This window comes from Marmota monax, unplaced genomic scaffold (genome assembly GCF_021218885.2).
Source record: "Marmota monax isolate L192 unplaced genomic scaffold, Marmota_monax_Labrador192_F-V1.1 WCK01_AAM20220418_F8-fsc00004, whole genome shotgun sequence".
NCBI lineage: Eukaryota > Metazoa > Chordata > Mammalia > Rodentia > Sciuridae > Marmota > Marmota monax.
The window spans coordinates 33,748,786-33,892,964 of NW_026692881.1; the positions used below are offsets into that span (position 1 = coordinate 33,748,786).

Here is a 144,179-nt window from a genome sequence, read left to right on the forward strand (position 1 = left end):
TTTTCAAATGGTTTCCTTTGTCTGAACATGCCACTCTTCATTCTCCTGCTAATGAGCATAGGAGTTATTTCCAGTGTTCAGTTATCATGAATAAAGAAGCTAGGAACACTTGATACAAGTCCCTTGGTGTTGGCTCCCCTGGAGCAGGACCTAAAAGAGAAGAGTGGGAAAGTTAACAAGAATCACATGGACTCATACAAATTGTCAGTTTTCACCAAGGTGCCAAGGTAGTTCATGTGAAGAGATGGTCTTTTCAACCGATGGTACTGGAATAATTGTATATCTTTATGAAAAATAGAAGTTCAATCACTATTTCATGCCATATGCAAAATTCAATTGAGATATATCATAGACCCAAGTTTAAAAGCTAATATTATAAACTTCTAGAAGAACCTGTAGGAGACAATCTTTAGAAATATGGGAAAGGCAAGGATTTCTTAGGACATGAAAAGAACCCTCATAAAAGAGGAAACTGATAAAATCATCAAAATTAAAAATGTGCTCTTTGAAAGCACTGTTAAGAAAATGAAAAGTTAGGGCAGATAGAGAAAAGATAAATGTAATTTGCATAACTAACAAAGGATTACTATTTAGAATTTATTATAAGTACCTTCAAATTGATAATTAAAAACAACACCCAATTTTAAAAACAGGTGAAGGACGTAAATATGTCCTTCACAAAAGAAAAAACAGTGAAAATGTATGTGAAAAGGTTCTCAGCATCATTAGCCATTAGGGACGTGCAAATCAAAACCACAGGGAGGTATCAGCCACAACGCAGCTGGTGCCCTAAAAGAGCACAGGCTTGGGATTGAGGGAACCCAGGTGCTGAGACCCCTGGGAACAGAACTGTGTACAGAGCACAAAGTCTCCCTTATTATTGTTATTTTTTCTTGAACTAATATATTAGGATTCTAATTATGCCACAGCATCTCAGGCAATGAGAATCGTGTTGGTGGCCCCCACACAAAGATTTCTCTGTGGATGAAATAAGGAAAGTGATATGACTTCACACGAGGCATCTGAAAATCACAGACAAGATCCTGCTAGAAAAGAAAGTTCCTAATTTAAACTTTTTTAGGAAATGAGGTTTCCCCTGAAGATGTCATTATTTATTACATTTTCCTTTTGAGGGCATGACATCTACTTGAAGGATATGAAAGGGTTAGTTCACTTTCCGTGTGCCCTAGCTCTTTCCTCAGAAAATGACCTTGAATTGCCTGGAATCTGGCCTTACAAGATTCACTGTCAAGACTAGTGCCATGTTCTCAGAGGTCTTCTAGGTATCACTGCTGGAAAGTAGGCAAAGAATGGAGCCTTTAGCTTGGAAAAGAAAACTTGTCTCTGTCTCTTTGTAGAGTAATTAAAGGGCTACAGGGTAGAAGAGGAGACACTACATTATTCCCTGTGGTCCCCAAAGCACAATTCAGGTCCACTGAGGAAGGCTGTGGGCAAGTCTTTTTCTATTCAGACAGTAGATCTCTCTAGAAATGGGATGAACAGCAAATGAGTTCTGTCTCCCTGGGGGTGTTGGGTGGACATTTATTGAGGCCATTGTGGGAGATATTCAGGACCAGGCAGAATTTAATGATCTTTCTGAAATTCCTCTTGGACCCCTGGTGTTTTAGGCAAACCAGGCAACCATGATAGAGAGGCAGGATGTGTGGGTCCCCAGAGGTCAGGAGCCTGTGCTGGCTGCTTGTTGCCAGGCCACCCTCCTAGAGCAGCTGGGTAGGTGCCACTCAGGCACAAAGCGTGACTTTTGGAAATGAGACTCTAAGAAGTTTTCGTAAATTCCTGTTCTTTGAACAGGACTTTGTTTTTTGGGAAATAGACCAGAGTGGTCCATCTGGGGTCATCATTCTGGACAACCCTGCTTGGGGGTTTAAAAAACAAACACCACATGGGCATGACTATGAGGGATGAAGGTGGTTCTCTTGGCATGCCCATGCACTCAATATCAAATAGGAGACAGCTCTTCAAAGTGCCACTTTCAAAATGTGTGCAGGTATGAAAACATCGGGGGAGGTTGCACTCAGGGATTTTTCAAAGATTAGTCTCACACTTTACAGCTATGGTGCTAATTTCTAGGCGAGGGATTGTTTATTTCTTAGGATAAAGCATTTCTGAGGCTTCTGAAGCCTCCATCCAGCTTCCTTCACTGGAGAACTCATCACATGCCGTGGGAACCTTAGAGACCAGCAGGGCTGCCTGGCCTGGCTCTGGGGACCAGCTGGATCCTTTCATCTACCCTGACCCTGCCTCTCCACGCCCTGAGAAGCCATTTATCTGCTGGTTCAGTGACACAGCCCTTCTGGAGGTCTCTACCTGCTTGGCATGTGTTCACAGTTGGACAGCTGCTGAGCCGGCCACATCCAAACACCTGGGAGAGGCTGCCTATTTGGTGGCATCTGGGGGCACTGAAGACACCATCCGCAGTCCTTTGTAGGAGGGACAGACCCTGTCTGCCCTCTAAGAGGGACATGGCTTAAATGACAAACTCTTCTGGAGAGAGAGTGCACTGAGAAGTGAGACTAGAGAAGACTTTGGTAAGTGGAAAGAGATCATTAGGGCAGATGACAGGGGTGTCAAAGGGGCAGGGAAAGAGACCAGGCAGCTGCAGACAAGTGTTGGAGATGACATCACAGCTTTGTTTTGAGTCAGTCCTGCCAAGTCCCTTTAGACAAAAGCAGCCATCAGGCAGCCTTATTATAAAGCACCCAGAATAACTCTTTACTAGTCAAAAATCTCTAGAATGCAGGTAAGCAGCAGGTGTCTTTGACCTGCACGGCTGTGGCATGGAAGAGTGGCTACCTCCCTTCTAACATTTTCCCTTCTTCCTGGTATCAGCCTTCTGCTTGTTCTCAGTTGGGGACTTGGTTGGGATGAAGTGTGTGTTCCAGGCCTGGGATAATCAATCTCTCATGATTTTCTGGCCCTAGCAATTGGTTCAGGTTGGCAGCAACAATAACATTCAATGATACTTTTGCTGGAAGAGCCAGACTTGAACCTGAAATGATGTGAAGCTCAAATTCTTACAGCCAAGCCAGTGCAGGACAGAGAGAGCAGAGGGCTGGAAAGAACCAAGTCCTGATGGCATTGCTTGCACTCTGAATCCAGCAGAGCCCGAAGGCTGATCTTCCACTGGACATTTCAGTTATTTTTTTTAATAAGTTTTGTTGAAAGCATCTGTTGTTTGCCACCCCAAAGCAGCTGGAAAACAGGGGCAGGAGTTAAGTGGGGCAGTCGAACGTACTGATAGAAATTGCAGGATGCTGAGTTGCTTTCAACAGAGTTGTCTGAAGAAGATACAAGCTTCCTCAAGAGTGAGTGCTTTTTTAGTGGTAGGATTTGCAACCTGTACAAGATGATCTCTTTGAAGGGACACTATAGAACATATGCAAGCTGCAAGTGGAAGATTGAATGGCACAGCTCTTTATATCTAGTGTTTTAAAGTCACTTAATTACTATAGCTATTAAATCAAATGTCCTTTCAAAATTTCTCTCCAGATATTGCCAATACAAACAAGACATAATAAACATAAAATGGCACAACGATTCTGATTTTGTGATCCCCATAACAGACCCTGGTGGGCACTGCCACACCTAGTTCCCCACAACCAACCTAACCTTGGCTGACCATCTGCAGGACTTGTGGGCTCCCATCTTCTCTGGGGCAGAGATGGATTATGAGTCCCAGCATCCAGCACACAGCTTTGCTCTGTTAGGACTCGGCAGGTTCTTATAGGTAAGTGATGTCTCAACATCAGGGGTTCTTGTTGGCATCCCTTCCTGGAATATGGAAGTCTGGAAGTCTCAGATGTAGGTCATCAGAGTTCACTGGGTTGACATAAGCTCTCCTAAACCACTTTGCCAACCCAAGGGAATCCAGTTGTGCTCAGAGTAGCTGCTGGGTTTAAGGTACAGAGCAGTCAGAACTATATGTTTCCCCTTCAAGTCTGCCCTCTTCTGCCTGCACTTGACAGTCTGTGTGCCTGAGAGATCCAAAGTCACTCACTCAATTTTCTGTTCATCGGATATTCATCAGGCACCTACACTGTGCTGGTCATGGGGTGTACAGTGATGAGCAAAGCCGACACAGCTCCTGCCTGTGGGGTTTACAGTATGGTGTCCCTTCCAGGCATAGCCTGTTAGAATTGGGATCTGGAATGTCCCTGACAAGCTCATTTGTTGAAGCCATGGTCCCCAATGCAACAATATTCAGAGGCAGGACTTTAGGAAGTCTTTGGATCATGAGAATTCTGACCTCCTCAGTGGAGTAATCCACTGAAGGATTAATCATAATTGAATGGGCTATTGAGAGGTGCTGGAAATAGTAAGGGGTGGGACCTGGGTTGAAGGGAGTGGGTAGTTGGGAGCATGCTCTCTGGGACTATATCTTATCCCCACCATTTCCTTTCTCTTTCTCAGCTGTCAGGTCACCATGAGGTGAGCAGCTTGCTCTGCCACACCCTCACCATGATGTTCTGCCTCATCACACGCCCAGGAACAGTGGAACCAACTGACAATGGACTGAAACCTCTGTAACTGTAAGTCAAAATAAATATTTCCTCTCTTAAGGCTATTTTTTTCAGGTATTTTGTCACAGTTAAGGAAGGTTGACTAACAGCCTGGAATTCTCCCCTGTCCATCCCTCTCCTGCCATATCTTAACTCAGGTAACTTAACTCAAGTACAAGGGATCTGCCATGTCTTTCTTTTGGAGGCAGGGTCTGTTTGCCTTTTACTGATGCCAAAGCCCATCGATGGCCTAAGGTCTTCTTCCCACCTGCTCCTTCTTTTGTCCAAGACCAAGAGACAATTCTTCAATCTCAGGAACCAGTTTCTAACCTGATCCCTGCTCAGAAAAAACCCAGCTGGATCTCTCCTAAAATTTGGGAAGGCCTGGACTCTTCAGGAACCATTTAATGGTTATGATTGTTGTGAGTTTTGCATTTTAACTGTTTATTTGGCTTTTATTTAGTGAAGCCCAGTTCAAATTTTAAGATACATAACCCTGACAGATGATGGTAAAGCCAAGCCAAGACCTAGTTGGGCTCTAGCTTGAGGCCACCACCCCAGGTCACCGGTGAAGGGTGAATTTTGGCACTGACCCTTGAGGTCAAGGACCCTGATTTTACCTGCTGCCCAGCTGCTTAAATACTGCATCAGCAACTGACCTGGACCAACTGCACCTGCTGGGCACAGGCAGGAAGGTGCCAAGCACTCTCCCCGCTGCACTGCCTCCATTTCTTAGCACAGCCACAGCTCAAAGTTGCTGAGGACAGGGGAGAGTGATTGTGGGAAAAGGGGATCCCCTCCCCAGGGACCACTTGGCGCTGGTGCATGGCGGGAAGCCAGGTTCCTCCTTGCCCTCAGTCTGTGCCAGGGCTTTGGCACCTAGCCTGAGAGCAAAGCGACACCCGTGAGTGATCTCAGGGGGCTTCTGGAAAAAAAAAAGTAGAAAGAAAGGAAAAAATTCACATTGGACAGAGGGCGCCAAGGCTGCCCTGAGCCGGAGAGAATCCCCAAGCTTTCTCGTATACTACATGCCCACGTGCGTGCGTGCAGGGGGCCAAAGACCGAGAGCCAGAGTCGGTGGTAGAACCAGGAGACGCAGAGGGGCCGCAGGCAAAGCCCCCGCTACGCGCTGCCCGGGCGGGGAGCCCAGTGGCCGCCCAGTGGCGGGGGAGTGTCGGAGCGCAGAGCGCGCAGGGGCGGCGGCGGGGCTTCCCCGGGCTTCTCCCCTGGCCGCCAGTGCACAGCGTTGGCCCAGGACGCGGAGGGGGCTCCTGGCGCGAGGGAGCCGGGAGTCCCCGAGGCGCCCCTACTGAGCGCGCGGACGCGGGGCCCTAGGCAGCAGTGCAGCGTCCCGGAGCCCTCGGCCCGAGCGGGTTTGCCTGAGCCCTCCCAGCCGCCGGTCCGCCCGCCCCCGCCCGGCGCCCGCCTCCCGCCCCCGCCCGCGGCCTGGAGCGCGCCTCCCTCGCCGCCCAGGGTTGGCGAGCCGGCGCCGGCTGAGCTGCGGGAGCCGCGGAGAGCACCAGCCGCCGCTGCGGGAGCTGCTCTGGCCACACCATGAGGGAGCTGGCCATCGAGATCGGGGTGCGAGCCCTGCTCTTCGGGGTTTTCGTGTAAGTAGTGGAGCGCCGCTGGCGGGGCGCACCGACGCGGGGGCCCACCGACCGAGCCTCTCTGTGCCCCAACTTTCTTTGCTCTACCGCGTCCCCCGCGGCCTGGGTTCGAGGTCCCCTGCACTCCTGGTGTCCGAGATCTGTGATGTCGGACCAAGAGAAACCCTTTCCTCTCCTTCCCGGGACCCTCGACGCAGAGAGACCCTCACGCGCCAGGACTGGGACCTGTTTCCTCTGTCCCCACCACCGGCCAGGGAGCTAGTCCGGCCGCGGGTCCAGCCCCCTAGCTGGCGCCTTTTCCTGGCCCAACACCACCTGTCCCTGGTATTTAGGCTGCTGTCCTGGACTAGAACGCGCATCGTAGCCCGCGCCCTCGGGAAGTTTCCTCCCTCTCTGTGATCTTTCGAGGCCGACGTTGACGGTCTTTGCTCTTGGCCCCATCTCCCATTGCCCCAGGGCCAAGCTTGGTCTCTTTCTGTGTCCCTGGCTCCACCGCCTCTGGTCCTCCTGAGCGTCTTCCCTGGAGGCGCTTGCGGTACTTCTCCCGCTGGAAAACTGTTGCCGCCCAGGCTAGGGGAGGCAGGGGCTGCAGCCAGCATGTGGGCTAGAAACACCCCGGAGCTAGATTGCAGTGGATGTCTCCTCCGGGTGCCAGGCAGAGGCCCTTCAGGGGCGGCAGCGAAATGCCGGGAAGGCTCTGAGCGCGTGGCACCTGGGAACGGTGAATTTTAAAAAGAGGAGGGGGCGCTGGCGCAGCTTCCTTCAGAGATGACTGAGCTTCCTCCAGGCACCCAGGTACCCACCTCTTACCTCTTACCCACCTCCAGGGCCCAAGCAGCAGGGAGCTGTCGCATCTCTCCCTTTCAGATGGGAGCCTTGACTCCAGCTCAGACTCACCCGGCATCACCCCTTCATCTCCTGTCACCTAGGCACCCACATCTGTATCTGAGGCTGCATTAGTGGATCAGGGTCTATATTTCCGTATGCCCAAGGATGTTTTCTGACACATTTTAAACATTAAAATTACATGAACTTTCTGGATTTGCGGGGTTTTTTTTTTTGAGGGGGAGGCACCAAAACAAACAGGAGCCCTCTCTTTGGTTTTCTGCCCCAATCGGGATTCATTCTTGGCAGATGTGCAGCCCAGGGTATACACCTGGGAAAGAAACGCCTTTTCTTGTATGTGTTTCTTTACTGAGGATTAAATTCATCCAGAGTGTTTATTCACACCATCAGAAAAGGCCATGAGCGCCCCCAGATGCAGGCAAGCCCCCCTCTCCTGCCTTCTAACTGAACACTAGTGTTATTCACTGGGAGGAAGGAACAAGAACTTCAGTTGGGTCTTGATGCATTTGGAAAAACAAAGCACTTTCCTCTCTTCTTACTCTATTTCTCTACCTTTGGAATAAACATTAAAACTAGTGATTGCTCTGTGATCAGATGGGGACAGTTTCCAGTTGGCAGATAGACTAAAATCCCATTATGTGATAGAAATGATAAAATAGTGTTCAGTGCACGGTAAAATGTAACATTTGTTGGGTGAATATATGAAAAATGCTTGAAATAAAGCAAAATAGGTACTTAGGCTACTTGCTTTGATTGCTGCTAGGAATTTGCCACTAAAAAAGCATCCAATAATATATAAAATATAATGTTTTCATGTTTCCCTTTAAATATTCCCCCAAATATTTATGAAATGTTTGCTGGTGTACAGTGGCCTGTGCCATTGAAACTTGGTAATGTCTGTGTGCTCCGGCTTCCTCCAAGGGTGTTATGTAAAAACCAGACAGGCAGTTTACAGTCTTTTCTCCAAAGTTCTGTTATGCTTCTTCATGTATCCCTTCCCCAGCAGGATACACATGATGGCATTTTTGGATGATTCATTGCGTTTCATATCAAATCAGAAATGTTAAACAGTGTCCAACTGGTGGCTTTGACCTGTAAAGATCAGCTCTGGCACTGATGTGAGCTCCCCACAGGGAGATGTTCTTGTCATCGGGCAGATAATGACTTCCGGAAGGACACTAGGAGCACAGACACAGATGACCCCTTGTTTTCTCAGATAAGTTTCTGGCGCCTTGACAAAACCCGCTTTGGGGGAAGTTGTGCTCTTCCTTTTGCCAGCCCTGGAATGATGGCATGATTCAGTGGGGTCTCCCCACCTCTCTTCAGGAAGGTGGTAGTGTCTGCAGTCTGGAGAGGTTTGGGAAGTCCCTCTGGGCAAGTTGAATCTGACTTCCCTGCTATAGTGTTCATATTAGCCCATATAATTTATCACCTATTTTGTTTCTGTGCTGTCTACCCTATTTCCCAGAATGAGAGACTAGTTGTTTTTTGGGGAAAGTGTAGCCCACCTCTTTATAAGCTCATGTTCTGCAAAAACCTAACCTGTATGTGGGGGCCTGCTCTCTCAGCACATCTGCCCTGCCTGGGAGCAGGGATCCCACATCCTCCCTAGAAATCCCAGTTTAGAGCTAATGAAATGTATTTCGGACTCACCAGTAGCAGGAGTGGAAACTCTCTCTTGCTGAGGAGTTTTTTGGTAGCAGATCAGGTGTGGCACTGAGATTTTGTGCATTCACAATTCTCAGAGGAAGCTCTCCCAACAATGCTCAGAGATGCTCAGTGCCTTTCGGGCAACCCTGTCTAAGGACCTCAAATACCTGGGAAGAAAATTAGTAAATAGCAATGCAGATCATGGCTGGCACACAAACTTTACCCTACCTGGATATGCATTGATTATAGGAACCCAGTATTTAGGAAACATTAACGTACAATGTGTAGCTTTGAGGCTGCGTTTAGTACGTTGAAGCTTGTGGGCCTTGGGGTCCCATAGATCTTATTCAGTAATTGGGGCAGAGCAGGGCAGGGAGGAAGGGCAGCCCCCAGGGGTCCCTCTATCCTGCTGTCATCTAAGACCATAGGAGAGATTCAGGATGCAATTCCTTAAATCCCAAAGACCTTGCTCTGCAGCTCTGAGGTGCTGGTTCAACAGCCCTGAGGCCAGGGGTACACTATTGCTAGTGTACTGTTCACCTGTATTACTGACACCAGTGCAGTAGCTCCTGGTCATTGAGGGCTTGCTACCTGTCAGGCAGTAATGATGGCTATTGAATGGCATTTAACCCAATGAAGGCAGTATATTGATGTCATCATGGATTGAAGAAACCAAAGCTCAGTCAGATAAAGGCAGTGTCTGGGTTACAGAGCTTATAAGGGTCTCTCTGAGATCTAAATTCAGATGCTGCAACTTTCTCCTATAGCGAGAAAAGTTGGATGCTTAGCCACCTTGCTATAGGAGAAACAGCAGCAGCCTTGGTCAGTGGAGGGTTTGCTGTACACACTGAGCATCCCAGGTAGCTTCTCTTTGAAGCTTCACCTCATTTGAGGTGAATACTGCTCAATACCCCCACCTCACAGGTAAAGAAGCCAAGGTTCAAAAAGGGTGTGTACTGTGCCTGATGGTGCTTGCTCAGCTAGCAGGAGATTGAACTTGGATGCAGAACAGGCAGTTTACTGTGTCCCAAAGTCATCAGCCACTGAGGAAGGGTCCAGCACCAGGCTTCCAAATGGGGAGGAAAGTGGCCACATCCTGAAAGTGATCCCCTTCTGTGAACTGTTCCCTCCAGAGAAGCAAGTGCACATGACTCAAAGTAATGCATTGGCACAGATGTTACTATGGCTCTTAAATCAAATCTTAGGATGGTACTTCAGAGGTAGAAGGATGGCAGTGGTGGTTCAACTCCTGAGCTTTGGGTACATCCCAGAGTTGGAAGGGAAGACATGCATATGTTGCTGATAAGAGCTTAGATGATCATAGCAAAGAGCTAGGGGCACATGCTCACTCCCTCTGCTCTTGGCCATTGCACCCAGGATATCAATTAGTTCAGACAGCCTTACCTTCACAGCACTGTAGACCTTGGAAGGATGATAACATCTGAAAAGCTGGACCGGGTGGAGGTGTCTGCCTGTTTCACCTGCCAACTGGGGTTCCCTGGGCTCCTCTGTCTGTAGGCTCCTTCTTCCCGACAGCCCCTGGTTGCTCTCTGCAGCATCCTGCCTGGAGTGAGTCTGCTCAGGATGCCTGATGCTCAGGTAGAGGTGTTTGCCTCCCATCAAATTTGTCTTGCATCTTTCTTTGATTATGCAGGAGGTATGTGCCAAGTGCTGGGGGCAAGAAGAGAGGAAGCAGGTGCCTCCAGTGAGCTCACACTCCAGCAGAGGGCTGCGCGATGGCCCCCTATGTGTTATTTGCCCCTTATGCAATCACTGGTTTTGAAACTTTTACTTTCTCTTTTATCATCCATCCAGTGGACAGAGCTTTATTTGGGTCCTTCTAGGCGCTTGCTCATGTAGTATTTTCTTTCTCCTCCATGAGCACACATTGGTTGGTGGAATTCCAACAAGACACAGGGAAACTTGGTACTTGAACTGGTCCAGATGACCTGCTTCAAGTCCAGATGACTTGAAGGCACTGCTTGTTGGGTGTTTGAAATATTGACAACAATTAACAGACCTGTTAACTGCCCCCGGGGAGTTCAGTCTGGACTCCAGGTGGTAGCTGGAGCAGAATGCTCAGTTTTACTGGGAAGGAAGGCTGACTAACCCTGGGAAGAGGAAGAAGGGGACAGGTGCCAGGGACAGCTGCCTGGAAATGGCTTACCTGAGTCTTGAGTCCTGAGTGTCAGGGCCTGGGCTCAAGGACATTCCTGCAGAACAAAGGTCTGAGGACAAGGAGCCATATTTTGGATGGGGATCCATCTGCTCCCCAGGTGTGGCCTGGGACTGTGGATTTCAGTGTTGGGGTGGCAGGAAAAGGGGGTCTGGGAGGAGAATGTGGCTGCCAGGATGTGAGGTGCTCCCCTGCAGGCGGTAACCAGGAGGTCTGGAGATTTGAACCAGAGCAATTGCTCAGGTATTTGCCCACTGGTAGAAAGGACCATTCTTTGGGGGCACTCAGGCCTTTTGACTTTTGTGAGTGACAGTACACAGCTCTGCCCTCTCCTCACTTCCCCACTCACTAGGGATGTTTTTTATTATTCCATCTTGCATTGTGGCCTGTGGTCTATGTGTCTGGCTCTGACCTGTCCACTGCTACACTCTGGGGACAAGGTTGCATCTTTATCTTCTTTGCTTTCCCCTTATTCCCCACCTGGCCACGCCATGAGTGGGGTATGGTCAATACCTCCTGACCTGATTGCTGAGGACCATCTCCCTAGGAACTCTGAGTGCTCTGCATTGACCCACAACAAAGCTACTTAAAAGGTGGTCTGGTCTGGTGACCACCTGTATCAGAATGACCTGGGGCCTAGTTCAGACCAACATAAGCCACATAAAGAATCAAGCCCTGGAATCTGCACTTTGAACAAGTCTGGATGCTCAGGTAGTGATCACTACCTGCTCCATCCACTACTGGGAACTACTGATGCAGAGCCTACAGTCATTTGCGGGTCTCCTTTGGTGGTTCTCTGCTTCCTGACCAAACAGGAGTGTTGCCCTTCCCAGTCCCTGCTATAATATGTATTTGTTCTTTTAATGCCACTTATTGCCTAAGAGGCCAGGGGATGAGATCTGCTCAGTGGGACAGAGGTGGAATGGCAAGTGTTACTGCTGAGTTGAGGCACCATAAATCGCTTTAGTGACGGGTGGAGCTGCATGTTGACGTGGCACAGCTGCAGGATGGAGGCACCAGGAGGGCAGCTATCCTGGAGGATCACACCATGGGAAGTGGACTGTGGCACAGAAGGCAGCTCTTTGAGTTAACCAAGATTTGGGGTTGGTTGGCTGCTGTAGCCTTCTGCAGCCGTGGACCTAACACACCCATGTAACTTTGCTCACTCCCTAGCAACAAGTTCCAAAGGAGTTGTTGGAGGCAAGGTGGCACAATAAAAGACCATGATGAGCTTTGGAGCTAGACAGGTCTGTGTTTCAATGTTGACTGTGCACCAGTGAGCAATTTGCTTAAAACCTCTAAACCTCAGTATCTTTACTGGGGAAGTGGAGATAATACTTCACTGGATTTTATTAGATAAAGAAATTTTTAGTGTCTAAAGTATATAATGAGGTGTCTTCTCTCTGCTTCTGTGAACCCTACTACATAAGCATAGCATATGTGAATGGCAGTGTGACATAGTGGTTACATGGCCTTTGGCCTCAGGCCACCTGGGCTTACATCTTGGTTTTGCCCCTTATGAGCTGTGTGAGCCTTTGGGCAAAATATTTCTTCAGGTTAAATCTTTGCCTTTCCATCCGTTCATGAGGAATATTAACGATATCTATGAGCGGTGGCCTGTGAGTATCAAGCAGAACAGCTTCAGTATTCAGCTCATTGGAGATGCTTAACAAATGGTAATGCCATTATCATTACCTTTTGTTAAACTGAATCCGTAATGGACACTGAAGAGAAACGTCATAGGTAGCTATTGATTTTCTTATTATAAATTATTTAGTATGGGGTTTCTAGGAAAAAAATAAAGTCCTTTAGGACTTATATTTCAAATGATATCTTTTAGCTCCCCAAAGAGAAAACTTGCCATCAGCTCACCTAATGAGCCAGACCCCATAGCAGCGTGGGTGGCTTGCTGTCTGATGTGGTGGAGGGTCTCAGCCTGTAGTTTCTCAGTGGTGACCCTTGACAACTGTGATTGCAGGACAGTGAGTCAAAAGCCTGATCAGCACATCTGTGTTAGATAATGCATAAGGAAAAATCCCGCTCCCTCTCCCTGACTTCAGTCTGTATTCCTCCTGCAGAGTTTGGTTAGCAGCATGTCCAGGGCTCTTATCTTCACATGCCCTCTGCCCCATCCATACAAGTGGGAGCAGGTGGCCCTGGCACTTCTCTCCCTGGGAAGGTGAAGGGGTCTGCCTGGTCCTCTGATAAATGGGGTATCCATCTGTTTGAAGTATTATTTGCCACTGTAAAATAAGTCGATTGTACCCAGAATTCTGAGAATTGATGGTATTTTCCCATGGGAAGATAAATGCTCTTAACACAACAAAAGCACATCATTAGTTTCAGAACTTGTGGATACAGTTATCTCAATTAGTTATAAAGATTATGCCTTTTATGACCCACACAAGGCTTGTAAAAGCTTAGTACTTCTGTTTTTCCTGGGATAGTGTTTTGTAAATGTAAAAATTATCTTAGTAATATTGCTTCTTTAAAACATATCATCTTGGTGTTGGGTGTGGATAAATTAAAAACACTGCTTTACAGCCAGGAAGCTCATGCAGGGACCTCATCTTTCATCTAGAAGCCATGCAGGTGTTACAGGGCTTTGAGATGCCCGGGATGAGAGCGAGGAGCTGGCACAGGGGAGCCCAGGGACAGCTTCATCACAAATTGTCCACAGAAGCCTCGTTGTTATTCTGTCTCTGCTAAAGACAAAGGAGCAAAGAACGGGGTCAGATGCTGCAGGAGCACTTAGGTTGGTTTCCAGAAAGCCAACCTTCCAGGCCCTGCTGGCTGCTGCTTTCTGCTTTTCTAGAGGACTTTAAAACTGGGTTTTTACTGCAGTATTAGTTTGAACCTGATGAAATGGCTGATATTTGACTGTTTTGACCTATAGAACCAGAAATTTCATTTATTTCAAACTAAAAATAACATACACAAAGAAAAGTGCCCTATTCATAATTGTAGGGCTGCCCAGAGCAGCCCTTCCTGCCAAGCCCACTTCTCCTGCCCCGAGGGTCACCACCACCCTGGATTCTAACACTGTTTTGAACTCGGTGTCAATGGAACCATATGACACCTGGGCTCTCGTGTGACCCTTTTGGCTCGGCTTATTTGGAGGTTCTTCTGTGTGGTGGGCAGTCAGTCAGGCTTGCTCATTCTCATTGCGACAGAGCCTTCCACTTGTGACTGCACCCCGGTCATTCACTCCTCCTGCTGTCTGTGAATATCTGGGTTGTTTATTGTTTTGGGCTATCAAGAATAATGCTGCTGTTGTTTATCGGTGAACATATTTACAGTTTCTGTTGGGTGCATACCTTGCAGTAGAAATGGTGGCTTATTCACCAGAGGTTTTTAAACAAGTATTTGGCTTCTCTTTGTGTGGCTCTGACTCTAAAAGTGATATCTAGTGTGTTTGCCATGCTGGCCTCCTCTGCCAGGCACCTACCTCATGTAAACCATGCGGAGGAGCCTAAACCTGTGTCGACACCTGCAGGAGGGCAAGGCACCATGGCATGAGGTCAAGGAGTTAAATCTTGACTCTGCCAATGACAAAGATGCACCCTGGCTTCCTCATCTGAAAAAAGGGCAGGGGGTGGATACAGTGTCCCCTTCTGGGGAGTTGTAACGATGAATATAATAGGTGACGGGTGCCTAATGCAAAGAGGGCGCCTCGTGGCGTTCAAGCCAGTGTCTCTGCGTTTCTTCAGCTCCTGTCCTTCCTATGACAGAGGCGGGATGTAGGTCAATTAAAAGATGGCTAATACCCCAGTGCAGTAGTAATAGGGAGAGTGTGGCTTTCAGGACCACAAGATACAACTGAGTTGTGCACTGGGATTTAGAGAGCTTAGGAGGACATTCTGAATAACTGTCCAAGAAGCCATTGAGAAATTGCCCTGTGTACGTAAGGGTAGGTATCTTCTGATTGACCTGTTTCTCTACTCAGTTCAGGAAGGAAGGAAAGTGGAGAAGGAGATCTGGAGCACTTGTGTGTGCAGGCTGTGTACCTAGGCACGGGCCACACATCAGGGGATTGAACCTTTACAGCCCCCAGGAGGTGGCATTGCTGCCCTGATTTGTGGAGTTAAGAGTTAATGCCCCTCATCTTCAGAGAACGCTCACCAATCAGTTAAGAAATGAGAAGAGCTCTCCTACAGAAAACCGGGCAATGGATATGAACAGGGAACTAACAAAAACACAAATAATTAATGCACCTTCAAACCTGTAATTTTTATAGAAATGCAAGCTATGCCTCTGAAAACAACAGCATAACTTTGTAGATTAGCGCAAGCTTGTTATGTGCTATGATCAAAGCATGTGTAGTCATTACAGCTAGTTATGTGGCTAACTATCTGCCAACTTGGGGAAACCTATCATGGGTGGCTTAGAGTCAAAGCAGGTTGCAAAAGGCTACAGGATGCCATTTTAATGTGGTGATGTAATATATTCAATTTGTTTTTATATCTGTAAGGAAAATGTCTATGGAGATCCACAAAATCTTAAATGATGGGTTTTTGGGGTAGGGGTGAGCTGATAGGATTATGTAATATGTATTTGTTCTTGTAGTGCCACTTATTGTCCAAATTATTGTAAACATTTGTTACTGTCATACATAATCAGGAAAAATCAATATGTATGTTTACTATTATGGGTAAAATGGAGAATCGAAAGAAATATCCCCGATTGGAGGACTAGAAAATTCTTTTGTGATTGCTTTAGGAATATTTAAAGTGGGCCTGTGCCAGAAATCAACATTTCTATATTTTACTTCAACTAAAATATTTAAGAAACTTCAGAGAGTCGAGATTAACACCTGGAATGTGCATGTTTATATTGAAACAGCTGTAATAGTTGCTGCAGGTGGAATTGCAAATAGCTGTAGCCCTTTTGAAGAGCAATATTGCAATGCATTAGCATCCATGGAATTATTCCTGCCTTTTGACTTAAAATTCCAAGAGAAAATATATTGAGATACTAAAGTCAGAGATACAAAAATTCTAACTTAAAAATGATGTTCGCTGCTATATTGCCTGCAAACGAAAGTCAAGTATTTTCGTCAAACAAAAATTAAATAAAGCTCAAGTCAACATTTGAAGATGATTTGGCCAAGGATGGATACAAAGAAAAATATGTTACATATATTGAAAGAATCATTTTGAAAATCTCAAAAAATTGGTAAAAATTTATGATATAATTTTTACAAAAAAGGAGCCATACAGAAATGTATCTCAGAATTAGTGCTATTTGAAGTTTGCCTGATTTGAGCAGGTGAGGATCACAAGGTGAGTGAGATGGGAACTAATGCATTTCCTCTCACTTACAGAAAAACATTTGAAAGATTGTAAAATAATTGCAAACATCAAAGAAATACAAAAGCATATCCTCCTTGAATCCCATCACCTCTCTCTGCCAGTTATATTCTATTCACTGTTTAAACTTTTTTAAAAATATAATTTTAAGTTGTAGATGAACACGATATCTTTATGTTTTTTTTTTTTTGTATGTGGTGCTGAGAATCAAACCCAGTGCCTTACATGTGCTAGGCAAGAGCTCTACCACTGAGCCACAACCCCAGCCCCTGTCACCTCGAGAAATAAAAACACCCTAACCCTAACTTAATTTATGTTTAAACTTTTATTTTAAACCCTGTTTAAACTTTTATTTTTTTAAGTTGGCTTTTTTAAAATTTTTTTTAATTTGTAGATGGACAAAATATCTTTATTTTATTTTTTTATGTGGTGCTGAGGATCGAACCCAGTGCCTCACGCATGCCAGGCAAGCGCTCAACAACTGAGCTGCAACCCCAGCCCCCTGTTTAAACTTTTAACACACATTTTCTATGACTAAAGTAAACTGCAAAGAACACATTTTATGTATAGATTAATTTTTTTAACCAGATTTGTCTTGGAGATGTTTTTCCCTGTGTAGATCTGCTTGATTCTTTTTACTGGCAGTGTGGTGTTCTACTGTTGAGCTTGTTCGTAGAACTTGAGCTGTTTTTATTTCTCGAGGTGACAGCATTGTGATTCTGCATACATGATAGTGTACCCTTTGAGTGTTGCTGCCTTGTAGACTTTTACAAATGTACTTTCTGGGTCAAGAGTCTACATGTGTTTTAAACCTGGCTGGACATGGCCACCCTTTGTCAATCCAAAGGGAACTACTGTGTGTGCACACTTACATGTCACCAGCAACATGTGACCGTGTCTGTTTTCTTACATCCTTGCCAAAGGCTGGATGTTAATATTTTTTATATTTCTGGCATGGGAGGGAATGTAACTTTTATTTTACTTTTCATTTCTCTATGTTTAGTGGTGAGCATCTTTTCACATGTGTATTCGCCGTGTGTGTGTGTGTGTGTGTATATTTTTTGTGGTGCTGGGGATTGAACCCAGTACCTAATGCATGCAAGGCAAGCACTCTACCAACTGAGCTATATCCAAGCCCTCCATTTATATTTCTTCAGTAAAACATCTGTCTTTCCCCTGTGTGCTTCTTTGGATCTCTGAATGATCTTATCAATGTGGAGGAGTGCTTTGTGCCTTAAAAAAATTAATCTTTTCTTTCGTATAGTGCAAATATTTTTTCCACACCTATAGTTGACATTTAAGTGTCTTTGTGATTTCTATTATTGCATACAAGTTTTAATTTTTATAGGATTAAATCTGTCATTCTTTTTGTTTTTGGTTTCAGAGTTTCAGTCCTATTTAGAAAGTCCTTTTCCATCTAAAACAGACACATTCTTTTGAATTATCTAGTATACTTTATACTTTTCTTCCTTAATTCTCTAGTGTATTGGCTATTTATTTTTTTACTTTTGATGTGAGTTGAAGTATTTAACTTTTTTCCTAACAAATAGTTTGTCAATTATGAAATACCCATAGTTTTTTTCTGTATGTCCATGAAATTGCTACTGATTTTATTATTTATCTGCCTGATCTGAATCAATGGGCATTTTAGTTGATCTTATAGTTATGATCTCATAGTCCACTTATGTGTCTGTGAGGGAAGTCCCCCTATGCCCCACCTGTCCATGGAAAGTAGCCCAGCAGTGGTTGGGCTGTGGAGCCAGGGTGCCTGGGTTCAAAGCACTGTCTTCTAGCTGTCTAAGTTGGGCAGATTGCTCTCTCTCTCTCTGCTTCTCTTTCCTATTCTTTATTAGTTCTAAAATAGTTTCAATCTTTGAGATCAAAGCCTCTGGGTTGTATGATTTGCTTTATAGTTGGTTATGATTTTCCATGTGGCCGCTTACAATGACATTTTTTTGTGGTAAATTTACATAGCTTGAACGTAATGAATAGTTTCTGGTGTGTACAAAATTCTAAATATATTAAAGCACATTAACTATGTTATTTGCATCCTCTATAATCTTGTTCTTAAATGTGCACTTTTAAGTTTGGTCTTTTTAATGTGAAGATATACCATCTCTGTCAAACTAGGATAATTAAACCCTTCACATTGTTTTACTGTTGTTGAGATAATTAATATTTTGTCTCATTGCTGCCAACTTGTTTTGTTTTCTTTTCCTTCTTCTTTTTTTGGTACTATGGGTTGTACTCAGGGGTGCTTAACCACTAAGCCACGTCCTTAGCCTTTTTATTTTTTATTTTGAGATAAAGTCTCGCTAAGTTGCTTAGAGCCTCCTAAGTTGCTGAGGCTGGCTTTGAACGTGCAATCCTCCTGCCTCCTGAATTGCTGGGTTTACAGATGTACATCACCATACCTGGCTGAGTTTTCTTTTTGTGGTACTGTATTTTCATATTTTTTTCCCTGCTATAGTTTTAATGTGTCCATGTAAAAGCATTGAGAACTTATCTCCTATGCCTCAATGTCAGGAGGTGGAGCCTAAGGGGAGGTATTTAGGCCATGAACATTCTATCCCTTTGCATGCATTAATGCTGATTATAAAAGGCCTAGAGTATTAGTTCAATTCTGCGGTTCCCATGTCCTCTCTTGTCCTTATGCCATTTGCCATGGAATAATGTAACTCAAAGGCCCTCACTAGAGGTGGACCCTTCAATCTTGGAGTTCTCTGCCTCCAGAACTGTAAGAAATAAATCTTGTTCTCTATAAATTTTCCAGTCTCAGGTACTGTGTTATAGCTGCAGATGTGGATGAAGCCATCCCTCCCCCTGTTTCTTGATTAGCTGAATAGTTTGTTTTTTTCTACCCTCTCTTTTCTCTTGATTTGGAAGTCACAATTTCTATGTCTAGTTCTATATTTCCAGCTAGTGTTCTTAAATTTTATCTCTTTCAAATAAATTGTACCTTATCTTCATGAAATTTCCATTTTTCTTCATGTAATTTGTTATATTGAAGTCTCCTTTATATAACACTAATATATTTCTACATCATCTCTATCCTTTTGCTTTTACCCTATCTGTTTTTAAAGTATGTCTCTTGTAATTGGGTCTTAACTGTATCATTTAATTTTTTCCAACTGGCCAATCTCTGTCTTTCCTTGGAATGGGGAGGCCATTTACAGTTAATGTAGTTGTTGATGTGATTGGGCGTAAACTGACCACCGTGTTGTTCTCCATTAGTCTCCTCTGTGATTTCTCCCTGTTTGCTGACTTCTTTTAGATTAGTCAAATACTTGTTAATATTCCATGTCATCTCCTTTAGTTTGACTTATACCACTTTAAACACTTCCAGTACTTTCTCTAGAGATCACAGTATGCAGTTTTGATTTATGACCATCTCCTTTAAGTATTGGTCCATTTCACATACACTGTAAATATCTTAGGATGGTGGATTTGTATTAAGTCTCCTCTTGATACACAATTATATTCTTCACTTCTAGATAAATGAAAGTATGAAAATCCCATAGAACATTTAAATCACTTTTTGCTTTAAACAATCGATGTACTTTTACAGAAATTAAGTTTTAAAAAATATTTATCCATCTCTTCTTTATCATTTCCACAGGTCTTGTCTTTCAAACTTGATTTTCCATTTGGGATTATGTCCCTGAAGCCTGAAGAACTTTGAGCTTGGAATTGTCTTTATTTTGCCTTTATTTTTTTTTAGAGCTGTTTTTGTTTAATATGAATTCTAGGAGTCTTGGTAGAGGTGGAATTCTAGGCTGGCAGTTTCTTCATCTTCCCATTTTCCTGTGGATTCTCAGTCTCTGCATTGGGGTCATCTGCTGCAGTTACCACCCTTCCCAAATGCACTGTGTCACTGCCCTTGGCAGCTTTGGAGACCTTCTCTTTGTCTTGTTTTCAAGCTTGACTGTGATGTGTCTAAGTTGGTCTCGTTTATTTTTTTTTCCTGCTGGGGTTCGTTGAGATTCTTGGAGCTATGGTCTGATGTCTTTCATCAGTTAAATATTTTTAAGTTGCTGGTTTTCCCACATATCCCTTTTGTCTCATTCTTTAGCCGCTCTTCCTCGGTTCTTTGATCACACGTATATTGGACAGTCTGACATTGTTCTCCAGGTCTTAGGTGCTCTATTCCATTTTATTTTATATTGTTATTATTATTTTTTTAATCTCTTTCCTCCCTGTGGCCAAGTTAAAAGTTATTTTTGTTGACTTGTCTTCAGATTCACTAAATCTTCATTCTGTGGGGTCTAGTCTGCTAGTAAGACCATGTAATAAGTATTTTATTTCAGATGTTCATTTGTTTTCTATTTCAGAATTTCCATCTGGTTGGTTTGGAGTTTAGTTCTCTAGTGGATTCCGTCTGTTCCCACCTGTTGTGTTCATCTTTCTCTCCATTCTTTGTGTTGGTCAGCTCTCCCTCAGTGTGACAGAATGGCTGAGATAAACAACATATCATGAGGAGAAATTTATTGTGACTCCGGGTTTCAGAGATTTCCGTCCATGGTCACATGGCCCCGTTGGGCCTGTAGCAGCATAGTATGTCAGGGCAGCAGGGTGTGACAGAGAAGGCTACTCACCTCATGGTGGCCAGAAAGTGATAAGAGGAAGAAGAGTCCAGGGTCCTAATATCTTGGTCAAGGGCACATCCCCAGTGCCCTGGCTTCCCACCACTGGGCTGCACCTCCTAAGTGTTCCACCCCCTCCCACTAGTGACACAGGCTGGTGACCAAGCTTGTAACATGAGCCTTCCGGGGATCTTTTAGATCCAAACTATAGCATCTTCTAACATATTTATAATAGAAAATCCTTTTATGCTCATTCCAACATGTGGCTCTGATGTTTCTCTGATTCCAGGTCACATTTTCTTGGTTCCTTTGTCTGCCCAGTAATTTTGTATCATATGGTGGACATTGAGGGCCACACGTGGTAGGGATTCTGGGTGGTTGTTTTCCCCTAGGAGTGCTGAGATCTGTTCTTGCAGTTACTTGGCTGTTGATTCACCTCATCCTTGGAGCCTTGGTTCTAGCTGTGCCTGGGCCAGTCAGTTCTGGTTTTGCCTTCCATCCCAGCTCGCATCCCTTCATTCTGGGATGTGGTCCCCGCCCCCCACCCCCACCCCGCCGCTCTTGTTTTAGCTCCTGAGGTTCCAGTGGAAGGTTTAACTTGGAGAAATTTCAACTCCTGACTGTGTCTCCTAGCACTCACCTGATGTTGGAATCTCCGCTTGACTCTTCAGACTGCAGCTGTTGCTTCCTGCTGGGGACTTTGGAGTCGTGCCCTGCGCAGTGCAATTTCTGAGTTGGTCAATGATGTGAGAGATGTGTTTACCCAGGGCTTTGGGTCCCCTTCTGTGGCTAACCTTCTTTACAGGAGGGTTCTTGTATTATATATTATTGAATCCCTATCTGTGTTAGGATTTGTCATAATTTTTTCCCTGTTCTGCTCTACTGATTGGTGACTTTTGAGACTCTTCAGCCTGGATATGGATTCCGATTTATGTTTTAATTCTGTTCAGTAGTGTTTGGAAAGGGAAGAAAGACAAAATGTATAGATTCCGTCAGAACCAGATGTCTCAGAACAAGATATAGTCCCTGCTTTTGTAATTAAGTCAAAATGGATTCTGAAATGTATAACTAAAAAGAACTGATTAAAAAAGAACATTAAAAAAGATGTTCTAGAGCTGGGATTGTAGCTCAGAAGTAGAGCACTTGCCTAGCATGTACAAGGCCCTGGGTTCAATCCCCAGCTCTCCCCCCGCTGCCTCCTGCCCCCCCCCCCAAAAAAAAAGTCCACAAATTTTTGACATAGGGTTTACTTTCTTCCTACATGAAATTATATTGATTAAAAAAACCTATCAATTCTTACTTTCACCATGAATATTTTTATGGTTTTCTGAGCCATCATTTAAATGGCTTCACTTTGTGATCTAAAATCCTACTTATTTTGCAAAACTCAGTTTAGAATTTACTTTTCTGTGTTGTCTTGTCCAAACATACTGGACCTGAATTAATCTTACACACATTTTTTTTCCCTCTTAGAGGTAGAAATGCTTGGTTCCTGGATGTGTTCTGCTTTAACTCAGTCTTGTGAATCAATGTCAAGTTGGTCATGTAATGAGGACCTGTCAAATTGGGCTTTTATCTGTTCATGCCTTACCTGTGAAAAATCCATATGAAACAGAGATACTTTGATTTTTCCCGACACAAAAGATCCTTTTTTTTTTTGTTTGCTAAAAGTAGCAAATGAGTGGCTTGGCTCTGGAGGTGATGATGGGCAGAGGAGGGGGAGGAGGAGGAAATAATAGTAATTATCATCTTTATTGACTTCTTGCTGTCGGCCAGGCAGTGTTGTAAGACAGTTTCCCCTTTAAATCTTCAGGAAACTCTCTGAGGTAGGAATTTTATAATTCCTTCATTTTTTAGATGAGAAATTCAAGCCTTGGAGAGGTTAAAGAATTCTCTCAGTGTCACGCTGATTAAGTGAGATGTCAATGCTTTGTGCACAAATTTTAAATCAAGTGTTTTATGTGTTGAGACAATTTACATCAGGTGTGGGGGAGAAGGGAAAGAGCTGGGACTGGTCATGAGGCTTTCTGGTAATTAAGTGACCCCGATGGCCTCAAGGGAATCGTGGGCATGATGGGTGTGGACCCATGCTGAGCAAATGGAACTTGAACATTCCCCCCTGACACCATGGAATGAATTACATTACACCCATCTTGGCTCATGCATCTCCCTCCTTTAAATTTTTTATTATTTTCAATCTTTCCTTTTTCTTGACAGAGGTCTTAACAGCCTCCTGTTGTTCAATGGCAGAGCTGAGCCGAGTGCCTCAGTCTTTTGACTTTGGGTCCCCAAAAGGACCTGCTATGGCATGTGACGTCTTCTAAGCTTGGTTCTGCCTCCTGGGGCTTGTCCTGGCTCCATCCTCTTGGGACCATTGAATGATGTGTCCAGAAACGCACCTGGGAGAGCCAGTTTTTATCTACCCAGCTCTTCCCTAAGGGGGTCCTGACAGCTGACCTGTGTGTGTTCGTCACTCTTGTGGGGCACACACGAGAGATGTGTTCACAGGCCAGGTAACCAGCGGTCCCTGCCTTGGGCTGGTGTTCCCTCCTCCTCCTGGTCTCCCTGGCCTGAGGTTCCTGGGGACCTTGTTCTGGGAATCAGGAAAGGAACAAAACCTAAAGTTCAGGTGGGTCTTTCTGAAGGTGTTTTTTTTTTCTACAGAGGCCAGTTCCAAACATCAGAGGCCTCCACAGGTTATATTGGGAATAGCTGCACTTGGGCAGAATATCTGTGGCTGGTGACACCTCACCTTCTTTGGTCCGTCCCTTGTCCTGGGATGACATGGGAGGCATTGTCCACTCTCCCCACTTAGGGTAAAGTCCATGGCTTCACTCCTACAGCCTCAGAAGTGCAGTGACTGAGCCCCACTGTTCCAGGTACTAAGCCAGGTACTGTCCCAGCCCTGGGAATAGAGAGGCAAAGTGGCACAGCCTGCCTTGCTACTCCTGGCGGACAGCAGGGCCCTTGGAGTTCTGGCTGCAATGGGCCAACCTTTCTGGTCAGGGACATTGGCCATGGACTCTGCAGGAGGAGTTATGGGACTTGGAGCAGAGCTGGGAGCTCAGTGGGGAAGACGTCCGTGCTCAGAGTCGGGAGCGAGAGGGAGTGGAGGGCGCCAGGGGCTGCGTGGCCCGGCTGCCGGGCCTCCACCCGCAGGGCCTGCCCCTTGAACTGCTTTTCTGGGAGTGACCACCGCTGCTGGTGCTTTCCCCTTCTTCCTCTTCCTTCTCCCCTGTTTTCTCCTCCTCCTCCACTTACTCAGCACCTGGTGAGGTCCTTTGCTTTTCGTGCCGTTGGCTCGTCTACATCACCTGTGCTGCCCTCTCACCTTGCAGATGGGCAGCTGAAGCTCAGGGAGGGGAGTCCTTTGCCAGTAGGTGGCAGAGGTGCCGTTGGAACCCAGGCTCCCTGACTCTGAAACCTGTCTGTTGGGGGGCTCCTCCTGCAGGTGGGTGGGGTGCTCTGAGCTGCCCTGCTTCCCGGCAGCACAGACCCATATTCAGACGCGGCCCCACCTCTCCTGTGCTCACGTCATGCTCTCCTGCCTCACTTACCGATTGGCAGAGTAGGGGTAAAAGCAGGGCCCACTGGATGGGGTGGTCATGGCATAAATGCTAGCAGGGTGGTGGCGTGCAGGGAGAATGCCACAAATGTCACCATTGTCACTGTATTCTTGGGCGCTCATCTCAAAATGCCCCTGCTCTTCCTGCCACTGTCTTCAGAGCAAAATATCCCATGGTCTTTCTCCCCATGGGCCTCTTGCCACCTTGACCTTGCCTTGCGTGGGAGAGCCACCTGTTTATAGGCATCGCCTTCACAATTGTGGTTTCTTTCTTTAACAATAGGATCTCTCCCTGGATGTTGGCAGATGCTGTTGGAAAATACCATCTGCCTCTGGATGGCCAACATAAAGATCATCAAGAGCCTCGGACAGGGCTTGATTAACTATGTGTGTACTTTGTGCCTAAAGAGTGAATCATAGTTTTCATTTTCTTCTGAAGAATGTGAACTGCCTGCTTTGAATTAATCCAGGAGAGCAGCATTTAAAGAAAAAAAAAATCTCCCTTCTGCTGTCTCAGCATTTAGAATGACTGCCTGGGGGTTTTCTTTTTCCTTTCCAGAGAATCTAAAGGTATATGTCAAAGAGTTCCTGGATTAACTTTAATTATTTCAAGTTTAAATATAAAAAGGACTTGGTGAGCACCTAGGAAGAATGTCCCCTCCCATTACAGGTCTGGGTTTCTCAGCAAGGTCTTTGGAAATGGCTCTGTGTTCCTCGGGCTGAGCTGGGAGTTGTGAGTCCTGCCTCCCTGGGAAGGTGGAAGCAGGTCTCGCGCTAGATAGGCTGGGTCCGGTTTCACACTGGACAGTCAGGTCCTAGGAGGAAGCGAGTCTGTGTGTAACCGCCAGGTGGCCTTGGGTCAGGAGGGCATTTGCCCAGCTGGGCTCTGAACTCTCAGGAGGGGCTAATATTGTGCTTCCACTTATGTCCCTCCTGCCCCAATGCTCACTCGCATGGCCCCTGGCACATGCCCGGGAGATGGGACCCGAGTGAGTGAACAGTATTAAGGGTTTCGGGTCACCCCTCTGTCCACTGGAGGAGGGCCCTCTCCTGCTGGCCTCTCTTGGGCCTGAGTATGGGAAGATGGGGCCCAGGCCAGAACTTCAGAGGACAAGTTGAGGGTGTCAGGGGTCACTCATGGAGGACAGTCTTCTCCCCCAGGAGGAAATGCACTGAGGAAAAGCCCAGGGTGGCATCGAGATACCTGGGTTTACCAGCCTCAGTTCCTGGGCAGGGGACTCTTGACTGGCCCCACTGCTCTTTGCCCTGTAGAGGCTGCACAGGCTCCACGGGGGTGGCTGAGGTGACAGTGGGTCTCTGTGGATGTGTGGGCATCAAGTAAACATCTCAACACACTCCGGGGCTTGCTGGGCCTCTGTCGCCTGTCAGATCCATGCCCACAGCCGACCGTCCCACTTTAGGTGGGGCCCCAGATGGTGTCAGGTCCCTTTCCCAGGTGCAGACCCACACTCGGTTACCTGGCACCTCTTCCCAGGAAGGAGCGCTCAGTGTGGCCACCTCACCCTTGCAGCTTAGTGTCCTTTATTTCTGGACAGTTTTGAAACAAGTTCCTGTTGCTGGAAGAATTCTTTCATTTTATTTTAAATAAGAGATTTTTAAAAAATGAAACAAATAAAGGCTTGATGTAGTAAATTTATATAATACAGAGAGAAAAATGGAAATAAAATGAAATTACTTATGATCTTGTTACCTAGAGAAACCCATTAACATTTTGGTTTATGTTATTTTCCTCTTTCCTTCCATCTCCTGCAATATGTGATACTTTTTCTGCACAATAGGTCGGCCTCACCTGAACCAAAGTCTGAGAGTCGCCTTTCCACTTGGCACCGTGCTCGCGACCTTTTCTCGTGCTGGTAAATATTCTTCTTCAACTTGCTTTTTTGAAGAGTTGAAACCCAGTCCATTTAGTGAACTGTGGGTGTTGGGCCTTAGAGGTCTCCTCTGTTTCCAGTGGACATAGACGACACTGTGGTGGACTTCCTGGGTCCTGTGTCGCTGTGCACACCCGGCTTATGTCCTCAGACTTCCCTCCTGGATAAGGAATACCTACATCAAAGGGATTTCCATCCTACTCTTGCCAAACTGCCCTCCAGAAAGGTTGTGCCCATTCCTGTTTCTCCTAGCAGTGCCCCATCTGGCTGGCTGTCCTCCCCAGTCCTGCTCAGATGTCCCTTGCTAGAGAGCCCTTCACAGAGCCTTCTGTTCAGTGTCCCATGCCTGACACTTACACTATGACAGTGCTCTTATTTTTTCATGGCGTTTATTTATGAGAACCGGGCCTCCCTGGTTGTCTCCTGTCTCTGCTCTGCAGCTTGTCTGCTCTGCGAGTGCAGGACCCTTGCCTGTCGGGACCACTGCTGTCCTGCAGGGCCTTCCCACCATTCCCAGGACTTGGCTCATCTTGGTGTGCAAGACATTTCTGAGTGAATGGATGTTTACTCACACTGCCAGTGACAGGCATTATCTCACATTAAAACAAAACAAAACAAAACCTCATTACTCTTATTCTAAAATGCCAATCATAATTTCACCTGTGGCTGGTCTCAGAATGGTGAAAAACACCCCTCAGGTAGTTTTGAGATTCTTCTTGTCTAGTGAGGTGCAAGGCCTCATTTCCATGCACTATCCAGGGGTACAATTGCTGTAGCTTTTTCTTTCTTTTTCTTTTTCTTTTTTTTTAAACTTTTCTATCATAATATATTTTTAAAAATTTTAATTTGTTTTAATTAATTACACATGACAGTAGAATGCATTTATGCACTTTGGTATACATACATGGGGTATAGTTTCTCATTTTTCTGAGTGTACATGTTGTAGAATCACATTGGTCATGCAGTCATATATGTACATAATGTAATAATGCCTGTTTCATTCTACTGTCCTCCTGTCCCCTTATCCCCTCCTCTCCCTTCCCTTCACTCCCTTTTATCTAATCTAAGGTAACTCTATTCTTCCCTAGTGCCCCCCACCCTATTGTGAATTAGCATCCGCATGTTAGAGAAAACATTCGGCCTTTGGTTTTTTTGGGATTAGCTTATTTCGCTTAGCATGATATTCTCCAACTCCACCTATTTACTGGAAAATGCCATAATTTTATTCTTCTTTAAAGCTGAGTAATATTCCATTGGATATATATAACACATTTTCTTTATCCATTCATCTATTGAGGGACACCTAGGTTGGTTGTGGTTTCTTTCTTATGGTTCAAAACATTTCTGTTTCTGAAAGGTTGAGGGCAGTGTCCTGTCTATGGCATGTTCCCTTTCCCCTTGGCTACTGATTTGCCAAGGGCTTGCAGGGAGGGAGTCACCTTGTCAAAACTGTGTACAGAGTAAAGGTTTACTAGGTATAGCCTGTGCACAGAGCAGTTCTCTGTGTTAGGTGCTGGGGTCTTCTGTGAACGCAGAGGCATGTTAGATTACAGCTGGTTCTGAGGTTCTGACGGAGGGACAGTTTGGGTCTCTGAGTCCAGCGAGCAGTGCTGCACAGTTCTGGTTCCTGTGTGTTGGCTGCTGTAGTTCAATGGCTGAGGTCTTCTGACTAATCCAATAGGTCGGACAGGGCGCACTGGCCGTGGCTGCACATCTGGGGCACAGCTGGAGGACACTGCCCAGGGCCATGCCACAGGACTCTGAATCTGACCTCCTCTGTCTAAGGTTTTTATCAACAACGTGAATAAAGACATAGAAGGCAGGCTTATCAAATTTGTGAATGACACAAAACTGGGATGGAAGGTAATATGTCAGATAATAGAATCAAGTTTCATAAAAATCTTGACAGGAACGATGGGCCTGGACCTAACAAGGTAACCCTAACAGGATTACACCCAGAGCCTGAGGCGCAATTGGGCAGAGCCAGCTGCGTCTGCTTGCCACGGGAGAGGCCTGGCATGAAGTGTATGTGGACCTAGGAAGGCCTGTAGGTTTCCCCCATGCTAATTCGTAAGTCAACTATGGCTTCTGTCCAGTCAGCCTCCGTGTCTAAAGACTGCTGGACCAGCCCCAGCACTGCTCCTGCCGGGGGCCAGTCTCCCTCTAGGTGCTGGAACAGCTCTCTTCTCCTCTTCCCTTCTCCCCCCCTTCATGTGAGGGTTGCAAGCCCAGGTTGGGCTCTTAGTTCCTCTGGGAGCTTTCCTGGGGCCTGCAGGGGGACTGAGTTCTGTGCTTCCTAGTGGCTGGGGTCCCTCTTCCCCTCAGTAGGACTCACCTGTGTGAGGCCAGAGCCTGATGGCCTGTCTTCCCCTCTGCACCTGGGACTCTGACGTGCAGGGCTGCCCCACCCCGAGCAGTGACAGTATGGCTGGCACAGATACCTGGCTAGTGATATGTCCATTCTAAAAACGTGGACCACACCACTGGATCTCATCAGTCACCCAGGGGTGATAGCTTTGCAGGCCTTGTCCCCTGGGAAGCAGGTGAGGGAGTTGTGGCTGCTTTGCCAGGATGGGGCAAGACTCGGGCCAGGACAGTGCTGCCTGGCAGGGTGGAGTGGACTGTCCTGAAGGGTTCTTGGGCAGAGCAGGGGACATAGGGGAAGAGGGAGGACTCGATCCCTGGTGAAAGTTTTAAACCTGTTGGAGCCAGCTTCACGTGGACTGCTTGCTCACCAGGAGACCTGATAGCCACCAACGCTGAACTGTGGAGGGGACCTGGACATTGGGTGTGGACTTGGACGACAGTTGCAGCCACAGCCTCCCAGCTCCCTGCGTGGCTTCGGTGCTCTCGTGGCCCCATGGGGACAGAGAGGCCTCGTGGAAGGCCTGGGAGGAGCTGGCAGCTGAAGCGACTCTGAGGCTGTGGTTCTGCCATCTTGCAGCTCTGTGGCGCTTTCTCAGCTTGAGGCGCGTAGAACTTCTTGTGAGTCTGCAGACCTTGAGCCTCAGGGGGTCCTTTTCTGCCTCTTCTGTGTTTTCTGGTTGGCAGCGGACCCTTCCTGACCTCAGTGTGTGACTCACTCGGAAATAGCTCCTGCCACTCCAGGGACAGCAGAGTGTCAAGCTCATCTGCACTGTCAGCACAGAGACATCTGTCTTCTGTGGGCCTCGAAGGCAGCGTGGGGTGGTGGCACAGCCTCACACACCAGAGGGAGAGAGCCTGGGTGTGAGTCCCTGCTGCCACTTATTGGCCAGGTGGCTGTGATCCAATCACTTACCCTCCCTGACCCCAGCTGAAAAATGTGGAGTTAGTCTCCAGGTTGATAAAGCACTTGACAGAGGATCCCCCGTGACAGAGACAGCTGGCGTTCCCATCTGCTTTTAGGTTCTCAGTTCATGGTCAGGGTGATTAGAATCTGCGGTTCAGTGAAGCGCTGTGTGTGGGTGGGTGGGTGCGCATGCGTGCATGTGCGTGATGACCCCCGCAAGGTGTAGTTCACTTCCTGAAGCCAGAAATGATTACAGACCGTTTATTAGAGGGGACATCAGTAAGCGTATGTGAGTTTTCTTCACTTTGAAGTTAGAGAGGGGGTCACTCACTCATCACTCATCCAGCACATTCTTTGGAGTAACTGTTGGACATCAGGTGGGGTTCCAGAGCCCGGTGACTCAGGGAACAAAACAGACGCAGACCTTGTCCCCAGGAGCTTGTATTCCAACCCGGCAAGAAAGACGATCAGGACGCCCACGAGGAAAACCCAGGGTGGTGGGTGGAGTGGGACAGCGGGGAGAATTGAAAGGCGAGGCAGAGGGGGCAGGCCTGGTTTGGGTGGGGGTGGGGGGGTGTTGCTGTTTTGAATACAAATGTCCTGGCAAACCTGGCAGGTAAGATGCCCGTTGCCCAGAGACCTGAAGGAAGTGACACAAGCCACGTGAGTATCTGGGAAGAGCGTGCCAGGAGGAGGAACAGCAAGGACACATTCCTGACATGGGTGCATGCTTGGCAAGTTCAAGGGCCTCAGGGAGGCCAGTGTGTCTGGAGTGGAGTGAGAGAGTGATGAGGTCAGTAACAACCTCCCGGGACTGGCCAGGGGGTTCCGGTCCTGGGCCCAGCTGTCAGATGACTCTCTTCTAATCCTCGCCATTCAGTCCTCGGAAGCAGAGTCTGTGGTCCTAATTGGGACGTGAGGTGTACAAGTGACACACGCACAGGATCGCAGCTCCAAATAGCAGAGCCAGGATCCCCACCCAGATCCTCCAGGCTCCAAAGGCCTCGCGCCTTCCCCCATGCGGGGCCCCACTCCCCTCTCCTCATCTGAACCACTCTCTTGGTTCCCTAAGCTCTACCAGCCTGGCTGGGGGACATGTTGCAGAGTTGTCCCCTGGCCCTGGCCCTTTACCCCTGTCCCATGGTGCCCCTGCCCAGGAGTGTGTGTAGAACTTTTTTGCATATTTCAGCCTTATCTGGTGGGGGCAGAGGGAGTGGGGGGGGGGGCTCTGGGAAGACTTCATCCTGGGTAGAATTGAAGCAAATTAGAGATCATTGTCTGGGAGAGGACATGGAGTTAGTCTGGTCTTCATCAGCAGGGACAGGTGATTGTGCCAGGGACCTTTCTGAGGGACCTGTGGTGGTGGGGGGTCTGGTATAGTTGGATCATGTGCAAACCATGGAGCCCAGTAATGCCACCCTCTTAGGGGTCCTGTGAGGACTGAGTTAATGGATATAAAGAACTCAGATGGTGTTGCGAACACTGAATCTTTGGTCATGGCCTACCGTGGTCACCACCATGGACCTGGAACGCCCTCCAGGGTGAGGCCCAGGGGTGAAGAGGGAGAGATAAATTAGAGTTCTTTCGTCAGAGTTTACCATCTGGTGGGACCAGCCAGCAATGAGAAAAAAACCTGCATGGAACTAAGTGCTGCCCAGGAAACTTCAACGTGACATCATAGTGACTAAGCAGATATCACCATTGGGAACATTTGTGGAAATTTTTTTTTTTTGGTCTCTTTTTACCCACCATGCATGTAGCCTATTATTTAAGAAACAAAAAGGAAAAACAAAAAAATAGTGCATGGATCTGCTGTTTATCCCTGTCACTAACTGTTGCATTGCAAATAATTGGTCACCATAAATGGTCAGTGTGGCAGAGTTATGTCCCCTCCAGAGATATGCATGTCCTCGATCCTGAGCGCGTGAATATGTTGCTTGGCACGGCAAAGACAAATTAAGGTTTTAGATGTAATTAAGGTTGTGAGTCAGCTGACCTTTCGATGAGGAGATGTGGTGGGCTCCGTCTGGTCACATGAGGCCTTACACATGGAACAAGGTGCAGATGAGAGGGTCAGAGAGATACTATGTGGACGGGTCTTGACCCACTGCTGCTGGCTTTGGCAATAAAGGGGCCACAAACCAAGAGATGAGGGAGCCCCCACAAACTGGTGGAGGCTGAGAAGTGGATTCTCCCTCAGAGCTTCCTGAAGGGAGCACGGCCCTGCTAGCATTGTGATTTTAACCAGGTGAGTCCTTCCAGAACTCATGCTGTTCAAAGCTGCCAGGCCTGTGAGATTTGTTACAGCAGCAGGAGTAAACCCAGACTGCACAATTTAAACCTGTTTCATCTCCTAAGACCTGGAGCTCCCTGAGGGCAGGGGCTGTGCTGTGTTCACTCTGGATCCCAGGGCCAGGGGTGGCCTCCCAGCCCAGCAAATCTTTGTTGAACTCTTTACGTCTGCTCAGAATTGGAGCCTCTGAGTTAGGGCTGGGGAGGGGCCTCTTGGTGTCACTCGACTCAAACACAAGTTTCATGATGTGGCCCCCTGAAGTGGCCTCCCAGGTGTAGGGACCTCCTTCCAGCCCAGGCTGGTCTGAAGTGAAGGCAAAGGCACAGAATGAGAGAACACAGCCAGCTGGTTTAGCTCCCAGCCCATGGGGCCTCCTTCACAAGAGGAGTCCCGTTGAGCAGGATTCATTGGCGGAACTCAACACACACACAAGATTTGTGATGCTGGATACTGTGGATTTCTTATAAAAAAAAAGTTTAAAAGGTCCATTATTGATTCATTCAGCAGGGAAATAAATGAGGTAAAGACAAAAATCAAAGAGAGAATTCAAATAAAAGAAAACAAGCAAAGTGAAAAGAATAAGGGACATGTTGGGTTGACCTCCTAAGTTGCTGTCTGCCTCTCTCTTTGTAAAGTGGCTCCAGAGCAGGGGCGCCCCATCCTGGCTGCCTGGAGATTCTGATTTAATTGGTCTGGGGTGAGGTAAGGGCAGTGATATTTTTAAAAGCTAGACGAGCGCGTCTAATAAGCAGCCAGCCAGGAGCACCTCCCCTCCAGGTGTTCTTGCTCTGATCTCTCTCCAGTCAGGAGCCCTCAAGCCCTGAGGCTCATTACATCCTGTCCCTGGCAGACCGCCCAGGCGGCCCTCTCAGTTCACAAGTGGAAAATCCAAGGTCTAGGGATGCAGGTGACATCCTCAAGGTCGCACCACAGGTAGCCAGGTGGAGACCAGGGCCTCCTCCTGCGGATCTGGTGCCCACCGTAGTTCTTACTAGTGCTACCAGAAGCCTTCCATCAGGACAGCTTCTATCTGGGAGTGGCTTGCTTGCTTCTTCCCAAATGCACCTTTTAAAGATCACTTTTTTTTTTCTGGTTTTGGGCATTGAACCCAGGGGTGCTCTACTACTGAGCTACATTCCCAGCCCCACCCCAGTATTTATTTATTTATTTTTAAAATTTTGAGACGAAGTCTTGCTAAGTTGTCCAGGCTGGTCATCTTACCATGTCCAGAGAAAAGGTCAGCTTTTGATGGACCCACTCATCTGCTTGCTCTGTCTGTACCTTTCCCTGGTATGGCAGTGCTGACTAGCAGGAGTGAGCCTGTACTCTGGAGTTCCTCACTCATGGCTCTAAGATCTGGCTGCATGAGTCCTGAATGGCTCCTGAGAGCCATTGGTCCATCTGTAAAATGGATTTAATACTACATAGTTTCTATAGTTATGAGATTGAAAAGACATATAATGCATTTAAAGTGCCCAGAATAGTGTGTGGCACATAAATGCCTGCTTACAAAACAACAAATAATATTGTTTTAAATTTCTGTTGCTACAGGGAGGAAAATGAGTGCCAGAGGTGGTACCCAACATTGATGGGCATAGTTTTCACCGTAGCCTTTCAGCTTCCTGTGGCACATACTTTGTGGCCATGGTGCCCACTTCTTGACTGACACGGATCATGTCCTTTCTTGAAGGATGTCACAGTGGGTGTCCACGAGTGTGCAGGTGCAAGGTGCTTGTTAGCTTGAATTGGGGCTCCCAAGTGTTTTCCTGTTCCTTACCCTGCCCACCTCCAGGACAGCTACCTCTGCCATCTCCTGAAAGCAGCTCAGGCTCCCAGATGGAGCTGAGCCCTTGCTCATGGTGAAATTCAGAAGGGATCTGCTGCCTTCTCCTTCACTGTCTCCATTACATAAAAATTTTCCATGCAAGTAATTACAGAATGGGGTAACAAGGAGGATAATAGGGGGAGGTAATTGTGGATAAATCAGCTTGATTACACTCTTTCCCAAACTTGATTATCCAAATTTGCAGCTCTGTGCAAAATCTCAGAAGCCAATTAAAACCTCCCAGTAACGATTGCAGATTCCGGGGAAGTCTGTCACAAGTCTCCCAAGTCAGGCAACAGGTTGAGAGTGGTGAGAATGACTTTCTACTTTGGCTTTTTAAAGAATTTCAGAGAAAGCTGGAAAAAGCAATTATGAGTCTAGGTGGGAAGGTGACTCCTGCAGATTTGGCTGGAGTGATTTTTAACTCACCTTTGGTATTTTAAGTGGGATGATTCTGATGGAATGTTGCTGTTGCACTAGTTACTGATTTATTTTACCATTCATTGACATCACCATAAAGTAACAAGTTAAAGGACTTAAAGAATTCATTTAAGGATAAGCAAGAGTCGATTTACTTCACAGCTCCTTTTACCAGTGTTACGTGACTTTTATAATCAGTCTTCTGGTAGGCAAAGTAATCTTGGAGAGTGTGGTAAGGCGTGAGTGAAATACCAGGTGTTAAGTGTTTAGCGCAGCACCTGGAATGCAGAATGGTTCTAGAGCCACTGGGTTCTCTCTGGACTGGCAGGGAAGAGTAGCAGCACTGAGATGAAAAGAAAACTCTGAAGTTGTCTAGTTCAGCTCCTTAAGAGAAAAATGAGGAACAGAGAAAGAGTAAACGATTTGCTCAGATTGCTTCAGCAGCTAGGCCAGGAACAGAGCACAAGTGCGCCAGCTCCAGCATCAGTGGGAATGAGCGTCACACACAGAACTGGATTTGCTTTTTTTTTTTTTTTTTGGTACCAGGGGTTGGACTCAGGGGCACTCAACCACTGAGCCACATCCTCAGCCCTATTTTGTATTTTATTTAGAGACAGGGTCTCACTGAGTTGTTTAGCGCCTTGCTTTTGCTGAGGTGGCTTTGAACTCATGATCCTCTGATGTCTCAGACTGCCAAAATGCTGGGATTACAGGTGCGTGCCACCGTGCCTGGCTTGATTAGCTTTTTATGCCTACATGAACCCTTCGTCTGTCAGCCCAAGGGCAACTGGAGCCCTAAGACGGGAGGGAATGAGAACTCAGGAGTGGAGAGTCTGCTAGGAACTGGTCCCAGGAGTACATGAGGTCCACACAGGAGAGGGAGCAAGACCCAAAGGATGTCCTTGCGGGGTGACATGATTCATGAAGGACCTGGACAGGGGAAGCAGAGCTGGGAAGAGCAGGTGAGCAGGGAGAGCGATCCCAGAACAGGTGGGCAGTGCCAAGGAGCCCAGGGTCAGTGCCAGCACTCTTAGTGGGGCTCCAGGTTGTGAACACTTCCACGTTTGTGACCCTATTGGAGCCTCACAGCGGTTCTGCCATGCTGGTGGAACGTCACGGAGTGCTGAGTGGATGAGTGAATGAATGGACAGTGACCATCACCTTTCTTAGGTCTCCTAGTAGGTGCGGTCATCTCATTTACAACAGTTCTGAGAAACTGAGACCCACAGAAGGAAAGCGCTTTGGCTCAACCCAAGGAAACCTGTTTCAGAATCTGCTTTTCACTAAAACTCCCTCGCTGCACACATGAGTGAATAAATAAATGAATGTCCATTTCACCAATAAAGAAGGACCGGCCCTGAAGGGGTGGCTTCCCTGATTACAAAGCGGCAGTGTTTCACTGCTGGTCAGCTCTTTTGATCCCCAGTCCAGCGCTGCTAACTAGCACCAGCCTGTACTCCGGGAGTACCTGGGCAGGCTCTGGGTCCTCCCGCGTCCTCCATGGAGCCAAGCTGCCTTCAGCCCACCCATTGCCCCTACTCCTCTTGCCTCCCTTTTCCAGAAGTGGCCACAGTGAAAATAGCCCAGGATGAGGGTTGTACGTTTGCATCTCAGTTTTGCTCTCGTTACCTGAATGAAGGTCAAGAAAGCTCTTTAAGCCTCAGGTTTCTCTGGAAACTGGAGAGAGCACCTGCTTTTCACTTGTGAGGAATGATTGAGATTAGGTGTGGGAAGTGTCTGGCAGGGTCCTGGCGACTGTTAACTGCCCCCTCCCACAGATCAACTAGCCACGAGCCTGAGCAGCCATGGGAAGGGACCACATGTGCCACTCTGGATGGGAGCAGGTCACAAACACATGGCTGGGTGGGGACCACTGTCGGGTGGGCATTTGCCTTGTCCAAAGTGGGTAGCTACTTATCAGTTTCTTTGACTGACTCTTGCTACTGAGGGACGTAGCCCCAGAGTGACCAGAACTGAATTCTTCAGCAGAAGCCAGGAATTCAGGTTTTCATGTAAAAGCTCCTGGTTTTTAAGTATAGGCTAAGAATTACACTTTTTTTTAATAACATGGATTAGCCCAAACCAAACACAGTGACAGGCTTATTCAGTCCAGGGCCTGCCAACTGCCAGCCTCTGCTGGCCGAGGATCAGGTCCTATTGGAGGAGCCAATTGTGGATTTATTTCTTCAGCCACTGATTCAACAAATACTTACCGACCACCTACTGCATGGGAGGCTCTGTGCTAGTAGTGCCGTTCTCATCAGAAGCAAATAAAAATCCCAGTTGCCCTTTTGGAGCTGATTTTTACCATGGCCCTTACGTTCTGCTGGGGCCACTGAATGTTTGTGACAATGACAGTGACGCTGTTATTCCTCATCCTCTTCTTGGGAATGTTTTAGGGGATCAGTTCAAATAGCCATGGAGCCCATTTGTACCAGCGGGCAGCCACTGGTGGTCCTGGACTCAGGCGCTGGCCACTGGCAGGGCCACAGGTTGTCTTTGTTCATCCAAGATCAAGCCCAGGTCCGCAGGGCTGTGCTGCCACTTGCCTTTACGTTAGGCTGTTAAGAGTTTGCAGTGAAGATGGCCATGGGAAACCCAGTGGTGCTCCCCACTAGCAAACACCTTTTGGGGCAAAAAGGAGGACCCCTTAGCTATGTGGAAGCCACAAGCTTCCCTGAGGCATTCCTCAGGGTGGAGGGGAGGGATGCCTCCCCACCCACTCCCCCGGCTCAGCTGCCCAGTGGACTGGTGCACTCCGGAAGCTGGTTACCAGAGGTGACCTCCCACCCACAGGTTCTCAGCTCTGTCCTGGGCCTTGCCCTCAGCCTCCCCTCTGACCCTGGGCTGTCCCCAGGCCTGGGCCATCTGGTTTGTGGCTGTTCATATGTCCAGCTTTTGTCACTGGCCAGTCCACCAGAAGACCGTGCTGGGAAAACACAGCCTTATCCTTCTGTGGGGTATGTAGGTCATGGAGCAGTGGTCAGGGCTCAGGTCAGTACTGCGCTGGTTTCTGGGTCCTTGAAGTCTCAGCAGCAGAAAGACCAGATGCGACCTGCACTGTTGCCCTCAGGCACCCAGAAAATTCAGAGGAGGTTACTCAGAAAAATCCCAAAGACACTGCCAGGCCCCTGGCTAGGAGTCGGTGCCCTCTACCTGGTGTGTTTTAGTTAAAATGACAGCTCTGAAGCCCTTCCAAATTAAGCTCCCCCTTCACTTTTCTTCTGAGTGTTGAGTGGCCTTCTTCTCTGCCCAGAGCCCCTTAAGTATGACCTGGGGGTGTAACCTGGACTTGGGGTGATCTGGTCTGAGGTATGTATGTAGAAGGTTCCAGAGTGTTTTAGGCTCCAGCTGAATTCCCGAAGACCCCTATATAATCTAGGAATGAACAGTTCACTGGACACAGTCACAGATTAATTGCAGGGTGAGGTCTCTGAGCAGAGCACCTGTCTCCCTCCTCTGTCTCTTGCCAGGTCACCTTTGGTGTGGCCTGTTTCCCTGTGGCAAGCATCCTTTTTGGTTGGGAGACCAGAGGGGTGTTTGGTGCCTAGGTCTCTGTGCTGCTGGCTCTGCTAGGAGAGCCGGTAGCTGGTGCTGGGTGGGGTCTGGGCTCTGGGAGGCAGATTCTACAGATTTCCCCGAGTCGCAAGCCTGGCAGCCTGCGGGCTGTGAATCCCTTGCCACCGCAGGGCTCACTTTCACCAGCCCCTCCTCCCTCAAAGCTGTTAGGCAGCTGCAGGGCAGCATCTGAGCCAGGGAGAGGACTCCTCAGGCTCCAAGGCACCTTTAGCCTGAAGGCTTTTAAAGGTGACTCATTTTGTGAATGGCCTGATTGCCCTGGTTTCTGATTCTGATTTTTCTTTTCCTGCCTTTCTGTCTTCCTTCTGATTTTTCTCATTACTCTTCCTATTGTCATACTTAACTGAAATCCAGTCTGAGTCTAAATACTACCCAGGAGCAGGCTGATGCTCAGGCTGATGAACACTGAATTTTGTAGTATCAGTGGTCAGAGAGCAAAACCAGTCCACAGAACTCACTGTGGAAATTTTCAGACACTCTCCACCAACCATCAGCACTTTCATTTCATCTTTTCCCTTCTTTCCCCCGTTTGGTGGAGTTTTTTAAAGCCAGCTCCAGATATGACATGGTTTCATAGGTACGCACTTCCTTATGTAACTGTAAGCAGCATTTAAAAAAAACAAAAACACAGTCAACCAAACAACAAAGACAACACCTCAGATAATCTTTATAACACCTAATATTAACAGTTTTTAAAATTTGGATCCAAGTAATGAACACCTTATTTGGAATACACATTTCTTAGGAATTATTATTATTTTGGGGGGAACTCTTCAGTGATCAGTAGTGCTAATGCTGTTGCTGAGTACCTCCGGTGGGTTCTGACAATTACCCTCACTACTCACCATTTCCCAGTAGGGTGTTTGCCCATTTTACCCAAGCATCGGGGGATTTAGCAGTGTGACCCCCAGGTCATGAGAGCCCAACTGGACCCTGATCAATTGCTCTGCATAGTCTGGTCAGTGGACCAGGGTTTTCTGTTGGCAGAGGGGCCATGAACACATTTTTTGTCTTCGGTTGTTTACTTGCAAGGCATCCTCTGCAGAAAAGTTTGGAAATTGTTGCTCTGAACATTAGAACGCCTGGGGCGGTGCGCGCAGTTCCCACGTGGGTTAGTGCTCGCTGGGCTCAGCTCACGCCTGCACCCGCTGCGGTGCATTTGAATGTGCTGTTTTTCTGTGAAGCAGCAGTGGTTTCAAATATGCTGCAGCTGCTAGAGACAAGCTCCCGTGGGAGGGCACATACATGGAGGGTGGTGTGGCCCCGTTCCCAGGCAGGTCCATTCTGCATTACCTTGCCCCAGCCCCAGAGGCAGGTGGTGCTGTGATCTCCACTAAAAGGGGGGCAGCAGGGCTCAGAGATGTCTCCACTTTCCCAAGGTCATATGGCAAGTAAGTGGCTGGGCAGAATGCAGGCTTTTCAGCTCCAGGGCTCTGGCTCCCAACCATTGATCTTTCACGGCATCGCTGTCTTCTGTGTCCCTCTCCCCCTCTTTTTGAGGTCCTGCTTCTGGATCTTTCTATGCCAACATTTTACCCTGAACTATTTCAAATATACAGAATGGTTGGAAGCCTAGAATGATCACCCACGTGCTCCTCCTAGACTTAGCAATCAACTTTTTATCGTATTTGCTACCTCTATTTGTAGGCTTACATATATATTTTTCTGAATTATTTGAAATTATGTCGATGGCACACCGTGATCGTGAATCCTCCAGATTCAGCTGCTTCTAAACAGAAGACAGGGTCTACACACCCGTGTCCTCACTGCGCCAGGGAGTGAGTCGTCCTTCCTGCTCTCATCTGATACAGTTCATTCTTCAGTCTCCAGTTCCTCTCAGTCCTCAGAGTTTTATTATTATAGTTTTTGATTGTTTTTTTTTTCTTCATTTTTCCAGGACCCAGTCAAAGCACACATGCTGCATTTGGTTGTTTTTATCTGTTCAGACTTTTGAAATCTGTAACCTTCCTTTTACCTTTCTTCCTTGGGTTTACCTGATCAATCCTTGAGGACATTTTTATTTGTTCCTCTGTCATCCTTGGGCCCAAGGCTGGATGGATACATGCTTAGAAGGAATGCTTCATGGGGTGCCCCGTATGTACTTCAGGTCCCTCTGTTGGCACAGAAGGAGGGTCACGGGCCTGGAGAAGGTAGAGAATGCATGTTGGTGCCCTTTTCCTAAAAGCTGAAGAGCTGGGATGAGCAGGAGGGTCTTTTGAGTTGGCGGCTTTGTTTCATCCAGGCAGCCTGTTCCTCAGCTTCTCTCTCCAGTCATTTTGATTTCTGGCCCTGAGAGGTGGACAGACAGACATCTCCAGACTTGGCTCACACATCCCACCAGTGTCATGCCACTCAAGCCATCCCACCGTGGCATGTTCAGGAGAGTATTGCGGTGGGGGTATATCTCCAAATTGCATCCTGTTCACCCTGGTGTGGAGGAGGGATTCCCGGAGTTCTGGGATGCCGTAGGCAGCACCCAATGCTGGACAGATGAGGTCAACAGCAGTTTGTTTGCTACGTACACTGACAGCCCCAAGGAGGACCCTGCATGACATTCAAGGACACATAGGCACAATCAGGGGCTGTGGGAGGCAGGCTTTGCGGTATCAAGAGCCTGGGGTACTCTCTGGTTCCCGCAGGAGGGTATGATTGGCTTGTATGGATAATCATGTGGGTCGGCATGAACTGAAATCCACTCTTCAGGGACATGCAAGAACTGTGGCTGGTCCCCTCAGTAGGAAAGGCTGTTTGGCTAGGGGATGCTGTTCCCCAGAGGAACTTGTGGTTAGGACATGTGAAGCCCTTCTGGTTTCAGATTTCAAGGTGGGACTTAATTTTAGGCTTTTCGCTGCCCATATTAATGCCCCTCTGAGCCCTGGCCATAAGCTACCTTGGTTAATATGCACACCAACCCTGCCTGGTGGGTGCTGTTATCAGCACTACTTTACAGATGAAGCAACAGGCCTGAGAGGTGATGTGGCTGGTAAGGGATGAATGGAAATCCAGCCTGGCCAGCTGCCCCAAAGCTGGGCCCCACCTTTGAAAGAGAGGAGACGGGACAGGGTCCAGGCTCTGCCTTGGTGGGCACTTACTTGTGTGAAGCGTCAGCCTTGTTTCTTTTGGGAGGCTGATCTCAGAGTGAAAGAGACACCCCCATGGGGTGGGAGTCCCTGGGCTGTTCCTTCTCTGGTGCCGGCAGGGCCCAGGTATGCAGTCTCCCTTCTCCAGGTGAGGGTGGATTGTTCTATTAAATCAGCTGCTGAAAATGGAAGGGGCCGCTTGAGTGACAGGTAGGAGGGTGTCAGTGGGAACAACTTCTTGGGTCTTTTCTCTTTCCACTTCCCTCCCAGCACTTCTTTTCTCTCCTCCCCTCCTTCCCATCAAACCTCAAACTGATCTCTGCATAAATCTGATGGCAATTGTTTTCCGGCTGATAATAGAGATCAACTGGGTGCCACACCTGAGTGAGGCCACATGTCTCTGTCTGTAGTTGTGGAAGTTTGTCTCTTTTTAAAGTAATTGCTGATGCCACTGAATGACCTTGACCTCCTCCAGTTTCAGCATAGGCTTTGAGGAATGGTGGGCACTGTGAGGCGTCGCGCTGGGTGGCTCAGGCAGGACACCCCATGCCTCGTGGTCTCAGTGCCCTGCTTTCTAAGATGGGAAGATTGGCACTTCCTGCCTCAGCAGGTTATGTGAAGATTAATAAAAAAAAAGCCACGTTGAAAAGCATTGAGTGAAGAGGTTGGCCCAGGTGGCTCCAATCGTGACAGCTAGTTATGGTTGTCCTCTAGTTGTCACTTTGTGTTTGGGGATCACCCGCTGCAGTCCTGACCAGGGGCAGGTGATGGGTCACTGGCCCACAGAAGAGTCACCAGTACGTTCTTTCTATAACTGCATCCCACCCCAAGTTCCCAGGACCAGTAAAAAATTCAGTACACCCCACCCCTGGCTTCCAGTCCTGTGCTGCTGCTGATCACATCCTGCCGCTTGTGAGCGTTCTCCCCTTTCCTGGGGAGGCCGGCTGGGGAGGAGAAGTGAAGAGAGCAGCTGGGAGAAGCTTTACTGTTGCCCTCCCTTGGAAGGCTTTTTGTTTATTTTGTTTTGTTTTTTTCTTTAGAGCTCAAGAGTTGGAAGTAATTTTCTGGGCCATTGTTTGCTCATAAAATGGCCAAATGATGAGTGTTGTTGTGGTCATCCTGGGGGCAGGGGCGTATGCAGACTTGAGAGCAGAAGTGACTTTTCTTAAGCTGTCCAGCTGGCAAATGCCCAAGCATGGATTTGAACCAAGTCGAATGATCTTGGTTAGTTTATATTTCTGTATAATCTATGAGACTCGTGGCTGGGAAGGGATGGAGAGGACGGTAGCACGCGGCTTCTGGCCCCCTGGAGTGTCGCCGATCTTGACAGAAGCCTGTTGTCAAGGAAGGAGGGCTAAGGGTCATTGGCAGATCCACAGAACCTTTTAGAGGGTGGCAGGGAAACTGGGGATTTGAGAACTTCACTTCCTGAGTCAGAACAAGTGCTGGGTGACAGTGGCATCACTGTCCTTGAGCAGAGACTTGCTATTCTTGCTAGGGTGATTGGTCATTCTTCTGGGTTCCCAACTTTGGGCTGAATCTGTTGCCATATTCAGCATGTGACAGTGGTGGATACATAGGCGGAAACCTCCCTAGAGGACCAGGGTCCTCACCAGCAGCTCTGGGTGGGCCATTTTATAGGTTCAACTACTGAGGCACAGCAGACCAGACATCTCAAAGCACAGTGTTGGCAGTCTTTTATGTGGACGACCTTCTAAAGCCTATAACTGAAGGCTCACCCCGACTCTAGTCCTCCCAGAGTGAGGGCTGTAGTTTCACTCAGTGTCGTAGGATGGTACCTGACATCTCATATACACACAGTGAATATTGTTTGAGCAAATAAGCAATTGACAAAGATGATAGTTCACTGTCTGTCCCCAACTGTGCCCTTTCTGCCTATGTGGCTAGATAAATCCCTGAGGCTGCTCTGGAAATGCAACTGACCCCAGGGAGCGTGGCATTGAGTGTGTGGGTATGTACCTGGGTGTGCACTTGTGGATGTCAGTGTGTGTGTGCGTGCCTGGGTGTACACATGTGAGTGTAAGTGGAGTGCTTATCTGGTGAGAGTCTAGATGCTGCTCTCCCTGGAGCCTAGGGTCCTCTGGGGCAGAGCTGTGCTCTTGCTTATGCCAGGCAGGTAAAGAGCCTGGTGTTTTCCCACCGGTGCCTGGATTTGCATCTGCTGCTTGTAGGTAAAGATTCAGGTGACCAGGAGGGGAGGCAGGCGGTGAGCTCATGATTGACAGGAGAGAGTAACCCAGCACCTAGGTCTGCGCAAGGGAAGAGGTGCTTAGTTTTCTGCTGTTTTGCTTTGACGTCCGCCTACTTCATCTCTGCCTCCCTCTCATTCTTTGTCAGCATCTGATTCTCCTTTGCCTCTTTTCCATTCCAGTTAATTTTAGAGGATTCTCCCTGCATCTTAAAATACCCCAGGCTTTTCCTGCCTTCTGCCTGCTTAAATTTGGGCTTAAGGTGCATGCCATGTTGTATGTTTGTGCATGCTGTGTGTATGTATAAGTTTGTGTATGTTGTATTATGAGATGCAGCTAAGGAGGATTTAAGCATCTATACCATGCTTGAACTATGAGTGAATTAAAAAGAGAGTTGCTTATATAAAATTAGAATTATGTCTTTGAACTTTCATTATGTGTTTTCCAAGTTCTTCAAACTGTATCATGAGATAACCAAGGAGAACACAAGCAATACTGTCCCCACTGTGCCATTTAAGACATGAGTAGATTAAGAGAATTATTTGACTCTGACAGCAAACAAACGAAGCATGAATTCTACAAAAACCCAACAAGGTACTCGACTTTGGACCATTGTGGTTTTCATGAAAGAAGATCATGTGTCTAGTTTAGTAGCAACTCCACGGTTTCCACACAGACATTTGACTTACACACTTTAGACATTGCATATGTAGTTTGAATTCCCCCGAAGTGGAACATTGCCAGCAGCAGGTCACATCTCCTGAGTGCTTATAAGGAGGGAAGAAGTCTGTGATCTGGGGGTTAGACTGGCACTGGCTGCTGAATTGGGGTTTATTTATTTATTTATTTTTAAGAATATTTATTTTTTAGTTGTCATTGGACACAATACCTTTATTTATTTGTTTTTATGTGGTGTTGAGGATTGAACCCAGGGCCATGTGTGAACATGCTAGGCTGGCGCTCTACCGCTGAGCCACAACCTCAGCCCCTGAATTTGCGTTTATTGATAACTGTGAAGATCATGTTGCTCTTACACCTGTGCAAACTCATAAAATAGCATTTTTCTCCTTTTAAATGATTAATGCATGACATGTTAGATTTGCTCCTCTTGGCACAAGGCTGTTCCTTCTGATGAGGGTGTAGAAGTCTGACCGACTCCCAAACATACTGTGCCACCCAGCTGGGCCAGTGACACATGATTGAATGCACAGGGACCTGCATCAGGCACCTGATCACTCCAGCTCTTCCTCCCCAGCTGAGGCCCTGCAGATGGGGACATGCCAGTCACAGTAGAATAACAGATCTGATTTGAGCCTCCAAGGGGCTGTGTACTGATGGTTTAGAGTCTTTTGGACGTTAAGATGTTTTCCTTGGCACTGTATTTATTGGAAATAAGAGGAATTAAGTATTTTTACATATTGGCCAAGGGTCAAAGAAGTGTTATACTTTCTTCAGCCTTTTCTTGAAAACTCAAGGACGTTGGTCACTGCACTGGCCAGGAACATGCTGATACTCTCAGGAGCGGCTGGTGCAGGTGGCCATTTTCCACTTCACCCACGGGCCCCAGATTCCTGTGTCTCGAATTTTCAGTTTTGATTTTTATAATTGTGTTTCCTGCCATTCCACAAGTGGGGCTTGAGGTGAGTCAGATTGGGCAAGGACGTGAGCTTTCTAACATCGAAGTCGAGCAGGAAGTCGGTGGCCCCCCCAGATCCCATCCATCCTTTCCAGCCTGCGTGGGAAGGGCTTGTTGGACATGAACTCTTCTCCCTGGAGTGTGGGGAGTAGCATTGACTAGGATGCTTTGCAAGGTAGGATTGAAGAATTTCTATTGTTTTATTTTGATGTTAACCAGCTGAATGTTGATTTTATAATTAATGAGTGACATGGAGTTTCTTCTAAAATCACCTGGTTTTATTTACAAAGGGATTCCGTCTAAAGAGCTAATGGTGCAGGTGTAGGGGACGATAAGACAAAACTGGCCAACCTGGTCCTTAAACGGCCCAACCTGGGAAACCCTGGCTTTTCTGGGAGCACTGAGTCTCAATCAAGCCAAGGAGTGCACGTGCAACCCCTTCGAGCCTTGTCAAGTGCAGTTCTGATTATGTAGGTGTGGGTGGGGCCCGAGATTGCCAGGTGATGCTGACGCCCTGGCCTCTTGTGCACAGGATTTGGTCAGTGGACCAAGAGCATCGCCTCAGAACATCAGCAGGAAGCTCACCTGGAAGACCAGCTCCCAGGCCTTTCTCATGTCTGGATTTGCAATCACAGGACCCCAGGTAACTCCTGGGCACTTTGAAGCTTGGGACCCACTGACCTGGTCCATTGTTGGAGGCTCAGTGTGCACGGAGCCTGGGGAAGACATCACTGCAGACCACGCCTTCTCTCCTCCCCTGGCTGCAGGGCTTCTGCATCTTGATTTCCAACCCACTTCCAAAGAGGTTGCAGCAGGATGTTTTCAGGTCCAGACCCACCCTCTCTTGGAGCCCCTGTAATGGCTCCAGGGAGTCCCATTTGTCCGTGCTCCCTCTTTGCCTCCACTTGCTTCTTTAAGACCCAGGTCCTCTGAGCAGCTGCCTTGCAGTCTGGATTCCCAGAGGCAGGTGCTGGGGGTGGGGTATGGCTGGAGAAGGGACATCCATCTTTGTTGGTCCTGCTGCTCCCAGAGCACATAATTTGCTTGATAGATGTGTTCTGACAGCAGCTGCTCTGGGTAGGGTGAGGGGTTGTGCAAAAGGCTGGGTACATCAGGCTTTAGAAAAATTGAGACGAGGAAGGTAAAACCTGGGAGACAGACAAGGTGAGGAAGGAAAGTGCCCAGGCATGGTGTGCCCAGTTCCCTGCCCCATGGCCTGCTGTGGGGAGGAAATGGCAATCCAGGCTCAAGGGCCTCAGAACAGGGGCTATGTGACTATTATAATAAATGCCACTCTGTGTGTGGCAGATTGTGTTTCAGAGGTGACTGGGGCCATGTCCCACATCCACTTGATTTTCTGTCTGGGCTCTCGCCACACCATAGTCAAGAGACAGAGATATTTCTTCTGCTTTGAATCTAGCTGGACTTACGTCTCAACTCCTAACTAACAGAATGTGATAGGAATGAGACTACAAATCCTGAGGCTAGGTCAGAAAAAGCCACTCAGCTTCGGGCTGCTTCTCTTGGGACACCAGTTCTGGGGGAAGCTGGTGACCATGCAGATTCTGACTACCCCAGGATAGCTGCGCTGGACAGACGTGTGTAGGTGCTGGGCTCCCTGCTGACAACCAGCATCAAGGACTGGCCATGTGGGTGGCCATCTTGAAGGGCAGCCTAGACCTGCCCTCAGGTGATCACAGCCCATCCGATGACTTGTCCTGTGACCACAGGAGAGATTCCGAGTGGGAACTGCTCAGCTGAACCCCTGTCCGTTTCCCAGTCTACAAATTAACTTGCAAAGTGAAATATTTTGGTATTATCTGCTATGCAGCTTTAGTAACTGGAGCCTTCTGGAAGCTGGAGCTAGAAGTCAGTCACGGGTACTTAAAAAACATTTTTCAAACAAAATTCATTATATTTCATTTCATTTAAAATGTTTTTAAAACGCTTGGGAACGGGGAATGGATTGTTACAAAATCAAATGGAATCATAAAAACAGGTAAAAACACACAGCTGTAGAACAGAGTAAAATGATAATGGTAATCAAGAACACTGGTTTCTGTTCATGTTAGGTATTCCATGTCTATTCTTTCATTTAGTTTTCATTCCATAAGATGTGTCCATTTTATGGATGAGGAAACCAGGGTGCAGAGATGTTAAGAGAGGGACTCACGTGGAGCCACACAGCCAGAGCCTGTACTGCAGAGACCAGAAAGGTCGTCAAGGAGGACAGCTAAGTCACCAAGCCTCCTCTCTTTGCAGATGAGGTACAGGGCCTTGGGGTCGTGTAGTTCAGTGCTAGGGACTCTCAGCCCATCAAGACACCTGGGGAGTGTTTTAAAATCCACATTACCAGATCCTGTTCGTCCTGTCTGTAGGTCTGGGGTGGGGTGTCTCCAGAAAGTTTTGACCGTCTGCACTTGAGGTCTCTGATTAAGTCCGGCCTCCCCTGTTGCACCTGAGAACACCAACATCCTATAAGCAGAAGTGGCTCCCCCTCCCTCCCTGCAGTACCCAGCAGCTTGACAGGAGGGCTGGGGGCCAAGAGCAGGCTTCCTCATGCCCACACAGGGTGTTCCCCTAAGTTGTGCTCTGGAAGCATGGAGGGGTTGCAGAAGTTACTAGTTACAGCAGAAGTTACTACCAATGAAGGGATCTTCACGCACTACGATATGGGCAGCCTAGACCTGCCCTCAGGTGATCACAGTCCAGCCAATGACGTGTCCTGTGAACACAGGAGAGATTCTGAGTGACAATCTCTCCTGCAGAAGCCATGTTCTGGGTTTGGCTTGGTAGATGATTGGCAGAACCCATTCGATGATCTGGCAAATATTCACCAGGTGACTCCTACATGCCAGTTGGAGGTGCTGGGGGCACAGTGCTGAGCAGAACTGTCGTGGGCACCATTTTGTTCTTGAAATTACATAAAAATGCATGTTTTTAGGACAATACAGAGGAGAAGGTAGAAAGAAAGGGGAAAGGATGGAAGGAGGAAAAGACACATAAAGACAGACATTATGAATTTTTAGTTTCTTTTAAAACTGTGTGTGTGGCTGATCAAATTGAGAATATTACTGTTATGATTTAGATATGAAGTGTCCCCCAAAAGCTCATGTGTGAGACAATACAAGGAAGCTTAGATGTGAAAGGATCGGGTTACGAGAGCCTTAACCTAGTCAGTGCATCAGTCTTCTGAAGGGTTCAACTAGAGGCAGCTGGGGTGTGGCTGGAGGAGGTGGGTCACTGGGGGCCGACCTTTGGCATTGTATTTAACTGTGGTGAGGGGAGTCTCTTTCTGCTTTTTGGTGCCAAGTTCTGAGCTGCTTTCCTTCACCACACACCTTCTGCAATAATGTTCTGCCTCACCTTGGGCCCAGAGCAATGGAGCCGGCTGACCTCTGAAACCATGAGCCCCAAATCTACTTTTCCTCCCCTAAAATTGTTTTTGTCAGGTAATTTGATCACAGCAGTGAAAAATGTGCCTAAAACAACAGTGACACTATTCAGAGTCCCAAGCAGGTATTACCTTCTGCAGTGTCCCAGCCCTGCAGTGTCTGAGCCTCTACAGTGACCATCCTAGTGGGCTCTGAGCCTATAGCCCCTCCCCTCTACAAGCTCACAGTGTGGCCAAAGATTCAGATAGGTCACACCATACAGTGTCTTGAGTCTAAGACTGACACCAAGGATGTGAGTCTCTAGACTCTGGCCGGGGACTGGGGTGGCTTTAGGTTGACTCTCTGTCCTCGTTTGCCCACAACTGAGGGTTTTCTGGGATCTGTGACTTTTACTGCTAAAATAATAAGCAAAAAGGGACTGTGGCCACCCTAGATGGTCCCTAGAAGAGAAGATAGCTCTCCTCCACCTTTCCTGACCCCCTTCTTGGTTCTTACTACCCCTTTTCTAGGAAGCCCAAATTATCAGCCTTGGATGGGCTTTGAGGCCTTCCCTACTGCCCTTCTCTTGTCCATTCTGCAGGCATCTCCTGCCAGGACAGCTGCCATGACCCCTGGGCCATCCTCACCTTCCTTCTGTGCTCCAAGTCCCACCCTCTCCACTGCCAGGGCCACCACTTTCAGTCCGATTTTTAATCCCATCTTCTGAATTTCTCATTGGCTTACCTGTCACTCAAAGCCTTAAGTTCTCCTGGCCCCGTGGCCCTCTCCAGCTGTCTGGAGCCACACTGATGGATATTGTCAGGTAAGGATTGAGCTGGAGGCCCAGGAGGTGAGATCCTAAGAAGCGAACTCTTTCAGCCTCTTCCCCCCCCCCCCCCCCCCCCGCTGACTGTGACTGCTGACCGTTGCCCACCCAGTGAAGGCGCAACATGGGCGCCGAGTGCTGTGGGTTCTCAGGGCGTGAATGGGTTCTGGAGGAAGAAGAGGGGAGCAAATAGGATGCGGAAAGCTGTCATGTCAGCAGAACCAGAATACTGCCGTTCCCTTTCCCTTCCTGTCTTTCCTCTTCTCTGGTTTCTCCTGTCCCAGTCCACCATCTTCTCTTGGAAGGTTTTCATCCTGGCTCTGCCCCCTAGTGGTGGTGTGGTGGCAGCGTGGTGCCATCTGGGTACTGTAATGGGATTGAAGTGGGCACACCTGACCCAGTTGAACCAGGTGCTTCCTCTCTTTTGTTCCAACTCAAGCCCATTTTAGCCCCTGAGCCTCTGCTGCTGGTCTGGCTGGCTCCCATCTAAGCCACCACCTTTGAACTTCAGCTTGCGTTGGAATCCCGGGTTCTTAGAGTCTTGACTGTTCCTTACTTGTGGAGTCGGTCCTTGATGGCAGATGGCAACGGAAGATTCCACCATCTCAGAGACTTCTTTGACTTTCCCCTGTTGGAACTGGCTGAGAACCGTCATGGGGGCCACCTATTTTCCCTTCCCCTAAAGACTAGATCCTTCCCAGGGCATGCAGGAGTAGCCACCTCGAGGTTCTACTGGCAGCTGCGGAATGCTCAGCTTTCATGTACTTTTCTTTGTTTTGTTTCAGTTTTACAGAGTTTTTGGACCCATTCCAGAGAGTCATCCAGCCGGAAGAGATTTGGCTCTATAAAAATCCTCTGGTGCAATCAGACAACATACCTACTCGCCTCATGTTTGTAAGTACCATGTTTTCATGGCCGATTTGACCCCTTTCCCAAGGAAGATGAACCAAATGGGCTTTCATCTGTGGTCTTCTAACCCCTGCTGAAGATGGTGAGCAGCCTGGAGTAGTGAGGAGAGCAAGCCATCAAATAAAAATTCACTCCCAGATCATAGTGGTGCTGCTCGGTGACATCAGCAGTAGTAATTACCCAACACTTTGGAAGGAGAAGGGATTCACTTCCCTGGGCTGTGTCAACACTAGAAGCCAGTGACAAGGATTTTCTGTTCCCTCTCCTCTCAGGATAAGCCTTGATTTTTCCAAACTTGGGTGCCAGTTGCCCTAGTAGCTTTTCTGGTTTCAGCTGGTCACCTGCTGGTAAGGCTACCATATGGCTTAACCTCAGAAAGTTTCTTGTGTCTCTTTCCTTCTAGAATAAATGTGCAAGCAACCCAATAGCTGGGGATATACTACAATTGTTTTCACCTCCTCCCTGTGTGTGGCAGTATCAACTGTTTACTCTTCATTTCCTGCACACCAGACCCTTTGCTGAGAGGTTAAGGAAGGATAATTTCCCTTGGTTCCATCCCATCTCAGTGAGGAAGGTGTCCCCACTGTCCACATGTTGCAAGTGCAGAAGGAACTTGCCTGGAGTCCCACAGCCAGTGAGCAGCAGCGCCAGGTCCAAGGAGCGGCTCTGGAGCTCAGGTCTGTGCCAGGAGGTTGCCCTGTAGGTCGGGAGCAGAGTGTCCAGGACTCCTTGCTGATGCTAATTAACCCCTGGAGAGTTGCCATCAAACCTCTCTGTAGCAGAGGAAATATTTAAACTTCCCCTTGTTACGGAACAGTAATGTAACTTTTGGATGGGCATCCTTGTGGCTTGAAGGTTATTCTTGATGACCTATCATTGTGTCCCGGCCTCTTGAGGTGGCTGTTCCAGAACATTCTTAAAGTACATGAGGGCCGCTTCTGCATTTAAAAAGAAATCCCTCTGATTTTATGGAGAGAATCTTGTGAAGTCATGATGATTAGAAAGATCTTTGTATCTGTAAACTCCCCCAAATGCCTATAACACCACATGAACATTAAAGATTGTTGCTATTGCTTTTTAATAGTTACTTTTCTACTGGAGAATAAGCCAGATTTTTGTGCATGTGGTTGGGAGTGGGTTAGAACAAATAACTAGTACTACTGTTAAGACTTTTTCCATTTCATCTCTAACTCATCTTCTATACATTCTAGAAATGAGGGAATCCATGTGTGCCCAATGAGTTTATAGCCTTAATTAGGGGGAAGCTTCTATTTATCACTTACTCTCATTCTTGGTAAGATTTTACATTTCATGAAGTTTGTATGAAACACAATTTGAAGAGGGATGGTCATACAGATATTGTGAGAAATTTGTGGCTCTGTCCTGGACTTATGAACAATGGATTGAAGGGTAGATACAAATGCCACAAATATCCTGGCCATAGACACACACGGGTTGGAGCAATTTGCATGTTAGAAGAGGGAGAATGACTTAGGTCAGCGATTCTTGGAGAACAGAAGGGTTTCAGCCACACATGCCGATTCCCACTCTCTAATCTTATGAAGTACGTTCAGCCTTCTATTTTGTTAATTGTAGTTGATGAATTTCATGTATTTGGTCATAAGATTGAGTACAATTCCATAATAGTGCAAGAAAAGCAGTGGATACAACTGTAATAACCCACATCACAAGGGTGGAAAGTACTTTGTCATTCCATAAATTAGATTTGTTCTCCTGAATTTCATTAAGAATTTTAATATATCATTTGTCAGCTTTGATCCTTTAAAACCTTCCAGTGTTTGTAGAAGGGTATTTAATGGAGCACACATTTTCACTGGTATTTAAAATAGCCTGATGACTTTTGAAAGCTCAAATTTCATTATTTAATATATAAACAGAATCCTGGGTCTTTATTACTTTTGGTTGGAATGTTTTAAATCTAAAGGTGAACTTTTTAACTTTCCAACCAAGATACTTTTGAAAGGCAGCTGGTACTGACCCAGATGTTTGTTTATTGGGTGATTAGGGCCTTTGGAGGCTTGGGTGTGCGTGGGCATGTGCGTATGTGTGTCTGTGTTTCAGAAGAGCCAGCGGGTCCTGGGTGACAAGAAAACCAACAGCATTGTGGTTAGGGGACTGAGGTACATGCAGTGCGTTAGGGGACTGAGTAACTGGTGATAAGGTCACCAGGCCCCTCCCAACTCTCATTTTCTCTCTCAGTGGGAGGTGGGGGTGCTTGGAGCCCATTCCAAGAGCAGGTTTCCTCAAGGATTCGGTATTCCTGCTGACCAAGGCATGGCTGAGGATGCTTTTTCAGAGCACGGAGTCTTGACTTGACATTTCCTGGTTGTTCCCATACAGTCAGCCACCTTCACGGGCAGCTGTGCTCAGAGCAGTCACAGTTCCTTGCTGAGTGTGGGGTTTGTCAGAGCATGTTGAAACCCCTACTTTTTGGTATAGGACACCTCAGTTGGTATTTACTGTTGCTTTTCTTTCTGATACATTTTTAAAATTCTAATTAGTTATACATGACAGTAGGATGCGTTTTGACACATTGTCCACAAATGGAGCACAAATTCTCATTCCTCTGGCTGTACATGGGGCAGTCACAACAGTAGTGTCATCATACATGTGTATAGGGGGACAATGTCTGTCTGGTTCCACTGTCCTTCCCATCCTCACAGCACCTTCCCTCCCTTCTCTCCCCTCTGCACAATCCAAAGTTCCTTCATTCTCCCAGCTGAGGTGCCCAGCTGAGAAGGATGGTTTCCAGTCTAGGGGAGGCGTAGGCCTGGACGCAGGCTAGCTGGTTCAGCATCCCTGGAAAACCTTAGAAGAGCAGGAGAGACTCAAATAGGAAATGGAAGTGGTAGTAGGTGTTCACAAATTTAAATCCACCCAAGCCCTGCCCTTTGCCTTTGTCTCTTCATTTCGGCTACTGGGATTTTGCTGGATGTGCTCTTGGGATTTCACCGACACTGTGTTGCTTAGAGAGCCGGGGTGCCTGTTCTGGGAGAGGATGCTTCTAAGGAAGACAGAAATAAAGTCAGATTTGTGCGGGGGAGGGCGGAAGGAAAAGAGGCAAGCTGGCTCCTGATGGACAGTTTAATTTGTGGGCTCTTCTCTAGAGTCTTTGACAGCTCTTTTCTTTGTGACAGGAGGTAATTGTGTACCCACAGTGGGGCCTTTTCCAGGTGTCTGTCCTGACTCTGTCCCTGCAATCACTTGGTAGCACCCCTCTGTCAGATACCATTTGCAGCACCCCGGGCCCCTTGTGCTGTTGGACGTGGAAGCCCCTCTGCGATAGGCTCTCCTCTGGCTGACATTCTGACCTTGGGCTGCTCTGGCCCTGGTCCCTTCTGGTTGTTAAGGCTTTTGGCATCCTCTAGTCCTTCCCGCATCAGACATGCTGCTCCATGTTCTTTCATTTTCCGGTTGCATCTGGGGCAGCACGGTACCTGTGTCAGCACCGGGGATGACCCACATTCTGGGAGAGAGGCACTTCCTGGGGTGGTTTCATTGGTGGCTACACACGGTAGGAACTAGCTGGGGACATGGGTCATTTAAGGTATGAGCAAAGTGACTGGAGAATTAGGCTCTTTCCCACCCTCAACCTCATTCCTGCACTTAAGTGCTCACTACCCAGATCTCGCGGCCTGGGTGGGCGGCTGAAGATGCTCTGATTCCACGTCTGGAGACAGGATCCTGGTACCCTCTAATGGTGTACTTTGGGTCATTGTTAACACAGTTTCCCAGGAAATAGTGAAGTTGTAACCAACAATTAGCACTTGCTGGATGCGGCTCTCCTGGGCCGTCTGTAGGCGGTGGGTGTGGGCTCCAGAATGGCCACCTCCCAGCCTCACCTCCTACTGGCTTTGCAGGTTTGGGAAATCACCTGCCCCTTGCCAGAGCCTCACTTTCCTTCCTTTATCACTTTAAAGGTGGACTTTCATAACCGTCCCTGCTGGAGTATAGAGCATCATGGGGGGGGGGCAGGGCAGACCATGAGGCTTCACTTGGTGTTGTGCCACATAATAAGGACTCAGTGGCTGTTGGTGACTCGAATGCTACCAGTGATGCCCTGCTCTGCATGTTATTATAGTAGGCCTGTGGTAAAGGAGAAAATGGAGACTCAGAGGCGAGCAGGTTAGGCAGCTGGCTCTAGGACATGGGTCAGTGTTGAAGCCCAGTTGGAACGCAGGCCTCCTCCCTGCGTCTGTCTGGGCTCAGCTTCTGGCCTGTAGAATAGGCATCATGCAGAAGCAGCCATGGTGCACCCTGCTTGGTGATGTCCATAGAGCATCTCAGTCCCAGGTGCTGTGCAGAATGTTTGGTCCTTTACACAAAGTTGCTCAATGATAAGCTATAGCAGCCTCAGTTTCACCATCTGTGAAATGAAGCTGATGGGCAAAGGGGTCACCAAAATTCAGGGTGTCTACCTGGGAGCTTGGTGGCCCAGTGGAGGGGGTGCTGGTCCTGCCAACTGTGTGCCCTGTGTGTTCCCTCATCTCTCTGAGCTTTATCTGCACATTGAGGATGTTTCCTCAACAGAGAAGTTAGATTACGCACAGGAGAGGAGAGCCTGCAACACTCGCCTAGTCCCTGACAACTGTCGCAAATGTTTCAGTCATTTTCTTCTATGTCCCTGAAACAAGCCTCCTTGCCTTTCTTCTCCAACCAGGGCAGAAGGCATTTATTGTGATTTATTTAATGCTTCTTACTTTCTAAGGTGAGCATGGGTATAACATTGTGGTTAAAAAAGTATAGAACTTGAACTGATCCCATTTTAGTACTTATTAACTGTGTGACTTTCAGCAGGTTATTTAACCTCTCTGTGCCTTAGTTTACAATGCACTAAATAAGGGCCTATTGCATAGGGTTGCAGTGACGATTGAGTGAATAAATTTGTGGGAAGTGCCTAGGCAGACCGTGATTCTTAGTTAGTCCTCAGCCCATGTTATTCTTCAGTATTCTAACCTAGGAGTGTCCATCAAATGGCCCCTGTGTCACAGGACATTTGGCTAGAGTTTACTCATCTCTGACCACTCCGCTGTCCTACCCTGGACTTATCCTAGGGATTTCAGTCATGTCTGAAGCCCAAGATACATTGACAGAAGGGAGAACAGTCCCACGAGGATTTTTTCTGTCCATTTTTGTCCCCATGGCCACACCTGTGGGGAGATAAACGCGACCCCTCCCCACCTCCCTGTCCCTCTGCCTCTGCCCTGTGGGCTGCGGTGCTGGCCAGGCCTGGGAGGGTTCTCCTGGGGTTTGCTAGGTGGAGGGTGGTGCTGGTCCTCTCCCTCCTGCTGTTCCTCCCTCTATGTGGCCTGTGCCCCAGGAACATGTCCTTTTCCTAGGGTGTCCCTTCTGGGGCTCATCTCATAATTCCAACTCTGGGTTGAAAAGCATTTGTCAAAAGGGGGTGAATGGTGAATGCAAATATGTCCCTCTTCGTCCCCATTTGGGCACTGTGCTGTCCAGGAAGAAGGAACTCAGTGGGGCCCAAAAATACTGTCCGGAGGTGGAGGGTCTCGCGTCACACAGCCACACAGGGCAGGCGCTTCTGCTGTGCCCCAGGTGGCACAGGTACTCTGTCTGAAGGCTGGTGTCCCCTTGCCTACCAGAGAAGCGCTTGAGATGGGAGCCTTGGACCCTCCTGGCTGCCCTCCTGGCTCAGGGAGCAGTTGATTGGTGGTTCTAGGAAAACACCCCAACAAATCTACCCAGGAAAGTTGAAAATGGGTTTAAATTAAGTCCACTGTCAGGGGGAGCAGGTCTGGGGATCCAGTTAGGAGCAGGGAGCAGTACTGAAAAAAAGCCCCTTGGCCATCGGGCCCCCAGCTGAGGTCACGGGTGGCTCTGATGACTCCCCAGCTCCCACACCTGGGTGGTGAGGCCTCCCAGCTGGGCCCTTCTGTGTGGGCTGGGGACCTCTTTGGACAGCCTTCGGGAGCCTCTGGATAAAGCCTTTCCCACTGATGTTTTATTCTGGGGTTTCCTGCCTATCCAGGATCATTTTGTCATATTCTCTTCCCCTTCATGTGTACGAGCTGGACTTGTTGGTGGGGTCATTAGAGAGCGAGTGCTCTTCAGTGAGTGGGAGCGTGTGAACTGATCTGTGTTGTCAAGGGCAGGGAGCTGGGCTTGATGTTTGGATTTGGGGGCACAAGGACTTCTTCAGCCATGACCATGACTGTGGATAAAGCAGACCAGTCACTGCTCCTCAGGCCCTGAAGGTACAGGTCCCGTCTCTGAGGTCTGTTTCTCAGTCACCAGCATCGGGACCATTTGACATGACTCCAGACTAGTCATTTGAGGGAGTCAGCATTAACCAGCCCTGGAACTACTTAGGTGTGAACTTGTGGAAACTGGCCCGGAATCACTGAGTGAATGGTAGGCCTGGGGAAGGGCCAATTCTGTGCTTCAGCTCTGAGCCATCTCTCAGGCATCCACCTTCTGCACCTGTGCCTTGTGCTCCTGCGTGCCCTGTGGTGCTGGGACTTGTCTGTTTGATGCTTAAACAGCCCATGTTATTCAGCACCATAGCTGATAAGGAGGGTCATCAAACCAGCCAATATCATTTGTGTCACAAAGACCTGGAGGCAGTAAGAAGGAGGGTTTGTGGCATCTGGTAAACTGTCTCTGAAGACAGGTGCCCAAGAGGAGTCCCCAGAGTAATTCAGCTCTGCAGTCTGGTTGTGGTGTGTTGAGCATCTCAACTTATTTTGAAAGTCATGATCATTTTCATGAATTCTGTTTTCATTAAAAAAAAAAAGCATCTTCCAGCCATGACTTTGTCCCATCAGGAAGCCTCTCTCCAAAGAGTGATATCTCCTTAGAGCACAGGTTAATATTTCAGAACTGTGAATGGTGCAGGTTGACAGGTGCCCCAGTCTATGCCTTGTACCACTGACTGCTGGGCCAGTCATGGATTGTGGGGAGTTCAGTCCCTCCTGACATGGTTAGCCCAAGAAGTAACATAAATACCTTTTTCTTTGTTGTTGAAATGTTTAAAAGCAACTTACTAATCACGGAAAGCTGGATCGAAGAGTCCACAGGGGAGGCAGAGAACCTGGTCTCCAAAGCCCGGCCTTGCGGCTCCCCTCCTGTGAGGACCCAGGCACATCATTTAGTCCTGGAGCCCAGAGAAGATAGTCACAGGGCCATTCTGATGACTCAGAGGCTATCAGCCTGGGCGCACCTGGCCTGGTACTGACCCACAGCAGGCTTTGCAATGAGGTTGATTTTCTTGGGGTCTCAGCAGCTGAGTTCAGTAAGTTTGTGCCGAGTGTCTGTGGGGAGGGCGGGGAGGAGAGGAGAGGAGAGACTTAATGGGAAAGGACTAAATTCTGCTTTGGAGAAGGGATGGATATTTCAACAAGAACACCAGAGGGAAATAAATGGATAGACAGTCCCACACTCTCATATGGCCCAGAGACGGGGCTGGGGGGCCATGGGGAGAATACAGGGGTGTCATTTGTGATGATAATTCATGGTAGTTGTAGACTGTTCCTTTCTGTTTAAAACGTTGTCGACGTGGCTCCTACCAATGGCAACTCAGTTATAACCTATAATCAGACCTTTGTTTTTTCAAGTCTCTAATTCTGGAAATGAATCCTTCATTCATTTTTGTTTGAGGTCAGGAGTTCGGGCAGGGCATCCAACTAGTGAGTTGAAGTGAAGCTGACTGGAACTAATGATCAACTGGCCCTTCTGAAAGCAAACTGATGTCTTCACAAGGGATTATTTGTTATTTCTTCCAGGCAATTTCTTTCCTCACACCCTTGGCCGTTATTTGTGTGGTGAAAATTATCCGGCGAACAGACAAGACTGAAATTAAGGAAGCCTTCTTAGGTAGGGTATTCACAGTTCCTGCTTTAGGGGGTGGGACTGAGCTTAAGGGCATTGTCGCAGTTTAGATATCTCAGCTGCAGCTGGTCGTATTAAGCTCCGGGAGAAACAGACGAGGTAAACATTAAGGGCTAAGAGCCAATGTACCATTCCCAAGGAGGGTTTCCAGAGGGTGCCCATGCTCGCTGTCCTTGGTGCTGAACCTGGGCCTGATGTCCCCATCTGAACTCCAGGCCACTCAGACACGGAGGCAAGGTAGCTCTTGGCTAAGGCAGATGGAAACCTGAAACTTTGTCACCACTGGCTGTGCCATCTCACATTTGTGGCTCCTAGGCCCACACTCTGGGGGAATTCAGAAATCAATATTGGCTGGAGGCAAAAATGGGCAAAAGCAGATGTCAAATAAAATAGCAATTGGAAACTTGCAGTCACTTACAGTGGGAGATGCTTTGGCAGTGGTTGCTATGTGGAGAGAGCTCCAGCTTTGTCATTGATTATAATACCATTGTCATAGACGCTCCCCAGGATGAGCTATGTCCGCCTATGTCAAGAGTTTGACATTTTAGGGATAAATGTTTTTCTAGTCCTCGTAGTTATAAAATGCTGAGTCAATGATAGGATGAAGAGCTGCCAACATTGTTTGGCTTATTTAATAACCAGAATAAATTAACCCATAGCCACATCTTTTGACTCCAAGGAAAGCTAAATAAGGTTATTGGGTTTTTTTTGATAACTCACATAAAAGTTACCTATAACTTCACCTCAAAATTTATGTCTGGTGTTTGTGCAGACGCACCATCTAGTTAGGTAGTGGACCTGGAAGAATGAAACTTCTCACTCAACAATGTGTTTAATGGTTGGGTTGTGGGGAAATGAAACTAGCAAATGTGGTCCTCCTTTTTCTTGATAAGGTGCACAGAACAGTCAAGGGGCTTCCACCCTCAATGGCACAGATGTTGTTCACATAACCAGGCTTTAGTTAGGTCCTGTCCAGTTGAAAGGAATAGGATAACTACCCTCACAAATTAGCTTAAATGAATTAGGGGTTTAAATCCAGAGCCAGAATAAGCCCATCTCAGGGACCTGTAAGAAGAGAAGGGGAAACCAAGGTATCTCACTGGGACTGGAGTGGGGAGCTAGGGCATCAAGAGGAGAGACCCACCTGGGCTCAGGACCATTGTCTGGACCTCCTGGCCTCACCCTCCTGCTGCCCAGACCTTTGGTTCATGTGAGGCTGGAGCTCCCTGTGGTGACTGTCCTGCCCCATGTCTGACTGCTCAGCTCTGGGGCCCGTCACTGACTTTCACTGTTTCTTGGTCTGGACTCTGACTCAGCTCATTTCTTCAGCCTGGACATAAAGTCCAGCCTGGAGTTGTCCTCCCACAGGTCAGCTGTGTGTCCCCAGGCTGCATCTGTGGGTTGGGTTGGGTCACACCGTCTTGGTCCTTTTGACTGAGGTGGCAGAAAAGTCAGTTTCTCCAACACAAGCACAGGGGCCTCCCACACATGGCTCGAGCATCCTGGTCCCCAAACATCCCACCAGGAGCCATCTAGTTGGTCTACAAGCCCTTCACTTCAGTCTTTAGTTGCTCCCCTGGCTCAGATCCACAGATAAACGATGATGGGTAAGAACTGTCTTTCATGGTTGTGGTTACAATTTACAGCTGGCTTTTGGAGTTGGGCCGTTGTGATGGCAGTAAGTAGCTCATGGTTACCTTCTATAGACACTTTCATTCTCAGCTAAATCTTCCTTATGGTGACATTTCAAAATTGAACACCAGAGTCTGTCTCCTATGTGTTAACTGGGAAGGTGGAATTGTTGAATGTTCTGTTTGCCTAAATAAATGAAAACCTGCTCTGTAAAAATGATGAAGAGCCTTCATTGTGCGCAGAGTTTCAAAACAACCTCTGTTCTTAGGGAGGGAGGCTGGAAGTAGCGGGTGAGGGAGTAAACTTGAAACACTAAGGACAGAAAAGAGTGTTTTCTAATGTCTGGAATTCAGGACTTCCTCAGTGAGGTGGTGTAGTGCTCAGGTCCCTTCCTTACTCAGGTGTCCTGGGAAGACTTAGACTTCCAAACCCAGGTGCCAAGTTTTCCTGATCTGCCTATGCACACTGGCCCCATCTGTGCATCTGGGCCAGAGGAGAACAGTGAGGTTTCCCCATGCAGCCTTGGGCTTTCAGGCATTGGGCTGCAGAGCAACCCATCTGCATAATAGAGAGCGTGTTGCAGAAGGACTGAGGTCCGAATTTCCTACAACAAAATAAACAACACAGGTGCCCTAATCCTCTCTAATGCTTACAACCAGTGGTGCCTTCAATCTGGGTTCCAGCAAGCCAATTCCCAGGCCATGTCGCTTTAAAGTTCTTTATCAGACATAGTCTGGTTTGTCTTTCTGAGTTTTCTGTTAAACTTGCTGGGAGAAGCCGTAGAAGCCAGGCCCACTGGGTCATTGTCAATCCACAAGCACTCCTGAGGGGGCCATTCACTTCCCTGCTTGTCCAGCCCATGGCAGCCTCTGGTATCAGGAGGGGTCCCTGTGTTGGTCCTTGAGGGTGTGCTGTTCACATGAAAATATCCATCAGGTCCGTGGAGCCTCCACACCAAGCACCATGACTCCAGGTTCCCGTCCGGGCTTCTTTAGGAGTGAGGCTGCCAGCTGCTGGTGGTTTGATCACATCCATATATTTTCTAGCTCAGCTACTTCAAAGTTTTTGAAGAACTGCCCTGTGCTGGGGTAAGCCCACCAGGCTCTTAGGTTGGGGGTATGCAGTGTGATGGATCAATGTAGCTGTGTATGAAGTTCACCAAGATTTATGAGGGGCGATGGGAGATCAGTTAGTGATGCTTGCTTCCAAAGGGTTTATCTGTGCTAAGGCCAACCTCTGGCCAGGACATACGTGTGAGCTGAGCCCCCTGGGAGAGCAGCAGGGAGCCTGCCAGTCAGCCCTAGCAGGGGAGAGACCACAGTCTTTCCCTGCTCTCTCATAGCCTATTAATGACCATGGTTCTGGGAAAAAAATACAACCAAGAGAGCCCAGAGAGTTTTCTCTCCTTTGCAAAAGGGCCCTCTCAGCAGTGCTCTGAGCTTGTGAGATGGAAGAGAAGCCAGAATTTTAGGAAGGAGGGGTCTGTGTGTACAGAGTGCTGTCGGTAGATCTTCCCCTGCTCAGATGCAGTTCACGCACCCCCTCAGCTGCATGCTCGGCGTGTTGGGGGCAGTGCCACGGTGCTGCCTCGCGCTCTGCCCTCCAGCCCTGGCCCATCCTCCTTTGCCACCGAGCTCAGACATGGCAGGTGTTTCCCCTCCCACTTCAGTGATTCGTTTCCACTTGACAAAGGTGTTCAATTCAACTTATCCCTACCATTCTCTCTGCTTCCTATGACTCATTAAGAGCAGGTAGTTTTGTCCCCATCTGGGTGGCCTATGCCCTCGGTGACCATCTCGACCATCCCACAGTACTTTCTGCTTGCAAAACAACACATTTGTCTCCCTCGATGGTCCAAATTGCTCTAGGCAGCTCCTTCCCGAAAATGCCTCTCCACTGCTCTGTTACATAAATCTCAGCGAAAATTGAACAGTTACTATTGGCCAGAGGTAAATGGTAGCTCGCGTGCTTTGTTGTTCAACAGAGCCATGGAACAGGGCATCGCTAAGCTTTCTTATGCAAGGCCTTTGACCTTCCGCCACATTGATGGGGATGACTTTGCCTTTTGATCACTCTTGATGAACCACAGAGGGAGGGGTGAGGATTTTGCATGGAAAGCACTGTGACTCATGTCACTGGCACCCTTTGGATGATCTGTATTTCATCCAGTAAAGTCTTTCCAAGCAGCTTGGAGGAGGGCCCTGTGCTGTATACTTTAAAATAATGTACTCCAGAAGTTCTTCCTGTTCCAGATGGCAAAAACCACCACCTGGACAAACCTTCTCAAAATCCAGCGAGGTGCTTGGAAAAACTTCTCAGAAACAGTGACTTGTTTGATAACAAATGGGTGGCTGTCAGGAGTGATGGGTCAACAATGAGATAGTGGCCTGGTGGGATGTCCTGTTCTGCAGCTAGATTCCAGCAAGTGCTCTGGTTAGAATTATGCCTGAGAAGGTTGCCGGGAGGAAATAAAAAGTTATGTATCTTGCAACTAGTAAAAGAAATTCTACATGCTGTAGTATTAAATCTGTTTATATCAGGCCAGAAAATGATAGATGGACTCCTCTGTGATGTTGAAATTTTCAAGTCAAGGAGGAGAGATAAATTTCATGTCATATTCACTTGGAGTTTTATGAGTCACCCTCCAAAGTCCTGCCCCAATTATATTTTTCTGTAGCAGCCTAGCTTCCCTCTTTTTTAAAGCACTGGTTCATATCTGAACAGTCATATTAAGTAGTATTCTAAATGTTACAGTGATAATGGTGGTGGGGACCATGATTAATGGGGTGGGGACAATGATGGTGATAATAATATTGATGGTGATGATGATGATGATGCTGATGGTGGTGGTGATGATGATGGTGATGGTGATGATGATGGTGATGGTGGTGATGGTGATGATTTTGATTTGAGAGCCAGCTGGTTATTTTTCTGTCTGTTGGTTTTGTTTTGTAGCGGTGTCCTTGGCTCTTGCTTTGAATGGAGTCTGCACAAACACTATTAAATTAATAGTGGGAAGGTAAGTTCCAAAAAGAAACAAATGGTGACTTAGACTGTCCAGGTCAACCATATAGGAACCATGGCCACAGGATACTACATAGGACAGATCCTAGTTTTCCCCTGAGTTGTTGCCATTCTGTTTTTTTTTTTTTTTTTTTTTTATCATCAGCATAGGTCTTTTCTCTCCTTAGAATTGCAAACTTGCTATTTTGTAGAACAGATCAACAGTAAGGAACTGTCCACTGACCATACTTTCTTATGAGCCACAGCCTGCCACTGGCATTTCCAGAACCATCTACTGCTATCCCAGGGCCTCACCAGATACCTTCTCTCTTATCAGTTTTGTCCTCTGATAAATAAAAAAGGTTAGTTATTGTTCTCTGCACGATGACATGTAGTTTGGCATTGAAATTTGGCTTAGGGCACATTTCTCTACTGCCCCTAAGACCTGATTTCTGTTCTACCTTATCTTTCCTTGTCTGACTACTCTGGTGAAGAGCTAGTCTCTGCAGGCCCAAATTCAAGTCCTGGTCTGGACCCTGATGAATTGCTGGCCTTGGATAAGTTAGATCCCCTTTCCCAACCACAGCATTTATTAATTATAGACTTGGTAGAGGATGCTGGTCAGACATTGAGGGGTAGAAGATGGATAAAATTGAGCAGTGCTTGGCCTGGTCCCGCAGTTCCTCCCTCCCCCTGTGCTTAGAGTTCTTTTAGGGTCCTGATAAAATACTGATTCTTAGGCCTCATCTACTGAGGTTCTGGTTCAGTAGGTAGACAGCCACCCTGGAGAAACCCTGGCCATGTAGGGAAAAGACCAGCAGCACTGATGGATTATTGAGGCCTTACCCAGATCCCAGAGATGTAAGGATCAGCATTCAGTGTACAAGAACTGTGACCCAGGATGCCAGGAAAAGGGTGCTGTGTTTGCAGCATTGGCTGAGTCTCACCCATGGTAGAGAGCCAGCAAATGTTAGTTGGATTACTGTGAAGCAAGGGACCATCACACACCCCCCTGAGGATCCTCACCTGAGTGAGGCAGTCAAGCATGGGGGATGTGTAGGCTTGAGAATTCAGTTGCTGGGTTCAGAGCTTGCTTTGCCACTTACAGGTTGCGAGTGACCTTAGGAAGGAGTGTAAATCTTCCTAAGCCTTCATTTTTGGCAACCGTAAAAAGGAAGAAAGCCCCAGGTTTTTGCCTCAGTGTTCTCCTAAGAGTCGTGGGTTAGTTTTCTGTAGTCCGGACAAAATACCTGAAAAAAACAACTTAAAGACGAAAAGATTGATTTTGGATCACTATTTTCAGAAGTTTTGATCTGTGATTGGCTGGCTCTGTCCCTGGGTTTGAGGGGAGGCAGATCATCATGGTGAAAGGGCAGGGTGGAGGAAAGCCACTCACTTCAAGGTGGCTAGGAAGAAAGGAGAAAGAGGAAGGGGCTGGGGACAAGAAAGAGTTCCCAAGGGCATGTTCCCAAGAACCCGCTCCCTTCAGTGAGGTCCAGCCTCCCAATCATCCATTTAACTATGAGCTCATCAGTGGATTAATTCACTAATTATGTCAGAGCCCTCATGATCCAGTCCCTTCCCAAAAGCCCTGCCTCTGAACATAGCTGCATTGGGGACCAAGTCTTCAGGACAGGAGTTTTGGGGGCATTCTGGATCTAAACTGTAAGAAGTCCCATGGTGTGAGGCTCACGCAGTGCCTAGCATGGAGTCTGGTGCCCAGTATGTGTTCATCAGATATTAGCTGTGGTTCTGGCTTCGGGGCCAGGGTACCCCTCTCCCTGCTAGAGCCTTCTCTCCTGTGCCTTGGACCAGAGAAGCCAGCGTGGGCCTCAGAGTTTTCTGCATCATGGAGCTGAGCTTTCAGGTCTTCTTGGGTCAAGTGGAACCTGCTCTTTGAGGAAAGGCAACTGGATACTGAAATTCAGGGCAGATTTTATATGAATAGCCTGGGGTCCTGGGAGCAGCCTATGGATTGGCAGAGCAGTGGATTGAGGCAGGCAGTACCTTTTATTGCTCTGGAGCTGTGCTTAGGTGCTTCCTATAAGTCATGCCATTTAGTTCTGGGACCTTGCCTTTGGCTGAGTATTGACTTCCCCCTTTGACAGCTGTGGAAACGGAGGCTGGGAAAGGCTGAGCGACTTTCCATAGGTTACACGACTAGTAAGTGGCAAGCGAGCATTCCGACTCAGGTCTTTCTGACCCAGAAGCCTGGGCTTCCCCCAAACCAGCATGTGCAGAGTGCTCTGGGGGAAAACTGCGGTGTTGCCGGCAGAGGGGGCTCGAGGAAGGGGCCGGGGCCGTGGGGAGGTGGGCTCAGCTTGGGGCTCATTGTGATGGCAGCATTTTATATTGAAAATGTCCATGGTGTCTTTTGTAGACCTCGCCCCGATTTCTTTTACCGCTGCTTTCCAGATGGAGTGATGAACTCGGAAATGCACTGCACGGGTGACCCTGACCTGGTGTCCGAGGGCCGCAAAAGCTTCCCCAGCATCCACTCCTCTTGTAAGTTCATGGTGGGGACACACTTCAGTTCCCGTGGGCACGTTCCTGGTCACTTTCTTGGGGAGCTTAGGTGGAGAGAAGAGCATTAGTGTGTGCATGTTAAGCACCATTCATTTTTCTTTGCTGTAGGGTGGTTGGCTTAGAAACAGGATGCTCAACAGGAAGTAATTAGCCTGGAGACAAGGCTCTGGGGTTTACCAACACTGTACGTGTTGTTTCCTGAGCTCAGCAGAGTGTGACGTGTGACGCTTTAACCTTGATGGCACGTGGGAATTTTCCATGTTCCCTGGGACCTGATATTGCTCAACTTAGTGTTCTGCCTGATTTATTTCTTCAATTGTGCGTATTTCAGATATCTGTGTACATATATACATAATGCATATGCAGATTCATGCACACATGCATGTACGCTCACACACACACACACACACACTCACTCACACTGATGTATAGTTCATCTTTAGGTACATGAGCTGGGGTCAGCATCACAGCAAAGGCTGAAGAAAACGAGTCTGGGGCATCATTGGGTAGAAGGAACCACAGGTCTTTGAATTGTGCCAAATCCTGGCTGTCAGATATTAGCTCAGGGCCTCGGCTCCTGCTGCATGAAGTGGGAATGAGAATGCCTCTGCTGTCTGTCAATGAGCAATAACCACCACTTGCATTTCTGAGCACCTGCCGTGCCAGAATGTGTAGGTCCATTGTCTTATTTGGTCCACTCAGTAATTGCAAAGCACTTAGAATCATGAGTTCAAATAAGCAGTAGCTCTCTCTATTGTTATTTATTGTCAGAGATGAAGTTTCCAGAATATCCTGGCTCATGTCTTCATTCATTTTATCAATGTTTATTAAATGACTTGGATACCGGGCACCACGCCAGGTGTTGGGGATACAGACAGAAACAAGATGCAGCCCATGCCTTGAATAAGATGAGCCCCTGCCGTGGCATGTCCATAGGCAGTGGCAGGCTGTGTAGTAAGCTGGCGATTCTTGGGATAATTGGAGGGGGAACTATGGCAACAGGTGACTGACAGCTTGGGATGGGCCATGATGCCAAGTTCTTGACTCCTGCAAGTCTGATCATTGCTTACCTGGGCTTGTCTCATCTTAATCTTTCCTTTTCTTTTTTTCCTAAATTCTGTACCTAAGACAAACCCTACTAGTGGCTGGATTGAGACATTTGAGAATTAATGGAATGCTTTATCCTGTGACCGGCTGTGGATGTTTTGCCCAGAGCCATTGGAGTTGAGGGTCTGTCAACAAGATATTGGGGTGCCAGGTACTCAAAATGAATCGCTGTCAACCTGAACCCCAACATGCCAGGCTGGGGTTGTTCCCACTTAACTTACAAGGACACTGAGGCTTAGACAGACCTAGTAACTTGACAAGGATGACAACCTCTCTTGATCTAATGTCTTGGGCCTTTTGACAGTTTAATACAATGAAGTATTTATAGTTCTTGTAAGTCTACATAAAAACTCATTTTGTCTTTTGGTTTGTTGAAGACCGTGGTGGGTTGCATACCGGCCCCCAAAAGGCAGGCCCAAGTCCTAGTCCCTGGAACCTCTAGAAAAAGGATCTTAGTTAATAATAGTGTATGATATAGTGGCAATTTGCCAAGAGAGTAATTTCAGAATCTCCCCACCCCCTACCCAAGGTGATCATGTGAGAAGATGGATATGGTATCTTGTCTGACGGTAGTAGTCATTTTACTATGTATATTTTTATTATTTAAAAATTACTGCTTACATTCCAAAAAGGGGGGGAAAGGGTCTGTGCAGATGTAATTATAGTAGGGATCTTGAGATGCGATCATTTTTGACATAGGTGACAGGCATGGGGAGACTTGAGACAGACACACAGGGGAGGAGGCCCAGTGGAGACATTGGCAGGTTGAAGTACTGTAGTCCAGCCCTGAACACGTGGAGCCACCACAGCTGGAAGAGGTTCCTCCCAGAGCCTTCAGAGGGAGCGTGGCCCTGCTGGCAACTTGGTGGTGGACTCCTGGTCTCCAGGAGTGTGAGAGAAGGAGTGTGAGCTGTGTTCGCCTCCGTGTCAAGGTCGCCCATTGCTGCAGCCCTGGGAGATGAACATAGAGACTCAGATCAGACACTTAATCAGCACAAAGGAATTGGCTTTAGGGACGTGCAGGGGATTGAGGGAGACACGTTGCTACATATGCTGCTTCAAAACAGGTCCCTGTGTCAGGAGCAGCATGATGCATGAGAATGTGGGCCTCAGGTTCTTCCAGGCCTCAGGCCTCCTGCCACTCGAGGGAGGAAACACACCTGGAAGTGCTTCCTTCCGAAGTCGTTTTTACTCTGTGAAGTACAAGGGTCTGGGGTGCCAGCCGGAGGCTCCCTGCTGTGAGCTGTGGCATCCTTGCCGCCAGGAATTCCCAAGCTGGCGTTGCTCGAGGGACCTGGAATTGTCTTCACCTGGGGTCGGCTCTTTCTGCTCTCTCTCTGTGCCTCACTCAAGTTCTTTTGTGTTGTTTTGGGGATATAATTCATCCTCCCAACAGCTTGGTGCTGTTTTAAGGGGGCTTTAAAAATTAAGAGCACTAAGTAGCGGAACCCTTTCCTAAGATAGGAAAATCTTAATTCTGACTTTTCAAATGGTTGACTAAGGACGGAGGCAGAGTTCAGTGTCTGCTGCTGCACTTGAACTGGGGGAGCAAATAGCTCTCACCTGAAGGCCTCAAGCAGGCAGACGGCTGGACCGCAGAGATCATGGCTGGCACCGCAAAGCTGTTTCCTTTAGACTCACTCTCTCCCTCTAGTCACCAGGAAGACTGTCTCACAGGCTGCCCGTTGGCCGCTTGTTGAATGTGTGACTGAGGTTGATCTGTGCTGGACAAGCTTTTTGGAAGGTGCTATTATTATCTTTTGCTTCAGATATCACTTAGAATGTTATAGATTTGTCCAGTCAGCAGGCGGAATCCTCCACAGCCTCTGGACTTTCATGGGGGTATTTCCATGTATCTCTTTCCCCTTTTGATGACAGGGCAGTGATTGGCTTGAAGGGACCTGCCATCTCCAGTCAAAAAACCATCAGGGCTATTTTCTGGATTTCTTATTGTAACTAATAGGAAGGCTCGTGATTGGGGTGACTTTTGCTCCTCAGAGAGGATGACCTCAGTGGACCTTTATTTTGTTACAAATACTCCTTCTTCCTTAAAAAGAAAAAATCAATTTTCTAGGCTTGATTGACAGAAACTTCTGGGATGTGGGATGGAGATCTAACCCCTGGACCAGGCGTGGTTTTGCTCCTGCTGTCTTCAGAGATAATTGGCCACAGGAATATAGGCCTTGCCCTCATAACATCCTGTAGAAGGGTTGTTTCCTCTGGACTGAAGAACAAACACTGATTTCTTTTGGAGACAAAGGATCTTGTTCTTGATGAGCAACCAAACAACTGCAGCTGAAGAGCTCACAAAGCAAACCCTGAGCACACAGCATGTCCCTGCAGTGGGGGACTCTCAGGGGGACTTGCTCAGCAAGGCAGCCTAATCCCCCTTGATTGGACACGCAGAGACCACAGTTTCCAAGAGCAGGTGGTATCCTGCAGGCCTGGGAGAAGCTTTGGGTTGAAGAGGAGTCAGAGAGTGGACTCTCTCCAGGGTGCTGAACACTGGAACGTTCTGCAAAGAGAATCGAGTCTCATAGCACAATCTCAATTTTTGATTGGGTAATGATTCAAGAGAATAGAGGGGAGAGAGAAAACACAGTAACACAAATGATTAACGCCAAGTCAAGCTGTTCAGAAGCTTCTTTCCTGTAAAAGGGGTGGGAATGAGTGAAGCCATGCCATTGTCCAGGGATGGCCCACGCCAGCAGGCAGGCCAAGCCACCAGCTGCTCGGCTTTGCAGATCAAGTTTTATTGGAACACAGAAATGACCGTTCATTTACATACTGTCTGGGGCTGCTTTCACTTTAGAGGGACAGAGTTAAGTGGTTGCAAAAGAGACATGGTCCACAAAAATGACAATATCTATTTACAATACAAGCTCACCATCCTTGCACCTGACACATGCTGCAACCTGTAGTATTAAAAAGCATTACTGGGCTGGGGATGTGGCTCAAGCAGTAGCACGCTCTCCTGGCATGCGTGCAGCCCGGGTTCGATCCTCAGCACCACATACAAACAAAGATGTTGTGTCTGCCGAAAACTAAAAAAAAAATAAAATAAATATCAAAAAAATTCTAAAATAAATAAATACCAAAAAATTCTAAAATAAAAATAAAAATAAAAAGCATTACTAAACAAGACCAGCACCTTCAGACTGTGCACGTGGATGCTTCAATTTTGAACAGCTCTATTTCAGTATAAAGGGGGGCCATTGTTGCTGGCAGGTATATTCTTTAAAGGGCTGGGGAGGTAGGAAGGGCTGACAGAGAGTCAGTTGCCCCCTGCAGAGCCCTTATTGTTCAGGAGGCCCTGGGCTCAGCACTTGGGAGGGGACCAGGATGATCGTGGCCCATGTCCTCCTTGCGGGTGAGGCGGACCCTAGCCCTACAGCGCTGCTCTCTGGAATGAGAAGCTGGGAATGTCTGTCAAGGGGCAGGGCAGCCTCCAGGAGGAAAAGCACTTTCTCTTAGAGTTTCCCACCAAAGAGTACAGGTGGGTTTCATGTTTTGAGGTTTTTATTATGTCTGAAGCGTCTTAATTCTAGTTGTGACTGTGTATAGAAGTTTAAGCTGCAAATCATTTCCATGCAGGACTCCAGTCCAGAGCATGCCTAAGACAGGTCTGAGGATGTTGCTTTCCTCATTTTTCTCTATTTTTTTTTCTGGGACCTCCTAGGATATTTTCTCTGTCTCTGGTCATCTGAATTTCCTGAAGATGATGTGCCTTACTGGGCTTCTTTTATTGACTTTCTTGTCCTGGTCACTCCACGAGTCCTTTTAAGCTGGAATTTCATTACTTGTACCTCTGTGGTCCCTGTTTCATCTTTGGAACTGTCTTAAGCAGATGTTGAATCTCCTGGACTCTTAATCTTTTTATTATCTTTTCTTTCCTATTTTTTATGTCCTTTATGCTCATCTCTCAGAGATTTAAATAATTGTATCTACTAACCGTTCTACAGAATCATCATTTTGATTTTTATATTTTTAATTTCCAAGAACTCTTTCTTGAACTCTGATTTTAAAAAAAATCAATAGCTTGTTCTTTTTTTTCCCCATGGACGCGATATCTTTTACCTCTCTGCTTGCAGGTTGCACCTGCTCCCTGCCTTCTGTTTGTGTGTTCAACATCTGGTGTCCTTGACTGTTCTTATTAAAGGTCTAGTTGCTCAGATAACTGGGTAGAGCTGGGTAAGTGGGGTCCACTGGCTTGCTGGTTCCTGAGGGTTAGCATCTGACTTTTACCTTGAGGCTCTTTGGTCCCAGAAGAGGCCTCCCAGGCCCTGCGGGTGCCCACAGGTTGGCTCACCTTGGGGACTTGCACATGCTCTCCTTGTTTTCCATCTTGCTGTTGGGCTGTGTCTTCTCCTCTGTCTCTTATTCTTTCCCAAGTTCAGAGCCTCGGATGATTAAAGCTTTAAATCTTCTTCAAGAGTGGGCAGGGGTGGTTTCCTAGTTCTGCAGGACATGGCTGGGGCCTGGGGAGTTTAGCTTCTGTTTATAGGGACGTTCTACTTAACCTCTGTTTCCAGACCCATCTCTGCCCCACCACCCTTGCCTTCCCCAGGACCAGATGCCTCCAGTTCCAAGGCTTTGCAGGCCCCTGTGGAGTGAAGGACTGCCTTGCTCCTCCTCAGCACCATCCTCAGCGGGATCAAAGACTGATCTGTCTGTAGCAGTGCAAGTCGGAAGCCCCTGGGCCACTTGCTTCCCATCTTCACATGGTGTGCTGTGGAGTTCAAGTGCCATCAGATGGAATTTATGTTCCTGAGAAGCAGAACCAATAGGTTGTGCATCTCTTTCTCTGTATCTACCATGTAATGAGAGACTTATTTTAAGGAATTGGCTCATGGACTGTGGGGCCTGGCAGGTCTGAGTTCTTCAGGACAAGCTGGCAGACTGGGTATTCAGGTAAGAGTTGATGTTAAAGCCTTGAGCCCCAGCTGAGACCAGTAGGCTGGAAACCAGGTAGGGCTCCTAGTTGCCAGTCTAGACGTAGAATTCTTCCTGATGTAGGAAATCTCACTGTTCACTATTGAGGCCTTCAGCTAATTGGATGAGGCCCACTTACATTATGGAGGCTAGTCTGCTTTATGTAGTCATCACTTTGCAAAATACTTTCACAGCAACATCTAGACTGGTGTTTGACCAAACAAGCAGCCGTCGTGGCTGCACTAAGTCGAGTTAGACATCACACTGCTGCTCCTTCTGTCACTTCTCACTTTAAAGTCAGAAATGCCGCCGTGGAACTCTGGTGACCTCATTGTAGAAGAAGCATTTGCTTTGTGTTGCGTTTGTTAGCAGGGTCCTTGAGAAACGCACACATGCGGAGGGGTCTTTGCAGGCTGAGTGTCTGAGAGTTTGCTTTTGCTGAAGGGATCTAAGTAGCTTTTAAGTATGAATTGGGAAATGATCACAAGATATCATCTCTGCCAGGTCTAACTCCATCGAGTATGAATATTCAGTGTCATAAACCAGCTGCTTCTTAGAGTGGCCCCACAGGCTTCTGCATAAAGAAAAAGGAACCAGGAGAGCAGGGAAGACTGCAAGGGTCATTTGTTTTGCATCATTTTATGAAATGAAATTGCTCTCAAGGGGTTTTGCTGGTAGACAGGGAGCTTGGGAACTCCTCTCCTCTTAGCATTGTGTGAACAGCCCGGGCTGCACAGACCACTGGTTCAACCTGATGAGCTGGTGGCCATTTGTCTGAGATCAACTCACCTCATGTGGCTTCTCTTGTGACTTAAAAGGAAAACTTCCTGATCAAGGGACCTCAGTGAACTTGGCAAGAGTTCTTCATAGTTTTTCTTCCTAATTTTTTTTTTTATCATCCTACGTCTCAAGCTTCCAGGGCAATTGCAGAGGTTCTGGGAAGCAACTCACCTACTTTGCCACGTCTGCTACCTGAATGAAGACTCACTGTGCCTTGGAAGGCCTGCCCTGGGCCTGCCAAAGCCTGGGATGAGGGTGCAGAAGGAGCCCTCTCTGCAGGGCATGTTCAACAGCCTGCTTTTCATTACTACTCCTCTGAACCCCCCCCCCCCGGAGGCAGTTAGACTTGTCCCTCTAACTCCCACGAGATTTGGATGCCATCCATTTATTGTATATCTGTTAACATACTTAAAAATAAAAGCCCTTAGTTTCGAAGTCACGTGAAGGGACATCAGCAGACTTGGCAAGAGCTCCTCACCGTCTTTCCTCTAATGATAGTTTTTATTTTTCCCTTCCAGATGATTGTAATAGCTAAGATTTATTTCATCTCCTTAAGAACCAATTTTCATCCCCCCAGGAGCAGGAGCTATCTTCTGATCGACAATGTATATTCTAGGATAGTGGCTCTTAACTGGGCAGTTTTGCCCCCTGGGGACATTTAGCAATGTCTGGAAACATTTGATGATGTTTTTTTTGTGTGTGTATGTGAGTGTGTGTGTGTGTGTGTGTGTGTGTGTGAAGCTGGTGCCGTTGGCATCTGCTGCCTAGAGATCAGGGGTGCTCAGCTCCATGACAGTTACGCAGCTCAACATGCCAATAGGGTCCAGCTGGGACACCTCGCTCTAGGGCAATGGGGTGATATATGGAAGAAATGAGTAATTCATGTGTTAAATTCATCTACTCTCCAAGTTCCTGGTCTGAATAAATAGAATCTTTTAAGAAATGGGTACTGTTTAATTCATTCAGCATACTCCACATCAAAGAATTGGTTTGCTCTTTTCTTCTTTGGAAAAAAAAATGATTGGGGTCAGATCAAAGATTATAATTAAAGCCCAATGTCCAGCTTTTTTATTATAAAATATTTTGAACATTTAAAAGAAATGGAATGTGCAATGAATCTGCACCCCCAGATGCAACGCTCTGCTCTTCTCCTTTCCTGTTTTTTCTTCCCATTTCCCACACCACTCATTAACATGATTATTTTTTTAAAAAAAATAGCAATATTAGGGCTGAGGTTGTAGCTCAGTGGTACAGTGTTTGCCTCACACATGTGAGGCCCTGGGTTTGATCCTCAGCACCACATATAAATAAATACAATAAAGGTATTGTGTCCAACTACAACTAAAAAATCAAATATTAAAAAAATAGCATGTTAAGGTAAATATACATTGACATGCACAAACCACAGCCAGTCAACCCTGACCAGTGGACACTCTGTGTGACCCATGTTCCCATCACAGAGGAAAGCATTCCCATAACCCCAAACAGTTCCTGTCTGTGTCTCTCCAGTCAGTCCTCATCCCTTGGAGGGAAGCAACCACCGTTCATGTTTCCTTTCCCCTTTTATTTATTTATATTTTTCTGAACTTTAGATTAACTTTGTCCATTCATTCCATTCCCATCATCGGAATCCACAGTATTTGCTCTTTGTGTCTGTGAGCGTCTGCTCTTATGTCTTCCAGTTCATCCATGCTGGAGTATCAGTAACTAGCCCTTTTATTGCTGAGATGTAAGCTGTGGCGATGGACCTCACACACGGTGTTTGTCCATTCTATGCTTGGTACACATTTGGATTTTTCCAGTTCTTTTCAGTTGTGAATTTGAGAGCAATTCCTTTAGTAGATTTTATGCTGGCAAAATATCTGAGAGAGGCATTGTTGGGTTAAAAGTTTTCTGAAACTCCAGGTTTCCCATATCTTCACTAATATTTCATGTTATCCATCTTTTTGATTTTACTCATCTTGGTAGGTGTGCAGTGGGATCTCACTGCAGTTTTAATTTGCATTGCCCTGATAGCTGATGGTGTTGGGTACCCTGTCATTTGCATATTGGCTTTTCACAACACTTTCTATTTGCATATTATCTGTTCGGGTTCTTTGCCCGTTATAATTTCTTTGGCTGTAATTATGGTTAATTGGAGTTTTCGCATACCTTATAAGCCTTGGTTGGATAGATGCTTTTCCCCCCCATCTTAGTGCCTGTTCATCTTACTGGTGTCTTCAGCCACTTTTAATTTTGATTGAGCCTGACTACTTTTTCTTTCTGTTTGTTGCTGTGTCCTGCTAAGAAACCTTTTCTTATCCTTAAATTGCAAAGGTGTCTTCTTATGTTTTCAGGATTTATCTGTATTGTAGCTTGCACCAGTGATTTGTTTTTATTGCTCAATAATAATGTGGTTTTATGCCACATCTTATTTATCCACTAGTCAACTGATGGACATTTAGGTTGTTTTCAGCTTCTGAGTGATGGAAAATGCTGCTATAATGTCTGTGTGCAACTTTTTGTGAGGGACATATCCTTCATTCTCCTGGGTATACACATAGGATGGAACGAAGGACCGTGAGGTAACTCTGTTTAAATCTGAGGAGCTGCCCAACTGGTCTCCACAGCAATGCTACCATTCTATATTCCTACTGGCGGTGTGATTTTGACATCTTTTCATCTTTTTATGTATCTGTTAGCCATTTGCAGGTCTGCTTGGAAAAGGTGCCTATTCAGGTCCTTCACCCATTTTTACGTTGGGTTACTATTTTTTTCTATTGAATTGAACGAATGCCTTATATATTTCGGATGTTACCTTGCATCACATACATGGTTTGCAAATGTCCTCTCCATCATTGGGCTCTTTCCTTGTGTTGTTTCTTGCTTCCTTTGCTGTTCAGAAGCTTTTTAGTTTTTGGTAGCCCACTGGTTTATTTTGCTTCCCTATGATCTCGGCCTCATATCCAAAAGATCATTGCTGGTGCCAATGTCAAGGAGCTTCTTCCATGGATTTTCTTGTAGGAGTTTTTATGGCTTCAGTCTTACATTTATGTGTGGTGTGTGTGGATTCCCAGTTTGTTCCCAGTTTTCCTAACACCACTTATGGAAGAGACTGTCCTTTCCCTATTATGAGTTCTCAGAAACTTTGTAAAAAATTAATTAACTGTATGTGTGTACGAGTCCTAAAAGCCCTCTATTCTGCTCCACAGGTCTGTCTATTTCGCACTAGCACCATACTGCTTTTGACTCCTGTGGTTTTGTAATGTGATTTGAAATGAGAAAGGGTGATGCCTCGTGCTTTGTGCTTCATCCTCAACACTGCATTAGTCATCCGAGGTCGTTTGTATTTCCATGTGAAGTTGAGGATTGCTTTAGGATTCATTCCTCTGAACTACACCATTGGAATCTTGATAGGGATCACGCTGTCTCTCCAGCACGCTTTGGGTAAAATGGATATTTTCATAGTGTCTATCCTTCAAATCCTTGAATAAATTAAAACTACAGTGACATATCACCATACACACCTGCTAGGATGGATGTTATCAATGAGATAAGACATAACAGATGGTGAGAATGCAGAGACAAGGAAATCTTCACACACTATGGGTGAGAATGTTATTATGGAAAACAGTGTGGAGGTGCCTTAAAAATTAGAAGTTGAACCACCTTATAATCCAGCAGTCCCACTTCTAGGTCCATATCCAAGGGAAATGGAATCAGTATGTGGAAGAGATACCTGCACCCTCGTGTCCACTGAGCATTATTCACAACAGCCAAGAGGTGGAAACAACCTAAGAGTGTGTTGGTGTTTATCCAAATAATATATTTGGGTTTACCCAAATATATTATTCAGCTTCAAATAGAATGAACTTCTGTGATTTTTGGCAACAGGGATGAGCCTGGAGGACATTATGCTAAGGGAAATAAGAAGACACAGAAAGTCAAGTATTGCATGACCTCACTTCTAATGAGATCTAAAAGGAGTTGAGCTCATAGGAGCAGAGAGAAGAGCAGTGGTCTCCAGGGGCTGGGAGAAATGGAGAGATGTTGGTGCAACATTACAAATGTACAGTTCTTAGGTGAAAAATTCTGGGGTATTTAACACACAGCAGGGAGACTGCCGTTAACAGTAATGTGTTGTGGACTAGAAATTTCCTGAGCAGATTTTAAATATTATCACCCTGCCTTCCCAAAAAGGTAATTAGGTGAGATGATGGATATATTAACTTAATCATGATAATCATTTCATAACATGCATAATCAAAACATTACAGCATACACCTTGAACTTGTACAATTTTTGTTTGTCAATTATACCTCAATAGAGCTCAAAAAAAAAAATGAAAAGGTGGATACCATGAGTGAAGACTGTCCCATAGTCCTCATATCTGGAAATGGTCCCCATTCTGAATGAGCTTGGCTCACTGCTGCTAAGCAACACCCTCCTCCTGTGGCAGCGGTCGTCTTGGACAGGGGATGTGGCAGCAGAAAAGGTGTTTGCTGCCTTGGAGACTGACACTCTGCAATCATGCAGTCAGGCCTCCTTGGCTTACCCTCCTTGGTGGCTTCCAGTGCACCCAACAGATCTCAGACTAATGTAGTGCTCGGGCCCCTGCAGGCCTGCAGCGCGTGCTCTGCTCCCCTGAGTGGTTTCCTGTGTTGTCTTTACAGTAAATGCCAACAGCCATCCCTCTTGGTGCATGTAAGACGTGTTGGGTGCTGTGCTGAGGGCCACAAAGGTCTTGTCCCATTGGATCCTCCCAACATACCATGATCAATACTGTTTTTAATCAGAATGTGCAGATGAGGAAACCGAGATTCAGAGAGTGCAATGATTTGTCCCCAGGTCACACAGCTGGCATGCCACAGAGCTGGTATTTATATCTAGACCATCTGGTGTTGGAGCCCTTGACTTCAGAGTCTAATTCTTAACGGTTCCTGCAACACCAGGCAGCTGTATGCTTCCCTTGCTGGGCCTTTGCCCTCCGCTTCCTCCCCTGCCTCCTATGGGCTGTAAGAGTCCTGCCACCTTCATTCCCTCTGATTCCCAGGGATCAGCACCTGCATCTTTCTGGCCGAGAGCTTCTCATGGTGCAGACTCACTCTGCCTGTGTTTGTGGCAAGGAATAGAAGCCCAACCCATCCCCCCAGCAGCCCTCAGACGGTGACTGGTGTGTGAGGTGGATAAAGCCCCCAGCTCCCTGCCCCTAAGGTGGGCTGAGTCCCTGGTGTATTCACACTGGCTCACCAAGGCCTTCGGTGGGATTGACCTCTTACTGCCCATGCTGGTACCTTGCTCCACGGTGGCTCTGATGGCTTCCTCCCATCCCTGTCTCACTTTCCTGCTGGGGATTCCTGGGACCACCTCCCCAACCAACTGCTGGCACTTGAATCCAGCTCAGGGTCTCGTCTTGAGGGAAGCCATCTGGGACATTCCATGCTGCCTTCTGCTCCTCCTTGAGTCTCAGCCTCGGTGTGGCCTTAGGGAGATTCCACCCTGAAAACCCCGCACCCTCCTCTCCTTACTGTCACAGCACTTAGCTGAGTCTGTTACTGTCCTTGGTATGGACTATTTTTCCTCTCTGCTTCCATCATTGGCCTCAGCTCCATGAGGGCACTGTGACTGTCCAATGCCCAGGTGCTCCCAGCGTCCGGCACAGTGAATGGTCATAATAGTTGCCCCAGAAATTTATTGAATGGACTGACCTGATTTAGGGACCCGACTGAATAAAGCATTTCTTACACTGTAATTTATTTATGCTATAAATGTGTGTCCAGGACCCCAAACTCACTCCTGATGTCCAGTTCTTAGAAAGCTACTTATCTTTTTTTTATTTTTTTGGTTCCAGGGATTGAACCCAAGAGTGGTTTACAACCAAGATGCATCCTCAGATGTTTTTACTTTTTATTTTGAGACGGGGTCTAAGTTGCTTAGGGCCTTGCTGAGTTGCTGAGGCTGACCTTGAACTTGCAATCCTCCCGCCTCAGCCTCCCGAGTTGCTGGGATTACAGATGTGCACCACCATGCCCAGGTTCACCTTCTTTTGTTTAGAGAGAGAGAGAAACCCAAGCTGTGAGGCTAAGCTGGCCAGCGCCCGTGCTGACCAGCGTAAGGGAACAGGAGGCCTTGCCATTGCTTGGCTTAGAGGGGTAGTGGATCCGGACAGGGCTGCCATCCCTTTGCTTACTGAGATTCTGGTCTCTTTCGACTTTAGGTGGCTCTGCTTTAGGAGGGGGTTTAAAATTTAAAGATGCCTGCCAAAGATGTCCTTGGGAGTCTTGGCTGGGCACCCTGGAGGAGCCTTGTGAACACTGGCGCCCCCTGCTGCCTCAGCAAGGCAAGCGCCTGCAAGTTAGGGCCCTTTCTACCTGGCGGCTTGGGGTGGGATCTGGGTGGGGTTTGGAGGGCTGGAGACAGACTAGCTTCCTGACTCCACAGCCTTGACATCCCTCAGTTTCTGATAAGCAGACATTTCTTTGGGGGCCTCCTTATGATTATTTCTACCATCAGATTGATTCGATTTCAGGCCCAAGTCATTCTCTCCCATAGGCTTATCTCCCTCGGTTTTCTGGGTCACAAGGAGCTCTATGAGTTTTCCACTGAGAGAAGGTGGGGAGGGGGGATGGGAGGAGGGAGAGAGTTTGATAGCTGAATCTGGCTCTCCTGGTGTCTTACCCTGTACGGGAGGAGCTCTAGATGTCCATGATTCCCCAGCTGAACCCCCTAACCCCAAGGTGATGATGACCTTGTGAAAGATGTGGCTCATGTTCATGGCCTGCACCAGTATGGTCATTTGGTTAAATCTTCATTTATTTTTGTCTGGGTACTATTTTTAGATAAAACAAGATTCTAATTATTTTCTTTCAGAAATTTTCCTTTCAAAAAAGAAGAAAAATGCCTGGCGTTTGCCAACTGTGGTCAGGATGCGGGTCCCGTTGAGCAGTGGCCGTTCCTCCCCAGGGATCCGTCCTGTGAACTGTGCTGGGTTCTGCTGTTAGGATGGTTTTAGCTTCTAGAACAAGTGAGATGGGAGTTGCCATGTTTCACACTTTGTCGTGATACCTTTGGTAGGACTCCTAGGGCTCTGTAAATTCTAAGGCTATTCCTTTACCCATTTATTTAGTAAAATAAATTATTTATACCACATGCATTTATTGGATACCTTCTGTGTGCCTGGACTGGGTTAAGTGCAGGAGTAGATAGTGGTGAACACAGACAAAATTCTCATCCTTATTGGCCCACTCCACTCTGGGAACTGCATCTGTCCCTGCTCTCAGCAGGTGAGCCCAAGGCACAGGGCAGAGTGAGCAGAGAGCAGGTCTCCCTCCTCCGCTGGGCACCCTTGGGCAGTGAACATCCCAAGCAATAATTCTTGGCAGCCCTGATAGATAGCAATGGATGTTGAGCAAATAATTACATAAATGGACATTTAATTATAATCCTGATATATATGAGTAGCACAAATACATAATGCATAGTAATTAAATGGAATCTGACATAATCAGAGGACTCTGGGACATTTAATTCTGCAGGAAGAGGGAGGTGACACCAGGTCAAGAGGAGATGAGAGCATTTCTGGGTAGAAGAAACTCAGTGTACCTGCCTGTCATTGTGCTGCACGGGGGAGAGCAGGACACGGGTGGCTGGTGATGGAGAAGGGGCAGAGCACGCAGGTCATTTGAAGACTCCAACACTTCTGGCCTAAACGCCATGAACATTCATGTTTTTCCTCTTCCTCTGTATTCTCATAATCACGTGCCATTAAATGTCAGAGTGCCGTTTTAAGACCTAGCCTGGGGCCAGGAATTATATATTTGCTATAATATAATGATAATTATAATGATTATAATTTTAGGATCATTAGATTGCCCTGCATTATCTTGTTTTCAAGTATGTTTCCACATTGATGATGATGGAGAGAGGAATTATTATTTTCAGACTGAGATGTGAGTTTGGCCTGGCTCCGTGACTTTGTAGTGATGGGATCTTGGGCATGTGGCTTCAGGGACAGGAGGTGCTCCTGGGGCAGGAGTTCTCACCCTTGCCTCTGGGGGTGTGGTGGCAGATTAAACGGAATAATTTGGCATCATTCCTATTCCTATTCTGATATGGAGGGGTATCTGAAACTCTGATTCTGGAAAAGACCGGGAAATTCTGGCCCCTGTTCCGGTGGCAGTGAGGGGAGAGAAGACTGTCCCTGCGGATGTCTCTGAAGTGCCTTATTTGTAATGCAGCACTGGAGCAGGTCCCGAGCCCCAGCTTGTTTCCCTGCTGAAAAGTGTTTGTAGTGATCATGCTCCTCACAGTGTCTGCCTTGGCATGAGTTTCGCTGTGCGAACGGGAGAGAATGCGTTCTTGTGGAGTGCTTCTTTGCTCTATATCTACAGTATTAATTTCATTCTAAGTACAGATCCATATGCCTTGGAGACTCAGCATCTCGCAACTTTTCAAAACAAGAATAAAAAAATTGAGAAACATTTCTTCAATCAGGGCCTGCTGTGCGTGTAAGTAGCACAGAATGCTGTTAAGAAGATTCTCGAAAACCAGTGTGAGCTTCAGAGACCCTCCCTCGGGCTAGGCTGATGGATATCTCCTGGTCTCATGAGCCTGCCAATCTCAGGCTTGGAGGTGAGGAGCCCGTTGGAGGTCATTTTTTCAGAGTGCAGGTTAGTGCTCACCTGCAGGGGTCACGGAGGCTGGGCTGCCTGGAGTGAGGTCAGCCTGCATGGACTGGACATGAATGGCTGCCACGGCCTGACCTTTGGCCTCAGGGGTAAAAGTCTTCTCCATGCACTTGCTCGTGGGCTATAGTTGAAGAAATGAACTAATGATCTCTTCCCTAAGGGAACCCCATAATCCATGGAGACAGTTGTTAGAGATGCAAAAGGAGCCCCTGGGTACAGTGAGGGTGTTTGTCCCGAAGAGTTCAAGGCAACTGGATGCCTGGGTCCTGGGCTCCTCCACTAATGCATCTGGACCATGGTCTGGACCTGGCCCTGAGATCAGAGTGGAGGAGCCGACTGCCTGTCCCCAGAAAGGTGCCAGGGGAGGACTTTTGCCCAGCATGGGGAACCGTGTGAGCTTCAGTGAAGAGTCACTTTGCAACAGGAAGTTTGGTCCTTTGCTTGCTCCTGGCCCCTCCTCTCACTTCTGCAAGTGCTGCAGTAATTAAATGCTAAAAGCTGCATGTGGTACTGACCACCACAAAACCCACTGCAGAGTGACTTGATGTGGCCTTCATTCTTGGCATTGGAACCCTGATTGTTGGCAAAAAGACGACTTTGTCTTCCATAATCTCCACCGATTCTGCAATAGTTACTTGGAGGGCCCTTTCTTCTCCAGAGGCAATGTGTCTGCTTTATTCTTTATTCTTTCTCTTTTTGGTACCAGGGATTGAATCCAGGGGTGCTTAACCACTAAGCCATATCCCCAGCCCCTTTTTTGTTTTTTTATTTTGAGACAGGATCTCACAAAATTGCTTAGGGTCTCACTAAGTTGCTTAGGAGCTCATTAAGTTGCTGAGGCTGACTTAGATAGAACTTGTGATCCTCCTGCCTCAGCCTGCAGAGCTGCTGGGATTATAGGATAGGCAACCATACCCGCTTTCTTCTTAAGAGACAGCTGCAAGAAATGTCTGTCCTAGGGATTGCATGCCTGGGAGAAGGAGATGAGGAAGAATATGGTGCTCTCTGTAGCCTCACACCCATGGTCTGGGGAGTTGGCAGATGTGAGTGGCAAGGATGAGCCACCTGGGTAGGACTGAGCTGTGGGAAGAGCTGCCAGTCTTCACCAGCACCTGGGACCTAACTGCCACCAGTTAAGGGAAGGATGTCATAGTGTCCCAGAGCAGAGTGGTCCCTAGATACCCGGAAACTAGATTCAGTATTTTTAACACCAAGACTTTTCAGGTGCTTCTTGTACAAGCCAGTGTTGACCAGAGCGGATCTCTCCTGGAGGTGACTGAGGCAGGGGAGGAGCAGAGCCAGGTGATCTGGCACCTCACAGCTGCCTATCTTGTGTACCCTGCCCATGTGGCTGGGCTGTGACAGAAGAAGGTAGAGAGAGTGAATCCACATCCTGCCTGCTCATCTGTTCAGCTTGGACTCATGTTCCCAAGACTTTCCAGAACCCTTCTGTGCTTACCAGGGTCCACAGAATGCCCTTCCTATCATCTGTCTTGTTTCCCTTGTGGAGTGATGAGATGGAAAACGCAAGTGAAATGGTTGCCTGCTGTAAATTTGGATGTAAACAAGAGTTTAAAATGTTTTCTAGCACTGAATAATTTATTATATGCATTGAATGATAGGTGAAATTAATAATGCAAGTTCATAAGGAATAAGTTTATGAATGTATGTCCAGTATTTTACTAGAATCCAGGGACACTGAACAGCATATTCTTCTTCCTAAAATAGATGTCTCTGAAATAGATTTTATTAATCTTTAAAGATGATGAGCACAGATAATGGAAAGAGGAGTTTTTTTTTTTTTTCATTTTCTCATAAGATGCTCAAGAAGAACAGGTCCTGAAATAAATGTTTAGTTAAATCCTAATATTTCTTGATCAAGAAGAAATAAGTGCCTTTCAAAGAAATGTCTAGAAATTAGAGGACAAAGCATAATCCTAAGAGGATCTATTATTAAATAACAAAACTGGCATGATTTTTATCCAAGTAGCCTTATCATGAGCTTGTAAGTGACTTTTCTCATCCTTGTCAATCCCATTTTTGAAGTGAAAGTTAGAAACTGCATTTTTTTTTAAATGAACTATGAGCAATTTGGAGGAGAAACCCAATGGGAGAGGGGTGGATCGTCCATCACCCAGCAGGTCATCTGGACTTGGTCGCTCATCTAGACTACCATCTTCCATCTAGAGGACATTCTTCTGGATGTGATCAATGAGTTATTGTGTTTCCGTCAGCATTAGTATTGCATTTGGTGGAATGTGACCCTTCTGTGTGGAAAGTCGAGGGGTGCCTTGTCTTGTCAGATATTCCTTTCTCGGATTGCGTGTGGCCCAGTTTCATGAGCTACAGCACCTTTCTGAAGGTGGGCTGCTCAGATGCTGGTGAAAAGGTCCTCAGGTGTTGGCTTGTGGGGACTTCATGGTGGAGGTGAAGTGGAACTTTCACAGGCTCTGGAATTTAAAAGATATGAGCGTGAATCTAGGTAGCTTCAGGGACTTCAGTAATCCCTTGGTTTCTCTAAGATTTTATTTTTCTCATCTTTGAAATAAATATGGCAATATTTCATACTATTGTGAGGATAATTAAGTTTTCAAAATATGCTAATTTCCTGTTCCCGTCACTTCAGATATCTTAAGGATAATGGGTACATAGAGACGAAGATAATTGGTGTTAGATTTGGAGGACTGACTTAGATGATAATTGTTTGGAATTATAAAACTTTTAGATAAAGAACTTCTGATTTGATACATGAGGGAGAAATTGGTACTAGAGTTGTCTTTATTATTATTTTTAAGATTGATAAAATTAATAAACTCCTAGTGAAACTAATCAAGAGAAAGTAGAGTAAGAACACACAAATTACCAATATCAGGAAATAAAGATCCTGAAGCTATTAAAAAGTTAATAAGGAAATATTGTGAACATTTTTATGCCAACAAATTCAGCATTGTAAGTAAAATGGTTAAATTCCTTGCAAACCACTCTTCACCAAAATGGATATAAAATGAGGTAGAAATTTAATTTGTAATTAAAACTCTTTGCAGAAAGAAAGCTCCAGTCCCAGGTGGCCTTATGAGTATCATGCATCAACCATTTACAGAAGAAATAATATCAACCTTGCACAACATTTTATTAAAAATGGGAGAGGAGGGAACACTTCTCAACCGGTTCTGTTGGGCTATACAAATAAAGTTATAAAATAATCCTGTTAACAAAATCTGACAGGACATAAAATTATAAACCAAATTTCTCAAATACAGAGACAAAAATTTTAAATTAGCAAGTTTACAATACATTAAAAAAAGTTTAAGCAATACATTAAAAAATTAGAATTTATCCCCAAAATACAAAGTTGATATAAAAAATTAAAATCAATTATTATAATTAACCATACTATAAAAGGAGAAAAATCATATGATCATCTTCATTGATGTAGAAAAAAGGACATCATTTATGATAGAATTTCTTATTAAACTAGGAATACAAATAAAGGGCATCTCTGAAGCACCTGCTGCTAGCTTCATAGAAGATGGAAGACTGAAAGGTTTTTTTTTTTTAGGTCATGAGGAGACATCTCTCACTGTCTCTATTCAATACTGTGATGGTGGTCTTAAAGCAGTTAGACAAGAAAGTGAAAGTGACAAGGAAGATATAAAATTATTTTTTTTTTGTAGAATTATGATTATTTATTTAGGAAAGCCTAAGACATCTACAAAACATGCTAGAACAAGTAAGTGCATTTTACAAGATTATAAGAAAAAAGTCAATATAAGAAATCAATTGTATATAATAGCAAGTTTAAAATCAAATGTTTATAATAGCAAGAGGCAATTAGAAATAATACAATTTAAAGTATATTTATGGTGGCATCAATTTAGGAATTATAGGAATAAACTTAACAAGAAATTGGAAAATGTATATTTTTAAAACTATCAAAAATCACTGAAAGGAGACTTAAATAAGTGGAAGTGTATACCATGTTCATGAATTAGATGATCCAATAAAGCTAAGGAATTAATTCTCCCTGAATTGTATTATAGATTCAATATAATTATACTTAAATTTTTTAAAAAAAATTTTAAAAGCTGATTATAAAATTATATGAAAACCCAAAGGACTCAGAATAACCAAACAATTTTGAGAAAGACTTTTTCAAAGTCCTTTCAAGAGGAATTTCTTTTGAAGTAACTAAAATTACCTAAAATTAAGAGTTCTTATAAAATTGTAATAATTAATCCACTGTGGCTTAAGAATACATAAGTAAGTATTTGATCCACTTTGAGTTGATTTTTGTGCAAGGTGAGAGACAGAGGTTTAATTTCATTTTGCTACATATGGATTTCCAGTTTTGCCAGCACCATTTATTGAATAGGCTGTCTTTTCTCCAGTGAATGATTTGGCACATAAATATGGTTATCTCATACTAGAGATGTGGTTTGATAGAATGCAGAGTATTATCTCCGGGTTTGTTTGTTTGTTTGTTTGTTTTGTATTTACTAAGAGTTGCTTTGTGGCATAAGATATGGTCTATTTTAGAGAAGGAGCCATGTGCTACTGAGAAGAAAGTCTATTTGCTCATTGATGGATGAAATAGTTAAGTCTAAATTATTGATTGTATTATTAGTTCTATAGTTTCCTTATTTAGTTCTTGTTTGGAAGATCTGTCCAGTAGTGGGAGAGGTGTGTTAAAGTCACCCAGTATTATTGTATTGTGACCTATTTGACTCTTGAAATTGAGAAGGGTTTGTTTGATGTATATAGATGCTCCATTGTTTGGGGCATAAATACTTATATTTTTTTAATTGTTATATCCTCCTTATATATTACTTCCCTTAAGAAGTATGAAATGTCCTTTGTCTCTTCTGACACTGCGCCTAATAGAAGAAAAATCTTCACCACATCGGCCTAGGATCTGACTTCCTTAACAAGACTCCTAACACACAAGAAGTAATATTAAGGATCAATAAATGGGATGGATACAAATTAAAATTTCTTTTCAGCAAAGGAAACAAGTAATAACATAAGGAGAGGGCCTACTGATTGGGAGAAAATCTTTACCACATCCACCTCTGATAAATCATTAATCTCTAGGACATATAAAGAACTCAGAAAGAACACCAGAAAAACCAAATAACCCAATCAATAAATGGGCTAAGGAACTGAACAGACACTTCACAGAAGAAGAAATACAATTAATTGATCAACAAATACATTAAAAAAAGCGTTCAACATCTCTAGCAATTAGAAAAATGCAAATCAACATCCCTCTAAGGTTTCATCTCACTCCTGTCAGAATGGTAATCATCAAGTATACAGGCAACAATAAATGTTGGCGAGGATGTGGTGAAAAGGTACACTTATACATTGCTGGTGGGACTGGAAACTGGTGCAACCATTATGGAAAGCAGTATGGAGATTCCTCAGAAAACTGGGAATGGAGCCACCATTTGACCCAGCTATCCCACTCCTTGGTTTATACCCAAAGGATTTAAAATCAGCATACTATAGAGATGCAGCCACATCACAGTGTTTAGAGCAGCTTAATTCACAATAGCTAGACTATGGAACCAATCTAGGTGTCCCTCATTAGATGAATGGATAAAGAAAATGTGGTATACATACTCCATGGAATATTACTCAGCTTTAAAGAAGAGTGAAATTATGGCATTTGACAGTAAATGGTTGCAGTTGGAGAATATCATGCTAAGTGAAATAAGCCAGTCCCACAAAACCCAACGCCGAATGTTTTCTCTAATATGTGGATGCTAATTCACAATAAGGCAGGGGGCACTAGGGAAGAATAGTGTCACCTTAGATTAGGTAGAGGGAAGTGATGGGAGGGAAGGAGAGGGGATGTGGGGATAGGAAAGATAGTAGAATGAAACAGACATTATTACTGTATGTGTATATGTGACCACATGACAAATATGATTCTACAACATGTACCCTCAGAAAAATGAGAAATTATATCCCATCTATGTATGATATATCAAAGTACATAAATGCATTCTACTTTCATGTATAACTAATTAAAACAAATATAAAAATTTTAAAAAAAGAATACATAAGCCAATGACACAGAACACTGTCAAGAAATAGACCCGTGTATATGTTTAGTTTATTTTCAACAACGATACCAGGCTAATTTAGTGGTTAAAGGAAAGATTAAAATCAATGGCTTTAGAAAGCCCTAAAAATTATGAAAAAAAGTATTAAAAAATTAACTTTGATGCTTACCTCATATCATGTGAAAATTAATTCAAAATTGATCAGACACTAAAAATTCAGTTTATCAATCATCTAGAGGATAATGTAGAAGAATATCTTTAGTACTTTGGGATAGGTAAAGATTTCTTAAGAGGAACACACAGCACCAAAACTTTAAAATAAAATGATAAAATTGAATTTCACCCAAATTAAAATGTTCTGTTCTTCAAAAGACATTATGGAAGTAAAAAGACAAGTCACCGACTGAAGGAAAATATTTGCCATTCATGTATCTCCTAAAGGACTTGTATAGTCATCCTTAATATATGAAGAGTTCCTACAGAAAAACAATAAAAAGACCTCCCAATGAAAATGTAGCCCAAAGACTTAAACAGAGATTGTATAAAAGGAAGTTATGTGTATGATTAGTAAGAATATGAAAAGTTACTCTAGTATTAATTATTAGGAAAATACAAATTAAAACTATAATGAGGTACCACTTCATAACTACATAGCTAAGTTTTAAAAAGGTGACAACCTCAAATATTGATGGATATGGATTCAAGTGGTACTCTCTTCTGTTGCTGATGGAAGTGTAAATTTGTATAACCACTTTGCAAATTGGTTGTTAATTTCTTATAAAAAATCAAAATCATTTACTTATCCAAATATCCAGCAGGTCCATTCCTAGTTATTTACCAAAGAGAAATAAAAACATGTATCCACAAAAGAAATTGTACAAAATACTAATAGCAGTTTTGTTTCTAATAAGCCCAAACCAGAAATAATACTAATGCTTATCGATAGGAGAATGATAACAATTAAAAGGGATTAAAATTCCTACTGATACATAGAGCAACACGGATTAATATCAAGAATGCTATGTTGAGGAAAGAAATTCAGCCACAAAAGAATGTGTGCTGTACTCTGTTTATGTGAAATCCAAAACCAGTTAAAACTGGTAGATGGAGTAGAAACCAGGATATTTGTTCTGAGGGGCGGGAGGGCAAGACCTGGGGGAGCACAGCCTGGGAAGGGCTGTCACTGAACTTTCTGGGGGGATGGAGTATTCTCTAGCTTTATGGGTCATATGCAAATGTCTATGTCTTTCAGGCCTTAGGATCTATGTATTTCACTGCATATAAATTTCATCTTAAAAATAACTGGATCCAAAGCAAACATGTTTGGACACTTCCAGATACACCATCCGTACACGTGGGCAGCTCAAGGACATTTAAGAGGAACTTAAATGGTGAAGGCTTTCCTACAGTATTTATTTTAATTTTGAAAAATAAGCAGGACGTGAACTGTGACCGCCTTTAAGTGGTATCTGAAATGACGCTGTCAACTCTCAGGGCCGCCCAAGGTCAGGTATTGCCCACTGATACTGAAGCTGATGAACAGCTCCTCATCCAGCCCCTCTGCTTCCACTTTTGCTCATCTCCTGGCCATTCGCACAGCAACCAATTGATTTTCTGCTGCTCTTTAACATGCTTAGGATAAAAATCAGACTCTTAGAATAAAATTCAAATGACTCACCGTGTTCCAAACCACCCTGCAAAATTCTGGTTCTGCCTGATCCCACACCTCATCTCAGGCTTTTCTCTGTCCCAGCCACACTTGCCTTCGGCTGTGTGTGTGTACGTGCGTGTGCATGCACGTGTACTGGAGATTGAACCTGGGGCTGGTGTGTGAACCCACACTCTGCTGCTGAGCTGCATCCCAGCCCCACGGCCCTTCTGACAAACCCTTGACTGCATCCCTCCTCCTCTTCACAGCCTGCATGGCCAATCCCTTGTTGGCCACCCTTCCTGATGCTCTTCACAGTGCTGGCTCCTGAAGTGGAGTCTCTGCTGCTCCCATGAACCATCCTCTCTTCCCAGAGCACGTTATTTCTGTCCTAATACTATTTGCAGGTGGTAATGATTCCTATCACTAAACTCCATAAGGCTGAAACCAAGTCTGATGTTTGTCCCCCAGAACTGCCCAGGCACTAGCAAAACTGAATAAATATTTATGGAATGAATGGCCTCATAATAAAACTCAGCCCTATAGATCCAGGTACGTATATAGAAATTGTACAAAATACTAATAGCAGTTTTGTTTCTAATAAGCCCAAACCAGAAACAATACTAATGTATTTTGTGTATTTTGTGAAGTCCACAAATTTTTCTAGATCCTGGCAGGCTAGATTTATTCATGGACAAAAGCCCTGTTTTCCTAGGGCCTGGGGCGTTTTTTTCTAAACTCAGTACGTGGCTGCCCATAGGAACACGACCCTTCACTGAGTCTCCACTTCTTTACCCAATGATGACACCATGAGGCTGAGATCAGGGTGACGCTCATCATCCCGTCTCTGGATAGAAACCCGGAATCTGATTTGCTTTCAGGGCTTTCACGTCAATCCATCATCATTCTATCACTAGTGGCCAGCAATAAGGGTACCTTGGCAATTCTCAGGGACTTGGTCATTTAAATTCAATGTGCATGACTGTGTCTTCATTCCCAGGAAAGCCGTCTGCCTGGTAGACCAGATAGACCATTTTGACTGACTTGACAAGTGGGTTGGCTTCAGGGTTTTTTTTTTAACTGAACTTTACTGAATCTGTGACCTACTTTGGTGCTGCAGAACACAAACCAGCTTTACCCCTGGGCCTCATTTCCTCAAAGCTGTAGACTTGCATCAAGGATGGGAGAGGCGTATCGGCTATGCTGATTTCCAGACCTCTTCAAGGAGCTGAGTGACAGGACTGGGGCTGGTGGAACTGATGCAGGAGAAGGTCTTTGAAGGACACGAGGGAGGAAGCTGGGGCTCTAAGATCCTCCTCTCCTGCTGATTGATACAATACAGACAGTGCAGACATTAGGGATTTTATCCTCTAAGTTACTGTCATCTGATGGCTGCTTGGATTCTTTGAGTTAGGTGATTGCATGGGGAAATCAAAGTCGGCATGCTGTGAAAGAAAACATGTGGGACGATGTTGATGTCCACTGCCTCAAAGTTAACCTGCTGGCTAACACCTCTTCCTGCCAAATCCTGGAGGGAGCCTCTCTTCTTTACTTAGTCCTCCCTGATGATTGGATATTTTAATATGACCATTGCTATGGTCTGAATGTGTCCCCCTCTAAAGTTTATGTGTTGAAACCTAATCACCCATGTGATGGTTTTCGAAGTAGGGACTTTGGGAAGTAATTAGGTCATCAGGTGAAGCCCTCATGAGCAGGAATAAGCCCCCAAAAGCTCCCTGCTCTTCCCCCATGTGAGGTCATTGCAGGAAGGAGCCACCCATAAGCCAGGAAACTGGCCTCACTAGATATTGGGTCTGCCTCGATGGAGACTTCTCAGTCTACAGAACTGCGAGAAATAAATTTCTGTTTGTAAGTCAGCCCATCTATGGTATTTATTACAGCAGCCTCAACAGATTAACATAGCAAACAGTGCAGTGAGAACATACGGCAAGTTGAGGAAGATGCAGGATTTTGTGAAGTCAGGGAAGGGACATTGCAGGGCTGCTGGCCTCCCAGGTGAGCCGTGGATCAGTGGATCTGACAGACCGGTTAGCAGCTGAAAAGGGGCAGATCCACTTGGATGAAGCCAGTGATTGCTTCAGATGAGATAGATTTAAGTATCAGAGATTGTGAGATATAATTGAAGAATAAATGAGTTACAAGGGGACACACACCCAGGTTTCCTTCGGACTCCCAAGGCCTCCCCATTCATTCCAGGCTCCAGGTGGAGATACTCATAGTTCCTGGAAAGACTCCAGCTGCTGCCTCTGTGTCCCTGCTGCTGGTGAAGGCCTGCTGGCTCTGTCTGCTGGCTTCTGAAGGTAGCATACGCCCGCGTCCTTCCTGCCCCAAATCTGCTTTTGGAAAGTTTTTGGAATACTGATAATTTCCCATAAAGTGAGTGGCAAATTTGTGAAGTGGGGTTGGAAGGGAGTAGGAAAAATACCAGCAAGTAAGAAATAAATGAAAAGCAGTAAAGCCAAGCTGAGTACAAATAGCAAAGCCTCTGGGGAAGAAAGGGCAAGGAATGTCTGACTCTGGAAGAACTTTTATTCCCACAAGTCAGGTTGGAAACGTTTTGTCTTTACTTGGTTGATCTGAAGGATATGGGAGCTTTCAAATGATGTGCTTGGTCCCAGTGAGATTTTTTCCTTATGTTGGAATCACATTTTATGTTTTCCCTGTGTGGTGCACAGGGTATGGGAAGCTGCTTAGGTAGTGAAGACTTGGCTTCTCATAACATCACAGGGGATTTTCTTAGCAACTTGCTTGTCAATCTCTTTTGATACATCTAGAAACAGCAAACAGAAATAAGGGCTGGGCTCTTAAGCAGGATGACATCAGTACTTTCTCAGCTTAGTTATATAGTCAGCTACCAAACCTCCAAAGAGCCCCCTGATGCTCAGCCTGTTGAGCTTCTTAGCAGTTATTTTGGCAAACACCTACTGAATCGAGGCCCACTGGGCGCAGAAGGAAGGAGCGAGGGATTTGAGGCCTGCCTACCTCAGTGCCTGTTCACATATGTGAATGAATGAAGGTAATTTGGAATCTCGTATCTGTCACCAGCTGTGATCTTGAGCAGATTGTGTGACATCTCCTTCATTAATCTGGAAGATATTTATTGATTATCTCTTGGGTGCCAGGCACTAAATTAAGGGCAACAGCATCTGTTCTGCCGGAACTTTGTTCTGGGAAGGACAGAAAGACAATGACGGAGGGATTCTTCCAGAGAGTTCCTGGCTGTGTCTACCATGGAACCAGACTGCCTGGGACCTCATCTGCCCTGCTCGCTCAGCCTGGTGGCTCATGGCTCACAGGACTGCTTGCCTTCCTCTCTGACTTAGGAAAAGGATGAGGGTTATTAGGAGATGTCATACTCCATTCTGTGAGTATTGCCAGACCCTTACCAACAGTTATGGTCTTTAACTTCCAGTTTTTTCTTTAAATCGTTTTTTAAGCAAATCAAGATATTTTCCTCACCAAGCATCATTCCTGTTATTCATCTTTTGCAAAGATTCCTGGAAGTAATTCTTGATCACATGTGGAAGGTCTCATTGTGCTGAGAGGTGATTCTTCAAGTCCTGCAGGTCCCTTAAGCTAACAGGTGGCTGACATTGCTCTTGATTTTTCTGATTTTTTTTTTTTTTTGTCCTCCTCTTTCTAGAAATCACAGTGGGAGTAGAACAGTTATATTTAACTTAAACTATTTCTGGCCCAAGCGTCTGTTTGCGAATGCAGGGTGTGTTCAGATTTCACAGGAAGGATGTTGAAGGGTAGGCATGAGCATAAAATTTAAGCTTGTCATTTGCAATAGAAGAGATGCAGAAAAAGTCCAGCCTTCCCTTGAATATATTAAACTAAGCATAGAGGTTTTCTGCTGACTATATATCAGCAGGCCCCCAAAAAACATTTATTGAGCACTCACTGTATGCTAGGCACACACTGTTCTCTATGCATTGTCTTAGTTAATTCTCAGAAAAACCCTATGAGAAAGACATTCTTATTAATCCCATTTTGCAGACAAGGACCAAGGGTAAAGTATCTTGCCCAAATTCACTCAAATGTTAAGCAGTGATGTTAGGATCCAACATTTAGGTGCTATTTCGCATACATGGTTAGCTATCATGTGGTCCTCCCTCAGAATCTGTGAGGCATTGGTTCTAGTACCTCCTGAAGATACTGAAACCATTGGATGTTCAAGTCCCTATAAAATGGTGTAGTATTTGCATATAACCTCTGCACATCCTCCTATATACTTTAGATGATTTCGGTTTACTTACAATACCTCGTCAATGTAAATAGTTGATGTGCTGTATTGTTTAGGAAATAGTGACAAGGAAAAAGAATGTCTGTATCCAGTACAAACATACTATTTTTTCCCAAATAGATTTTTAAAAAATATTTTTTAGTTGTAGATGGACACAATATCTTTCTTTTATTTATTATTTTTATGTGGTGCTGAGGATGGAACCCAGTGCCTCATGCATGCCAGGCAAGTGCTCTACCACTGAGCCCCAACCCCAGCCCTCCAAATAAGTTTTGATCTGCAACAGGTTAAATCCACTGATGCAAAACCCACAGATATGAAGGGCCAACTGAATTTAGGTCAAGATGTTGAATTAGTGAAGACATCTCCTGTTGATGATTCATGTTGTTTTTCTATCTCCAAAACTTTGTAATAAGTGTATTTTATTTTATTTTATTTTATTTTTTGTAGGGCATGCCTCATTGCTAATAATTTTCAAAGAAAATAAATCATTCAGGTCCTGGTTTAGCATTTTTCTGAGCCCATGCAAATTATGCAAAACATAACAAATGGCACAAAGTCACAGGTGTTGTAATGAAGAGGAGAAAAGGGATGAAGTCTGTCTTTTCACCCTTAGGAAATATCTGCATTAGAAACATAAAATAGCAGTGAAGCTTGAAGTGCATTCTGATGTAAACTCTGGAACAGGCAACCTGGTCGGTTTCATTTGTTCTGTATTTATTCCCTTTGCAAACTCTGGCTCTCTGGGCTCCTTCCTGCTAAATCAATGTTTGCAGAATTCTCAGTGGCTTGAATTTTGTAATCTGAGAAATCAATCAAGTACCTTGGAGAATGCCATGTCTTATTCTCCTCTGATCCTCCATACGCCGCTTGTAATTAAGTATTAGCTGGAGTTCATTGCGCTTGAATAACGTGAGGATGTTCGGGCTGGCTTCCTTTGTTGCTTCTGTTTTCTGGTTAACTAAATCATTGTCGTCATAAAAACGCAGTTTAAAGTCTCCATAATTATAGTATTTATTTGTCTCTGAAAACCTAATCCAGTACATTATCATCATTAGCATGTTCTTCAGTTGGAATGCAGAGCCGTGGCCTGCTGAAGGCCTGCCCTGTGGTCCTGGGGCTTTTCCAGTGGCGTTTTCACAAGGAAAGGAGACCAGATACGGGGACTTATATATAGTTCCTTTCACAAGTGATCCGACTTCCTGATCATGACCAAATAGTGGCTGCATAGTCCCTGCTATTGAGTCAATGGCTTGATGACTGTGACTCGACATTGGCTTCTGAACCTTAGAATTTTCTTGGCACCCTGCCATTGTTTAACAGGGAGAATTAGCTAATGATGAAATCTGTGAACAAAATTATACCTAAAATCTGTCCATATGGCTTAAATAATACTATCATTATTATTAACTATTAGAAAATGTTAAATGATAATAGAAAATAGACTCAATGTATCCACTTGGATTAAGAAATAAAATTTAACTACAACCTTAGAAACCCAGCATAACCCTCCCTAGTGGCTGATTCTTCTCTCCCATGGTAGTCAGTATTTTGAAATCTTAAAGATCACTGCTTTTTAGCCAAGCACAGTACACACACCTGTAGTCCCAGCAGCTCTGGAGGCTAAGGCAGAAGGATCAGTGTTCAAAACTAGCTTCAGCAACTTAGTGAGGCCCTAAGCAACATAGTGAGATCTTGTCTCAAAATTTAAAAAAAAAATTAAAAGGGCTGGGGATGTGGTTCAGTGGTTAAGCATCCCTGAATTCAATCCCTGATACCAAAGAACAAACCACAAAACCCAATAACAACAAAAAGAATTGCTTTTTTAGGTAGTTTTATACATACACACACACACACACACACACACACCCCTAAAGCAATATATTGTTTGGGTTTTTCCTGATTTGAACATTACATAAATGGAGTCGTACAGAATACATTTTTGTAATTTTCAACTTTTGCTCATCAATTTTTTTTCTTTTGGAGATTTTCCTCTTTATGAAGTATCAAAGCAGGAGTGTGTTCATTTTCATTGCTGGGTGGTATTCTAAGGCATGACTATGCCACAGTTTTAAAAGTCATGCTACTATCCATGGACTTTGGATCATCTCCAACTTGGACCTTTATGAACGGTGTGGCTGAATCCCTGGGGCACATATTGCACATGTAATTCTCAGACATATTCCTCACAGTAAGGTTTTTTTGGATCATTTGCTAATTTTCAACTTTAATAAATAATGCCAAGCTATTCTTACCCTCTGTTCAGTAAGTTATGACAGTTCCCCTTGCCCCCCCCCCCCCCATAGCCTCATGGGCACTTGACATTGTCACGGGTTGGCTTTGGCCAGTCTAGAGAATGGGACGGCAGCCCCTGGGGTGGTGGTGGTGTGTGTTTTCCTTTTGGCTAATGAGAAGAACCATCTTTTCTCAAGTTTAATGGAATTTGTAGTTTTTTGACATATGAGCTTGTGTCTTTTGACCAATAAAAAATTTTCTGGGCGTTATTTCTTTGTTGGTTGTATTTGTGACAAAAATTCTTTCTATCTTTGTACTTGTCTTTTTCTTTTCATTATTTAAAGAAGCAGTAGATGCACACTGTAGAAAGTTAGGACATACAGAGAAGTAAACTTTTTTTTTTTGACAATGAAGAACTTTATATTTCTGCTGCTTAGAGGTCACCAACATTAGCACTTTAGTGCACATTTGGAGGAGGTATGTAATAAAATTTAATTTTCAATCAATAATCTCTAGTTAACCATTGGAGTTATTTTTATTTCATGACATAACATGAACTGTCTTCAGATTTCCCCAAAGTAACCACCAGTCCTTCTAAAGCTTCTGTCAAACCAGTGTGCAATCCAGGACTTGCTGTGTATTTGGATGAACCAAGTTCTCTGTATTAAATGCAACTGGTTGTATCAATCTTTTCCTTTGAGGTTATTACTTCTTGTCTATTTAATGACATATCTTCTACCTGCAAGAGTGTGTTTCTTCTAAAAAAAAAAAAAAAAAAAAAAAAAACTCTTAGTTTTGCTTTCTCCTTTAGGCCTTTATCCATATGGAATTGATTTCTGGGGATGGTGTGTGGTAGCAGGTCAGTTTTAGGTTCCCCATCTGAATCCTCAACTCTCCCAGCACTGTTTATTGATCTGTGCTGATCAACAATATTACCTCTGCCGTGTCTCCTGGGGTGCAAGGAAGGGTCTTTCTCTTGACTCTCCATCCTGATCCAAGGGTCTGTTTGCTTAGTCCTGTACCAACATGTCGTGTCCTAATCATGTGGCTTTATAATAAGTTTTAAGCAGGGTAAATCTCCCTATTGCTCAAGATAGGTTGGGCTGCAGAGTGTAAATCTCAGTAGCTTAAAACTAAAAGGGTTTGTTTCATGCCCCATATACAGTTGTGGGCAATCTGGAGCTCAACAGAAGCTTTATTAATACGTAAAAGGGTGCTCGAGATAGCACGGCTCCAGGCCCAGAGAGCCGTAGAATCAAGCCTTAGCTCATTGGCTTCCTCCCAGAACTGAAACTTGTCACTTAGATTTCATTGGCTGAAACAGTCACATGACCACACCTAATTGGCTGGGTCTCAGGGAATCCACCCTGGTATAACTGGAAGTGGAGGATTGTGCACCTCCTCTCTCTTCTTCAGAAGTGTCTTAGCTATTCTCAGCTGGTCAAGTTCCATGGAAAACTCTTCTTGAGATTTTGATTGGGAATTCTATTTAATCGATGATTCAGTTTGGAGAGAAATGGTATCTTCCTATCTATGTATGTAGTGTATGAGTCTATCTAGGCCTTAATGTTTTTTTTAGTAGTTTCAAAATTTTCTTTTTAAAGGGTTTGTACACTATTTATTAGCTTAATTATTAGATATTTTATATTTTTACTGCTATTTTATAATTTTATTTTTTAAATAACATTTTGTAGATGATTGCTTTTTATTGTCTAGAAATGTAGTTGATTTTGGTGATTTGATTTTTTTACGTGGAAATTTTGCTAAACTCTCTGGTAATTCTAATTATTTGTCCATGTGTTATTTTGAGTTTTCTATGTAGAGTATCATACAACCTTATTATGCTTAATTAAAGCATAATAAATTATGCTTTAATTAAGATCTCCCAATGTGCATCCATGTTTCGTGACAATCTCAATGGAATGCTTTAAACATATTATATTCATATGACTTTTTTGGTAACATTTGTTATTGGGAAGTAAGTCTCATTTCTTTTATCATATTTGTTTGATTTTTGGAATCATTATTACCAAAACAAGACAAAAATGCAAAAATGAAATAAAGACCTACAAAATCCACAAAAATGATTGTAAACCTAAATATGTATTTCAGTGTCAAACATAAAGGGGAACCTATGTAAGACTTGAACAACACAATTAACAAGCTTTATAAAATGAATGTTCCCTCCTTTAAAATATCTCTGTAAAGATTTTATATCTGATGGTTATTTTTCCTTTAGGGATATCTGGCCCATATACCCCCAAAACATTAGGTTTAAAAATACTGAGTCAATTTACTTAGGGTTAAAAAACCCTTAGGTTTTAAAATATTTTTTCTTGAGATACTTCATGATTTCTATTTATTTTTATAACAGTCTTTTCATACAAACATTCAAATGTGTCAACACAAAGTATTTCTTAATATCAATGTTTCTAATTTCATATCTTCATTATTCGTTTCTGTATTGCTTATGTGTCTATACTTTCTCAAAACAATGTAGTCTTCTCAGAGGTTAATCTATTTTATAAGTCTTTTCAAAGAGCTAATTTTTGCCTTTAATGTCTTTACCATGTGCTTGTTTACTTTCATTATTATGCTGATAATCTTTATTATCCCATCTCAATTTTTGAATTTATTCTGCTGTTCTCTATTTAGTTTATTAAGTTCAGCTCAATAAAACTTGACTTTCCTTCTTTTTCTAATGTAAGCAATTTAGGCTATAAACTTTTCTCTAAATATTGCTTTAGCTATATTTCATAAATTTTAATGCATGTCATCAGATTTATTTCTAAATATTTTGTAATTTTTATTATTTAATTATTTGATTCATAAGATACTTACAAAAGCTTTTTTGTTTAAAAAAAAAAATCCCAAACATAGATGTTTTTCTCACTATATTTAAAAAATTATTTATGTTTAATTACATTGCAGTCATATAATATAATCTACAAAAATGACGAAACTTTTGATCTTAAGGCTAGAGTTGAGGTTTATTATATGGTCAGTTTTTTTTGAATATTCCATATGGCTTAAAAAGAATGTGAGTTTTAAAATCACTGGACATAGGCCAGGCACAGTGTCACATGTGTGTAATCCCAGCAACAAATTCAAGGCTGCCTTGGCAACTTAGCCAGGCCCTCAGCAACTTAGTCTGTCTCAAAATAAAAAATAAAAAGGACCAGGAATGTGGATGAGTGGTAAAGCACGTGGGTTGAATCCCCAATACCAAAAAATAATTTAAAAGATAATTGAACACAAAGTGTTATATATCCATTAGACCAATCTTGTTAATTGTGCTATTCATATCATGTGTATTTCTAGTTTTTCTGTTCATTCTTAATTTATCAATTACAGAAATCTGTATTAAAACTTTGCACTAGTGTGTAAGCTGTTGTAGTTCCATGGTATTTATAATTTTGTACATTTTATGAGACGTAAACAATGTTAAGAATTATCATACTTGTTGTTATACCTTTTACAATCTTTATACTTAAGCTGTGACCACCTCTGTCTCTAATACTACTTTTTACAATGAAGACCATCCAACATTAATATTGACACCAACTTTCTATTGGTTAATATTTTCCTCATATCTTTTTCTGTCTGTTTATTGTACCCTATATTTTATGTATATATTTAAAAAAATCTTTATCTAAGAGGCTAATTGCAATTATGTTTCTTGTCATTACTGAAATATTAGAAGTTTTTTTATTTATATCATTTTATACTCTTCTTTCTTCTTTCTTGTACTGTTTTCAAGTGTGATTCTTTTTTCATGTTTTTTGTTATTGTTGGAGAGTTCTATAAATCTTATTTTAATGCACATAAAGTCTGAATTAATAAATTTTTTCTCTACTCTAACAAATGTAAGGAAGTTAAATGCTTTAACTCTGATCAGTGCAGTCTACCTTCCTAGTTTTGTCTGTTGTTTTAATTCTAGCCTGATGCTTCCCATTCATCCCAACAAAGCCACCAGCCTGCACATAGTTTAGCTTACATATATGCAATATCTTTACTTCCCAGTATTTTCTCCATCTCATTCTTTCCACTTCCTGCCTAAAATATATCCTTTAAATTTCCTAAATTTTCTTCCCTTGATTTCATTCTTGAAAGGTAGTTCTATTCAATGCAGAAATCTAATTCAACAGTTTTTCTCTTTGAACTTTGAAGATAACATTTGTATTTGTTGGTTTTCTGTTACTGTGATAAAATAACTAATATAAACAACTCAAAAGGAGGAAAGAGTTATTTTGGCATATAGTTTCAGAGATTCCAGCCCATGGTCACTTGGCCCAGTGGCTTTTAGTGAGTAGTCCATCATGGTGGAGACACATGGCAGAGAAAAGCTGCTTGCCTCATGGTGGCCAGGAAGAAGAAAAAGGGGGGTGGGGTGGAGAGAAAGGAGCCACGGTCCTAACACACCTTGTGAGGTCATACCTGCAGCGACCCACTTCCTCTGGTCGGCCCCATCTCCTGAAGTTTCCACCAACTCCCAATAGCACCACCAGCTGGGGACCAGGCCTTCAGCACATGAGCATTTAGGGACATTTAAGATCCAAGCTATACATTATTTTACTGCCTTTTAGCTGGGCTATGGGGGCTGTTTTGAAGTCAGCTGTAAGTCTTAGTGCTACTCCTTTGCAGATATTCTTTTCTTCCTTTGGGGATGGTTTTAATATCTTGCTTTTTCTTGTATGTCATGAAGTTTTCTTATGCTTCTAGGCATGGATTTTCTTTAATGTGACTCGCTTGGGATTTATTGGGCTTTATAAATTTCAGGTTTGTGTCTTTTAACATTCTGAGATCTTCTCAACCATCACCTATTTGAATGTGGCCTCTTCTCCATTCTATCACTTTCTAACTTAGACTCCCATTAGACATTTGTTAGATCTTCTTGTTACATTATTCATGTCACTTAACCTTTCCTTATTTTTCATTTTTTTCTCTTATTTTTTATTGAATTCTGAACAAAATTTGAATGTATCTTTTTAAAAAAAATTTTAAATTAGTTAATGAAAGTAAAATACATTTATGCACTTCGATATATCATACATAGATGGGATATAATTTCTCATTTTTCTGAGTCTAAATGTTGCAGAATCATATTGATCATGTAGTCACATATATTCATACAGTAATAATGTCTGTTTCATTCTATATTCTTTCCTATCCCTACATCCCCTCCCCTTCCCTCCCATCACTTCCCTCTACCTAATCTAAGGTGACACTATTCTTCCATAGTGCCCCCCGTCTTATTGTGAATTAGCATCCGCATATTAGAGAAAACATGCAGTCTTTGGTTTTGTGGGATTGGCTGATTTCTCTTAGCATGATATTCTCCAACTCCAATCATTTTACTGTGAAATGCCACAATTTCACTCTTCTTTAAAGCTGAGTAATATGCCATGGAGTATGTATACCACATTTCCTTTATCCATTCATCTATTGAGGGACACTTAGGTTGGTTCCATAGTCTAGCTATTGTGAATTAAGCTGCTATAAACATTGATATGGCTCCATTTCTATAGCATGATGATTTTAAGTCCTTTGGTATAAACCAAGGAGTGGGATAGCTGGGTCAAATGGTGGTTCCATTCCCGGTTTTCTGAGGAATCTCCATACTGCCTTCCATATTGGTTGTACCAATTTGCAGTCCCACCAGCAATGTATGAGTGTACCTTTTCCCCCACATCCTCGCCAACATTTATTGTTGCTTATATTCTTGATTGCCATTCTGACAGGAGTGAGATGAACTCTTAGAGTAGTTTTGATTTGCATTTCTGTCATTGCTAGAGATGTTGAACACTTTTTCATATATTTATTGATCAATTGTATTTCTTCTTCTGTGAAGTGTCTGTTCAGTTCCTTAGCCCATTTATTGATTGAATGTATCTTACCATTTACTTATTCTTTATCCAACGTTTTCTCAGGTGTTATTTATCCCGTCTATTGAGTTTTAAAATTCAATTATTGTATTTTTTCTTTTATCAAAATTCTACTTGGTCTTTAAAAGATCTACTGTAGTATTGCTTTATAATGCTAGTCTTCTGTTCTTACTTTCAAGCTTCTCTATACTTTCTTGAATATTACAAATAGCTATGTGCATTGTAATTATAGTATTATGAGTCGATCTGTCCTGTGTATTCTCATGATGACCTGAAATCTTTTCGTTTTGAGTTTTCTTACTCTGGGCTTTTAATTTCTTCTAGAACTCTCTTTTGGTGGAATATCTGGATGTCTGGATTGAAGCTGAATTCCTCTAGAGAGGACTTTTGCCAATTGCCCAAGAACTCTTACCTCAGGGCCACTCAAAATTAGTTTCCCACTTAAGGATTTTGGAAGATTATCTCAGAAGCATGAATTGGACACAGAAGCCCTGTGACAGTTGGCTCATAATTACGGAGTCTCTCCACATAGCTTTAAGACAGGAGGGGGACAAGTTCCCCTGAGGTTTCCTTCTGAAGGGCAGCCTCTTGTCTTACTTCCTCTTAAGCAGGTGGTGTAGTCCTAGGGTCTGAGATTTATCTGAAGTCTTCTGTTATATTCTCCATCTGTTCTATTTTGAATGGGCCTGATACCTTGTCCCTTCACACACACAGACTCACTGTGTGTCACCAAGATGCCACTGTGGAGCTCCAGGTCAGCAAGTCCCTCCCCACAGAGCCCAGCCTGGTCCAACCTGTCCATACTCCTCCCTTGTACCTTGTTCCCTTCATTTTGGGGAACCTGGCTTTCATTAATTCTTCTCTCTTTCAAGGCAGTGATATATGTGAAAGGTTTATTGGGGGGTTTTATATTTCATCCAGAATTTAATTATTTCAAACAAGGTGTCTAGTCTGCCACACTGCTGCAAATAGAAGTCCTGGATTTGGGAATTTTGTGATATTTCTGTGTTGCAAAGTGGGACTAACTTGGACTTAGAAATAGAATCCAGCATTTACACTCAGTATTTCTAGATAACCGCCGCCTCAGCTTTACAGTTATAACACCTTGCATTTGTATGTTGAATTTCTGTTTACAAATCACTTTCACAAATGTCGAGTCTTTTGAGAGCTGGCTGACATGGCTCTTGTTATCCCCACTCAGAGACTAGACAGGATTGATGCCAGAGACCTCACTGTGATTTAGAACCCAAGTCTTCAGACACCTTTGAGAGTTCTTTTCTTGTGACAGTGCTGACTTGGATTAAATGATTTAAGAGAAGCCAGCAAGTGGATTTCAATTTGCTGCCCAGAGCAGGTCATTGCTGTGATAACTATCTTAAGAGAGATTCTGAGCCTGAAGCTGGCTTTCTGAATAAAGTCTCTTGATCAATTAGCAGTGTCTGTGAAGGTCACGGAGATGAAACTTAAGAAACTTGCTTTCCCAAATGGTCCCCCAGACTTCACACACACACATGTGCGCACGTGCGCACGTGCGCATGTGCACACACACAGAAACACACACACACTCGTCTCATATAAACATAAATCTATTGAATGTGGATGGTGTAGGCAATAGATGGAGACATCCTTTGTATATGTCAAATAATTGAGGCTCCTTGTCTGTTTATGGTCAGTTTCCTGGGTTGTGCAAGAGGAGCATAGATGATCTTTAGGCCTGGAAAGGTTGTTTTCAGAAAAAAACAAAATGGGGAAGTTTGGGATGCTGCCTCATCAACTAGATAGTCCCCTGGGGCTCCTGAGACTGGATTGTCCTGCAGTTTTCTTCAGTAACCAAAGCAGAGGCCTAGCCTAGCTCAGGACAGTAGCTGCAAGTCCAATTGCTCCCCCCTTTTCCAGTACACAATACTTAGAGAAGATTGATTGGGCTGTTGGCACCTATCTTGGACTGTGCCTGTCAGTCAAACACCCCAAGGACAGCAGATCTCCTTAAGTCTCTTTCCTGTGCAGACTGAGAGCACCAACTGTGGCTGCTAGGGGTGGGTTTAAGAGTTGTATTTCCCTAACAAATCATACAGAGCAGGTGCTGGAGCATCTCATAAAAGATGGGAGGAGTGGAGGCCACTTCTTTAGAAGACAGCAGGCAGTGCCAGTCATTAGGACCCCAGGGGCTTCTCCAGGAGAGACTAATCAGATGAGCACTTTGGGCAAGTCAATGGCTACTGACTTTTTGGTGTTTTCTAAACAGGAACATTATTATTCAGATCTCACCACCTCATTTATGTTATGCTGAAGCCTTTGGAGACTCAATGAGTTATTTTTTATTGAAATAGTCTCATCATACTCCTTCCCAGGCTCTGACCAATTCCTCTTAAGGCATTAGGGAAAAGGTATTTCTTTCTTTTGAAGGGTTATTCTTTTTTTTTTCACTTTTAGAAATGTATTTGATTATAAATTCATTATTACAGAAACCAATCAAAACAAATCGCTTGAATGACAGTATTAAATTAAAAAAATTCAACTGCATGTAATCTACAGGTGACTCTAAATCTAAGCATACAAGTGGACTGAAAGCAAAAGGGTATAAGAATGTCACCTACAGAAGTCTTTCTTACATTTATGTTTCAGATCGTCGCCACTCATCATCCATGCTGGAAAAAGGAAAAGTGATCCCGAGCATTTAGACCTCCTGTAGATTAGGCTGCTCAGATGGGCAAAACCACTTCCCGTCCTCAGGACTCTTATAGCTCTTGCCAGGAACATTTGAGTCCTGATAAGCATTTTCCATCAAACAGTGTGATGTGGAAGGGGGAAGCCGTGGTGGCTTCTGTTGTTTATAAGCATTGCAGGAAAGCTGACTCCAATATCCAGTGGCTTTACCATTTGCTCACTGTGTGGCCAGCCTCCAGTGATATGATGTAGTGACCCCTTGTAGTTCAGACTCTCATTTTGCAGAGAAAACCAAAGCCCAGAGGAGAAAAGAAACTTGTCCAAAATCATGTATTCTATGAAGGACAGAGCTTAGATAGGAACCCAAGTCTTCATCTCCACTACCACACTCCTTATGGGGTATAGACAACTAGGTTGTTACCCGCATCCTTGGCTTTAGATGGTCCTGGGGAGTTTCATTTGCATCCTGTGCAAAACATTCTCCAACATCAAGATTCAACAACACTCAATTCCCTAGTGTTGTTTTTCTCCTTCTTGGAGAAGGAGATACTAATTCTCTGAGTATAAGAGATGGAAAATGCACATAGATTGCATCATCAGAGCACAATTCTGTCTTTGGTGCCCCAAATGATACATTTGTCTGAGAAATTTATTATAATTAGCAAAAGTGAAAAGTGGTAAAAGCAAGGTCTGTCTCCCTGATTCTTATCTTATTTGTTTTTTAACGATTTTTCTTTTTCCATGCCAATTTTCTTATTTCTCATGATCATTAAGGTCAAAGATTTTCTACTTGATTTAAAAGTCAACAAGAGGAAGGGGAAAAAACACATCATTACACTTAAGCTGAACCAATAAACAAGAGGAGAGTTGCAAATCTGTGATAATTCATCTGGGTGGCTGCGCGCAAGAATTGGTGATTGCTTCTCAGGGTCACCAGGGAGGCAGGTAACCCTGGTCACGGGATGCTCTGGCCATCACCCCCTGGACCAGCTCTGTTGGTTGTGATACTCTGCTTGTCTGGTCTCATTGGCAATAGCAAGTGAGCATCTTCAATGCCAGGAACAGGGAGGGAAGCCATCCCCTTTCCCTTTCTCCCTGCTTGAGAGCATCTTTGCTTTTCCCAGCAGATCCACATATAAATATTCTTAATCAGCTCCCACGGCCAGGAAAACCTTCCACAAGCTCTGAAAGCAAGGGGCATGTCCTCTTTCCACAAATCTTGTGTCTGCTTCCTTCCTGTTATTAGTTAAGGGGCATGTGTGCCCACCTCACATGGTGTCAGACTAGAGCGCCAAGGAATGAATTTGCAACCTAGAACAGGCAGATTCTTGTATCCTCTCACTCCTCTGGCTTGGTAGGTTTCTGCTTATATTTCTGTTGTTGGCAATGTTAGCAAGATATGAATACATTTATTGGACCTTATAATGTTCATCTTCCAAAACATTCAGTGCCTTATGTCTCCAGATACCTGCTTGGTTCTTTACTGAGCAGGAAGTCAGGCTTGTGTTTAGGAAGAGGGACAGAATCTCACACAGAATTGTTCCATGCTAGGATAAAAGGCTTCACGGTCCCCAGGTGTCTCAATTGTGTGGGTTCTAGGATAAGAAAATAGGGTGTTGCATGTTAGAGGTGGAGAATGTGTTTTTGATGGCCTTCCTGTTTTCTTGTCCCAGTTGAATTTGAATCTGAGCCTTGGTGGTTGAGAGTCCCAGGATTTCAGAGTGGGGTGGCTCAGAGGAGATTACATCCCGGTCCCAAGCCCCTTATCTCATGGCGGGGATCATATTAATTAGGTATGGCTTGGTAGATGCTGATTCTGACTGGGGTGGCAGACAAGCAAAAGACCAGAGCTTCCTTTCTTCTGGCTGGAACCATGGGGGGTGCCGAAGAGAAGAAAAAGAAGGTTCCTGCTGGGCTAGAAACTCTTAAGAAAAAGCAAAGGCATTATGCAGAGCTGAAGGTCAAGCGCCTGAGGAAGAAGTTTGCCCAAAAGATGCTTCAAAAGGCAAGGAGGAAGCTAATCTATGAAAAAGCCAAGCATTACCACAAGGAATATAGGCAAATGTACAGAACAGAGATTCGGATGGCTAGAATGGCAAGAAAAGCCGGCAACTTCTATGTACCTGCAGAACCCAAATTGGCATTTGTTATCAGGATCAGAGGTATCAATGGTGTGAGCCCAAAGGTTCGCCTTCGCCAGATCTTCAATGGCACCTTCGTTAAACTCAACAAGGCTTCAGTTAACATGCTGAGGCTCGTGGAACCTTACATTGCAGAGGGGTACCCAAATCTGAAATCAGTGAATGAACTCATCTACAAGTGTGGATATGGCAAAACCAATAAGAAATGAATTGCCTTGACAGATAACACTTTGATTGCTCGATCTCTTGGTAAATATGTCATCATCTGCATGGAAGATCTGATTCATGAGATCTACTCTGTTGGAAAACGCTTCAAAGAAGCAAATAACTTCCTGTGGTCCTTCAAATTATCTTCTCCGAGAGGTGAAATGAAGAAAAAGACCACCCGTTTTGTAGAAGGTGGAGATGCTGGCAACAGGGAAGACCAGATCAACAGACTTATTAGAAGGATGAACTAAGATATCTTCCATGGTATTTTTTTATCTGATCAGTTAATAAAACAGTACCTGCTCTCAAAAAATAAAATAATAATAATAATAATAAAAAAAGACCAGAGCTTCCCATAGCTCAAATGTGCCTCCCAGGCAGAAGGAGTCAACTGTGAATGACATTATGTCTGTTCAATAACTGTATAAATGTCAGCAAGAAAGTGACAAGCATAAGGTTTAGCATGAAATTGGAGCTTCATCCTGTCACCTAGAAAAATAATGGCACAGAGTAGTGCTTTGGAAATACTGTCCAAAGGCCCAAGAGCATGTGTTGAAGAAGACTGGCTGCTTCCAGATGCCCACGGGCTCCTGGCCATTGCATTCAGCCATTAAGCAAGGCTGGAATCTCCTCCTCTTCAGGGAAGCAGAGATTTCCAGGATGTGGAGGGGCTGTGGTGTTCATGCAAGCTCCCACCATGCCAGAGAGAACATATTAGACCTGAGCTTCAAAACATATGAGTGAAAGTGGGCCAGAGCTGACCAGCTGAGAGTCCCCAGGGTAGCAGGGGTCAGGAGGAGGCTGGGGATGGTCTCTCTCCATAGGCCAAACACTCTTCCCCTGTTTCATCCCCTGAAGGTATCCAGAAGTGGTATTGGTTGCTTGAGTTGATGACTCTTGTGTCTTAAAGTCTCCAGGTCGGTTTTTTATGGGGACACAGACAAATTCATGTTCAGATCCACTCTGTGTTCATTGACTTTTTAAAAATCTGTTTGTTTTCTTGACAGATGCCAATTTGGCAACCCCACAGCTGCTTCTTCTCTTAGAGATTCCAATCTTGGAGACTTTAATCTATAACCCAGCAAAGCCCTGGGCTTTTCTACTCCCCACACTTAGTGTACCTAGGTAGATAGACTTGCTAATCCATCTGATTTGAATAAAGTCTACTATTCCTCCTGTGAGAGCTCAAGATGGGGCCAGTACCAACCACAGCCAACTGTCTACCTTTCCTCTTCCACTCTGACACCTCATGGGAGAATGTGGGTAAAGAGAAGGAAGGAAACAAAGTAGATGTGGATGGGAATCCAGAAGCCATTGTGCCTGCCAAGATGGCGCCAGACGGGGCCACACCACATAAATCACTTCATACGCTTCCACCCCAGAAGCCTTCTAGAACAGGGCTGGGCAGTGCAGTGCCTCATGGCTTTTTCTAAGCACAGTCCTCAATGTATGTTGGCACCACTTTGCTGACTGAGTGCTGGCCACTGTTCAGAAGAGCTTTTGGTGCTCTTACCTCCTTCATTTTCTTGCTTTTGCTTCATTTTTATATCCAGGATAAATCTAATTTAGCTTCTATTTCAAAAAAGTGAACATGATCAAAGTATAAGGATGTATGAAAATGTCACAAAGAGCCAGTTATTTTATACAATTAATATGTGCTAATAATTATAATTAAAAATTACAGCTGTGGAAGTGTCAACACAATGTAGTGGTTAAAAAACAAATAATTAAACCAACAAAAGGTGCGGGGGAAAGCTGCACTGTGACCTTATTACTTCTGGGACTGAAGAAGTTCTGCTTTGGCATAAGCTTATATTTATATCCAAGGTGTCTTTTGAGATCTGTTATTTTCAGAGATAATTTGGAAAGGCTGCAGGCTGTTCATTATTATGTACTATAGTCATGAAAATCTTGGCCCTACAATTTAAACTCCTGCCTCTGAACCTAACATTGTACCCTAGGTATTGGCCATATTGCTACTCAATCTCGTATTTCATGGTGGCCTCAGAGTCCATTGGATAGAAACGCCACAGTTGGCTTATCTGTGCTTCTGTACCCATCACTTCCAGGTTTCCATGTTTGTAGAGAACTTTGGGCAGAGCACCTTCCAGATTTCCCCCATAGTGTACACTGTAATCTCAAGGTAGATCTTAGAGCTCTCTTATACAGACGACAGATGTGTTCTAAGCCAAGCTTTCTTAGACTGCAGTGTGCACACCGATTGCTAATGGATATTGTACAATGCAGATGTCGTTTGGAGCAAGCCTGAGAGTCTGCATTTTCACCAAGATGCTGCAGGATTCCTGGCTGCGGCCCAGGCTTTGGGCAGTCCTTAAAGTTGCTGGTGTACTGACTCCTTGAAAGAGCTGATTTACCGAGTCGCTGTGTGAGCTGGTTACCTGTGAGCTCTTTCCTCTCAGGATTTTCTAATCAAGGGGCAAGTTTGGGGTAGTTTGGTGTCCAGAGAAGCCAAGGAGCTGCAGCAGTTGGCTTCAGTGGAAGCTTCTAGGCTCAGTCATGACTGCTATCAGAGTCACCTGGGAAGCTGCACACTCCTGCACACACCTGCATTCACACATGCACAACGGGCCACTCAGGACCACTACAGACAGAACGTCTCACAGTGGCACCTGGCTACCAGTAGATGGTAAAGGTGTTGAAGGTGACACCATGTGCAGCCAGGGTGGAGGACCACTGTTCTAAGCCTTCAGAAACCCACCTGAAATGGCACTGAGCTCCAGCTGTGTTTTTTTCCAGCTTTTCTTTTTCTTAGTTTTTAACTGACACATAGTATTTGTCAAGATTTATGGGGTAGAATATGATAATTGGATACTTATATACAATATGTGATGATAAGATCAGGAGAATGAGCATTTAATCTCCTCAAACATTTCTCGTTTGTTTTGGGAAACTTTAGACACCTCTGGCTATTTTGAAATATAAAATTGTTGTGGACTATTGTTATCCTACTGTGCTGTAGATCGTTAGAACTAATTCCTCCTATCTAACTGTATTTTGGTGCCCATTATCCAAGCTCTCTACCTCCTCCCCCCTGCCCTCCCTAGCCTCTCTAATCTGTGAGGTCAACTACATAGCTTCCACATGTGGGGAGGACATGTGGTGTCTCTTTCTGTCCCTGGCCCATTTCACATAACACCATGTCCATCCATGTCCTTTCATCCACATTTCTGCAGATGACTAGATGGCAGTCTCAGGCTATCCCCAACCTTCATGCTTTTGACAATGGATTTGGCATAGCCATGAGTTGTGTTTTCAATTCCAAGAAACAACGGCTGTTATTTCTCTGAGAAAACAAGATCCGTCTCACTGGCTTCTCCATCAGGCTCTGCTCCTCCATAGCATTCCAAGTTCCATCTTCATGAACGCCATCACTGCACACTGTCTCACTAACCAAAAATCTGGGCCTCGTCTCTGTTTTGACTCTCCCTTACCCTTCAAATCTAAGCAGTCCTCCAAGTCTTTTGTTCTTTATGCACTTTTTTTCTTGTAGAGGGTAACACTTTATATTAGAATTACCCATCAGGATGACCACTGTCCTTCCACCAGAATCTGAGCCCTTGGAGGGCAGAGAACATCTCTTGCTTCTTTTCATCCCTCCCACCCAGCACAGTGCCTGCCCAGCACACACTGGATACCCACTAAACCATTGTCCAATGAGTGAATAAAATGTAGCAGGTGCTCACCTGCAGGCCTAGAAGTCCAGCCTCGTGGTTGGAAGTCTGTTCCAGTGTCGCAGCAGGAGTGTGAGCTGCCTAGAGGCTGCCACCATGGCTTGGCCCTGGGATGTCAGGATGGCAGACAGGATGCCCAGGAGAACTTGCCGCTCTCCACCTACTGGAGTAACACCTGTTGTTTTTCTTTGGCAGTTGCCTTCTCGGGCCTTGGTTTCACGACATTCTACCTGGCAGGCAAGCTGCACTGCTTCACCGAGAGTGGGCGGGGGAAGAGCTGGCGGCTCTGTGCCGCCATCTTGCCCCTGTACTGTGCCATGATGATCGCGCTGTCCCGCATGTGTGACTACAAGCATCACTGGCAAGGTGAGTCCCTGCCCAGGGCCTGCCCATCCTCATGGCAATCCCCTCTTCCTCCTCCTCCTCCATGGATGGGTATAGAGATTGCACCTAACTGGGGAGGAGGAATAAGTGCCCAACATTAGAAACCAGGGTGGGTATGGTTTTGAAGCCAAGGTACCTGTTCAAGTGGGTTCTGACCTTCATGTTGCTCTTGCTAGGACAAAATCGGAACTCTTCCTTTGCTGTCTGTTCCGAGAGACTTTTCTCAAGTCCTGCCAAGATGTTAGGCATTTGGTAGTCACCTTAGCCTTAGACTCCAGTGGGACTTCCCTGCTGGGTCACTTGACTCAGTCCTCAGACTTGGTGCCAAGTGTTTTCTGGCTCTTTTCCCATATCAAGTACAGTCTACAAGGATGTATTTCTCACCCTGGATCCTGTTCCAAAGAGTGTATCCAGCCCAAGGACAACCCCAGCAGTGTTCTTAGCAGCACTTGCAAGGCTGGGTGAGGTGGCCTCTGTGTGTTAGTCCTGGGATGTTTTTAAAATCTGAATCACATAAAACAAGTGAGGGACTTGTTCCTGGAATATAACTAAACCCTGCTATGTCCCCATGCAGATGAACTATAGCTCACAGTCTGCTTGGAAGACAGCCATCATCTGCCCCAGCAAACAGGGAACAGAGAGAGGACATCCATAGAGGGTGTGGCCTCCAGGGGCAGCAAGATCTAGGGCAGCATTTCCCAGATGCCAGTCCTTAGATCCTCTTGATCCTGAGCCAGGAGTTTGACTCTCAGGGTGGGGTGAGGTTCTCTGGGGTTCTGGTCAGGAATATCCACAGTTATCACGCAAGCCTGTCCTTTCTGTAGTCAGAGAAGCGTTGGTTTAGAGTTCCACTGCCCATGTCACTTAGCAAAGTAAGTGCACCTGCCTTCCCCACCCAGACTGTGGCCCCAACCTCCTCCCTTTCCTTTGTACTGCTACTACATTTTCCCCTCCTCCCTCTTCCCTGCTTCTCAAGCTAGCTGCCTTGTGGGGCCACCCTCTTCTCTTCCCTCCAGCAGTTGGTTCCTATAGTAAGGGCCCAGTAGAGGCCAGAGATGAGGACAACTGCTGGCTGAGGGCACCTTCTCTCTGTCTTCTCTAGGGGCTTCTTCCTCCTCTCAGTGCTGCCTCGGTTTCTCCTACCCCCTCCCAGCTGTAGGTCCACCCTCCTGGATCTCATGCCCTGGGTGTCGTGTGTCTCCAGCAACAGCGTTGACTTGGAGGGTGCAGGGTAAAGGGAAGAGGGGCTGACGCATGGTTTAAACAGGTGATGCACCAGGCATGAACAAGGTCTGAGGCCCTCTGGGAAGGTGGTCAGGAGGGGACCCCAGGACTCTGGCCTGAGCCTGCCCTCATTATTCACCCAATGACTTGGATGAAGTTCTAGATGATATAAGTCCACATCACAAGAAAGAAGGAAGGAGAGAATCACTGGGCTAACAGCAGTTGGCATACCAATGGTGCCCTGGGAACTGTGGATGTTTCCCACAGAATCATGTTGTCCCTGTGGTTAGGTCATCTGCCCATGAAGAGTTGTATGAGCCAAACAGCCCTATATAGATCGCTTCTCATGCATCCCTGTGAAGCACATTTTTTATGAGCATAGGAACTATAATCCCTGAATATTTCACAGTGCTGTTTCATGGATTGAATGAAATAATGGACCCAAAAGTACTTTGTAAATGGAAATGTCCTACATGAATGCAAATTAGTATCACCATTCCTTAGCGCATTGTTTCTAAGGAGACCATGTTGTGTTTCCCAAACAACTGGTTTGGAGCATGATCTGTTTGTGAGCTGTGAATACTGGGTTTTCACTTTTATTACTCAACCACTTTGGACTTGGGAAATGATCAAGAGTTTAAAAATTGGATAGACTTTTCCTTTATTGGAGGTTGTAAGAGCCCTTGTGTAGTGACCTTGTACTAAAAATCTAAGATGTGAGGTTGGTCTTTCTTGAACACTCTGTGACCCTAACCTGATCTGTTACTGTTTACTCTGTGGCTGAGCAATGTGGCCACCATGGAAGAATGGGGATCTTGGCTTTAGGGGCTGATGGATTCAAGATGCAGTTGGTGTGCCCAGGGTCTGCTGACAACCGGGACTTCAAAACAGGTCTGTCTAAGAGGAACAGAAAGGAAGTTTGGGCAGTGGAGAAACACTGTGACCACTCCAAGGGAAAAGCAAAGCAAGAGAAATAATGTTTAGTGATGCTAAGGGCCATGCTGGTGGAGGAGTAAGGTGGCACTGTGTGATGGTAGACCTCTGCAGCCAACCTGGACTTGCATGAGTTGGTTCATGTCAGGGGTATGTTCCCAGTGCCAGCCCAGCTCTGCCACAGTCTGTTCAGCTTGCTCCCCTGGAGTCAGCCAGGGAAAGAACATACCTTTTCTTGGATCCTCTTATGGACTCTGAGTCAGGCTTACTTTACCTGAGTCTCATTTATGAGGCCATCACTGTCCACACTGGTTGTAGGGATGGAGAGGTTGACCGGACATTTGTCAATGTCTAGAGACATCCTTATGGTTGTTACAACGTTGGGGTGATGCTCCTGGCATCTCATGGGTAGAGGGTTAAAGCTAAGGACTATAATACTGAACATCCTACGAGCCCCTTCTCACAGCCCCAAGGTCAGTTCTGCCAAGATTGAGATCCTGATCCACATCACGCCAAAGCCCTATCTTTCTTTCCCTTGTTTCATGGTAAGAAGCAACAATGTTCTGGGAATAAGAAATTTTATTCATTCAACACTCAGTTATATCTAAATATTTTTTAAGGATTTGGCAAAGATTTTTGTTTCTCATTAAGTTTTTAAGTAGATGCATTTGCTTACAATAAAGCTGTTGTTAAGAGCACACAAAAGTTGAGCACAAACAATAAGATTAAATTCAGCAGTCCACTGTGATGGGGACCAAGAGACCAAGTAGGTGCTTCCAACAGAAAACTGACCATCAGGGTAATGAGCTGACAGGCAGAGGCCTTGGTCCTCACACTGGAAAAAAAACAAAAAACTGTTTAGTGTATGAACTGTTTCATGGAGTTTGTAGCTGCACCTTGGCTTCTATTTATTACTTAATAGTTTGCGTAGTTAAGTGGTCTTTACAGATAACCTGCATCCATTTAAATTAAACACATATTTTCTACAATAAAGAGATTATAAGGCCATAGTGTTTCTTTTGGACAAATCCCTTAATATGGTGATTTTACTGTCAATCTTCTTCAGTCTTTCAAAATATAAAGTATTTTAACTTAAGGCTATAGATAATTTTTAAGTACTACATATATCATGACTATTAAAATTACTTTTAGTATTTATATCTAATGTGCAAAGAAAACTTACTACCAGATTCTTATAGTAGATATTAATCAGTCTGACATGCTTATTAATTGATCCCATAAGTAATTATAGGTCAGCATGATTTTAGTGTCTGTTCTTTGATGTTCCTAAATCTGGAACGCAGTATTTACAGAACAGATAAACCCAAGCTGTGCAGCCACCCAGGCATCCTGATAGCTTTTCCAATAGCCGTCACAAGCTCAGGTGTAGATCCCCTCTGTGAATGACGTTAGATCCGATTCTTCATCAGAAGGTGATGGTGGAGGTTGTTGGGTGCTCCTGATATAGGTCCCCAGTCCCATGGCCAGCAGCTGAGAGCAGCAGAGGTGGAAGAGCTCTTAGGGTTCTAAGAATTTCTGCTTGGGAAAAGCCCCTGTCTTCATAAGTCTCATCCAGAGAGCTCCCTGTGCTCTTTAAGGAGGAACTCCCTGGGGAGGAGATTCCCTGCCAACTTGACCAATCCCATATCCAATCTGAGTTTTCCTTTAAGATGCTTTCGACTTCTTTCCTTCTCTCAGTGTAATCTTGCTCGGCCTGACAGCTGCTCTCTTCCCTCCCGGGCTGTGGTACCTATTGCAGAAGCTGTAGTCTGGGGGTGAGGAGGGCTCACATGAGAACCCTCAGAGCCACTCTGTCCAGAAAGGTGCCGGGCATCCTGCAGTGTGTTCTCCACGTCGCCATTATAAACAGCAGCAGAGGCTGGAAGGCCGCTCCATTCCCACTACTGCTAAAGCTGGTCCGCCCAGGAGCCCTGTAGTTCTCCTGCAGCAGCCGGAAGGCAGCAAGGCTGGGGGTCCACAGTGGGGCTGCACCGGCTGCAGCTGCACCTGGGCCGCCCTGCAGGGGAGGGCCTGCGCCCAGGCCTGCCCCTCAGCACCCAAGGCACAGTTTAGAGAGGAATCCAGTTTCCTGGGTGGAGAAGGTGTGAACAGCTAGGCCTCCAACTGCTGTGGCCAGAGCCTGATGAGATAAACTACTACTTTTTCTTTCATGGACTGAGCTGCCCCCATGGGCAGGGGCCATCTATTGGGCTGGAAATTTGTATAGAGCCCAGTGGGCATCAGTACTGCCCAAGGCCCTCTCGTCATTGACTTCAGTCATTAATTAATTAATAATCAACATTAATGTTAGGAGGTTTTCTGACTCCATTTCAAGTTTGATTTAAGCAATAGAGCCCAATGTGGAAATACATCTGATTGCTCCATTGCATATTCACATCCAATAAATAGCCCATAATCTCAAACGACTTGCTCTGTTAGTTATCCTGATTATTTTCTGTTATTTCTGGTTTTTTTCTCTTCTTTCTTTTTTTTTTTTTTCGTGCCCCCTGGCACACTCCAAATACACAAGTATGCTGTTTTATTAAATGAGGGAAATATAGGGGCACAGGCATAGGGAGGGGCAGGTGTGACTTTTAACAAAACTTGTCTGGACACAGAACCAGCTGGACTGATGCTAACTCTGTGTGGCTGGCCCCGTGTCTGTGATGCACTACTTTCAGGTCCACTGGAAGCAGGGAGTTGACAGGTGTCGCCTCGGAGAGGGGCTCGTCTCTGTGTTTCACTGGGTGTTTTAGCTCTAAAACCTGCACCATTCCTGAGCAAGACAGCAGCAGAGGAAGAGCAGGTCTCTGGCCAGCGTCTGCTGCTTCTCACACTTGTGCCTGTGGTCTCTGGCCAGGGTACAGTCCTAGATGGCAGTGGCAGGAGACTGTTTTTTGCCTGATTGTGGGACAGGATGATGAACCCCCACTGAGACCCTGCATCTGGATCCAGGTTCTCCTTGTGGGATTTGGGCTTGGGCAGCACTGTTTTCTTGCATCATAGGTCTTTGAAGCCGTCCTGGGTGCCTAAGTGGAGTTTCCTTATTGGAAAGAGGCAGTCACTTGTTCCCACTCAGGCCAAGGGCCAGCTGAGGGTGGGAAGCCCCCACGTCCCTCTTGGAGACCCCATATGGGCGTTTTCAACATGGCCGCCCATGCCTTCACCTTGCTTCCCTGACTGGGCTGTGAGAGTGATCTGAAATGAACTTCCATGTAGTGACCAGAATTCAGGAGATTATCAGTCCTACCAATGCAGGTGTGCGGAGGGGGACACTGGCCACTGTACTGGACTGTTGCGTGTGCCACAGAAGATTGTCAGCTTCAGCATAGCCAGGCAGAGGCTGTTCCCTCTGGAGAAACCCTTGTCAAAGCTTCATGGTGCTCTGTAACGCCCAGGTCTCTCGTGGGTTCTCCTTCCTTCCCCTCTGCCTGTCTTTCTGTCTCTCACAGCTGAGGGACACACAGATAACCAGGCCTCCCTTGGGCCCTCAGAAGCAGTCTCTAAATGAGGTGACTTGAAAAGGGTCTCTCAGAGCTCTGTTACTGCCCCCACCAGCCCTGGGTACAGCAGACTCCCGAGGCTCACTCCCGGGCATCCTCGGTCCCCTGTGACTGACCTCACCTCGTTTCCCCCCACAGTCGCTGCCCTGTGTAGGTGACTATGAAGAGGCAGCCCAGGTCTAGACAGAACCACTCAGCCGCAGCCCTGAGTGGCAGTGTGAGGCTGCAGGGTGCACAGGTGGTAGCCTACAGTGGGAGTGGGGTCCTGCTCCACACGGGGGGCTCATGGAACCACAAAGGGACATGGGAGTGCTGTGACGTCCTTGCATCCTACAAAGATACCGCCACCCTGTTAAAAGACGGCCTTCCTTAGTTCAGGTTCACCAAGCCCTTCTTCCCCAAGTGCTCTTGTGTACTCTTCCCTCTGCCTGGAAACCTTGGGTGCTCTCCTTGCCTCCTGTTCCGCACTTCCCCTGGCTGATTCTGGCACATCCTGCAGGTCTTAACCCGTGGGGGGCATCCCAAGCAGAGCCCCACACCCTCCAGCCCAGCCCAGTCCACTGCAGGCTGCACTGTGTGGTGCCTTGCAGCTGCAGAGCACGGCTGAGCTGCTCAGGAATTCTGAGCTCCTGTTGCTTTACAATCCAGTGAGTGACAAATGTTTTTTAAATTCATTATAAGTTTATTTTAAACGCTATGAAAATAAGGCTGAGCTCAGGAGGTGGACACTCTGGGCGGCCTGGGTGCTGTGTGTGCGGTACAGATGTGTTGAGAGAACAGCAGAGCTAGGTAAGGGGGCAGCACGGAGGATCGGAAGTCCCCTGGCAGTGTCAGGGAGGGACATGAGAGGACAGCATGAGAAGAGCAGAGATGGGGACTGTGTCCTGGGTCTTATTTGGACGTGCTCTACGGCACTGTCTTTAGAGGAAGCATTATTAGATCACCATCACAGCTCAGGGAGGTGGGGACTGAGACCTCCATTTGGTCTGAGAGAGGTGAAGAGACTGGCCCTGGCAGGGGCTGGGGATTCCTCAGCAGGAAGATTCTTGAGTCAGGCTGATAGGCATGGGGACCCTCTGCAGGGCCCACAGTGCCTCTCGGGATGAGTAGGTATTGGCCTGCTACCCGCCCGTGGCCTCCGGCCTCCCCGATGTCCCTGCTTTCACCTTGATGGCTGCTCCGTAGGGCCGAGCAGATGCCCAGATGTGCCCCTGGGCTTTCTGCCTGTTGGCAGCTAGGCGGCCATAACCACATCCATCTGTTGTTTAGATTTTTACTCCCAGGGCAGGAAGCTGGGGCAATTATTCAGTCTCTTCTTTGACCAGAGAACCTCAGTGTGGCCTACGGAGGTGGACCCAGGGCACCGCACTCCTGGACCTCTCCCTCAGGAGGCCCTGCTCACCAGCAGGTGCCTGTTTAGTGTTCCTGTGTTGCAGATGAAACGACAGAGGAACAGGGTGGGAAAGGGGCTCACCCAAGGACACCCAGGACAGCAGCCAGTCCGGCCTGTCACTGAGCATCCATTTCCATCAGCAAACTTAGTTCTGCTGTGAGCAAGTATTGATCCAGTATAGCGGGAACCGCAGCCATGGCCCTGTCCTCACAGCCTTCTGAGTCCAGTGTTAAATGTCCCTCATCTGCACAGCTTGACGTTGTTCCCCACTGTGCTGCACAGGTGCTCAAAGTGTACACCTGGGAGACTTGGTCCATGGCAGGGGTCAGGTAGGGACTGCGTTGCATGGGGACATACAATTGAGCTCTGAAACATGAATAAAAATCGAAAGCAGGGTAAGGAGAAGGGATTTGCAAGAGTCCAGGATAAGGACAGCACCTTTGGGTCCTGAAAGGGGAAGAGGCAAGTGTATTTGAGCAACTGATAGGAAGACAGTGAGTGGGAGGGAGGGCTGGGGCTGGTGGCAGGGCCAGGGGAACAGTCTTGAATGACACAGGGGCTTGGGTAGCTCTCTAGGAGCAGTGGCAAGGACTCTGCCAGCAAGAGAGCAGCTCCGTCTGTTTGCACTTGAGCGGTCATCACCAGCTGCTTTCCATACTCTGGTCACCAGAGCAGCGACTGTGCCCTTCTCTGAACCGTTCAGGCTGCCATCACAGAAATTTCTAAAACAAAAGAGCTTTTCTTTTACTTATTACCTCTTTATTTGTTTTCCTATTGTAGGTCAGTAAATTGAAATGCACTATGTGGTTGAATTTATTTAAAATAACTTAAAGCTATGTATTATAGGATGTTTATGTTTTTCTATTAGCCCACTAGAAATGCTGAAGCTAGAGGCAATTCTAGGAAAGATAATGAAATAGAGAAATATTCCCTCTCCTCAGAAGTTATTCTGATTGATCTAAACAGAGCCGGGATACCTGTAACAGAATCATAAAAAGACTGATAAATGTGATGCACATTATCTACATTGAGCTGGTTTTTTTGGAAAGATACATTTCTTCAATAACCCCTCAAAATTTCCCCCACAGGAGATGCCAGAGAATTATCTTGTGACTTAAACTGAAGTCTCTGAACAGGGTGTAACTTCCTGGGAAGGCTGGGAACTTATGCCCTGAACACTGATCATTAGGGAGCCCTGTGGCCCCTCAACAGAGCCCAGGTGGACACTCCCTTCCGCCCATGGGCCTGCTGCACTGTGAAAGCTGGGATCTCAGAGGCAGGTACTTAGGATGCCTGGAATGAGCTGACCCAATCTAGTGCAGCACCGTGGGCCTGCACAGGCTGCAGAATGAGGACCCTGAGCTTCCAGTCCAGTGAGTTTGGGGGAAACAGGGCAGATGCTAGTTCCCACAAGAAGCTTGTATGATTATACAAGATAATAAATGTAATAATGGAAATCCCCAATGAAGGCAGCTGAACATGGCAGAAACCTTAATAAAAGTCTAAATTTCTTTTGATGGGAAGGTTCTCTATCATGCCAGGATATTTTGGCAAGAATAATCCATAGAGACAACTTAGAGCATTTTACACACACACACACACACACACACACTGAGTGAGGCCTGGTTTCATGGGGTCGCTGTTGGGCACCAGCTGTATGCCTTCCTTGGTGAATGGCTGCTCCCTGTGGTGGTGGAGAGACCTATCTTGCCTGCACAGGGGCCCCATCCCTGCCTCAGCTGCTGTCTGTCACCTCCTCAACTTGATCAGATATGCAGCTCTTTGGAGGGGTGAGGTCCCCTCCTGCAGAGGTCTACTGACTGTGCCAACCCTGGCATGTTGCAGATGCTTTATTCACTTTGTGACTTTGTGTCACAGACAGGGTTCATTTTGTCCCTGGGAAACCACTTACCTGGAAGCAGAGACCAGCACACCTGCTGCATTTTTGTGGTGCACCAGCAGGATCTCAGGACTCCAATGAGACCCACCTAGAAAAAAGAAAAGTCAGCCCCCACGGGTACAGGCATTTAGATGTTATCGAGATGGCTGGTAATCTTTCAGAATTTAAAATTGTTCTTCAAAGTCAGCAATAAGGGCTGGGGTTGTGGTTCTGTGGTAGAGTACTTGCCTAGCATGTGTGAGGCACTGGGTTTGATTCTCAGCACTGCATATAAATAAACGAATAACATAAAGGTCCATCAACATCCAAAAACATTTTTTTTTAAGTCAGGAATAAGATCTAAATTCTTACAATGCTCAGATGTGAGTTAAAGAAATAAAAGGGGCGAGAGAATCAGGTACTCACTTACAGGTACGTGCTAGGAGAGATGGCAGTTTGCAGAGACCACAGGTTCGCACCTACAGAAAACCAGTCCCCGGAGCAGGTGGGAAAAGTGCGTCCTGGAAAACTCCACTGGCCACGTGTAAATGAAGAGTAACGCCTTCCTCCCTTTGCTCTTCCTAGATTCGTTCGTGGGCGGCGTGATTGGCCTCATCTTTGCATACATCTGCTACAGACAGCACTACCCGCCGCTGGCCAACACGGCCTGCCATAAGCCCTACGTCAGCCTGCGCGTGCCCACCTCGCTGAAGAAGGAGGAGAGGCCCACGGCGGACAGCGCGCCCAGCTTGCCCCTGGAGGGGATCACCGAAGGCCCCGTATGATGAGTGTCCCGGGAGATGGACGCTGAGCCCCGGGCTCGCTCTTCCCCCCAACGCCGTAACACGGTGGCAGAGGTTTTCTGTAGTGTGTTTCTCATCCATTATTTCTCCAAGTTTCCCTTCTGCTTCCATTTTGCCGACGGTCTTCGTGCCACTCTCGAGGTCTCCTTTCAACGTTTTCGAGTTTGCAAGGTCAAGACACCGGAAGCGCTCTCTGAAGACCAGGGAAGGGCTGCAGGGGCGGGTGGGCGTGGCTGGCCGCTTCCCTCCACCTGGTGTTCGCCATAGCGATCGCCTTCCTCCTCCTTCATGGTTGTACATCACAATAAAACCTCCCTCCTGGAAGACGCGCGTCCAGTGTGGCGAAGTCATTCGCAGCTGCAGGGGGTTTCACAGCGCAGCCCAAAGCCAGCTCTGTCCATGGGGGTCCGGCGGCTGCACCGGGGAGCAAAGGCTCCGGTCCCAGCGCGTGTCCGTGAAGTGGGTTTGAAACGCAGAGCGAGGGTCTTAGCATTCCCCGCACTTTTTGCATCACTTATTTAGAAAGATTTGAGCTGAATACCTCCATGCACAGACCTCTGCCAAGAACAATAAAAACAAAGAAGCACGAGCGCTTGTGTCTGCGGGGAGGCCACGGAGCTCTGGGCTCTGGGTGCAGGTTCTTCCAGCCTTACCATCTAGGTCGGGGAGCCTGCGCTGTAGCTCAGCCTCTTAGAGAAAATTCCACTGCACCCAGGGAAGGTGCCACTGATCTCCCAGATGGGAAAATCAGTTGCCACCTAAGGGTGTGGCTGCATGACCCCTGGAGGACAAAGGCAGCTCCAGGGCGAGAGGTTCCTCTACCTCCTGTAGGTCAGCTGCTGATGTGTCAGTTTAGAGCCAGCAGGTGTCTTCCCTAGGTCATCTCTACTGTGAGTCGGCCCTGGAGCCATGCACCACCTTGTGAAGACCTCCTTCAGTGGACTCCGGTCCTGTCCAGCTGTAGTGCCTCCAAACTGCTTTCGCCCAAAGCTGCCATGATGGTCTCACAAGTGTGGGGAGGGAAGGGAGGGCCCCAACTGACGTCCATCAAGGTCAAACCATTGACTTGTATCTATGACAACAGCTAACAACTTTGAGAGCAACTTCGAAAATGAATGAGAGGTATTTTAAAAGTTAGATCATAGTCAGTCATAACATGTAACTTTAAATCCAGATCTAAAATTCGTATAAAATTACAAAATTAATAGGTAGTTAATAAAAACTACAATGTTCAAAAATAGAAATGTGGGAAAAGGAACTACCATGGGGTGGGGGTAGGGGGGCAGCCCGATATGTGCTTACACTTTTTGATTCTAGTTTTTTCTAAGTTTTGCAATATTAAGCAGAAGGAAGAGTTAGACTTAAGTTAATGGTCAATTAAAATTCTGGACCATGAAGTGGAAACTTAATATCCATACTTAACATTTTAAGATTAATGGCCAGGAAGAACTCTGCAAAGTAACAAAAAAACAGAATATTGTTAATGCTGATCATTAGACCAAAGGCCCCCAAATAGGCTGTGTAAAAGCTTTGATTAGAATTAAAAAGGATGTGACAACATGAACGTGAGGCAGGATCCTTGGGAGCCATAGTTAACAGCATACGCCAGCCCACAGAGGCAGGTGTTTTGTGGGTCCATATGTTTTAATTTCATGCTCTATTAATGTGAAGGAAATATAATGCCCTAATGCACAGAAGAAATGGCTGAGGGTGAGGGCATTTGTCCCCAGTCCCTGATCCCTTCTGGATGTGAAGGGTTACCAGTCAGTCTCTTGGTGAGGCAGGTGGCACAGGAGGGGAGGGGACAGAGCCCACCTTGGATCTGTGGTGTGCAAGGCTTCTCCTGCCTCACTGTGTGGACACACTCAGTCCTCACTAGAGGCAGCAGCCACAAGGTCAAACAGCTCCTGGGACTAGGAAAGGAACACAGGGAACAAGGGAGGCTGGGAACAGCAGGTAACTAAAGAGCAACACTGGAGAAATGGTGCTCCAAGTTGTCCCTGCCAGATCCCCAGATTTTTAAAAAGAAATCAGGAACCTACATTTTTATGCAGAAGTCCTTGCTTTTATCACAGGCAGCTATCCATTGAGATGTTTTAGGATGTCACTAACCAAACATCTAGCTGAAAGCAATTTGATCAGTAGGTTTTGTTAATATAAAAAATCAAGAGGTAGATGTCTCAAGGATGCCCAGCCTTTTCCACCTCCTTGATCCACCATCTCAAGTATGCCAGTGATCCTCATGATCACATGGTGGCTGCAGCATTCCCAAGAATCACGTCCTTGTCTAATCCTGCCTAAAGATAGAAAGGAATCCAGTCCTGTGACAAGATAATTCTGTTTGTGGGTCTCTTTTCATTAAGAAAGGAAATATTTCCCTGAGAAAAGTCCCCTTTGCCTACATTAGCTAGAACTGTTACATAGCCTCCCTTAGGAAGGCAATGGTGCTTGGAAAAGGGAGTCTCCAGCGTCTTCAGGCTTTTTGTAGGAGGTGGATTCTGTCTGTTGGGAAAAGAACTAAAGATTGGCTGTTGGGTGGATAAACCGCAGTGTCTATAACGAAATCCAATTTAATTAAAATACAAACAAAAATGGCACATATATGTGCAGAGCCTGCTGCTTTCAGGCCTATTGGGGTCACATGACTTCTTGCTGGGTTGGAATGTGAGCTAAGGCTCTGTCAATCCATTGAACCCTGTTGGGTCACCGCCTTCTAAAGAGCTCTTGGAACTTAAGCCACTTAGCTTCTCTTCCAGGCCTATTCCATTCCCTGGAGGGTTCTGGAACATTCTTCCACCAACTGTTTTTGGGACTCCGTTCCTGTCTTTCCGCACACCATTCCCTTGCCTCCCTTCACTTTATCACCGTGGCACATCCAATTCTTGCAGTGTCGGTGGGTCCTTGAACCCTAACCTGCTCCCTGATGCTCTCCGGAACTGACCCCCTTGGGAGTCTCCCCCTTCACTGGAGAAGTACCCATACAGGGTAGGGCCACCTCCTACAAAGAGCACCGCTGCCTTCCTAAGGGGGCTTATAACAGCTCTAGCCACCCAAGCTGACTGGTCAAAAGGGAGACAGCTGGCCCAGGTGGGCCAGTCTCGGCCTCACTCCTGGGAGTTGGAGCCCAGTGTGGCTACCTTAAAATTAGACAGCATTCTAGAAAAGACACAGCCTCTAGTTCCAGGGACCCCAGGGAACCCCCACTTCCTGCCTTCCTGAGAGGGTTGGTTCCTCAGCTCTTCCTGTGAGCCACCCAGAGCCTATCAACGCAGCAGTTCTTTTTACCAGAGTTGCTTTCTGTCACTTAACAACTTCTAAATAACTTTAATCTCATCAGCCCCAGCTCTACAGACAGGGAATCTACAGCGGGCTGCATTGATGACCTCGGGGTTCAGAGTCTCTCCCAACTTTCAAAACCGAGTTCTCTTAAGGTTCGTCCCTCTACCATGCAAACCCCAGCTGAAGGATCCAGAGAATTCCTGGCTGGCTGTCACCTCAACTGCAGTGCCCCAGGTCTCGCTGATCCCAAACTCTGGCACACACCCAAATCAAAACACCCAACAGATAAATGAGGAAGACCCGACATGGGGCTTTGATCTTGTTCTCCAATTTGAAACAAGCAAAACTAACATTTTCTTGAGTTTTGAAAAGTGAAATGTTAACTTCAGTGTAAAACTTATCTCTTTGTTTCCTGTAGTGCTGAGATCAAGCCCACGGCCTCTCTCCCTAGGCTAGCCCTCTACCACTAGCTACACCCCACCCAGATGTGCCAGGGTCTTAATGATGAAGCATCTTTGGGGAGTGATTTTTCCCCTGCGTGTGTTCGTGTTCATGCCTTTGGACTTGGCTGGGCACATCCCATGGCTACCGAGTGTGGCTTTTGTTAAACAGAGCTGTGAACATATTGGAAAATGGCCTTGGTCACCTGTGACTACAGTCATCCCAGCACAAAAAGTTCAGTCTCAATTAGGATGAACAATTCAAAGTAGCCTACATGGCTACTGCTGTCTGGGGGGGCGGGAACAGGGGAACTGGCATTCCAGGGGTGGTTTTTGTGTGAGGGGAGAGGTAAAGAAGAGAGGGCCTAATACCAGTGTTTCCCATGGAAGTCTCACTGAACTGGTCTAGCTTTGCAAATTAACACATTCTAAATTCCCCTCGTAGAGATTCAGAACACACAATGCCTAGCGAAAGCTCTGAGAAGTCCTACAGGAATGAAACTGACCCTGAAGCAGCCCCCATCTTTCCTCCTGGCACCTCTGGTTCGGAATGGGGCCAGGCAGCCCTGCTCACAGCTCTGCCTCTAACAGCTCCACTCCCAGGAGCCTCAGGTTCTGTTGCTTTAAAATGGGGTGACATCAGCCTTACAGGATGCTATTGGACTTTTTTAAAATCAGGAATGTAAAACATATTGGGCCATGACAGTGGTGTCACACAGGGGAGCATTAGGTGTGCACAGGTTCAAATTCAGCTCCTACACCTCAGTATCACTGCAGAAACTCTGAGGTCCCTTGAGGAAGCCGCAGAGCAGGCAAGCACCCTGGCAGTCACCTCCCTGGGGTCCATGCAGGCTGACGCAGCAGAACACCACAGGCTGGGCGGTGTGAAACCACAGGTTTAGTCTCAGGGTTCTGGAGGCTGGAAGTCCAACATCACAGCGCCTCCAAGTTTGCTGTCGGCTAGGACCCACTCCATGGTCCAGATGCCCTTCTCATCAAGCTCACCGGCTGGAGGGAGCAAGGGACCCTCCGCAGCCCCTTTGCTCAGGGCGAGGGCTCCACCCTCCTGACCTAGCCACCTCCTAAAGCTGCACCTCCTAATACTGTCACCTTGAGGGTTAGGAGTTCCACCCATGAACTTGGAGGGGGCGATGTAAATACTGAACGTAGCACCCCTAAAAAACGAAGAGCCATTCTAATCTAAGCCAGGAGCGGTCCTGCAGCGGCAATGACGTCATCGAGTACCCAAGCCCAACTGCGCGATGACCCTGGGCCAACTGCGCTGCGGCCGGTGGGCGGTGCTGCAGTTTACCCACGCGAGAAGCCCAGGTTTCCCCTAGAAGAGGTTGAAGTATTATCCCCGTGAAGCCCCCCGGGTCTGTAAAAAGTTAGATCTCTGGGAGGTTTGGTGGAGTCAGGGGCTGCGGCAGCCACTGCTGCTGGGGGGAAGGCCACCCCACATGGGAAAGCAGGCAGAGACCCTCTGAGGGCCAGGGAGGGGATCCACACCCCCAGGCTTGCTCCTCCTGAGGCCTCCCGGGGGCAGGCAGGGTGGGAACCCGGCAGAGCCAACCTCGGCCACCCTGGAAGAGGCCCAGCTGAGCCAGCCACACTGCAATTGCCGGGAAAAGCATTAAGTCAGAAAAACCCAAGAAAAGACTGGGAGGCTCTGAGCCTCCCCCAAGGGCTGCAGAAAGTCAGATCCACCTGGGCCGACCCCGGGAAAGAGCGCTGGAAGCAGCCCAGGTGCAGAGGTTGCCTGGGGCTGACGCTGGGGCAGGGCCGGCTACAGTGTACTGCTTCCAGACACAGCCCGCAGTGGTTTAAAAAGAGGAATGACATGCAGGATGTCTGTCCTGCACAGGGTCTCCTCAACTGATAAAAATGGGTGGGGAGGCCAGGGTAGGACAGGGAACCTTGGTGCACACCCGCTACTCAGGAGGCTGAGGCCGGAGGATCTCAAGTTCCAGGCCAGCCTGGGCAACTTAGCAAGGTCCTGTCTCAAAATAAAATAAAAATGGAAAAGGGCTGAATGTAGCTCCGTGATGGGGGACTTCCGCAGCATCAATGAGACCCTGGGCTTCACCCCTAGCACAGAAGGAGGCATGGAGTCAGCTGCCCGTGTGCACCTGAGTGGGTGTGTGTGCACACACCTGGAGACTGTGGGGACATGGGGCACTGCCACTCCCTGGAGATATAGACTGGGCCTGCGCTGCCTAAAGCTGACTTTGTGGAACATTGTGACCTTCAGCTGGTTTCCACACCTGCCTGGTGTCCTGCACCTGCACCTGGAACTCAGGTAAGGTCCTGGAAGCTGGGCTCCCTGCTAGGGGGCTCAGAGGGGAAAACCTCAGCCATGGCAGGGGCTGCCTTCTGGGGTTGACTGGAGGAAGGGCACCATCTCAGTGTGTGACAGCCACGTGACAGGGGAGCATTGGCTGTGCACAAGTTCAAATTCAGCTCACACAGCTCTGGGGCAGCCTGCAGACCTCTGGAAGGCTCAGTGTCCTTGTGCAGAAGTTGGGTGTTTTAAATAAAGAGGGTGCGATGGAGAGTGCTTTGTACAGGGCTCGGTACATAGAAAGGGTTCAACATGTGGCATCTGTTGTCATGGTGCAGAGGGATGTGTCACTGTGTTGTAGAACACAGGCTGTTCCACCCACCTGAGTGTGCATGAGCTTTTCTCACTTTTTGGCCAATTTTCATTAAAATCATTAAATGAAAATTTCATTAAAATCATTGCGCTCCCTGGCCCTCCCAGAGGCCTCTTCCCAAGAACACAGCATCAGGATTTTGAGTACCATTTTAGATACTGAGCACAGATAATGTTGGGGCTCAACAATTTCCAACACGTGATCCTGAGAAAGGCTCTGTCTCCAGTGTACAGATGGGGAGAAAGGGCCACAGAGAAGTGCAGAAACTTGACCTGTAATGCACTGTGTAGGGGCCAAGCCCAGGGGTGAAGCCAGCAGTCCCCCGGAGTCTGCGCCTTAACCACTGCAAGGTCCTGGCTGCACTCAACCACTGTCCTTCTCCCTGCCTGAGGAGTCGTCTCCATGCGGCTTCAGATGGAACTCTGCAGCCCAAGCCACGTGCTTCTCATCACCACTTCCCATGCAGCTGGTCAGAGCAGAGAAAGAGACTGAAGTTGTTGTCCCTCTAAATTTTCATCTTCTAAATGTTACTTTCTTTAGCTGACGTCTCCTCTCTGATGTCTCCTCTCTGACGGTCTCTGTTTTCATGGGTGGCATTCGCTCTCCTACAAGTGGAGATCCCCAGGGAACTGGAGGCAAATGTGTCGGCTCAGCCTGGTGCGAATCATTGCAGGTGCCATTTCATATCCTAAGCAGTCTGAGGAGGCTTCATTCACTCCATGCCTTATGCTCTGGGGTGGGGGCACCATCCGATTTGACTCACCTGAGTCCCCAGCCCAAGGATGAACCCTGCACATGGTGGAGGCCCTGTTGTGTTTGCTGAGTAAATGATCATGAAGAAGCAGGCACACAGTCTTGTTCTGTTGCTGCATCTCCTTTCTGTTTTGCAGTTGGCTGGAATCTTGTTTCTAGATTGTTCTAGAAGCAGGAAGACACATTGGAAGGCCAGTCATATGCAGGGAAAATGGAAGCTGGGAATGGAAATGGGAATCTTAGGCCTGGGTTGTCTCAGGAGGATGGAGCTTTGGGGAGAAGTTGGAATGGAGAGGACAAGAGCCTGAGCCGAGGACCCCAGATGGGTGAGAGAGCCAATGAGTGGTCTTACCTCGCCTCCTGCATGCTGTGCCGAGACAGCTCTTCCTCACCTGGCTCCTTCTCCTCCCCGGGTCCCAGCTCCTGCGCTGCCTCCTCAGAGCCCAGCCAGCTCCTCTGCTCCTCTCCTCACAGGCACACTGTCTCCCATAGGCAGTATTTATTCATATTTCCCCATTAAGTTTCATATCACAATTACATTGTTCATATACTTTTATGGGCTGAATGTTGTCCCTCCTCCTGAGTCTTATAAAGTTCCCACTTCAGTACTCTGAACGTGACCTATTTGAAGATACCTACAGAATCCCCGTGTTAGCGTGAGTTATGGGGACAGGTGCTCCTCCCACATCACCCATGTTCTTAGCGGAAGACGAGATCTGGACGCAGACATACCCTGAGAGGAGACAATGTGTGAACACGGTCTGCAGGCCAAGGAGACAGGCCTGTGACACGGTCTCCCTCATGGCCCAAGGGAAGCCCAATCCTGCTGACACCTGACCTCCACAACAGTGAGAGAGCTCTGCTGTCCTCTGAGCCAGCCAGGGTGGGGTCTGGGTCACTGCAGCCCCGGGAACTAACACAGCTTTCCCCTTTCTGCTTTCTCTAGAATGCAGGCCTCATGTTTCATCACAGCCCTGTCCCCAAATATATTGCTGAATTAACAAATGGGCCCATCATTTTATTCTCTCCATTATCCCTTTGATGTTGGCTCATCAGGTGTAGGTGACCTGCCCAAGGCTTCAGCTGAGAGCAAGGAAATCCTGATTCCTGGTGCCCTGACATTCTCATCCTGCCAGATGCCCCTGCCCCTCTGCCCCGGAACTTCTCCAACAAACAGGAGCTGGGAATTGTGCTTCTCCTCCTTGTAGGGTATGGACTGCTCCTTTGCCTCAAAGTGCTTCAGGATGTTCAAAGCTATTTCCCTCGGGCTGTCGGGGACAGACAACAGTAACAAGGACAAAACAGCCAAAGCCAGGCAGCTAGAAGGGGATAGTTGCCAACAGCCCGCTGCACAAGGCCTTCTGTTCCCGCCTAAGGACTGGGCATCCCACACCCCAGTCCATCCTCCTGTGATCAAGTCCATTCCCCAGAGGCTGTTGGTGGTGCCCGGAGAGCTGCAGGCCTGCAAACCAAGGGACATTCACCTGAGTGCCATCTTCTAACCTGAAACCTGAAAGGCTAACAGAGAGTAAATTCAAAACACCAAGAATTTGGAAGGAGTGTATGGAGATCGCATCAGATTTAATACACACACACACACACACACACACACTCACATTATTTGGGGTGGCCAGGTACTGCAAAGCAGGTTTGCAATGCAATAGCCCATTCAGTGAACTCTTTCTCCCCAGGGGGCCTAAATAATGTGGCTACTGGATTCATTTCAAAGTTAGTTAAGTTTGCAGCAGGTTGACATTCAGTTTATACTTCGGTGCTGTCTCTGTTTCTCCATTTTTTTTTTTTTGGCATGATTTCTCTGGGTCTCTATACTGCCATGTGTCTGAGATTTCTGGGCTCAGTTCTCTCCTGCCAGCCTGTCTCTGTGGGTGCTTCCCTGCTGTGCCATGGGGCCTGGGTGCTGATGGGTGCTAGATTTGGCAGGCTGCCCTAGAACTTCATCAGCCTCCTCCACCCTGAGCTCCTTTGTAGAACAAAGGACACTGTGGAGGGAGGAAACCCCCTCATTATCTTGGACTGGAGGAAGGAACTTCTCAAACTTTGTCATTTCAATAAGAAAGACGTAGGAAATCTTTGTAATTATGTTCACCCTCATGCCCCAGCTAACAGATGGGTACTGAACACTCAGTAGCGGATCTGCGGAGGGCAGGGAATTTATTGAGATATCAGTTCAGGTTCTGACTTCGCTGCTGAAGGAGGGTCAAAGGCAACAGAGGCTCTGCTGTGCCGTTGTCGGGTCTCACGGCCAGGGCTGGGCAAAACACTCACTGCCTGCAGAACCTGCTTGTCTCAATGGCCTGAGGACACAAAGGGGATGGTGCTGGGTGTTCCAGGGGTGCAGGGAGGGCCTTTGGGGGGCAGAAGGAGCAGAAGCAGCCCAAGTCCCGGGTCAGGCTCTGGTTTGGGCATGGAGGGGGTATTGGTGAAGGTGAGCCTGTGCTCCAGGCTCACAGCAAGAAGGGGATGGAAAATTTCAATAGCTTCCACAAAGGGAAGGGGATTTCTGGGTGGCAGTTGGCTGCATGGACTGATTTGGCTGTTGGGATCCCCATGTGTTGGGCTCCCAATGTTAAACGATTGAGGGGTGCACCAGCCCAGTGGATAAGGGACAACTCTAGAGTCACCGAGCTCTTAGCTCAAATAGATTTGTACTCACAGATTTACATGCCAGCTGTCCCATGGGTCTGGGCAAGCCACCCAGGTCTTCTAATCCTCAGTTTGGTCAACTGTGAAATGGCAATAATGGCAGCACGCCCCTCAGGATTACTATGAAAATTCAATGAATCAGTGCCTGGCACCCAACAGCACTGGGGACATATTGGCTCCTTGTTACTGTTTCTTACTGACTAATCCTGAGGAAGGAACTCTTAGTGATCACCCAAAGGATTAGTCATATTTGAGTTACTTAAACTTATCTGAGGCAGCTGACTTACAAAGAGGAAAAGCTTATTGAGTTCACAGTGTTGGAGGTCCAAGGGCATGGCGACCACATCAGCCAGTCCTGGTGAGGGCCTTCTCTTGGCCACATCATACCATGGTGGAGATATGGGTCAGATCAGGTCATCATGTCTTAGCCAGAAGCAGAGAAAATTGGTTGGGAACAAATCAGGCTCTTCTTTAGCAACCTTCCTGGGAGAACTACCAAGGAGCCCTACACAAACTACCCAGAAGGCATATCCCAATGACCCAAGAACCTCCCATTAGACCCCACTACCAAATGGTCTACCACATTCCAACAGTGTCAGACTGCAGACCAGGCCATCAGTCACAATGCAGGACACTCAGCACACACCCAAGCCACAGCACCTTCCAGGAAGTTTTCCCAAAGTCCTCTCCTCTAAAACCCAAGGACATGGGTCTCTCATATGGCCTTGGACTTTACACCTTTCTACCTTTGACTAGCAGTGAGTAAAAGCCATGATTAGAAATTGGACTACAGTTGTTGACAGGGACTGAAGAGCTGAGCCAGACGAAAGAAGGGACACAGGGGACCCAAAGCTTGGTGCAGCTAAGGATAAGTATTATTGGCAAGCTCAGCACTTTATAGTTTACAGTGGGTTCCCAACCGTGGAATGCAACCTGGAGGTTAGGCAGACAAAATACCAAAATATCTCTTTAAAAACAATGCTACATTTACATTAATTTCCTTAATCTTTATCCTAGATCTATACTAGCAGCTAAGCACAAGATCCCCCAAAATAACTCCACCACAGGGAAAGACAGGAAGCATGTGCACAGTCTCAAGAGGAACTCACGGCAAGTCTGACCCTGTCCACTGAGCATGTCCTGAGAACAGTCTGCTATTCTTTCTTGCTCTGGCCTACCAAGAGCTCAGAGGACACTAACTCCTTAACATCTGAGCCCCACCATAGTCCTGGAGACCTCAGACAACTCCATCATACAGTAGCTTGACACTTTAAAAAGAAAGAGCTGGGGTTCACAGGAGACCAATCAATAATCTGAGTCCTGTGTCCAGAAGAATGCGGAGCAGGGTTTGGACTGTGTATGCTGTGACATTCTTGTCGCAGTTCACAAACACATCTTCATACCAGGGAGCACTAGGCCCTCCAACAGAGAATGTAATTCACCCCGAAGCAAATGACTAACATGACAGAGAAGTAGAAAAGACACAAAAATAAAGAAGTTGACTCATCTGACTCACAGAAAAGAATTTCCAGAGGATGCTGGTGTCCCAACAGAGCCTCTCCCTGGCATAACTCTGAGTCCCTGTTGGGTTGGCCATATCCCAGTGCCCTTTGGCTACCTTACCTTTTGACTCCTTAGGAGGGACGAGGGACGGTGGCTTCCAAAAGGCCTAGAGTTTGAGGGCTGAGTGAAATGGTGAGAGAGCAGGAGTTGGGAACCATCCTAATGTGCAGACATCCTTGACTGACCAGGATCTGCAGGGCACACCTTTGATTTTTTAAATCCCTTGAGAGAGATCCCACAAGCACTACTGGGTAGTGGGTCCAAGAGAGCTGTGTGACCCGGAGAAACCTCATCTTGTCATTGGTAAAATGGCAACAATGCTGCCCTACTAGCTCTCAGGGTGGCTGTAAGGCTCAGGAGACAATGCCGGGGCTTGGGAATCTGACCATTTGAAAAAGCACCGGTGGGAAAAGATGTCCTGTCCTTTCTCCCTCAGTCACTGATGCCCATGCAATTCTGGAGTGGAAAGCTGGGTTGGGACTGGAGTGGGTGGTCATGAGCAGGGCTTGGAGGCTAAAACCTCTGGCACATTTGGCCCAACAGCCCAGACCTAGTCTCTTCCACTTTACACTGGTCTGCTGCCTGGGAGTCATTAGACCTCTTTGTTTTGAAAACATTGTCCTAAATTCTTCCATCAGTTGAAATTGCCACATGGTGGGGTCCTACCTCACAGTAACTTCTGCTTCGAGAGCGACCTGCTGTGAGTCAGCTGGAAGGACTGACAGGGACTCCAGAGGGAAGACGCTGCCACTTCATGGCCTCTTAAATGAATTCCCCAGCACTCCAGTCTGCTCCCTCCCAGCTCCTCAGTTAGAACACCGGAGGCGCAAGGTAACTAACAAACCTGGAAACATTGACCGCTGATACTTCCAAGAAAACCAAAAATAACAGAAATGTCTACGACTTTCCAAGCTCACTAGAACCCTAATGAGTAATACACCCCAACAGTTGTTTCATTATGAAGAGTGGGTAAACACAAAAAGTTACAAACTGTCAAAAAATAAATAAATAAAGGCAAAAACTATATGCTGTACCTTAAATATCATCAGTCCTCAAAACACCCAACTAAATTGTAATTGAACTTGTTCATCTCATGCTTCCTGGACAATGGATGTTCAGAGCTGCAGACTGACTTAGGGGCTCATTTGGGATGGTGGCAAACGAAGCCACCAGCTAGTGTTGTATTTAGGAGTCCCTGGCCATGGTAAATGCTGTCTCCGCCCCTCAAACGTTTAACCTGGGGCTTCCCTGTTTTTGTCTGCTACTCTGTGCTCTTTCCCCATTGATAGAATTCGATTTTCCTGGGGAACACCTCATCCACCCTCTGTCCAATGGTAAACGTGGAACTGACCCGCCTCAGCCTCAGAGGTGGGCATGTGATTGAGCCTGGCCAATCAGGAATCACCCGCTCTGACCTCAGTGATTGGTTAGGGAATGAACATGTGGCCAGGAACAGACCAATCAGAACTGCTGAGATCCATTTCTGAACTTTTTATTGGAACTGCCCAGAAGAGAAGCTGTCTTTTGGCTGGGGTTGTCGTGGGTGGGACTGGAACCTGGGAAAGCTGCTGCCATCTTCCCAGCAGAGGAGGCGCACGTGCTTGGAGCCCACTCAGGGGAAATTGGAGCCCAGAAGGAGCGAACTGATGACATCACTTGGGTTCTGGACCCAGCTGTGCCAGAAACCAGCCCTAACCCTGGCTTTTCAGGTACTTGGACCAATGCTCCCCTTTGTCTTCAGCACAGTTCAGCACAATTCAGGGGCAGAGGCTGTAGCTGGAGCTCAGTGGTAGAACACTTGCCTCGCAGGTGTAAGGCACTGGGATCAATCCTCAGCACCATATTAAAGTAAATAAAGATATTGTGTCAGCTACAACTGAAAAACAAAATAAAACAATTTAGCCAGATCTTGGATCCCGTGTGGCTGAACAAGTCGGACATTGCAGTGAGTCCGAGTCCTGGACAGCAGCGATGCCCCTTTTCTCCTCTGCAATGGCATCTACCTGAGCCGGCCCTTTCTTTCCTGCCAGCCCCATTGGCTCCTGGCCTGTCCCCTTGCTCGCCTTAGCCCCCAAGCCAGTTGGTGCACCCCATTCTTCCGGCCCATGTTTGGAACCTGCAAAGTGGAACTTCTCGGTAGTAGGCTTCTCCCTCCTCAGCACACTGTTTTCCTGTCTTGGTGAGATGGGCTGAATGCCACGCACCTTGGGGAGCCGGTTCACAATCTGTGGCTGCCTTCAGCTGCCCCAGTGCTCCTGTATGCGCAGTTGGGCCACATCTGCAATTTCTGTTTGATGGCTCAGAGCCACAATTTTACCCTGTCATTGATGCCATTATGTCATTTTGGAAAATGTAGGGATATGGCTGTCCAATTTCTCCAAATATCTGTTATATAAATATACATTTAAATCCACTCTTACTTGGATGTGATCTGAGGGGAAAATGTGGTCTTTGTGGTTTGCTTTCCATAGAAACTAGAAAAAAACAAGTAGGTTAATGCACCTTCAATATCACAAACAGTAATGAAACACTTGAAATACCATTTGCAAATTATTTTTACAATGTCAGTTTTTCATGAGGAGTGTAGCAGCTACCTCTCGTCCTGAACAACATAGCCACTTGTAGGCAGATGGGTTAGTTTTAGGATCTCAGTTTCTATTTATGGAAAAAAAGAAGTAGCACAGGTTGGTGGCAGAGGCCACTCAGCCTTATGTGCACTCCAAGGCCACATCCACCTGGGGCATGATGATGTGCTGGCTTAGGACACTTACCAGAAAGCTTCATGCTGATGAAATGCTTTTTCTCCCATCAGCCATTACATTAAACCAAAAAGTTTGTCAGCTGAATCATATCATGCACTTGCCACGTGGTTCAGCTCTACTTTGTACCCAGAAGAAAGTCCACATGTCCTACAATGAAATGTCAGTGTCAGCTTCAGAATATAGTTATTAATGCTCTGAAAAAGATAAGATCCTGCACACACTTGTTACCAAATTCTTCAGGTAAATAGGACCAAAGATTCTATTTTTATTGAGCAAAAAAACAACCCTTTCTAGGAGCAGATTTGAATCAAAGAACTTTGAAGACACCTGTGGGGAACTGTGGAGGTATGTGTCGGCATTTTTAAGCAGTATTTCCAAATATGTTTTTAACAAAAAGGAGAAAATAGAGGCGGTCAGTCAGACAGACCGAAAAAACAGAAAAGAAGAAGAGAGAGAAAGAAACTAAAAAGATGAGAATGCCATGGCAGTGCCACTTGGCAGAGGAGGGAACACTCTGGGGTGACAGGGCTTGAGGAGTAGGTGCAGGGGTTGGAGCAGAGCATGCGCATCAAGAGCTACATCTGCAAACCTGAGCAGACTTGTTTCTTGCCTAGCAGAAGAGAGACTTAGAACCACTAAGTAGTGTTATGCTCGAATTCGGGACCCCCAAAGACCACCAGAGACCCAAGATCGATGTAAGCAGCAAAGAGGTGTTTATTGTGAGCTAGCTCGGTCCTCGGTGCGCACACACAGCAACTGGTGACGCTGAGAGGCCCCGAGCCCAGGGTTTGCAGCAGTTTTATACATTCTTTGGAGAAGGCAGGGCCTTCACATACATCATAGCATCTCTTAGCAAATCATCACACACCACGGGAAAATCAAATAACAACTCTAAAACATGATTAGCACATTCACTGGTGGGAACAAGTTGGGTTCAAATGAATACCCCTTTTGGTCAGTACAAAAGGGGTATTCGTTTGAACTGATTGGTTTAAGCCAAGTGGGGTGTACGTGCTGAACTACATGGTTTCCCAACATGTTATCAACCACCATAAACTACTGGGAGGGTTATCTGGCATCCCAGGTATTTCCCTGTCTCATGCTGACTGGTGGCTGCTAGGGGGTTGCTATGGATCTCCACCTAGCCTGACTGAGTCAGGGACACCTGGCGCAGCAGATCTCTCCTGTTATTTGTAGATAAACAACTTAGCAGGGTGGGAATGTGCTTAGGAGTACTCTGTGGGTTTTTCCAAGGACAAAGGCCATGTCACTTCCTTGGACAGGCTGGTTTTTCAGTAGGAGAGGGACTTTAGCCCAATGTTAAGAACCTTCTTAATGTAGAAATGGGCTTCCAGTGAGACACTAAGTTTCCTGTCTAGAGACATGCTAGCGGTGACCAAGCACACAGAGGGCATGTTGACAGAGGAAGTCAGACACTGCAGAGAATGTTGGGCTGGCTAACTGTTTGGATCTTGTGTGTCACATTTGACTCTTGGAGATTGAGCAGTGACCTAATAGAATACCTGAAAGAAGTTCAAGCCATTTGGGAACAAATAGAGTTCAGAGGAGGAAAACACTAAGACAGCAACAACAAAACATGTACCAAGTTCATGTTTTGCAGAAACAAAGAGGCAATTACTTCCCTCCAAAACCCCACAGGGAACAATAGTAGGTAGAAGTTAAATCATGGACATTTCTCCTCATTATCTAGGAAATAACTTGAGCTGCCCTTCTAATTAGCATCTGTAGCAGCCCTGTGCAGCCAGCTCTGGAAAACTCTCAGAATCTAGTGAGATGGTTAGAAAAGTTGCTCAGTCCCAAATTGTGCATAGTCATTGTTGGCCAGAACACTGCCACCCACACAATGACATGAGTAAGAGGACCGTAGGAACCAGTTAAATTCCACGACATTCAGCATAATAACCTTCAGAGTGATTGCGTGGTTCTGCAATTCAGTGAGTCTCAGAATATTCTTAGAGCGAATGTTCATTCCCTTTTGTGGTTAGAGACTTCCTTGAGCACCCAAATCTGCATGTAAAGAGCAGTGTGTGTGTGTGTGTGTGTGTGTGTGTGTGTCTAGGCAGTGGGGATGAAGACCTTGAATATAAAGGCTTACATTTGAATGACATTTTTTAATGAAGCTAAGCAGATTATATGTTCCCAAACTACCACCTACAAGTTCTGATGGAAAAAGCCAACCTCCCTACTACCACCACCAACTTGTGCCTGTTCTTAGCAAGCTCTAGTCTGTGGACATGGGGACTGCTACTTTGTGCAGGCTTGCTACATAGCTGTTTGTAAAATCATAGCTATTTAATGAATATTGGGATACTCTTTAATATGCTTATTGAAGAATAGGAAATGATTTGGTGTAATTCCCCAGCAATAATAGAGAAAGCCAAAGCACTGTGCAAATAGAGTTCATGTACATTTCCCTGTTTTCATCTTTTGGGTTCTTATCAATACTTGCTGTGTACTTTTCTAATTCTTTGGCTTTGAAACTGCCATAGGTGAAGGGTGGGGAAGTGGGAACGGGGACACTTTTCCAGAGCCTAGAGAGGCAAAAGAGGAAATGGGCACTCAACCCCTTGGAAAGGATTCATTGAGGATTTATTATTCTCCTGTGTCCTGGCGAACAGCTTTTCTTCATCTCATCCAAGAAAACTCAAGTTCTTGGCCTTTCCAAGGCAGAGGTCATCCTCCGGCATCTAAGGGGGGTTTGCAAATGTTTAGTTAATTAGATGTCAAGAACATCAAGTGGGAAATAGACATGAGGGACTTCGTATTGAGAGAGTCTGACGGGGTAAAATCAATTTCCCATGAGAAAAGGGATTTGAATAAGAGACAAAAATATACCTAGGGATTTAGGTTCTGGGTCTCTGTTTCTATGGCCCAGTTTTTGTCATGATTGTAGGTCACTGTATCTTGGTATTAGGGTGATATTTAATTGTGTGCTGGATGCTGTAAATTTCACTTTTTTGAGCATCTGGATTTTGTTGCTTTCCTTTAAATAAAGTTGGACTTTGCCCTGTCCTGGCAGTTAAATTATTATTATTGATTTTTTGGGCTTGTTTTTAAGCTGTATTAGAGTGGTCCTACAGTAGCCTTTATTTTAAGTCTCATTTAGTCCTACCACAATGTCATGGTTCTCCTAAAGTCCTAAATGCTCTGGGTATTTAACGTGGTCTCTTCACTCAAAAACATCTCCCGGTCCTGCTTGAGCTCCCAGAATTGTACAGTGCCCCGTTCCAAGTCAGCTGTTCTTTTCTAGACCTCTAGATTTTTACTCTGAAAATGCAGAGCTTGGTATTTAGGCAGAGACTCAAAACAAGACCTATGGAGATTTCCGGAGCTCTTTCTTTGCAAAGCTCCCTCCTTTCTAACACTCTACCCTGCAGACCTGCCTTGGTTTCTCTAAGCTGTGGTCTCTGTCTCCTCAGTTCACTGCTCTGTTCTGCTTGGGATCCCTCCCCTTTCATTGGGTTGGAGAAAAGCTTCCAGGAGAAAGTTGAGATTATTATTCATTTGACCTTGTTATTTCTTCTCTCTCAGGAATCATGGTCCTATGCTACTGCTCCAGTGTCTGAAAACAGTTGTTCCCCATATTCTGTCTGGTTTTCCAGTAGTTTATGGTGAGAAACTAAGCCCGGTACCAGCTACTTTGTCATGGCCAGAAATGGCAGTTCTTAGTTTCCCAGTTTCTGGGTGCATCTGTTGCCCTGCTTCTGCTGCCAACACTTCCTCACACAATATACAGTGGAGTGGCAAATGGGACCTGGAGGTTGGGGTGAAGAAAAGATCGCAACTCATGGGGGTGTCAGTCGGGGAAAAACATCCCCTATGAGGGGGAGCAGCAAAGACCCATAGACTGGGTGTGTCCTGATCTTCTCCATCCAGGACCCCACATTGGTACCCCTGTAAGCCTGGCCAAAATCCTTCTCCGCCCTTCCCATTTTCAATACAGACCCACCTTGTCCCATGTCACTCTTCTGAGAGATGGCAGCAGATGCTAAACTTGATCTAACCAAGCTGGACCATATATTTCCCCCAAGGGTCCTGAGCCCTTGGCCTGGATGCACAGAGCAATGGTGCCTTTGTGCAGCAGGGAGGGCCAGCAGGGACACTGCCATTAGCAGGGATTTCAAACTAGACAAGTAGGCAGTGACCTCTGCAGTGGACACCCTCAACACTAGCTCCACTGCTTTTCTTAGCTGTATTCTTTCCCCAACCCCCGCCCAGAAAATACTCCATCCTCTCTGCCCACCTGCCTGGCCTTCAAGTTCAGCTCCAACCCATCCCAACTGTCAGCTGGTTGTGTCGTGTGTGCCAGGAGCCTGGCTTGGTGTGTTGGGTGTGTGGTTTCTGAACAGCAAGTGTTTTGTCCCTGGGGCTGCTTTCTAATCAAATAGTTGGGTCACAGATTGTTGTGATTTGTTTTGCATAAACTAGAGCAGGAAATTGAAAGCTATTTGTGGGGAAAAAGAGAGAGAGAGAGAGAGAAGTTTTCCCAAAGGATGAAAACAAGCCTGAGGAAAGGAAATGCCACAAAGCAGTAAAAATAGTAGATACAGATTAGAGTTAAATGGAATGGTACAGTGACTACGGGTTTGTAGTTTTGGTCTCATATGCTGGAATCCGGTCTCTTAAGGGAGGTGGAAGTCTGGCTCCAGCTCTGGGCTGCGTTTGCCATTCTGAGGCTGGTTGAAGAGTGTCACTGAATCTTCACATGAAGGGAGCTTGCCAAGCTTTCCCTTGTGCATGGGGGGTGACAACTGTACTGATACCACGATTGAGACCCAGGAAACCTGGTCTGTAGATGGATCTGCCCTGAGTCTGAAGTCAGCAAAGGAACAAAGCAGATCCCAGATTGTGCTTTATGTTTTGCATTCCATCCCGGAAGGTTTGCTAAGGTAGAATTTGCAGTGATGAATTTGGAGCTAGTAACTCTGACTTTCAGAGTCTTGATTTAATAAGTCTCCTAAGGGTCTCCTAAGGGCCTCCAGGGGCTCTGGCTACACACTATGCTCTTCACTGAAGACATCCCCGAGACGCCAAGAGGATATCTGAACCTATGATCTTAGAGGAGAAACAGATTCAAGTTAACTGGCTAGGAAGCCAGGTAGGAAGGACTCCTGACCAGATTTTTTCTTCTCAAGGAGCTATTGCAAATGTGTGCATGTGCGTGCACGCTCACACACACACACACACACACACACCACTACCACCAGCAGCAATAACAACAGCAAAGTCTCAACCTTTGTAGCTAGAGAAATTGCTTGATCCACTTGAACTCTGTCTTCCCCAGAACAGTAGAGACCCTTGTATGTCCCAGGCCATCCTGAGCCCACCACACCACCCTGTGGAAGTGTCAACTAGGGCTGGGTGTCACCTGTGCCGTTGCTCAGTTTCTCCTAGAATGTACCTCAGCTCCAAGCATTTGTCAGCACTCCATGCCTCTGGAAACGCGTCCTGTCCAATGCGCCCCGCAGGATGCTGGCTGCTTGCGGGAAGGGGCTGGCGGAGGTGGCTGCTGTCCGTCTTCCAGTACGACTCATTTGCCTCTGTCTTTTTTTGTTGGCAGTCCTAATTTTGCTGTCGGCTGTTCCACTGGGAGGAGAATTTATTAAATCAACTTTATTGAAGTATAATTTACACCAGTAAAATGCACAGATTTTAAGTGCACAGTTTTATGAGTTTTGACAAATGTATGCATCTGTTTAACTGTCCCAACAAACAGAACATCTCAATCTCCCCAGAAAGTCAACTCAAACACCGTCAGAGTTCATCTCTATTCCTCAGGCAACCACTGAGCCCATTTCTATCCCAACAATAAGTTTTGCTGGTTCTAAAATTTTGTATCAATGCAAATAATGACATGCATTTTTGATAGACTTGTTCAAAAGTCTGTAAGCATAATCCCTGTGGTCGTAGGCATCATCAGTTCTTCTATTGCTGTAACGTTTTAGGGTTGAGCGGATTCCACTGTATGAATATACCACGGGTTTTCATTCACTTGTTTGTGGACATTGAGAAGTTTCTAGATTTTGGTGATGAAGGTGTTATGAATACTTGTTTTTAAGAATTTTGTGGACATGTTTCATTTATTTGGGGTAGAATAGAAGTGTTGGTTTGTAGGTTAAGAGTAAGTTTGACTTTTTAACAGTTTGCAAACTATTTGCACCATCAATGTCCCTCCTAGCAGTGGATAAGAATTCTAGCTGCTTCACATCCTCCGCAACATTGGGACTGGTGATATTTCTTAAGCTCTAGCTCTCTTTGTGGGCAGGTGTTGCAACATCATCATGGTATTAATTGGTCTTCTCTGATAACTAATGCTATTGAGCATCTTTTTGTGTGCCTAGTGGCCATTTTGTGTGTGTGTGTGTGTGCACACGCGCGCTTACGTTTTCAATTTTGCCCACTTTAAATAGTGTTTTTTCCTCTTCTTATTGAGATTTATATACATCATATCTTTTATCACAGGTAATTTCTGCAAATACTTTCTCCCCATCTTTCATTTAACTTTCCATTTTCTTAACAGTGTCTTTCAAAGAAGAGAAGTTTTAAATTTTAATAAAGTGCAATTTTTTTAGTTTCATCTTTTATAGTTGGTGCTCTGTCAAAAAAGAAATCTTTGTCCTCTTCAAGATGGCAGTTTTTTTCTCTTGTTTTCCCCGAGACATCTATGATTCATTTTAACAGAGCTTTTATTTAAATGAAAATTATGTATTGTGGGTTGTATAACACACAAGAGAAACAGCAATGCATACATAAATAAAACAACTGTAACAACAATAACAAATGGGATGAGGGTGAGAACCCCCAGTACTGAGGTTTTATTTGAGGTAGTATGATGTTGGGTAGGCTGTGATGTGTTAAAGAAACATATAGTAAATCATAGAGAAAGTACTTTTAAAAGGAGGAGGCAAAATGAATTCCTAAAAGTTCTCAATTCAAATGCAGGCAGGAAAAAAAGGACCGAAAAGAAAAGCAAGATGGTATATTTAAATCCAGCCATCTCAATAATTACATTAAATGTAATGGTCTAAACACTCAGATTAACAGGCAGAGTGGTTAAAATGTAAAACTCAGTTACATACTGTCTAAAAAATACCTTAAATATAAAGAAGATAAGTTGAATGGAAGGGCTGAGAAATGTATGTACATACAAATACTAATTATAAGAAAGCTGAAGTGATCAGAGTAAATAGACTAATGATAAATGAATGAATTCATTAGGAAGACATGTCAATTTTAAATGTGTATGTGCCTAATAACAAAAGTTCAAAACACATTATGCAAAAACTGATAGAACTGAATATACAAAGACAGTTAGAACTATAGTTGGAGATGCTAATACTCTTCTGTCACCAGTTCACAGAACAACTTGGCCAAAAAATTGGTTAATAATACAGACTATTTGAATAACATTGTCTATCAACTGATTAGATTGACATTTATGGAACACTCAACCCCCAAATAGAGTCATACATACTTCTTTCAAGTACACATGAAAAATTCACCAAGATAAAACATATGTTAGACCATAAAGTCTTATCAGTTTAAAAAGATTGAAACTAAAGAGTATGTTCTCTGATCAAATAGAACTAACTTAGAAACTACTGACAAAAGTATATCTGGAAAATTCTTAAATATTTGCAAATTCAAATGTACATACTCATGAAGCACAGAAGAAGCCATAAAGAAATTAGAAAATATTTATGGTATGCAGCTAAAGCAATAGAGAGAAAACTTATCATCTAAATATTTATATTTGAAGAGAGATATGAAGTTAAAAACTTATTTTTATCTTAAAAAAATAGAAAAGTAAGAGTCAAAGAAAATAGAAGGAAGGAAATAATGATGATAAGATACTTTCTTACTGGAAAGTAAGATTTAAAACAATTCTTTAAGGCTCAACTAAGTTCATAAGTTCTGTCACATAGTAGATGCCTTGTAAGTAGTTTTTTTTTTTTTTTTTTTTAATTGGGCTAAAGCCTTCTGCTATTACAGGGAAGGAAAACAGTGTGACTTAGAAAGAAAGCAAATTAGAGAACATGGATAATTCAGGGCCCAATACCAGCTCTCTCTCTTTTTTTTTTTTTTTTTTTTGTTTTAAATCTATTTTATTTAAAACAATTTACGAATAGGCCAAAATATCATTCAGCCTAAGAGAACTTCAGCCTTTTTAACAACATCATAGTCCAAAAAGACTAATAATTACTGCTGATTTAGCTCACAGTATTATCCTTTCCCAGGCAGCAGAACCGTCTCTAGAAATATTTTATGGGCACCTTCTATGGGCATCAGAGATTTCCACAGCCACAGGCATGGCCCTGCCCACAAGAAGCTTAGTGTGGCCAGAGAGACAGGAAACACCCAGAACATACAAATGGAGCTGGCTCCAAGTCCACAACTCTACCTTAACAAGAGCAATCACCCACATAAGTCATCACGTGTTTTAGCAAATAAGCCACAGGAATAACCTAGCAATTACATGCTACATCAAGTTTCAACTTGATATATATTTTTTTAAAAGATTGCATTTTATTTTATATTTCTGAGTTGCTGGGGATGGAATCCAGAGTCTCACATATTCTAAGCATACATTCTACCAGTGAGCTACAACCTCAGCCCAAAAAAGGTTTTGTTCAGTTCACTGATATTTGTGCTCACTCTGTTTTCCCTCAATTGAATCAAGAGAAAAATGTAACTCCAAGCCAACTGTACCATAATGTTTGCTGTCCTAAATGAAAGAATGGCTTGTCCATGTCCTAGAATTTCTGCACAGTTCCACATCCTGATGTCAAATTCAGTAGTTACTGTTAAACCGAGGTACAAATTTAGACAGCCTGTAGACAGCGCCCCATCCTACTTCAGGATCCATGCTGATGAAATCATTCAAGTTCATTTTGGAGTCTCCAGTTTCAATGCAAGGGTAGGGTGAAGGAGGATCTCTCCAGTTCCCACTGGGGTCTTTCATGTGAGATCGGTCAGAGTGATCTGTGCAGATTGCTACCTGAAGAACTTTGCTTCTGACCAGCTCTCTTATATAACAACTGTTGACCTTGGTTATGCTTCTCTGAGCTATAATAACTGAACACTCATCAATAAGTGGACTATACATTTATTTATTTTGCATTATCTCATTTAGGTCTTACAACAACTTCCTGAGGTAGATAGATTTAATATCTCCCTTTGGAAGGAATGGCATCTGAGATGGTTTAGACATGTAAGATCACACAGCTGGGAAGTGGTAGTAGTGAGACTCAAAGGTTCATGTGACTTGGCAGAAGTCTTAGACCATTCCAGAACATCTAGAACACTTCAGTCTTCCTCTGTGAAATTAAGGCCATGGCCTGACCATGTCGGGCACAGGGAGGGAGTGCGTGGGGAGTCCCGCAGGTGTCGAGTCTATAGAGCCAGTCAAAGGTGTGGTTCAGCCCCAGGGCCTGGGCAGGAGGCCTCATGGGCACTTCAGTGCCACCCGGGCTTTGCTACATCTGGCCTACAGGGCCAGACAGGGGGTGTGAGCAAGTGTGGTACCGGGTAAGGTGGGCGCTGGCAAACCTGAAGCCCCAGTGTCCCCTGCCTCCGTCTCCTAAGGCTGCACCCCTCCAGCCTCTCAGGACCTTCTGATTTTTCAGGAGGTGCCAATAACCTGGTTTTTAAGTAAAACCTCTCAATTCTTGAGTATGGACACTCATTTAAACTTTTAAGGAACACCCTGTGGGGGCTGAATAAAGGACATGCCCAGCTCAGGGCGGGCAGTCTGCATGTGAGGGCTTACATCCAGGGTGTTCCGAGTCTCTCCAGGACCCGGCACAGAGTGCTTTTCTTACCTTCCCCTGGAGCCATGGTTCCGAAGCTCTGCATGGACAGCTATATGCTGGGAGCAGCATTGATGTTGGCGAGGTCTTTGGAGGGCGGTAACCTTGCCAGGAGCAAGGCCAGGGCAGAGCACAATGCCCGGCCCTCCCACCTCCAGGTGAGCAGAGAGCGCTGCAGATGACCAGCCAGCCCCCATCCACGGTGCCTGACACCACTAAATATTCTCCTCAGGTACACAGGGCTAATTGCCAGCTGCACCTGGAGTCGGGGAAAGAGAGTGGTTTTTCTTTCTTTAAAAGAAACCACACACACACAAAAAAAAGGAGGAGGAGGAGGAGGAGGAGGAGGAGGGGGAGGGGGAGGGGAGGGGGAGGGGGGAGGGGGAGGAGGAGGAGGAGGAGGAGGAGGAGGAGGAGGAGGAGACAGATTGGCCTGACAATCTCCAGCTTTCACATGCACACAGTCCCCTGGAGTCTGATTCAAATGCAGATTCTGCATCAGTGGATCTGGGTTGGGGCCTGAGAATGTGCATTAATAAGTAGCGCTCAGGTGCTGCTGCTGGTGCTGGGTCCAGGGCCACATTCTAAGTGACAAGGGGTGAGCTGACAGTAACTGTGATTGCAGAAGGTCCCTTGGAGGTCATCGGGGACGTCTACACTGAACTCAAATGTTCTCTCTCTCTCTCCTCCTGCTCCCCCACGGGCTCTTTGTCTCTGTGGTGGCTCCCCTCCGGCCTGCTCAGGCTCTTAACTATCTCTCCAGCCCAGCCCCTTACCACAGCAGCCCACGTATAATTTGCTGCTAGGTCCCTCACCTCTATTCCACTGGGTGGTTGTACCCACTGGCGCCCGCCCTGCCTCCCCTGGTCCCTGCCTCTCACCGGGGTTTTATGCTTCCTAGATATTCTCTTTGTCTCCTGTCACCTCCCCACCTGTTCATTCCATGCACAGCTCCTATTTGTGCCTGCCCACGTCTTCCCTTCCCTCCTCCCATACCCCCACGTTCATGGTGCACCCCACCTTTGCCCAAGCTGTTCTTCCCCTCCAGAACAGGTCGCGCCTTGGCTGTCGACTTGCACCTCAAGGACGAGTTGGGTCCTGATGAGACGGGATGGAGATGCCTGCTTGTCTGTCCTTAAATTTATGCAGACCCACCTCACAGGCCATGCTGTTCCCTTCATGCAGAGCCACCCTCCAGGAATTTCTCTGTGAC

General features: G+C 45.9%; 1 protein-coding gene and 1 pseudogene across 2 annotated transcripts; both read left to right on the plus strand.

Annotated features, from left to right (window-relative positions):
* The first annotated feature begins 5,972 nt into the window (after positions 1–5,972).
* On the plus strand, positions 5,973–119,345 carry Plpp4 (phospholipid phosphatase 4). Of its 2 annotated transcripts, XM_046450259.2 has the most exons (7): positions 5,973–6,130; positions 49,451–49,559; positions 57,341–57,431; positions 62,034–62,097; positions 64,462–64,586; positions 109,098–109,268; positions 118,804–119,345. In XM_046450259.2, the coding sequence occupies exons 1-7, from the start codon at positions 6,075–6,077 to the stop codon at positions 119,001–119,003; spliced, it is 816 nt and encodes a 271-aa protein (XP_046306215.1). In that variant the 5' UTR covers positions 5,973–6,074; the 3' UTR covers positions 119,004–119,345. The 2 variants fall into 2 exon arrangements, with proteins under 2 accessions (XP_046306215.1, XP_058437328.1); XM_058581345.1 differs by lacking the exons at positions 5,973–6,130; positions 49,451–49,559 and having other exon boundaries at positions 57,365–57,431; positions 64,497–64,586.
* LOC124096411 (large ribosomal subunit protein uL30-like) lies at positions 104,707–105,461 on the plus strand (annotated as a pseudogene).
* Positions 119,346–144,179: the final 24,834 nt, after the last annotated feature.

What these genes read in the sequence shown, in the direction of transcription:
- Plpp4 (XM_046450259.2), top strand. Translation starts at nt 6,075, where the DNA reads ATGAGGGAGCTGGCCATCGAGATCGGGGTGCGAGCCCTGCTCTTCGGG. An exon ending in ATTAAATTAATAGTGGGAAG is followed by an intron (nt 62,098 to 64,461) that starts GTAAGTTCCAAA and finishes TGTCTTTTGTAG; the next exon opens with ACCTCGCCCCGATTTCTTTT. An exon ending in CCCCAGCATCCACTCCTCTT is followed by an intron (nt 64,587 to 109,097) that starts GTAAGTTCATGG and finishes TTTCTTTGGCAG; the next exon opens with TTGCCTTCTCGGGCCTTGGT.